The following is a 134,263-nucleotide window of genomic DNA, read 5'->3' as shown; positions in this document are numbered from 1 at the left end:
CATGTGTTATATTGAAGGATACACCCAGGTTCACCAAGGATCACTTTGACCATGATTGTTCTCAAACAAATCATTTATTTATAGATGTCACTTACTCCTCGAAGTAAATTAAATAAATGCATTAGCATTTTTAAGTAACACATGGCTCACATTTCCAAATACAGTAAGTACATGTTAGGTGAGATTATTTATTGTAAGATGATTTACGACATCAGTCGTTGTATCCACCCGAGATATTATTGCTACTATAACCTCACCTTCGGAATATGTGTCATGGCTATTCTCTTAATAGCTAAGTATGATCATATGCATTTCATCTCTAACCAACTTCACTTAGTTCTCAAACTAAGTACATAATGGATGAATATTTATTCACCTTGAATATTTCCCTTAAAAGAAACATGCTGCCCCGAGCACATTTGGAATGATCACCCAATAATTTTTCAAGACCTCAAGTCTATCACAACTTACAATTTTGGTAATTGTAAAATCAACTTGAAGTTGAGATCTCATGATCTGACACTTTCATATGCAGATCAGGTTGAAAAGCCTTTGATACACTTTACATCTCCTTATGACGGTATTACCATTTTCATGATAAAGAAACATGTTGTTTCTTAAACTCGTCATATTCACCCAACGGGTGCTATACCATTATTTCAAATATTTGCTAGTATTGATTAGCAAGTCACATTTCACAAAATAGAACCATGAGGAATTCAAAGTAAAGTGGAGGCTAAAGACAATCGATGTCAGAATTACCTTTTAATTGGGAATTGATCATTTTCAAATGATCACAAAGACAACTCTCAAGTTTGTCAAATGTGTGGTTACATAAATATCGTACATATGATTACCAAACCCTCAAACATATGGTCAAACCACACCATGAATTTATTAAAAGGCAAATAAGTTTATGGGGATATTTGAAAATTTGCAAACATACGACCAGAATCTATTCTGGTAAATGATGTTCTCGAATCTTCATCAGAAGGAGAACCAAAAATGTAGTGCAATAAAAGAATGGTCAATTCGTTTGCACCTATGATATGTTTGCATTATTCAATTTTTTTTCCAGTAATATGGGAGACCTCATGTAATATCCCGATTATTCCCAAAATATTGTTTACCTATAGTTGTACTACTACATGTAGTATAATGTCCAACATCCTATTTCTTGGACATCATGTTTGATAAATTTTGAATGTATGAATCAATTCATACTCAGTTTTGTTGCGTACACAATAATTTTCTAAATCTTACAAAATATTTGGTTTTAAGCCTTACAATCCAGGTTTGGGGTTGTTTAGAAAATTATTGACAATTCTATTGGTCACAACTTAACAAGTTGCAAAATTTCTTAGATCATCAGATTTTATGTGCACCACATGTTCCATAAGGGAAATTAGTTTAAGGAACTCTCACCTTACAATTCTAAATGAGCCAACTCATTTTTCCTTGAACACATTCAGAAGATATGTGCATTCTCAACCATTGTGTGGCATTTTATAGATACTTTATGGTACTCATGGAAACATTTATAAAATGATTTCTAGTGTGTCTCTTGTCACACAAACCATGAATGATATAACTAAATCAATTGCTCAAATTCTCAAAGTAAGAGCAAGTTATTCTAAACAAGGGATAAATCCATTCGAATGGACAACTTTGTTGAACTCATTTCACAAGAAATATCTGATTATATATAATATTTTATGTACATACCCAAAATGGTTTAGTTCAATATCTTATCAAAGATAGTGAAATTAATAATATGACCAAACTTATAGAATCATGATTTACTAGCCTCATGCTAGACAAATACGGCATTACACACCGTAAGTATGATATAAACCATACCAACTGCATAGCATACTGCTTTCACCTTTTTAGTAATTACATGGAAATCAACAAAGTATTTCCTATCTGCGATAATTCGGTTACATACCGATATCACCACTCCAGCATACATCAATGGGCTCTCACAGAAAATTAGGGATCTAAGTGAGGAATGACAATTTATCTGTCAATCAAAATTATTCATAACCCGTATGCTGATTGCATCAGCAATAAGGACATTTCTGGCATTAGGGGGAGATAAGTACCACAAAGAATGCCAAGAAATAAATTAGGAATGTTATTCACATTCAGTCCTTATATCCACGTACTCAAAGAATCTGAACAAGAAGTTTAGAATCACATATTTGCAACACATTGCAAATCTGCCACATACATTTACTGATGACAAAGGTGTCACCCAATTTTATATTCCTGCTGTAAAGTGTCAGAAAGAGTGGAGGTACCTGATAAACCACTCTTCTCCCGAAATGAGAGCAAGAGGGGGAGAAATCTGACCACACGAGCTATAATCTCGCATATGCTTCCGCGGAAATAGAGGAAATCAAATCCTCAACCAGTAAATGTAATTCAACATCAAGTTGAAAGACACCTCACTGGATGCTCATCATCCAAAGCCCGACATAAATGTGCACAAATGTTTTCGTGACGGGACATCGAAACACCTTGACTCCATTGTTGTAGGAAATCACAAGGAGTTAAAAGGATTAAATACATTTCCACAATTTTCATTGATTCCTTCAGAATCATATAACATAAGTCTACATTTGTCGACATATATTTCTTCTGAAAATTGCTAAAACCTTTTGGGCCCTGAACCAAAATCCATGGTAGAGTACCTCTTGTACTCATATTGGTTCACATAAAAGGAAGCAAGTAATGAAGAATAGCACTCGCTCTACAAACGAGTGTTATTTACCACAGTAATACCTACTCCTCATAAGTATCTTCCATATGGAATACTAAAAACTTCTCATTCATAGACAAAGTCAATGAGGTGGTGAGAAAGCGAGTCTTGTAGCAAAAGGGTTCACGCAGAGACCTGACATTAAATTATGATGTAACATACCTTCTTGGTATGAGTGGAACTATGTTTCGATAATAAATACCATTGGCAGTACAAATAATATTATCCATGTAGTTAATGGATGAAGTGACTACATACTCATATGGGTTACTCATTTCGGAAATTTATAATGAAGTACCTCAAGGGCTTACAACTCCGAATCCAAAATAAATCGCAACATATCTACTCTATTCTCCTCATATTTTTCCCACAGGGTTTTTGGGGGAGACTCTCAAGATTATTTAAGATTTCTCAAGATGGAAGATCTATATATGCAAGAAGCTTTCAACAATGAAGCATTCAAGGAACGGTGTTGTACAAGGGGGAGTGTTATAAATTAATTAGGAAAGGGTGTCCAACCCCGAAAAGTCATGTCTATTCTATCTCTCTATTGCCAACAGGCACCTGTTCTGAAGGGATGCCTCCGAACAGGCACCTCTTCTTCGCACCTCTTCCAGATGTATATAAACTTGAGAATCAATAGAAATCAGGACTGATCGTCCATTACTTTCATTCAATCTCGTTTTACTCTAACATGATGATCGAAGGTAAGGCTCTAGGAGGACGTGACTAGGATTAGACTACTTCATTCCTCTCTCAGAGCAGAGACCTGGCATGTGTATGGCAACCACCTCTCATGGTATTGCTTGTGCTCTCAGGTTTTTAATTAATTGAGTTTTTGTGTGCTTTTTGTTGGGGCATATGCACCTGCCATCAATGAGAATGGTCTATTTGGAAGTATTATGTGGTCACTACTCTTTTTCAACAACTTGGCAGGGAAGCCTAATATTGTTATATGAGTTTTGTCATAAAAAATTGTGATCAGTACACAAAATTGAAATGCAATGGACTATCTCACATAATGTTTCATAACTTCTACCACTATTTAGAAAAGTATGAGTTTGGTGAACAGTGTTTATACAATGTAAAACAATGTTCGTGTAGTAACATAAATGTTTCATCCTATTTAGAATAAACGTTCAATGTCTACTTGAAAATGTTTAACATAAAATAATTTCAAACATGTATTTGGAAAAATATTCATCATGTATGTAGAATGTTCAACGTGTATCAAAACAATGTTCGTGTGTATCCCAAAATGTACAACATGTATTTAAAAAGTCTACATATATTTAAAAAGGAAATTATAAAAAATCAAACAAAGACCGAATAATACCTATGAAAACCATGATAAAAAATAAGAAAACAAATAAGAAAAAACTAACAAAAACCTTCTAAAACCGGACCGGACCGGTTTGTAAAAGGTTAGCAAAATAGAAAATCTTATTCGCCGCATTTTGTGTCAAAGTGCCGAGGCGCCGCACCCCCCCCCCCCCCCCGACTCAATTTGGGCCGGCCCTATTTCGCTTAGCCATCGGATTTGAGAACCTTCTAGTAGGTTCCCTGAACCGGGTTTTTTTAATATTATTTTCGTTTTTCTGTTTCTATTTCTTTTTCTTCTTTTTATCTTCGGTTTCTTCTTTTTTCCTTTTTTTCAAGGTTATTTTATCTATTTGACACTAAGTTCATGTTCGAAAATTGCTCTTAAAATTCAAAAAAAACGCTTTTCAAACAATATTCTATATTTTGAATTATTATATTTTTTGAAAACTATTCTTAGCTTCAAAAAATGTTCAGAATTTTCACAAAATGTTTGGGATTTTTTAAAAAAGGAAGCGATTTTAATAAAATGTTACTGATTTTAAAACAATGTTACTGTTTTCGATTACTTTCCTTTTTTGCCTTTTCCTATTTCTTTTGTTTTACATATTAAATTTTTTGTTCTGAATTTAAAAAATATTCTCTTATTCAAAGTTTTGTTCACAATCTTTATTTAAAAGAATGTTCTTGCTTTCAAAATGTGTTCATATTTTCAAAACTTATTCTCATATTTAAAAAACTGCATGATTGTTTGAAAAAATCGTGTTTTCAAAAAACAATCATGGATTTAAGAAAATGCTCTTGTTTCTAACAAAACAATCATGATTTCATAATAATATTTGTATTTAAAAATTGTTCAACTCTTCACAATTTTCATAAAATTTTCATGTTGCAAAAATTATTTTGGTCCTTCAAAAATGTATGTGTCTCAAAAAGTGACCAGGAATTTAAAAAATATACTAAAAAATCACAATTTAGAATCATGAAAACATTTTATGACACTTCCAAACAAATTTGAGAGCACAAACATTTTACAAAACTACCAAAGAAATTTTGAAGAACTAAAAAAATAGAAAATGAAATAAATGACTAAAATGGAAAAAGGAAAAGGAAAATAGAATTAAAAAACTACCATACTCACATGCCTGCGAACCCCGCGACTGGTTGCCGCATTAAGGCGCGTATAGGACCTCCCTTGGCAGCTAGAGAACTTGGTCGGTTCACTGATCTCACGCCAGAGCCTAAACCAAAGAATTTCTCATTAAAATCAGTAATAAAGGACTAATCCTTTCAAAGATCACTTCCATCTCTCAGGTTGCAACATATTGCGCCACTTATCATAACCTGGTAGTTTTCTATTTTTCGTAGGTCTGTATTTTCAAAAAGTGTCTCTCATGAAAGCAAAATTGTGTCTCTCGCGGAAGCAAAATTATGCCTCTCGCCAAAAAATAGAAAATGCATTTGTCGCTTTTATAGGAACGGTCGTGTCTCTCACGAAATCAAAACCGTGCCTCTTGCAGAAAAAACGCATTTTTTCATGAGAAAAAATTTGGAATTTTTTTCGTCGAAAATCTAAGAAAGAACAATGAAAAACCAAAACACCAAAAAAATCAGGAAAAAAACTAAAAAGCCAAAAACGTGTACGGAAAAATAAAAAACGGAGAAAACGCTCAGAACACAACACGTGGCAGCGAATCAAAGCGCGTCAAGTGGCATCATTTGGAAGCTCCCGAATGAGTGCTCCTAACTAGTTGCTCCCATTTCTTATCGTGCGAGATCTACAAATCGTGGGCTAGCTTAATATACATCGGTCCATATACATAGTTATCTCCTTTCGGCTGGTCTAGTTTCTAGTACTTTTCTGAAGAAAAAAAAAAGGAATTTTCTAGTACTTTTTTCGAAATCACTAATGAAAGAGCATTATTTGCAATCATAATTCCTCTCTACTCATGTTGAGACAATTGAAGCAATCTATATGCATCATTTGTCATAATCTAGGTGTTTTTCCTTTTCTGTAGATCCGTTTATTCAAAACGGCTTTATCTTTTAAACTGTGCATTCAAATACTAGATCCAATGTTGGTAGGTTTCGATGAAAACAAAATCACGAAAAACAATGAAAGTCCGAATAGGAAGCACTTTTTTTCTTTCCGAAAGAGGCACGATCGTGCCTCTCGCGGAAGCAAATACGTGCATCTCGTGAAATCAAAATTATTCCTCTTGTGGAAGGAAAAAAACACAATTTTTTTTGTGTCTCTCGTGGAAGCAAATCCATGCCTCTCATGGAAGCAAAAACATGCCTCTCGTGAAAAGGAATAGAAAAAAAGAAAACATTTTTTATTTGCGAGATCCAAGGCTATGACTCTCGCGGAAGAATATTCGTGCATCTCACGGAATCAAAATTGTGCCTCTCGCGGAAGGAAAAAAACATGATTTTTTTCGTGCCTCTTATGGAAGCAAAATTATGCCTTTCGTGGAAAAAAACATCCTTTTTTTTGTTTCCGAGGTGCATGGCTATGCCTCTCACGGAAGCAAATTTGTACCTCTCATGGAAGGAAAAAAAACTCATTTTTTTGTTTCCGAGAGGCACGACCTGGACACTCGGAGAAGAAAATCCGTGCATCTGAAGCAAAATTACGCCTCACGCAAAAGGAAAAATAAAACGTGTTTTTTACATGAAAAATAATTAAAAAAATTATCATCCAAAAGCTAAAAAAGACCAATGAAAACCGAAAGCTGATTAGAAATCCAAAAATCCCATCTCTAAACCAAAAAAATAAAAATAAAAGTCCAAAAGAAGCGCCCAAAACGTGAAACGCGACGGCGGCTGAGAGTGCGCCAAGTGACGCTCTCTCAGCCCACCTTAAGTGATCCTTCGAAGGCTCCCGAAGCAGCGCTTCTTGTTAGTTGCTTCCCTTCATGTCTATAGCAAAGTTGATCAAGCAGGTAGGTTAGCCTCAAAGGAAAATCTAAATAACAAAGTGGTAAGAATAAAAGTCTCATTTTTATAAGTGCATAAACCCAGTAAATGCTGAAATAAGAAGTAAAGAATTGTAACTAAACTAAAAGTTCATGCAGCTTTAAAAACCATTGATAGCACTAAAACATTGAATTGTTCAGCAAATGCTGAAGCGTTTGAAAAAATGTTTGCGACACTTTCAAAAATTGCTTATGTAATGTGAAGAAAATGTTAGCATAATTTGTGAAAATAAATTGTGCCATTCGATAAAACGTTCAACCATTTTAAATATATATATATACAATGTAAACTAAATGTTCACGCTGTTTTACAAAAATATTTTTTAATATTCAAGAAATGGTTGTGGCATTTAAAAATGTTCAAGCATTCCACGAATATATTCAATAAATACTCAAAATATTTGCACAGTGTAAAGAAATGTTCACTTGATTAAAACAGTATTTCGTAAAATTCAAAAATTGTTTAATACCACTAACATGAAGCCGAAGGCGAAACCGAAGGATTTCACTGGTGCGCTGGGGTATTATCCTTCGGTCCACTAGCATAGTTGTGTGATTTTCGCTGGTCTAGTCAATAGTATTTTATATCAAAAATTAGTTGAAAAAATAACCTTACCCTGTAACACAAATCTAAATAAAAAAGAATTAATAACTACTCTTTTTTCCCTTAAAAATAAAATTATTGTTTATGTGTGAATAAAACCCGGTAGCAGATTTAAAAGAATTAAAAAAATGCAACCTTATGTTTTCACGCAAAAATTAATAACCGTTGATTTCATTGACAAGTCAATCATTTTTTTTTTAATTGTTTCGAAAAAAGTGATGTTATCAGAAAATGTTTACAAAATCTAAAACAATTGTCTACATACTTTTTAAAGATATTGTGCAGTTCAAAAATATGTTCGCAAATTTTCAAATCATGTTTGTAACTGTTCTACAAAAGTGTCGTGTAGTTAAAAAATGTGAGTACCATTCAAAATCAACGTTTAAGACATTTACAAAAACTTGTTCATGAGTTCAGAGAATATGTTCATCGCATATTAATAATATGTGTGTATAATAAAAATGACTCACATGGTTAAACAATATTTTATACCATTAGAAAATGTTTAACATTTCTTTAAAAAAACATTTTCATGTACATATTTTGAAGAATATTCATCATGTATTTGATAGATTTCAATTTGTACCTAGAAAATATTACAACCTGTATTGAAAATACTCAACATGTATTTGAAAATAAAATTAAAAATAAAAGTTGAAGAAACCCTAAGAAAGATAAAAGATGACTCATGGACATTAATAAGGAAAAGACGAAGGAAAAAAGAGATAAATGCACATAACCTTCTATAACTGGACTGAAGTGGTTCATAGTAGCTTCTCAAAACCGTTTTGGGTCAGCCTGCTAACCTCATGCCAGAGAAAAAAGGGAAGGGGAGCAACTAATCAAGGATCACTCATTTTGGAGCCTCCTCAAGGGTCACTTAGGGCTCTCAGTGTCCGCCTCATGTCGCTCTCTGGTCGCTTTCTTCGGGGGTTTTTTGTATGCGTTTTAGGCTTTCAGAAGATTTATACCTTCGGCATTTAGAAGATTTGTTTTTCCGGCTTTTCGTTTTCCCCCTGACTTTTCCTAGGATTTGGAACAAATTAATATTCAACAAAATCATGAAAAAATATAATTTTTTTTCTTCCTCGAGAGGCACCGATTTGCTTCCCGCAAAGGTACATATTTGCAACTTCGGGAGCCAAGATCATGCTTCCAAAAAAGGGAGAAAATGTGTTGTTTTTCTTCTGCAGGAGGCACAAATTTGCTTGTCATGGAGGCATGGATTTCTTTTCGCTAGAGGCACGGTCATGCTTCTCGGAAAAAGAAAAAAACATGTACGCCAGAGGGACAGATTTGCTTCAATGAGAGACACGGTCGTGCCTCTTGAAAAAGGAAAAAATGTGTTTTTTTTCCAGGCATTGATTTGCTTCTCGTGGACGCATGGATTTTGCTTTCGTTAGAGGCATGGTCGTGACTAGCGGGAAGGGAAAGAAAAATGTGCTTTTGGTTTGGTTTTTTCGTCCGGTTTTTCATGAAAAAAAGATGATCGAAAGCAACCAATATTGGATCTAATTTTGAAGATCTCGATGCAAGGAATCCAAAAGTGAAAACAGTTCAAGATTTGAACACATGATTTGAGTGATAAACATTTTGAATAAACTAATATATTGAAAAAAAACTATCAGATTACGACAAATGACACACATGCAATGTGACATTTATCGCAGCCTGTGATGAAGGTGGTGATCTTTACAAAAATTGCTGCTTAACTAATCATTTCGAAGGGAAGGATGCCGGCAATCCCTATTTAGCGCCACATGCGTTGGTTAAAGGCAAAATGCGCTAATCGAAACCTGCAGCGCTCCGCAATGGGCCGGCCCATCTAGTAATGTTTTATGAACTTTTTTAGCCCGTGAACTGTTTTAACCCGTGAACTTTTTATGAAATCGATGAACTTTTTTAAAAATCGTTGAACATTTTTTGAAATGGATGAAGTTTATTGAATTTTTTGAACACTCCTCCGCAAAAAAACTAGAATCCGAGACACAACTTTATGTTTTTTGTGAAGCTCTTTAGCAGGTGCTTCAAAAAAATGTAGAAGCTGAAATTGGAACACGTTTCAAAAATACCTGTTTGTATAGTTTACATTTCCAAAAACTCGTGCTATTACAAAAACACGTTGCAAAAATATATCACATTTGTAAAAAGAAACTTATACAATGTAAATAAGTGTTTGTATAGTTTAGAAAATGTTCCATCCTATTCAAAAGAATATTTGTGAACTATTAAAAAAGTATTCACATGTTCCATGAATATGTATGTGGCATGTAAAAAAGTGTTTATACGATGTAAATGTTCATGTAGTTCAAAAATGGTCTATACCGCTCAAAAATTGATTAATCCATATTTTAAATTATTTAGGTTTTAAAAAAAATGTGTTGAGAAAAATATCCGTCATGTATTTAATTTTTTTTCCATGTGTATCAAAAAAATGCTACACGTGTATAAGAAAAATTGACAGCGTGTATTAAAAAAGTTAGACATGTATTGGAAAGAAAATTAAAGGAAAGTAACGAATAAATGAATAAAATTGAAATAAGACCTCAAAACTGATGAAAATCATAAAAAATGATAACAAGAACACACACAAAAAAACATAACCTTCTAAAACGAGATCGAATTGGTTCGAAGAAGCCTCCCAAACCACTCCTGAAAGCTATAGTGTTATGTTGTCCCACTAACCTCAGGCGAGAAGCGGGGCAGAAGGATCTCTACGTAGGGATGAAATGTTCAAGTGTGTATCAGAGAAATGTTACGCTGCATAAGAATATTAGAAAATGTGTATTGAAATAGTGTACATGTGTTTAGAAAAAAATAAAAGAAAGTAACACAAATGGAAGAGAATCAAAGAAGACCAACGAAGACCACGAAAACTGATGAGGAAAACACAAAGAAGGAAACCACCTAAAAGCTTCTATAACAAGACCAAACTAGGTTATAGAAGATTCGCGAACCCGCTGCTAGCAGGTACAACACCAGGATGGCCCACATTTTTCAATAGAGTTGGTAAAAACTAAGCAACCCTTGAAGTCGGCGGATCATACGCAAAGCATACGTCGCCTTGTATGTCGGCCGCCACTTGCTATGCTAGGCTGACACATTATCCCTTCGTTCCTGCCTTCTTATTCATTCATTGCAATCATCTATGCCGTGCGCAGCAAACAGATCCTGCAACAAACCTTTATGGGAAAAAAAAATTCAGCAACATAACCTTTGTTTTAGAAAGTTTCGTAGACATTTATTGTAACATGATTTGTGGCAAATCTTCAATATGACATTTGTTGCAAAGGTTTCTGCAACACGGCCTCTCTTGCAAAAGGTTTCTACACCATTACATCTGTTGGAAAGGTGAAGGTTGAACGAGCCATCCGATGGGGCCGGATCTGACGGTTCATGGACCAGCCGATCTTTTAAAAGATCAGCCGACGGATGCGTAACACGTCATGAAAAATGATTCCCTTCAATCAGTTCATTTCTAGGATCTCATCCATGGCCTTGCTCGCGCAACATGTGCCCCACGTGACACGCCGTTGTTTGGCAATTTGGTTGGCAACTTCTGCAACATCACCAACGTTGCACAAGTTTCTTCCATAACATTTGCTATGTTGCACAAAGACAAAAACGAAAAAAATGTCCAACAAAGCTTCTTTTGGTAAAGAAAGATGTAGCAAAATCTTAGTTGTAAAAAATGAATACGGAAAAAAATCAACAACCCTGCTGTAAAAAACTTTTCAAAAGAAATATGCAACGAGAACTCTATTGCAGATTTTTTTTTTGCAACAAGAATTATATTGCAATGATAATCTAACAACCCGCGAGCAGTAGATGTCCCCTTAAAACAAACTTGTAACTCTTGACTATGTTGCTACTAAAGGAGTACTCTTTCGGTTCCTAAATATAGATTTCACGAGTGACTACATACGGAGGAAAATGAATGAATCTATACTCTAAAATATATTCATATACATCCATATATAGTCCGTTCATTAGTGGAACCTTTAAAAAAACTTATATTTAGGAACGGAGGGATTACATGTCATGGCGGAGTTTGGGTATGCCAGCAGCCGATCAAAATCGTTTGATCGTATCTGGGGAAATCCGAATTAACACTCAATTCGTCTTAGGCCTGTGTCAATGCATCGTCTTTTATCACGTCATCATAGGAGCATTAATAATTTAAGATACAACCATTACAATGCATTATTTCTTATGAGTTGTATCTACATTTAATAATTTGGGGTAATGCATTATGCATGCATATGATTGGGTTAGAACCATTTTTTGCCTATGACCACGTGCAAGGGTTGTATGTTAGTTAAGATACAACCCACTCTTTTTCTTCATTAACTAGTATGTCACATCAGCGAAATGCCTATGAACCCGCGCTAAGAAACTAGCATTGGCACATGCCTTATACTCCCTCCTTTTTCGGTTTATAGGGCTTAAATCTGAAATCTCATCAACCAAGGTGAATTATGAATGGATAACACCTGTTTTAACTAGCCAATGAAATATTTCTCACATATTCAATTTTTTAGACAATAAATGCAGCATTCTCCTTCTCATTGGACTTGCATGGCGGATGTAGAAAAAGATGTATGCATGGCCACTAGTTTCCTTTCTCTCATCTCTATGAATTAAATATGGTGTGGGACTCAAAGTAATTTAACTCAATTAGACTTAAAATGAGCTTAATACTTCCTCCGTTCATAAATATAAGTCCTTTTAGAAATTTCACTAGGGGACTACATACGAAGCAAAATGGATGACTCTACATTCTAAAATATGTCTGTCTCCTATTGAAACCTCTAAAAGGACTTATATTTAGAAAAAGGGGGAGTATAATGAAAATATAATTTTTTTGAGATGAACCCTATAAACAAAAAAGGAGAAGTATTAACCATCGTTTAAGGCTGATTGTAATAGGTAGTATCATGCATATAATACCAGTGTATGATACTACATTTGTAATGCATAGTACAATATCATATATTAGTATTACATGATACTTCATTTATTACCATGCACGACACATAGTAGTACAACATTTAATATAATACGCTATCATGATATGATACTCAATTTTTTTTCTTTTTTTCTATTTAATTTTATGTCACTTTATCAAAATTGACTAGTTGACATGTATGATACTATCTATCTGTTACGAGAGATGCATTTAGATAGTATACTGTTGATTATAATAAGTTGGTCACGTGGGCGCCATATAGTAGGAGCGCGTGCGGAGAAGGCGAATAAATAATTTTGGTCATCTCCGTCGAGTCGAACGTGCGGCTGGATTCAGCGCCGCATGGACCACGTGGCCGGCCGGTCAGGTCTTATATGTATGGTCACAATCGATCATCAGTCATCAGGCGTTGAACATTGCGCTCGCACCGTACGTATCACCCCCGGACCGGACGGATCACATCGCTCCACGTCCGCCTGGACGGACGGCAGGATCCGTACGTCCCACTTTTATCCGGTCGGTCAGATTAGCGGTGGCCCGTGGGCACCTCTGCCTCGGAAGGATCTGCGCAGTCAAATCTCAGTTCGCAAAACATTTTTATAGGTCGATTAGCGGATATAGTACATGCACACAAAAAAAATTAACCACATAAATAGAGGATGATTAGCATTTAGCGGATAACACATACCCCCTCCGTCACGTTTTAGAAAGCACGATTGAATTTACGTGCATTTTCATAATAAACAAGGCTTAGAACACATTACATTTACTCATAGCAGCTAATTAGTACTACGATGTACTATTTTATATGTATGCATAAGATGAATGTTATTTTTCAACTCATCTCACAACAAATCAATAACCAACTAGTTTTTAGAGAATTTTCAAGCACGCTTTCTAAACCAGGATGAAGGGAGTATCATCTCCCGCACTCACCAAACTAGATATTCCATCTGTTCCAAAATATATGGGGTATGAGTTTTTTGGTACGTCAAACATCTTTAACTTTGATCAAGTCCACAATAAAAATATGGGTATTCACAATATTAAATAAAATAAGTATGAAATTTCATTTGATGGTGAATCTAAAACTATCAATTTGATATTATGGATTTTGATATATTTCTCTATAATTGTGATCAAATTTTAAAGGTTTGATTTTTCAAAAGAGTAATATGCCTTATATTTTGAAATAGAGCGCGTCCAACCCTTTTAGTACGAGACTAAAGAGCACGGAAATGAGGAACACACTAGCCTACAACTCAGCACAACTCGACAATGGGTACACATCTTTTTTCCCTCGAGAACCACAATGGATAAATAGACGAGTACAGCGCGGCTCGTCCGACCGTCGATAAGCATGTACACCGGTGGCGCTCGGGCTGCCCACGACATGCTTGATGGAATGACACAAGAAAGCTTGGTATGTTCAATTGCTTAGGTCCATCAACCTTGCGTATGACATGCTCAATCTTTTGTTTAGCATAGTCTGGACACGATGAATACTCGTAAAACCATGATCATTTAGAAGGTGTTTATGTGGGGCATCATGAATGAAAATAAAGTTCCTACACAAACGGAGTACCGGTGAGGGGAACTAACTTACCCTTTATTTGAAGTTGGGACAACAGCCAGTCCCCAACCGAGCAAGAAAGAAGGAGGAGGGGGAAGAGGCAAAGGCGGTGAAGGCAAAACTTGCAGCATTCTCAACTTCTGAGGATAGTTTGTTGGTCAAAACTTGGTTGGCCACAACAATGGATCCAATATACGGCACCGAACAAAATAAGAACAAGTATAGAAAAAGATTTGAAAGGAATATCAGGAACAAAGGGAGCATGGCTTAAGGTTTTCGTATTTTAAGATGCGTGGATGCGCGGAAGGACCGTCCGTCGTTGTTGGTGGACGTATAGAGGGTCGGATTTGTCAGGTCGGGATGTTTGTGGCTTATTGCGGGTGCGCGTGGTGGTGGGTCGGAGTGAGGTGTTGGTGATGGTAGGTCGTAGGTTCCTGTTTTTTGTGGATGTCAAAGGAGAAAAAGAAGAAGAAAGCGGCAGTGCACGTTGATTGACCCGGTTCCTCGTGCTACTACTCGTTTTGCATGGCCATGGACATGGGTTCCTCGTGCAGCTCAGCCGGTCCGCGCGTGTCAAAAGTGTGAAACGGTCCTGTTGCGCGCACGCCGCGCCGCTCGCTGCTTCCTTCCTCCCACCACCGTCCACCCCCTGACTCCAACGAACGAACGCACGCACGCACGCACACGGAAAAGAACAGAAAAGGAACAAAAAAAAAAAAGTGGACGGAGAGAGCCCGGCCCGGCCCGGCCCAGCGCGGACCACGACCCTGTGGCCTGGACTGGACGGAGTAGGAGTAGCAGTAGTAGAGCAGGAAGAATACAACCACCTCCGTCCCCGTCCCCGCCACCGCCACCACCACCGCGTGAGAAGACCAGAGATCAGAAATCCCCAAATCAATTCCCCATGGAGTAGTACTAGTATATATGAATGGCTCCCATCCCACCGTGATCCCCATCCACCAATCCAATTCCTCCCTTCCTACCTCCGTCCGCCCAATTCCTCTGCTGCCTTGCGCCGTCTCAACTCTGCTAAAATCCATCTCGTCTCATCCCCTCCCCTCCCCTCCCGACGGCCTGGCCTGGCCTTATCCCCACCGCGCACGCATCTCCCGCGCGCCACACATTCCTGCGGCCACACAGATTTCTTTGGATTCTTCCGCCGCCCAGCCCTGCCCAGCTGCTGCCTTTGCCTTGTGTGGTGTGCGCCGCCGCCGCGCCTGCTCCCCTTTGGTTTATACTACTAGACAGGACGGACCTCCTTGGCCGCTCAACTCCAGCCAGGGGCGGCCCTGCCCTGCCCTCTTCTCCACGCACTAGCCACCCGCCTCATCCCTACACAACCACACCCACGGGGCAGGACCGGACGACCCAATCTTAGACCTTCTGCGCGCGCAAGTTCGGATCTTGCAACATGTCGGTGCTCGCCGACCTGCTGGCCGAGGTCTTCCGGGAGCCCACCTTGGCCGGGGTGGCCAGGGAGCTGGCCACCCTCGCCGCGCCGCTCTGGCTCGCCGCAATCGTCGGCCTGCTCATCGGATGGGCCTGGCGCCCGCGCTGGGCCGCAGCCGTCGTCGACGTCGCCGCCACCGCCCAACACCAACCAGTACCCGTGGCCGCGCCGCAGGCGCCTGCACAGGCCACCACCGCCGCCGCGGAATCGGCCGTCGTCGTCGTCGACCCCAGGTACGTGAGGGCGGCTTGGTCTCTGTGCTTGTGCACACCCTACCCTTTCTTTCTCTTCCCCAACTGGGTCAGGGGTTTGACTGAATCCTGTCTTCATCTTTGTGTTGTGTGATTCAGAGCCACCACGATTTCTGAGCCGGCGGAGGACGATGAATTGGCCGTCAACACCCCGGACCTCATGCACCTCCGCAGGGTCGTCGAGGAGAAGGACGGCGGCCCCGCATGGACGCACATGATGGACCGCACCTTGCCAACATTCCGCTACCAGGCATGGAAGAGAGAACCCGAGGTATCAACTATCAAGCCTTCAGAAATTCAGACTCTTCTTAGTTTACGCTTCAATTTGTCGCTCATGACTGGATTCAGCCGTAGGTTTTGATGTTTAGCTTGATTTATAATTCAACAACAACATACGGTAGGGGTCTCAAGTATATATATATAAAAGAAGAAGTATCGATTGACCTACTGTTTTTGGAATTATGATGACGAGTTGTAGACTTTTGAGATTAGTTGCAATGAAACCCGGTTCAGGAATTCAGTGTTTACACATATATAACATGCTAGTAGCTATACTATAGCTTGGGATTAAAATGTTTGCTCCATTCCAGAACGGCCCGCCGCAGTACCGCAGCAGCACCATCTTCGAAGACGCGTCGCCGGATGTCGTCAGGGATTTCTTCTGGGACGATGACTTCCGGATCAAGAACACCTGGGACGACATGCTTCTTAAGCACGAGACGCTGGAGGAGTGCACAGAGACTGGAACGATGGTTGTTCGCTGGGTCAGGAAGGTGAGCCATCTACGTGATATCCCTCCCTGGCAACCCTTGTGGAATTCATCACAAAATATATTTATCTTTTGCTTACACCGCTTGCCTCTGCAGTTTCCATTCTTCTGCAGCGACAGGGAGTATGTCATCGGTCGCAGGATATGGGCATCTGGAAAGACCTACTACTGCGTTACAAAGGTATGCCATGAAGTGGTATAGCTTTGCCTGTTAGAAAAGCTAATTATTGTAGTACACGTTCACGCTATTGCTTTTACAACCATGCTTAGAGTTCCTTTACGCAACGGATTTGAGATGGAAACTATTGTTTTTGTTCCATGTTTCCATTTGCAAATTTGAATGTAGGAAAACGATAATTGCCGATTTCTCTATATTTGGTTCGGATGTACTAGCACTGCATTCTATATCAATCTCTGTGCCAAGCATACTTGTCTTTCTGTCTGTAGTTTCTCACATACATATACATGCTATCTCTAGCTTAGAAGCCATTCATCCCTGAAGTATTGCTTTATTTAGGCAAAACAGATCATTAAATGCCTTACTCCATTTTTTTCAGAGCGTGCCTCGCCCCTCTGTTCCAAGGTGCAGCAAACCTCGCCGTGTGGACCTCTACTACTCTAGCTGGTGCATCCGTCCAGGTATTATTCCAGTTCCGTCACAGGTTCCTCATGCTAACAGATTTTGCTAGGCCAATGAATTTACACCTGTTCCCTTTTTTTATCAGTTGAATCAAGAAACGGTGATGGTGCAATGACGGCATGTGAGGTGCTCCTGTTTCACCACGAAGACATGGGTATCCCATGGAGCATCGCGAAGCTCGGCGTGCAGCAGGGCATGTGGGGCTGCGTCAAACGGATTGAGCCTGGCCTCCGTGCATACCAGACCGCCAGGGCTGCCGGCGAACCCATCTCGAAATTCGCAGCGATGGCACACGCCAACACAAAGTTTGTCGCCGGCGAGCTCACTGCTTCGGAAAACAACGACGAGGCCGGTTCGACCAGTAACAACGCCCAAGCCGAGAAGCCAAAGCACTGGACGGGCAACCTACCCAAAGTCTTCGTGATAGGCAGCGTGGTCGCCCTGGCTTGCACCTTCGACAAGGGGCTACTGACCAAGGCTCTCGTGTTCGGAACGGCAAGAAGGTTTGCAGGACCAGGAAGAAGATAGGAACCAAACATCCGCGCCTATCACCGCAATGCCATGCACATTCATTCTGATGCACAACCGAGCGACGCTATCCGGTATTATCTTTGGTCCTGAGACGCTCGCGCTTGCAGATGAGGACATAGGGACGAGGTTTGCTCGTGGTAGAAAGCATCTGTAAGCAGGCTTGTGTACATACTGCTGTAGCTGCAGTCTGTGAAGCTGAGAGCTGATTAGGACATAGAACCATGGTGATAATGAGACTGATTGGATTGTTGGATGCTGAGACATAACCATCATCATTAATGATGATGTACTGCAATGAATAAGGCTCTTATTTTGGAGGTGCTATAAAATCATAGTGCTTTTTGTTGGTTAGTTGCTAACAAGAATTTCTTTCCTTGCTTTGCTCGCTGGTGACATACATGCATGTGCTGATTTACCTATGGTTGGTGTTGACATGTTGGTTGGCCTTTCTGGTTGAATATTGTTCTTCAGAGACATCTGTGTCCAGCTGAGATTGTCCATCTTGAACATTTTTCTTGCATTAAAAGCTGTCAAGTTTTTTCAACCTCAAACTCTTGACTACTTTTGGAGTCTTGGAAAAGCACACACCACTGTTCATTTCAAAATGTTTTCATGTCACCAAATTCCAATGTTCTCTATCTGTTGACTGAGTCTGGTCTTTGAAATTTTCCCCATCAACATAATGCACCTTGACCAAGCATTTGTTGAATGACACCTTGCGGTGTTTGAAGAGGGGTCATCTCTCTTCAGGCATCAGCGAGGTATTCAAATACAAACTTGACAGCATATTTCAAAAACCCTCTTCAGGCATCAGCGTGGTATTCAAATACAAACTTGACAACATATTTCAAAAACCCTCTTCAGGCATCAGCGTGGTATTCAAATACAAACTTGACAACATATTTCAAAAACCCAACGAATTTACACACCGCAAAACTACTTCTCTGTGACGAATTTATGCATTAGAAATTCAAGTGCACACTCCAAACATCCTCCAAAAACAGACCAAGCATCGTGCACGCGCATGATTGCTCTCATAAGATCAAGAAAAATAAAATCAGATGGTTCTTGCCGTGTTCTCCTTCTCTCCTTCCAACTTTTTCTCTCAACAGCTTCCTGGTCCATCCTTTCCCTTTGCCAAAGCAGTGGTGGTGCCATCCCAGTGAGGGAATAAACGTTGCTTGACAAACCATGATTCTCACCACCTTATCTTATCTCTCACTCACAAATGGCGCCCAAACTAGTTTCTTCAACAAGACGGTGTGCGTTTCTGGATCGAAAAGGGGGTGTGATGATAGTTAACCGAAAAGGGGTTAGTGTTAGGCGCCGTGTGACGGCATGGCTAGAATTGGTTAAGATCAGTTTAAGGAAGTCAGTTCCTTCTTTGTTGGGCAAATAAGGATTGTTTTTCTCTTCAGAACAAGAGGAAAAGGAGAGGAGCCGCATTAGGGCACGTGCAACAGGGTGACCTTGCCGGCACAAGATCTAGGGCTTCGGATAAGAAAGATAAGTAAGTTTGGCACATTTGAACAGATTTTTCAATGCAAAAGTTTGATGCTTATTTGTGTTTGTGAATCATCTGGCATGTGAGCAGGGTGTGTGTGGCCTTGTGTTGTGAGCTGAGGCTGAACAGAGGAAAGGAATCTCGCAAACAAACCCAGTAGAACAGTTTCAACAGATACTATTATGTTTCACATGCCTTCCAATATAAATTCTGTACCAATTACTACAACCCAGATACATGTAGAGTTTACTGTAGAACAACAACTGAACTGGAGAACATTTCTTGGGTAAAAAACTGGGGGCATCAGCTGCCGCGCAGTAGCACAGCGAGCAATGAATTACACAGTGATATATGACCTCTAACAACACCAAAAGAAATCAACGGCGGGTTCAACAAAACTAGGGGCCGGGGTAGCTAGGGAGGAGGTAGTACAGGAGAAACAAGGCGTCAACATGCTGGTTCTGTGGTGGAGCCTTAGACTTGCGCCGTGCCTTGCGTGAACTTGGGGTCCTCGCACCTGTACTTGCCGTCAGGGCCGATGCCAAAGCCCTTGGGATCGGCAAACACGTTCTCCAGCAGCTGGCTCCGTGGGGGGAGCGGGCTCGCGTCGGCGAACTCCACCGCCTCTTCGACGACGTCGTCAATCTTCTTCTCGATGCTCTTCAGCTCGGCTTCAGACGCGAGGTTCTGCTCGATGATGTACTTCTTCAGGGATGTGATGGGGTCCCTTGCGGCGTAGTGAGATTTCTCATCTGTGGAAGAGGTCATCACATGATTGAGTCAGAGAGCACATTAGCAATGAAAAGAGGAAATATGTGCAGCTTAACAATTTCCAGAGCTGATAATTAGAGAAAAGAGGACGGATGCAGATATACACTGAGATGCTGGATACAAAATGGTCACAAATCAAGATTAACAGAAAGTGATTGTTTCCAATGTTAGATATTTAGACCATGAAAAATATAGTTATCAGGTTGAAGACCCAAACGTATATGGTCTAGGTCAAGTAAGATCCAAACTTAGCCAACTAATTCGTATATCCAACTTTATGACTGAAAATCTATCTGATATGGTTACTGAGCAAAAGTGACTTGAGAATATAACTACATAAAAAGGCATACATCCTGGAGCAAGAGATTATGATTGGTTGTATGCCAACTGTCAAATTGTTAAGGTTTATCAATTTGATACGGAAACACCTGGTATCAGGTTCATTAACGCACACATCCCTAATAAGCAATTAAAAAAATACTTTGCTTGTTATGAAGGTTAATATAGGAGAATTTTGCTGCTTGTATTCAGATTTATTTAAAGAAAACAAGTGGTGCTGAATACTATATGCAGTGACTACGAGACAATCCAGTCATACCTATCAGGATGGTGACATATCAGATAAGATGACTGGGATGATGATAAGAACAAAAGAAATATTTCCCTCAGGCCTCAGTATTTCAATTGGCACCATTAAGTTTGCTACGTGGCTCTCAAGTTTATGATGCCACCAAACAGGAGGGCACAACTTGGATGAGCAAAATTGCATGTGATGTATTACTAAAAAGAAGGTACTATGAAGTAATTCAGTTCAGGAATTTGGCAAAACAATCTAAACGGAACCATAAACTTCACGACTAAAATGCTTTTCTTCAATTTTCTATTTCTCAAGTTAGCCTAGGCACCAGCAGTGATTCGCGCCAGCAGTGCTGCTACTTAAAGTAAAAGTGAGGTAAAAATTAACCGGAAACGTAATCCTTACCAGGCCTCCTGAGTTCATCTGGATCAGCAAGAGAGTGGCCTCTGAACCTGTAAGTTTCACATTCCACTAGAGTTGGTCCTTCACCTCTCCTTGCCCTGTCAATGGCCTCCTTAGCCACCTCCCTGACCTTCAGGACATCCATCCCATCGACATGTACACCAGGCATTCCAAATGCGGGGCCCTTCTTCCAGATCTCGGGATCTGAAGTAGACCTAAGGTGGGACATCCCGATTGCCCATAGGTTGTTCTCCACAACAAAAATAATCGGAAGCTTCCACAGCTGAGCCATGTTCAGGCACTCAAAGAACTGGCCGTTGTTACAAGTACCGTCCCCAAAGAATGCAAGCGTGACATCAAGCCCACCAGGGCTAGACTGCTTGAGCACCTCATGGCGGTACTTAGCGGCAAAGGCAGCGCCAGTGGCGACAGGGATGCCCTCCCCGATGAAGGCAAAACCTCCAAGGAGGTTGTGGGGTTCAGAGAACATGTGCATGGAACCACCCTGTCCACGGCAGCAGCCAGTGGCCTTGCCAAAGAGCTCGGCCATGACTTCACGGGCTGGGACACCCTTGGACAGTGCGTGGACGTGGTCACGGTACGTGCTAACAACACAGTCGGGTTGGTTGAGCTGCTTGATGAAGCCGGTGGAGACGGCCTCCTGCCCGTTGTAAAGATGGACGAAACCAAACATCTTGCCACGGTAGTACATTTGCGCGCACATGTCCTCGAAGTTACGGCCGAGAATCATGTCCTCGTACAGCTCCAATGCCTCTTCGCGTGTCACCGCCTGCGTAAAGCGATACACTTGAAATTATTAGAAAACAGATCACCTGAACATGAAAAGGGTTTCCAAGATTTAACAAATGATATAACCTCAGGTTCTCAGCTTTTCATATACTGTACGAGCATCAGTGGCTCACTGCAGTTACCACACCACTGAAGCTAGATCTAAGACCAAAACAGTAATCCAATTCTGAAATTATATGATACAGTACATTTTAAGTTGCTAACAAGTACTTGCCACTTTTTTTTTAAACTGAAACAAGGCTGGCATGAGATGATCAGTAGATAGAGAACCTTTGAAGCGCCTTTGAAATCGTGAAGTGAAGTATTCAAGCGTGGGATGTGCTCAGATTACAAGAGAATTCTGTATACAAGATTCAGGAGGCTGCTGGCTAGCATCTGGGTAGTGGAATTACTGTCCAGTATGGGAGAAGAAAACTGTGTATACCTAATCTGAACCAATCTACTGTAGAAGTAAGTCATGCAGGGTTGCAGTAAATCTAGAGCACCCCACGAATCTACAGACGGCGGCTCCCAGGATCCAATCGTAAAAACGGCCCAGGCCAAGATCGAATTTTTACACTAGGGAAACAAACACAAGATGGCAACTTTTTTTTTATACTTATATCCAGCTCGCTCGTTCGCTCTCTCTGGGGGGTTGAGTGGGACGGGAGGGACGCGGATTCTCACCGGGTAGGCGGCGGCGGCGGGCGCGGCCTTGAGGACGTCGGAGGAGACGGCGAGGACGGAGCCGAGGCGGCGCGCGGGCCTGCGGTGGAGCGGGCGCACGGAGAGCGCGGACGGCGCGGGGAGCCTGTCGGCGGCGGCGGATCTGGCGGCCACCGGCGGCAGGCACTTGGCGGCGGTGAAGTAGGCGGCCGCCATCTGGTCTGTCCCGAAGATCCGGTGTGGCGGTGTGGTGGACGCAATGCGGCGGGATGGGGGAGGAGCGGCCGGGGCGGAGGCGGGTATAAAGAGGGGAGGGGAGGGGCGGAGAGCACGAGGAAGGAAGACGGATTGAGAGAGAGAGAGAGGGCTTGGGAGGGTCCGCCTCCTCCGCCTAGGCCACGATGAGGATGAGTGATTGATTTTCTTGTTCATCCATCCAAGTGTCCGATTTGCTCCAACCACACCCGGGAAAAAAGAGCCCGATGGTCTTCACTAGGAGCAAAATTCTTGTTGCACCAAGCAAACCAACAAGCAACGGATTTATTTTATATACTACAGTATGATGTATGTAAAATATAACAAGGGATTCATGATTGTTATGCTTTTTCTTTGTGTGTGGTTGCTACATTTGTCGTGTGTAGTAGTAGAACGATGGGGCCTTTCCTTCTCGGCAATTACTCTGTGTTAAACGCAGGAACATTTTGTATAGACAATAAGTCAATATTATAGGTTCTGAATGTGTTGGACCGTTCTTTTCTTACTTCAGCTGGTATGATGCATTGTGTTATGATATTGAAACTTTTTACCTCGTGTGATTTGATGATAAGGTAAATATGGTGTTATCGTGTGTTAGAAACTACTTTAGTATGCAATGACCGAGGCTTAATTCAGGTGGCAGCTGAAAGGTTCGGCTCACGGCATGGATGGAGGCCACAACTATACTGTGCACTCACAAGGATGGTATAAAAGTTTTCACCCACCTGGTGTCTTTCGATGGCTTGTTGAAGAGCAAACGACCAGACCAACAAGTTTGATTTATAGCTGATTCATCCAACCACAACTTTGGATGAATTTGCGTCAAATTTACCAAAACATTTGGAGGTTTTCCAAACAACCACGACTTTTATGCCAATGATTAACACAAGACTCAAAGTTAGACCTCGTCCCCATTGGATATCAAAACTGAGAGGACGTGTTCTCATGCCATACATGCACAAACATTGACCAATCTCGCCATATTTTCATGACTATGTCATGTTTTTCATATAAAAAAAATGAATGTTTTCACTCGAGATTCAATCAAATTTAGATATATGATTTTTAAGAAGGGTGATTCTACCAAGCTTCTCATTGAAATGATATAAAACTTTCATATAATAGTCATTAGGGCATTTACGGTTTTTAGAACTGTTTTTGATTTTTGTTGTGAATTACAAGTTTTAGATCAAATTTGCAGAGAACCTCAGGAGCTAAACCATCTCAATCTCACTACTACAGAGAAGAGCTATATCATATAGAGCTTTAATTCAAGGCGAGCCCAAAATGTCCACCATGAAAAAGACTATCTAATGCGGATTATATATCTTATACTGGTTCTCAAACGGCTTAGAGAGAAATGCCATGTATCGACAAGGTAGGCATTCTAAGGCACAAGGGAAAACAGTCATGCCTTAAAAACTATCTCACGTACGCAGTCCTATATATAGTAAGGTGGGAGCGGCTATGTGCCGCATGCAACATCCGCTGATATCACACTAATGTGATCCATATTTTTTCCTTTTTCTTCACATTTTCTTTTATTATTCTTCTAGTATTGTTTTTATTCTTGTACGTACATATGTCTATATGCATTTAAAAAATGTTAGACATGCGTATAAAAATTGCTTGTGACATTCAAAAAATGACACGTGTCGAAAAAGCGTATGTGCCATATAGGAAAAGGTTTATACAACACTGTAAAAAAGAAAAAAATATAATGAAGAAAGAAAGAAAAAATAAATAAAACCAATGAAAATAAAACCAAAGTAAAACAAAGAACTATGAAAAACAAATAAAACCAACAAGAAAAAAAAAAACCAAACAGATCGAACTACAACGATTGCTACAAGCTGCAACGAATGCCGTTCTAAATGAACCACCTGCTACTGTGTCGCCCGTAGGCGATTCCTATTAGGAATGAGGCATTTTACAAAAAATAATTGGGAATTGAACACATATATGTTACTCCCTCCGTTTTAAAATAAGTGCCTCAAATTTAATGTAATTTTATACTATAGCTAATATAAAGTTAAGACATTTATTTTGGGACGGAGGGAGTACATGATAACGTCGTCTCGCATAGCGACACATAGTTTTTTTTAGAAGATCATAGTGACACATAGCTTCTTTTTAGCAACCCATAGCAACACATAGCTGTGTCGGGACCCTAAGAAAAGGCTATGGTGGTTTATGGGCACGATTTTGTCTTCGTGATAGCCACAGCCATGCCTCTTGAAAACGAAAAAACGTGTTTTTTGTTTTTTTGCGAGAGGCATGATTTTGATTCCGCGAAAGACACGGGTTTGCCTTCGCGAGCGCGCCTCTGGAAAACGAAAAAACACATTTTTTTTGTGAAAGGCATGATTTTTCTTACGAGAGAGGCACAATTTTACCTCCACCAGAGACACGGGCATGTCTCTCGAAAAAACAATGTGTTCTCTAATTTTTTTCGTGAGAGATACGATTTTGCTTACGCAAGAGGCATACTATTGCCTTCGTTAGAGGCACACAGAAAGGGAAAAACGCAAAAAATATGTTTTTTCTTTTTTCACGAGAGACACGGTTTTGCTTTCGTGAGAGACACGGTTTTGTCTTCGCAAGATGCACAGCCGTGCCTCTCGAAAAGGAAAAAAACACGCTTTTTTTGTGAGAAGCACGGTTTTGCTTACGCGAGAGGCACGGTTTTGCCTTCACGAGAGCATGGACGTGCCTCTCAGAAAGGGGGCACGGGCGTGCCTCTCAAAAAGGAAAAAAATGCATTATATTTTTTTTCGAGAAGCACGGTTTTACATTCGCGAGAGGTGCCTCTCGAAAAGGAAAAAAACGCGAAAAATGTGTTTTCTGTTTTTTTCTATCGTGAGAGGCACGGTTTTTTGTCCGTTTTTTCATGAAAAAAGTTCGTCAAAACCTATCAACATGGGATCTAGTTTTGAAGATCTCGACGCGAGAAACTCAACAGTGAAAACGATTCGAGATTTGGATGCACATTTAGGAGATAAAACGTCTAGAAAATATGGATCTACGAATAAAGAGATAACTCCCAGGTTGTGACAAGTGACACGCATGGATCTACGGAAATATGGATCTACGAAAAAAGGGGGAATTCTCTCGGCAGAATCTCTCTGTCGGAGAACAAAAGGGCCTCTTCCCGGGTTTCCGCCTTGGGACGGCGGCGCTTCTTCCGGAAGATAACTTATGATTTTTTAGGATAAAACACACCATATATATAGGAGAAGATGGTCGCCAGACGGTCAGCTCGGCCCCCACAAGCCATCAGGGTTGGCTTGTTCCTAGCTGGTGGCCCCTCTCCGGTATATTTTTGACCCACAAATTCTCAAATATTCCAGAAAAAAATCTCTGTATAGTTTCAGATTATTTGGAGCAAGTTGATTTTTCTACTTTTTTTCGGTTTCCTGGTCCAGAATTCCAGTTTCCAAATATTTTCCTCTCAGCAATGTACCTTGCATATTCATAGAGAAAATGCATAAGAATTGTATGATAATAATGGATAATGGATAGGATCAACACAAATATCAATAGTAATTCGTGATGCAAAATGAGTGTATCAACCCCCCAACCTTAGACCTTGTTTGTCCTCAAGCGGAAGCCGAGCTCAAAAATAGTGACCACATGACTTAAGAGAGAGGTGTCGATAAAAACAGAATACGAGCATGAGAGTATCATGAATATTAGTATAGCAGCAAGTGTTTTATCATATAACTTCTCATAAAACAAGTGACAGTCCATTCACAACTATTGAAGTATGAAGCATAAACTTTATTGATAATCAACAAACCATATTCTAAGTTATCGGGGCAATCATACTTCATTATAATTCAGAGAAGAGTCTATGTAAGAGCTTTCTTGTTGGCAAGTTCATATACTTAACTATAATTTAATCTTCCATGATTGCTCACGCTCCAGGCATATTTTTAGAGCTCATGTTTTCATAGGACACATAGGAAGATAGGGGCTTGAATGGCTCGCCACCCAACTTAGTTACCTTTAGGATAATGTCAACAATATTGAATTATGATCATCTACATCCACTTGGATATATAAATCTGAATCATTCTTCAACACATGGTGCTTGCTACTATAGGATCATCTTGTTTTTTGAAATCATGAATATTGTCTTAATAAAAAATGTTTTTAAATCGTGAACATGTTTTTAAAATTTGGTAAACATTTTTTGAAATATTGAATTATTTTTGGATTCACACACAATACTCCGAAATTTTCAACATTTTTAAATTCATGAACATTTTTTACAAATTGGTAAACATTCTCTTAAATCGTGAACATTTTTCTAATTGCCAAACATTGTATTCTGAAATCTTGAACATTGAATTCATAATTATCATTTTAAAAATTTGAAAGCTTTTTGAAATATAGTACTTTTTGATATGCTAAATTATTAAAAAGAGAAAAAAACAGGGGGCATCCCCACCCGCACATGGGCCAGCCCAAAAGGGTGCACAGGGGAGCGGGGGGTTTGGCTGATTTCCCAAGCACAGGTTGCCGAATAGGAGGTCCGACCTCTCTGTTGAAATTGGTAGTGGGCTTTAGGCCCATTAGAGAATTTCAGAAAATCTCCAAGGGCCCATGTAGGTGGTGGCATGACAAGGTGGTGGGAGTTTAGTCCCACCCCGCTAGTGGAGGAGAGTTTGGACCCCTTTATAAGGGTCTCTCTTCCACATGCTATTGGAGAGTGAGAAGAGAAGGTGCCCTCGCGCACTCCTTCTCCGCCGCCCGCCTCGCCACGCCTCGTCACGACGCGGGTTGCGAGAATCAGATCACATCTGCCTCACGCGTTCGTTCCTTGACTGCTGCTGTCGCCGGCGACTCCATCCCGTTTACCGCGTACATGGTCGACGGGAGAGCAGGTCTCCGAAACCTCGCCTCTCCGGTTCCTGTACGGGAGAGGGGCGATTAGGTTTTTGGGGAGCGATCACGCGACTGCTCACCTTCGTCCGTCCGCGTCGCCCTCGTCATCGCCATGTCTTCACCAAGCGAAGCTGACCGTCTCCGCGAGGAAGCCGAGAAGAAGACGGCAGAGGATACCGCCGCCGCCGCTGCTGCTACGGCCAACTGGCCGATTGGAGGGTATGACTCGTTTATCCTCATGTTCGTATTTATCCTAGCAGTACTGCTTGTCTGCATAGATGTATCCACTATATGCGTAGTATGTGCTAGGTTAGCTCAAGATCAGTATGTCATTAGTCTAGTCAATGCCATGCTAGTTGTTATCTCGTGGATTAATATACTCGAAAAATTGCCTATTTACTCAACAATCCAAAAACCTAATGTCTGTAGGAATTTTTCGAGTAATGGTTTTGCTGCTGCACTGAAACCGGATAACTTTACCGGTACTTTTTTCAAGCGTTGGCAAACGAGAACCACCTTATGGCTCACTGCTATGAACGTGTTCTGGGTAGCCGGTGTCACTCCTACGGAAACTATCACTCCTGAACAGGAGAAGATGTTTAAGGAGGCCACCGTCCTATTCCTTGGAGCAGTCATTAGCGTGATCGGAGATAAGCTGGTTGATGCATATTTACATATGCATGTTGCCAAGGACTTGTGGGAGGTGCTCGAATCTAAATTCGGGGCCACCGATGCTGGGAGTGAGATGTATGTTATGGAGCAGTTCCACGATTACAAGATGGTTGACAACCGTTCTGTATTGGAACAAGCTCATGAGATAATATGCATAGCTAAGGAACTTGAGGTTCTTAAGTGCAATTTGCCGGGCAAGTTTGTCGCGGGCTGTATAATTGCTAAGCTCCCTAATTCCTGGAGGAACTTTGCTACTACTCTGAAACATCAGAGGCGTGAGTTCTCAGTAGAGGACATCATCGGCCATCTGAGTGTTGAGCAGATCTCGAGAGCAAAGGACTCAATGGAAAAGCGGTGGAAAGCTCTTCTGCTGCCAATATGGTACATCAGAGGAACTTCAATTCTCACAAGCCCAAGGGAAAGAATTTTGTCCAACAGAATACCGACTTCAAGAAGAAGGGAAAGAAGCCCTTCAAGAAGAATAAGAAGGGAGATGGCTGCTATACTTGTGGTTCAGAGGAACATTGGGCGAACAAATGCCCAAACAAGTAAGCCGGCGCAGGACTCCAAGTCTGCTAACATGATTGTGGGCAACAATGAAAGTGGTGTTGGGTAACGTAGCATAAATTCAAAAAATTTCCTACGCAAGTTCAGATCTTCCTATGGAGAGACCAGCAACGAGAGAGGGGTAAGAGAATCTTCGTACCTTTGAAGATCGCTAAGCGGAAGCGTTGCTGGAACGCGGTTGATGGAGTCGTACTCGCAGCGATTCCGATCTAGTGCCGAACAACGGCACCTCCGCGTTCAACACACGTGCAGCCCGGTGACGTCTCCCGCACCTTGATCCAGCAAGGAGGAGGGAGAGGTTGGGGAAGAAGACCAGCAACACGACGGCGTGGTGTTGGTGGAGAGACGAGGTCTCCCGGCAGGGCTTCGCCAAGCGCCGGCAGAGAGGAGGAGGAAGAAGTGCAGGGCTGCGCCGAGGGAGAGGGAAAACTGTGTCCTCCAAAGGCCAAAAGTGCCCACTATATATAGGGGAAGGGGAGAGGGGGTGCCACCCCTAGGGTTCCCACCCTAGGGGGTGCGGCAGCCCTCCCAGATGGGGTTTGTGGCGGCCAGATGGGGAGGAGGGGGTGGCGCACCCCTCTGGTGGGCCTAAGGCCCACCTGAGTTAGGGTTCCCCCCCTCTTTTTCCTTCCCCTGCGCCATGGGCTGAGTGGGGAGGCGCACCAGCCCAACTAGGGGCTGGTTCCCACCCCCACTTAGCCCATCTTACCTCTTGGGGTCGCAGCCCCCCTTCGGTGGTCCCCCGGGACCACCTCCGGTGGTCCCGGTGGTCCCGGTACGTTACCAGTGATGCCCGAAACACTTCCGGTGTCCGAAACCATCCGTCCTATATATCAATCTTTACCTCCGGACCATTCCGGAGCTCCTCGTGACGTCCGGGATCTCATCCGGGACTCCGAACAACTTTCGGTAATCTCGTATAACAATTCCCTATAACCCTAGCGTCATCGAACCTTAAGTGTGTAGACCCTACGGGTTCGGGAGACAAGCAGACATGACCGAGACACCTCTCTGGCCAATAACCATCAGCGGGGTCTGGATACCCATGGTGGCTCCCACTAGCTCCACGATGATCTCATCGGATGAACCACGATGTCAAGGATTCAATCAATCCCGTATACGATTCCCTTTGTCTGTCGGTATAGAACTTGCCCGAGATTCGATCGTCGGTATACCTATACCTTGTTCAATCTCGTTACCGGTAAGTCTCTTTACTCGTTCCGTAGCACGTCATCGTGTGACTAACTCCTTAGTCACATTGAGCTCATGATGATGTTCTACCGAGTGGGCCCAGAGATACCTCTCCGTCACACGGAGTGACAAATCCCGATCTCGATTTGTGCCAACCCAACAGACACTTTCGGAGGTACCCGTAGTGCACCTTTATAGTCACCCAGTTACGTTGTGACGTTTGATACACCCAAAGCACTCCTACGGTATCCGGGAGTTGCACAATCTCACGGTCGAAGGAAAAGATACTTGACATTAGAAAAGCATTAGCATACGAACAATACGATCTAGTGCTAGGCTTAGTATTGGGTCTTGTCCACCACATCATTCTCCCAATGATGTGATCCCGTTATCAATGACATCCAATGTCCATGATCAGGAAACCATGATCATCTATTGACTAACGAGCTAGCTAACTAGAGGCTTGCTAGGGACACATTGTGATCTATTCATTCACACATGTATCACTGTTTCCTGTTAATACAATTACAGCATGAACGATAGACGATTATCATGAACAAGGAAATATGATAATAACCATTTTATTATTGCCTCTAGGGCATATTTCCAACAAGTGGTGCATCTGGGTACGGTAATTTACTTACTGTATTTACAGTTTGTCAGTCCACCGATTGATGGGTGGACACGGGTGCAAATATTCATGTGTGTGCTGACTTATCATTGTTCTCTTCTTATCAGGCCACCGGTCGCGGGTCCGTATTGATGGGGAATGGTGCGAGTGCTTCTGTTCTTGGTGTTGGCACGGTCGATCTGAAGTTTACTTCAGGAAGGATCGTGCAGCTGAAGAACGTGCAGCATGTCCCCGCCATCAAGAAGAATCTCGTTAGTGGCTCCCTTTTGTGTAGAGAAGGGTTTAAGTTGGTATTCGAGTCTAATAAAGTAGTAGTTACGAAATATGGACTTTTCGTTGGAAAAGGTTATGAATGCAGAGGTCTGTTCCGCCTTTCTCTAGCAGATTTTTGTAATAAAGTCGTGAACAATATTCATTCGAGTGTTAATGAATCTGAAGTTTGGCATTTACGTCTTTGTCACATAAGTTTCGGTGTTATGTCGCGGCTAGCAAAACTGAATTTAATCCCAACTTTCACTTTAGCCAAAGGTTCTAAGTGCCATTCGTGTGTGCAAGCAAAGCAACCTCGCAAGCCTCACAAGGCTGCAGAGGAGAGACACTTGGCACCATTAGAACTCATACATTCTGATCTTTGTGAGATGAATGGTGTGTTGACTAAAGGTGGAAAGAAATACTTCATGACATTGATAGATGATTCCACTAGATTTTGCTATGTGTATCTGTTAAATACTAAAGATGAGGCTCTACACTACTTTAAAATCTATAAGGCAGAAGTTGAGAATCAACTTGAAAAGAAAATTAAACGAGTCCGGTCTGATCGTGGTGGAGAGTACTTCTCAAACGAATTTGATTCATTTTGTGCGGAACACGGCATTATTCATGAGAGGACGCCTCCCTATTCACCCCAGTCAAACGGGGTTGCCGAGCGGAAAAACCGTACTCTAACTGATTTGGTTAACGCCATGTTAGATACATCGGGTTTATCCAAGGCATGGTGGGGGGAGGCTATATTGACCGCGTGTCATGTCCTGAATAAAGTTCCTACAAAAGATAATGAGGTCACTCCCTACGAGGAGTGGTCGAAGAGAAGGACGACGCTCTCGTACTTACGTACTTGGGGCTGCTTGGCGAAAGTCAATGTACCGATCCCCAAGAAGCGTAAGCTTGGACCAAAGACTGTGGATTGCGTTAATTTGGGATACGCTAAGAATAGCGTAGGCTATAGATTTCTAGTAGTGAAATCTGAGGTACCTGACGTGAAGGTCGGTACAATAATGGAGTCGAGGGATGCTACATTCTTTGAGGATATATTTCCCATGAGAGATATGCAAAGCACTTCTAGACAGGAATCTGAGATAACTCCTGAGCCTGCCATTCCTATGGAATACTATGAACAAACACATGATGAAAATCCTGAGGAGGATGACGAGGAAGCTCGTGGTAGGGGCAAGAGACAAAGGACTGCAAAGACCTTTGGTGATGATTTCTTCGTATACCTCGTGGATGATAATCCCACTTCTATTTCAGAAGCGTATGCTTCTCCAGATGCTGACTACTGGAAAGCTGCGGTCCGTAGCGAGATGGATTCCATCATGGCTAACGGGATATGGGAAATCACTGATCGTCCCTATGGTTGCAAACCATTGGGATGCAAGTGGGTGTTCAAAAAGAAGCTTAGGCCCGATGGTACGATTGAAAAGTACAAGGCTAGGCTTGTGGACAAGGGCTATGCCCAGAAAGAAGAGGAAGATTTCTTCGATACTTATTCACCTGTGGCTAGACTGACCACCATTCGAGTACTACTCTCATTGGCGGCCTCTCATGGTCTTCTCGTTCATCAAATGGATGTTAAGACGGCTTTCCTGAATGGAGAGCTAAATGAGGAAATCTATATGCAACAGCCAGATGGCTTTGTGATAGAAGGTCAGGAAGGAAAGGTGTGTAAGTTGCTGAAATCTTTATATGGTCTGAGACAAGCACCTAAGCAATGGCATGAGAAGTTTAATACAACTCTGACATCTGTTGGCTTAGTTGTTAATGAAGCTGACAAATGTGTATACTATCGCCATGGTGGGGGCGAAGGAGTTATATTGTGCTTGTATGTTGATGACATACTGATATTTGGAACCAACCTCAAAGTAATTGAGGAGGTTAAGTCTTTTCTGTCTCAAAACTTTGAGATGAAGGACCTTGGGGTGGCTGATGTTATCTTGAACATCAAGCTGTTGAGAGATGATGAGGGTGGGATTACACTTCTGCAATCCCACTATGTTGAGAAGATTTTGAGTTGCTTTGGATATTCAGACTGCAAAATTTCTCAAACACCATATGATCCTAGTGTGCTTATTAGAAAGTTTAAAGGCACAACTATAGATCAATTGAGATTCTCTCAAATTATCGGTTCACTTATGTACCTAGCTAGCGCAACGAGGCCTGGCATCGCGTTTGCTGTGAGCAAACTTAGCCGGTTTGTTGCAAACCCGGGCGATGTTCATTGGTGTGCTGTTGAAAGAATTATGCGCTACTTGAAAGGTACTGTCAACCACGTGCTTCACTATACGGGATTCCCATCGGTACTTGAAGGGTATAGTGATGCGAATTGGATCTCTGATGCTGATGAGATGAAGGCCACTACTGGGTATATGTTTACTCTTGGGGGTGGTGCTGTTTCCTGGAAGTCTTGCAAGCAAACGATCTTAACAAGATCGACAATGGAAGCAGAATTAACAGCATTAGACACATCTGGTGTCGAAGCAGAATTTCTTCGAGATCTTTTGATGGAATTACCTGTGGTTGAGAAGCCGGTTCCGGCTATCCTTATGAACTGCGATAATCAGACGGTTATTGTTAAAGTGAAGAGTTCAAAGGACAATATGAAGTCCAACAAACATATAAGAATGAGATTGAAGTCTGTCAGACGTTTGAGAAACTCCGGAGTGATAGCGTTGGATTATATCCAAACGGCTAAGAATCTGGCAGATCCCTTTACTAAAGGGCTATCACGTGTTGTGATAGATAGTGCATCGACGGAGATGGGTCTGAGACCCACATGAGTTGCCATGGTAGTAACCCAACCTATATGATCGGAGATCCCGTGAAGTAGGACCTGGGAAAACAAGCCAGTGGTGAACTGAGGAGAGTAATTTTACTAACCCACTCCGTTGGAGATGCAATGCTCTCGGATACTGTATGGTAGGATGACTATTGTCTTAATGTGTTCTAAAGCTTATATGTAAGCAAGATGCTGTCCTACAGAGCGATCTTTGGAGGAACACACCTATATGAGCTTGACTGCTGGTCACAGTCTATGAGGTTTGGGTGATCTCTAGTAAACTCATGAATAGACCAGGAGTGTGACTAATATGCTCCACCCGAGGGGTCACCTTCAGCAGTCTAGTACTAGTAAGACTTGTGGTGAAGCTCCTTTACGCCAAACTGACAATTCAAGGCATAGTCCATTGTTCAGTTGTAAAGGGGTGTAGCTACTTGTTCTAGGTGAAGCTCAACCTTAACAGGTCTTCACTGAAATGCTGGTATATTAAAACAGTGATTGGAACGAGCGAACACGATGTGCCCTTGAGATCTGGTGGGGGATTGTTGAAATTGGTAGTGGACTTTAGGCCCATTAGAGAATTTCAGAAAATCTCCAAGGGCCCATGTAGGTGGTGGCATGACAAGGTGGTGGGAGTTTAGTCCCACCCCGCTAGTGGAGGAGAGTTTGGACCCCTTTATAAGGGTCTCTCTTCCACATGCTATTGGAGAGTGAGAAGAGAAGGTGCCCTCGCGCACTCCTCCTCCGCCGCCCGCCTCGCCACGCCTCGTCACGACGCGGGTTGCGGGAATGAGCCGAGCTCATACCTACGCCTACGTCTCTCCACCCAGCCGCCTTTATAAGCACGCGATCGCCTACCCTAGCCGTCACGAGAATCAGATCACATCTGCCTCACGCGTTCGTTCCTTGACTGCTGCTGCCGCCGGCGACTCCATCCCGTTTACCGTGTACATGGTCGACGGGAGAGCAGGTCTCCGAAACCTCGCCTCTCCGGTTCCTGTACGGGAGAGGGGCGATTAGGTTTTTGGGGAGCAATCACGCGACTGCTCGCCTTCGTCCGTCCGCGTCGCCCTCGTCATCGCCATGTCTTCACCAAGCGAAGCTGACCGTCTCCGCGAGGAAGCCGAGAAGAAGACGGCAGAGGATACCGCCGCCGCCGCTGCTGCTACGGCCAACTGGCCGATTGGAGGGTATGACTCGTTTATCCTCATGTTCGTATTTATCCTAGCAGTACTGCTTGTCTGCATAGATGTATCCACTATATGCGTAGTATGTGCTAGGTTAGCTCAAGATCAGTATGTCATTAGTCTAGTCAATGCCATGCTAGTTGTTATCTCGTGGATTAATATACTCGGAAAATTACCTATTTACTCAACACTCTCTTTCCTCAGCAGAGCATCATGAGACGCCTCTCATTCCGCAATTGCATAGGATGTGCGTGCGCGCATCTCCAACTCCTTCCCTAATGGTGTCACATGAAGATCGGACTACCCAACGCTGCTCCGTCGGTGGGGCACAATATTCCCAGTTTCAGTTTCGGTGGTGCCCCTGTTCACCTCGATCCCCGATGGCGCCACGTGTGGATCGGACAATGAATATTGATCTGTGTTAGTTCTCACACATGTCATTCTCTAAAAAAACACATGCTAGCTGGGGTCATCATATAAAAGAAAAGAAAATACAGGCTAAAAAATGAATTTGAATTTGTCCACACTCAAAAGGCAATCTCGCAAAAAGCACATCGATGTGTCGACGTATCTCCATAATTCCATATATCATGAGTTGGGGCAAATGTTGCCACACGAAAATGCATGAAACACACAACAAAAATTGTCAACATCGAAACAGACAACGCGACAATTTGTGAACATAAAAATCTATTTGCAGACTAATGATCACTGTTGAAATATAGAAGACACAACTCCCTGCCATATAAGGATCCTCTCCAACAAAGAAAAACAAAATATGTGTTGAAAGCACACAAGACGATCAAATTGCGCTTCAGAGAGGGACAAGGGTCTCGAAGCAATTAAGCCCGTCCAGCTCCAGGGCGAACCGTGGCTTCAGTTGCTGCTGCTGCTGCCGTTGCTTGCCAACAATCTTGACATCAGATTTATTGTTCATCTCCTTCTTCTCCGCCTGTCTTCCGCTGCCATCAGATTGCTTTTGCATTTGCGGTACAGGGCCCGCGATGAACTGCAAATTACAAGCATGCATGAAGAGCAAGAACAAAGAGAAGACAAATACAAAACTTAACAAACATGAATGGATTAACACGAAGTTTATGAGCTGCACTTACCTTGTTGATGTTGAATAATTGGCTGGCGAGCTGCGCAGACAAGATAGCCTCCGTGGAACCCATGAGCTAGCTAATATGTCTGATTAATCACCACTTAAACTAGTTTAGTGTTTCTTACTCTGAACTTCATTGCGTATATGGCTAGCTCTGCTGTTGCATGCATATTCGATCATGTCTATATATAGCAACAAGTATAGTCTTGAACATTGTTGGGATCGGTTCAATGTCTGGTTGTTTCAATGGCTTGAGATTCATGGGGATATGGCTGGCTTATCTCTAGCTAGCAAGAAAGAGCCTCCATTAGTTGGTGCCATTGGCTCCACGTAGCTCACCCACCGGAATGTTTCTAGCACTATGTGTGTACATCATCTTATCCACACTGCAAAACACAGGTTTGTGCACTTTTTGCCTTTTATTTTGTCATGATGGACGACGTATAGATAGTGACGGCGAGAAAAATTTGACGTATAGGAACAAATATCTGGGTTGTGTGATATTTTGCTAAAATTTCACCAAATGGCTACATAATGTCAGATTTTTTTTTGGATACTACAACATGTCAGCATGAATGTTGTCTAGTTCCCAAAGCGGTAGTTTTTGGTCCCTGCAAAAAAAAGTGATAGTTTTTGGGCAGCTATCGCCTTTTTTTTGGAGAGGAAGGCAGCTATCACCTGGGCTTTCTTCTTTCTGAGTGGTAAACCAACTTTATTGCTCATAATGTAGCAAAATTTTCTACTTCTTTAGATGTGGGTAGCAGATTTTGTGAGCTGTAAGTTTGTTTTCGAAGGTTGAACTTTTATTTGAGGAATTTTTGGAGGTCGGTCTATGAAGGCTTCTACCTTGTGGACACAACAACTGCCTAAGATTGGACTAACAACAAACTTCAACGACCGGTGCCAGCCCACCAAACTGAAACGTGTCCTGAAGAAGCCAGGGCTGGAGTGTCCAAGCATGAATGAGTCTTCTCCAGGCCTTCAACCAACAACAGGTCCAGACACCCCTAAAAAAACAGCTCCAGATATTTTATTAAACAAAAATATTTTATGTACCTAAAAACAAATATTTGGGAAACTGTGTATAAAGTTGGGAAAAGTCGTTTTTCACATGAAAAGAAATACTCAAATATTCTACAAACTGTGTATACTTTAGGAAAAGTAATTCATGTGTGCCGGAACATATATATATATTCATGTAATTTTTGTAATGGCATGAAAACTATGGCTATATGTACTGTGCTCGAGGAGACAGTTTTTGATTGAGGTGGCATTTGAGGTAAAAAAATTGGCGCTTATAACACCAAGTATTTTAGGATTTGTAAAACCGGCATACCCCGGTAGCTGAGTAGTTTACATACTGTAGGGAGGCATTATGAAACTCCCTTTCAGCCGGTTTTGTGAACATTCAAATGTTTTGTGTGTGGTCTTTTATTTTCTATGTCTTCTCTTCCATTTCTTATTCTGGTCTTTAGTTTCCTTTTCCTTTTTCTCTTTTTTTCCATTTTTTAGTTCATGAATAATTTTGAATTTGCTAACCGTGTCAAAATTTTAAACTTCTTTTAAAATTTGTGAACTTCTTCAAATATCCGAACAATTTTCAAACTTGTGATTTTTTCAAAATTCTTCACCATTTTTAAATCTTACCAAATTTTTAGAAATTATCAAATAGCAGTTGGCTTTTTTCCATAAAAAAGCAAACATGCCTAGCGAGATTACGCCGAGCAAGCGGTTAGGGCATGTACAATGGTTGGTTGATAGGATGGTCTTATCTTAAGACTTGCATGTAATTTATAGATGATAAAAAATGTCTTACAATGGGTCATCTCTTAGCCTTATCTTCAATAACTAGCTATTCTAAAAAACATGATGAGATATATTATGCTAAGAAATCACCTCTTGTTTTCTCTTAAATAAAAGAAGACAAATATTTTATTATGAGTTCTTTTTCCTCCACCTCATCATTTATCCTACATGATACTCCTAAGATAGCATCATTGTACATGCCCTTACTGGGCTACAACCCATGCGGGTGACATTCCCTATGCCCTAGTTCGCCAATTGGCGCTTAAGGCGCCAAAGAGGAGGTCTCGGCATTTGCTCGTGTTGCTTCAACTTATTTGAGGTGAAGCCCAACTGTTCTGATAAGATATAAATAGTAGTGTCAGCCACATCCGGTATTGCCAAAATCACTAGTTAAGGAACATTTTTGCAAAGATCACTCCCACCATTCGAGGTTGCGACAAATATCACACTGCATGTGCGCATTTGTCGTAACCTGCGAGTTTTCTCTTTTTTCATAGATTTGTTTATTTACAATATTTTATTCCTCAAACCCTGTGTTCAACTTAAACTGTTTTCATCATTGGATTCCTCGTGTCGAGATCTTCAAAATTATTTCCCATGCTGATAGGTTTTGACGAAATTTTTTCCACCAAAATACCCGAACCGGAAGCATGTTTTTTTCCCTTTCCGTGTGGCATGGTCGTGCCTCTCGCGGAAGGAAAAACCATGCATGTTTTGTCCTTTTTCGGGAGGCAGGATTGTGCCTCTCGTGGAAGCAAATTGATGCCTCTCACGGAAGGGAAAACATGATTTTTTTCCTTTTTCGAGTGGCACGACCGTGCCTCTCGCAGAAAAAAAAGAAAACTCGTTTTCTTTTCTTTTTCGAGAGGTGCCTCTCCCAGAAGTAAATCCATGACTCCACGAGAAGCACATTCATGCTTCTCACGGAAGAAAAAAAAGAAAATATGTTTTTTTCTTTTTCAAGTGGCATGATCATGCGTGTTGCGGTAGCAAATCCGTGCCTCCACGAGAAGCAAATCAGCGTCTTGGCGAAATAAAAAGCATTTTTTCACACGATTTATTTTTCATTTTTTTGTTTCAAATCCTACAAATAACGGGGAAAACCAAAAGGCCAAAAAAACATCATCTTAAAGCCAAAAACATGGACATAGATATAAAAATAATATTCGAAGAAAACATTTAGAACATGACACGTTTTTCGAAAAGGAGGCCTTGCCCCGGCCTCTGCATCGAGTAATGCATACAGCCATATATTAATGAAACTAAGTATCCAGTAAGTACAGAGTATATAAAAAGGAAAAAAAGAGATAGATGGCGAACATCGTGCCGCAGCCTGGAATGGCTAAAAGATCAAGATGACTAAACACCTATCCTATTAATATGCCGTCATCCAAACCGGTTGAAGATACCCTGTGCTACCATCTCTCAGCGGGCACACCCAGTAACCATAAGCTCCCTGGCTGCCACAGGAGTTAGTAACGACCATGTGCGGATCAGTGCGGTAATTCGGTAGATAACCTGCAAGAATTGGATATCACGAGTTCTGTTAAAAACCAAATCATTTCTGCTATTCCATAAAGCCCAAAGAAGAGCACATGCTCCGACACGAATAGATTTAGCCAATTGAACATTTAGAACATGACACATGGTGGATGCTAAGAGCGTACCAAGTGGCACGCTCTCAGCGTGACCTTTGGGAATGCTCCCGAACGGGTGCTCCTCCATTAGCTGCTCCCTGGTATTGTTCAAACACACATCTGTTGATATAAAGAACACTACATCCAGCTCAGAAAAAAACACTACATCAAATTATATAAAAGAACACTACATCTATCAGTAGCCATGCATTCACCGCTCATTTTGTTGTTAAAAGATGCTTGGCGAGAAACCATTTGCCTACCTTGACTTCCTTCTGTTACCGTGGATTTAAAAGAAAACACCGGACAAATAAAGTACTCCCTCCATTCATAAATATAGGATGTTCGATTTTTCTGAATTGAATGTCACGTACTTCAGTTTGTATGTAGCCCATCTTAAAATATCCAAAACATATTGTATTTGACAACAGAGAGAGTACTATGGCAGCACATAGCGTAGTACGAATAAATAATAATCGAGCTCCATCACATGTCATAATTGACATGGCAACAAAAGTTCTTATATGACCAGTAGTCCGGCCGGCGGCTAAGCATGGTCCTAATCTTTGTCTTGCCTACCCCATTCTCCTCTTTCTTTTCACCATTATCGATGTCTAGTATAGCATACAAGCGCAATCACACTACAAGCGCAATGATGTTTAGTTGTTGTTTGTACTCTCAAGTTGCACTTACATATCTCTTAATCACCTGTCCAACGGGGCTTTCCTTGGAGCACGTACGTGTAACCACTTCTCGATGATAATTGCAAAGGCAACCACTTTGGGTTGGCACTTGTAATATAGAAATCGTTACATATAGAAGTACACTAGTTGTGGTAGTAGGTTAGTAGCTAAACGATTAGTTAAATCCTGAATTAGAATGAGAAGAGAAGGTTAGTTAAGTCCTTATTTAGAAAGTGAAATCCGTACATATATTTACGGAATCAAACTCCTTTTGATGAAGGACAAGAAGATGGAAATGAACTTTCAGAAAAAGAAGACGACGGAAATGCATGCACATGTAGAATTTATCCTGTGGCTTTTACTCCGCGTGCAAAGCAGGATATGTATAGAGGAAGTAATTGATAAGGGAGATTGTGAGTACATAAGGTAACTTGATGCAGAAGAAATAGAGGCCGAGTTTCACCTTTTTAAAGATTCTACTCAATCGTGTGTATAATGATGCCCCCTTCTTTAGATATAGGTAGACTAAAGGGGTGTTTGGAACTTTGGATAAGTACCCAGTAACATCAAAGTGCATTTACTTAGTCAATTAGGAAGTGGTGGAACACCCCACCCTTGGTAGGCCTTACCAGAGGCCAAAGTTACATTTGCATACTACCAAATTGATCATCCACTTGAGTGTCACTTATTCGACCAGGCTTTCCTTGAAGCACACATAATGACTTGTCAATGAGAATTGCAACACAACCACTTTCCATTGACAGTTGTGGTACAAAATTGTTGCAACCTAGAAGTATGCTAGTCGTACTCATAGACTAATCACTTCATATTCGCCACTGTTTTTCTACAGTTTCATATAGTCATGTCATTCCTGCAATATCCATGTTTATATGCTCAAAACATAGAAGTATCTATGTTTGTCTGTTAAAAACCATGTCATTCCTACAGTTTCACATAGGCCAAAGTAAAACACATACTCCAATACGAATATGCTTCGTAGTGATTGTGTCAACTCCATTTAGCCACGTCCCAAACAACATGTGAATGCTATCTTGAGGTATGATATTAAAGGCTATACGAACTGTTTGCCACAATTTTTTTGCTAGTGCACATTGGAGAAAGAGGTATTTGACAGTTTCATCATGATCATAAAAGCTACGTCGTTTACTTCCTTTCCAATAATGCTTTACCAAATCAACCTTAGTGAGAATCACCTCCTTGTGAATAAATCACATGAAGACTTTGATTCGTAAGGGTACTTTATCCTTTCAAATATGGATCAACTTGGGGATTGGCCCAGTATCAATAAGGTTCAAATACATCGATTTCACTGAGAAGATGCCAGTTGATGTAAGCTTCCAATGAAGCCTATCATACTCGTCCGATAACTGAACATCCATGAGTTTTCTAACTAAGTGTAACCAAGCTTCCCAACAATGACCCACTAGAGCTCGTCGGAATTGAATATTTAGAGGGTTAGACTGTAGTATTGTGGCAACATACGCCTCCTTACGTTGCACAATATCATAGAGAGAGATATATTGTGTCGCTAGAGGCATCTCCCCCAACCACGTATCCTCCTAGAATCTCGTTGACTCACCATTTCCAATGAAAAATTTAGTTTTATGGAAAAAGGCTGATTTCATCCTCATCAAACCTTTCAAGAATGGTGAATTATTTGGGTCTGACTGTGACTTGACCAAGGTCTTAGATTGTAAGTATTTATTACGCAGAATTTATACCCACATGCCTTGTGTCTCTACGGATAGTCGGAACAAACATTTACTGAGCAGGCATATGTTTTTTACCTCTAAATTCTCAATCCTCGGACCTTCCTGATCTTTGGGCCTATAGATAATATCCCATCTAGTAAGTCCGTACTTCCTTATAAATGGGAATAGAGGAAGCGTTCCTATAGCAGATAAGAGACGAAAGTTAGTTCGCCAAATGAGCATATCCTATCACCCCTGTGTGAGCACTTTGTATGTGGACCAATTTTAGAAATCACTGATAAATATGGATAATTATTGCATTTACTATGATATTTATCTCTAAATTTGCATCGTACAGACAAGAAAGAAAGAGTGTTTCTTGATGTATCCTACAGAAATTAAGCGTTATCTATGTTCTTAGCCTACGTGCAATTAAAGTTAGGGCCACCTCTAGTTCAAAGGAATTTATGTACCATTATATGTAGTAAGATCATAGACAATTATAATAATAGAAATTAAAATTTGTATGTGTCCTTACCATTGTATGCAACAAAATCATAGACACACTAGTATTACAAAGAACAACTAAGCGGCTAGCGTGACACATGCTAGACACATATATATGATCGAAATGGAACATCGACATACTGAATCAGCCAACCTCGTGTTATCAACATGGCCACTTCACAATGGAATGCCCAAATATGGCTACAAGTAAACGACATCGTGTAGGCAACATACTGAACCAAGTTCCCATTACTAGTGACCCCCCCCCCCCCCCTCCCCTGACATACTTGTTCCACACCATCTATGTGCCTAGGCCGCCATACCTCCCTTCACTCAACCCTCAATTCCCTCACACTACTTTCACATCCGCTCGCCCCACCTCTTCACGAGAGATCAGATCAGATCATCCTCCTTTTCCAAGAAAATTTGTTAGACGGTTCGGCAGCAACAATGGTATCTCAGGGGCCGAGATAGTGAAGCCTTCACATGAGATTACCATGCTAAATTTTCCTGCTTTAATCAATAGAAGTTCTCTATTTGTATTAATTTAGCTTTGCTTGTTGTCTTCCTAAAATTAAATTACACTATTTAATTACCTAGAATAAAATTAAGAGAGAAAGTTATTGCCGAAAGCTCATTTTTTGCTTGAACTTTCTCAGAAAGTTCATTTTTGCCGGAAGCTTCTAACGAAACTCACTTGTAAATTAAGAGACATAATAGCTGATTGTGATGTCTGCACACAAATGTCTACCTTAAATAGTTAACCTTTTTGATGACTTATAAGTAGGAAGGAGAGCAGGTCATCACTATCGGAATACATCAGCCTGCACAACAAGCTTAATTATTAATTATGTACCTAGAGTAAGCTAGTCAGGATAAACTTACAAGCTCATTTCTGTTTGATAGGTCTGATTACTGATACAAGTAAATGACAAGGGGTTAGTTCACCAACTACAGCACGTAGTGGTCTCATATATTCTGTAAAAACACGTGTGTCCAGTCAGCTAGCTATATATGTTCCTTATTAGTAGGAAGCTTCCGGGGATGGGCATTCCACACAAACTATATATCGCCAATTTGTGGTTAAGTGATTCCCAAGGAAAGCTCATGCCCCAGATATTTTGACGGCCTACTTCTGCTTGGATGACCGTATTTTGGGCTCATGAGTGCAAAAATTAATTCATCATCTACTGGTTTTGCTATTTCACAGCGGTTGCTTTTTTTTTTTTCAGTCAGTCGACAGAGTGGCATGCCGTTAGTTGTGTATTTATATTCAAAGTTTTGTCTACTAATGTGCAAATGTCACATTACGATACCTTCAAACCTATAATTGTACACTTCTGGACTTCTAAAAGAGTACACTTCTTCCAGCCAAAAGAAAGAAAAAGAGGTACACTTCATTTCAACAACTATGATGTTGTACATCATCTACAAAAAATACTACTACTCCATTTGATCCATAATAAGTGTCGTGGTTTTAGTTGAAGAGCTGTTTGTTGAACACCTCAATGACATCGTCGGCCCAGAAATTACACTTTCCATAACCCATTTGCATCTGACCCTACGCTTTGGTTTTAGTGGAGCGTGACTATACCCTACTCTGGCAACAGAGTGCATGCATGTGTTTGTTTCATCTGAGACAAGAGTGCCTGAATGTGGTTGCAACGGTATAATATATTATGCCCACTTGTATCTCCAAGCATTGGCCAATCCAAGCATAAATACCATGCAGATGGGCACTGGCTAGAATTCAAGTGTGAGACTAAGGCTCTAGACAAACAAAGCGGTGGGTTGGGGACAAGCTACCCCGCTAGCAATAGCAATGGACACAGCAGCAGTGGCTGCCGAGGGGGAGGAGGAGAGCGTGGGGCAGCAAGAGAAGGTCTCCTTCATGGGGATGTTCCGGTACGCCGACGGCATGGACCTGCTGCTGATGCTGGTCGGCACGGTGGCCTCACTCGCCAACGGCATGACGACGCCCCTCATGACGATCATCTTTGGGGACACCATTAACGCCTTTGGCGGTGCCACCGACGGTGATGTCCTTCAGCGGGTCAACAAAGTAAGCCCCATCCGTCTCAGATTCCATGGCAGGCTTACTACATCTGTTATCCCTTTTACAACGTACTCCCTCCGTTTCTAAATATAAGTCTTTTTAAAGATTTCAATATGGACTACATACGAAGCAAAATGAATAAATCTAGACTCTAAAGTTTGTTTATTTACATCTATATGTAATTTCTAATGGAATCTTAAAAAAACTTATATTTAGGAATGGAGGAGTACGTCCTTGTCTGTGTGTATAGCTTCGCAAGTACTGCCTCTATTATCTCTTTTACAACGCACGTCCTCGTCTGTGTGTATACTACCTCTGTATATTTTTTGACAACATGACAGAGTCAAAGAACATCATATTTTATGATACAGAGGGAGTAGATTCTATTCTAGGCCATGTTCAGTTATATTTCTCTAACTTTGACCTTTTTTTTAGAAATCAGGGCCTTAGAGTTCAATCCATTAATAGAAAAAAAGGAATGATTCGGTTAATTAACGGAAAAACTGGGCCAAAACAAAAGCTTTGACTCATCTTACACTAAAGACATCTACATCAACCTACTGTCTTTAACAACACTCCACATCAGCTCTAGACACCACTAGAAACAATGGAGGACCCAGGAATCGGCCAAGCCGAAGGTGAACCCGACCAAGGCCAGGCAACCTTTGTTGACTGTAGCAAATTACGTGCTACAGTCAACAAAGCAAATGGGTCTCACGCCCTATGCTGCATGGGCCCAAAACCGCCACCCAGCCCCGGCCCGGGGGGGGGGGGGGGAGCGGGGCGGTGGCCCCGGGCCCCAAGTATCAAGGCCCCCCTAGCGTACAGTTCGGCCAGTAAATGCATTAACATCGGTTGTGTGCACACGGGAGCACTGAGAATGCATGGGCCACACATGCATGAGGGTCTAGTAGATTTGCTAATTTTCCGGCAGGGTTGCTAATTGCTAATTTACTTGATCTAATCAACGGCCAGGGACGATGACTCAAGGTCGAGGCTTTATCTCCTTTAACCTTGCATGTGCGCCGTTTCGATGATCTTATTTTATTGTTTTCTTGGTTCCGTTCGCCCGCGACTAAAGAATAGGAACACACACGAGAATGAGAGAAGGTACGTCTCATCTATGCCTTGTAGAAAAGAAATATTGAAATACTATTCTGTGCGATTTTGCTAAGTCGAATTGATGCTTTTAATAATTTTATGTTAGTTTTAGTTACTAATTGCGTCTTAAATTTGAGAGTTTGCATCCCACATCCAGAAAGAAAGAGAGGAAACATGTGCATGGACTGATAGAATAACATAGATATTCTTTATCAGAAAAAAGAATCACATAGATAATGTATCGATAGGTTTTTTAAGAGCAACTTTATGCATTGATGATCATAAAAAATGCATTGAGATTTGTTTTTGGATAATTCCCTTCGGGGACATCCGATAAAAAAATATATTAGGTGATGTTGATATTGATACCACCAACAACAATTTTGCATCTTGGATTGTTAGATGGAAATTTCAAGATAACAATTTTAAATTAAGGACCCAGGTAATCACCGAACGTTCTGACCATGTGTCAATTTATATTTGTTGACCATGACAAGTTTATATAGTTCGTAAGCATGGAAAATCCGCTCTCAGTTAGTTTTATGTCTAGAAATTGTGCCAACTAAACTTGTCATCTCACGTCAACTAAAATTGCCATAAAAAATGTTCAATTTGTCATCGTAAAAAAATCTAAAGTTGAGATTTTACCATTTTCACAAATTGATTGACATGAATATTGCATTTGGATGCATTTATTACTAACATTTCATATATGTATACTATTTGATTTTAGTTCGATGTTCGTATAAAGGGCCCCCAAGTTTTATTTCCGCCCCGGGCCTCCGAAATCCCAGGGCCGGGCCGGCCCTGCCGCCACCGACTAGAAATACCCTTTAGGGCCTGCTTGGAATCTGTGTAAGATTTTACAGTGTATAATACCAGCCGCAGCTTGACTTCCGTCTGGAAAAGAAACGATGCGATGTGTGTAATTTTTTTACGGGGGTATTCAGGGTCAAACTAGGATCCAAGCAGAGCCTTACAATGGACCGTCTCTTTTGCTGTCTGTAGATTTCTAAAAACTATGATACACTAGATACGGCCGTTAAACAGGACCGTGGGGAAAATTACCGACGCTGCTGCATACAATCGGAAAACGCTGTTGATAAGAAGCGATATCTTGAGGCTATCGACCGTTTGTCAAACTACACACACCCTCGTTTTCTTTTTTCATTCTCTCTTCTCCACCTAGATAAATTTCCTACGTGGTAAACGTTATAGACAGCTGAGTAGACACACCATTGTACATGCCCTAACGCAACCCCAACCATGCATCTTCAATCTTCCTAAATTTACCTCCCTTCTAGAAGGATGTTTGTGGGCCTTCTTTTTTGGTGGCCATGAAGGGGAGGTGGAGCTGCAACCAGATGTCATGGGTGGAGCTGGCCGGGTTCGCTATGGCGGCCGCCAGGAGATCCTCGTTGACCACGCCGTGCAGTCAGAGCACCATGGCCAGGTCATCGTTGCGCCATGCGGCGCTCTGGACGAGCGACTCGGTTGCAACGTCAAGATGGTGCTGGACCTGGTTCTTGCAAGAGATGAGGTAAAAAAGGTGACGTCAACATGAGTAGTTACCAGACTCGGACTGGAGTTTGGACGTGAAGTAGTGCGCGATGGAGTGCGGCAGTCCGGGGGAGGAGGATGGATCGGCGTCTGTGTCACCGAGGCGGTGGGATGGGACGATGGCGCGGCCAGGGTTTCCCAACGTGAGGTGGGGGACGGGGACGCTGCTGGCGGTTCGGAGTATGTTCGAAGGGACAGCGACGCGAGTCGAGGTAGACGAAGAAGTGACCGATGGCCCATCAGGGACAGGCGCCTTGCCGCGAGCTGCCAGGGGCGTGCGGCGAGGCGCAGGGACCGCGTCGGGGCAGGTGGCCCCGGCATGGATAGGGTCGGCACATAGGTGGCGATGGGAACGACGACAAACGGGTCGGATACATAACGGAAGCGGTAAGGAGAAGAGGATCGGAGGAACTCGAAGCTTGTTTGGTTGCGGGATATTAAAGGTAGGGAATAGAAATTTAAGGGGTATGTGACATATAATCCATTGTTTGGTTAGAGAGCAAGGGAATTGAGGTGGGATGGGATAAAGGAATTAAGGAGGTCAATTCCCATGTATCTCTTCCCAGCCTCTCCCTGTTAATTCACGTGGGAAGTTATTTTCTCTCAATTCCCCTTTACTAATTAATTCCCACCACACACCAAACATGAAATTAGGACTAAAATTCAACTTCCCACACCTAATCCTGTACTAAACTCCCATTCCCTTTCCTCATTCTAGCCAAACACGTTGTCGGCGTCTGATACCAAGATAGGCGATGCAATCTCACATTGTTGTATTAACTCGAGGACAATTACATATATAGATACAACGATCAGAGAGAGAGAGAGGGAGGGAGGGAGGGAGGGAGAGAGACAGAGAGAGAGAGCCGAGGATCGTGTGAGAGGTTGCAACGGCGAGACTAATAAGGTCCTACGTGCTTTTTAACCACATACCATCACTTTTTTTGGAGAAGGAGGAAACGAGCCCCCGGCCTCTGATCAATTGATGCATGCAACCATATTATTTAAAATAGTTCAAAATAGTGTCTCAGGTCCACAAAACTCTACAGCTTGAACTGAAAATGAAAACAAAGATGATATGCAAAAAAAAAGCCACATCCGGCATAGCTAAAAGCAGACTACGATACCTATACACCTAGCCTATTATTAGCATGCCATCCAAATCGGTTAAAGATAACCCGTGCGACGATCTTCCATCGGTTGCACCCAATATCCATAAGCTCCCTGAAGGCCGCATGAATGAGTAACGACCACGTACGGATTCAAGACGTCGCTCGAAAGATAACCTGCAAAAAGTTGTTGAAGTTCTTGCCATTAAAAATCATGTCGTTCCTGGTATTTCATATAGCCTAAAATAACGTGCATATCCCAATCCTGATAAGTTTCGTTATTGTAAGGTCCACTCCATTGAGCCAAGTTGTAAATAGCGAGCTAATACATACCATCACTTATCTACATAAATAGTTAGATTTATTTCTTTGCACATATACCTGGTTGTAAGATGCATGGCAAACACAGGAATACATTGTTCATTTCGTTGCCATTTGTTTTTGTGCAGGTGGTTCTAAATTTTGTCTACTTGGGTATCGGAACATCAGTCGCCTCCTTTCTTCGTGAGTATGAGCACACTTTGTCCGCCTATACATATGCATGTGGTTCCGTCACCTGCCTTGATACTAGCCAGTTGTTGGCATGTTTGAGAAGTTGGCAGTTAATGCACATGCATGCTAGTTTTTTTAATTTGCAAGTTAGTATCGTCATGCCGTGAATTCCAGCCCATGTTGCTAAAGTTCTTATCCAGGGAGGATAGCAAAATCTGTTGCATATAAGATTAACAATGTTTACATATTTTGTATTTCTACAGAATGAAATTATATTTGCAATTGGCGGCAATTTTCGCTCATGTAACACATTCAATATAGATGTTTTGATCATATATATGTAAACCAAATGTCTAGTGTTTATCATGTCAAGGTAGAATAACCGCCAAGCCAACTTGTTGTCTGTGCAGAGGTGTCATGTTGGACACTTACCGGTGAAAGGCAAGCGACACACATTCGATCTCTATTCCTCAAATCTGTCTTGAGACAGGATATATCATTCTTTGACATAGAAATGACAACTGGGCAGATCGTTTCGAGAATGTCCGGTGATACTGTCCTAGTTCAGGATGCTATTGGTGAGAAGGTAAGGCATTTCTCCAAGTCCAATAAAGAGCACGTAAGAAGAAAATTGTATTCATTATATTCCAAATCTTACTGAAACTAACATACACATGCACTCTAAAATTCTTCAGGTCGGAAAGTTTCAATCACTTGTGGCTACTTTCGTTGGTGGTTTCGTTGTAGGTTTCGTGAAAGGATGGCTTCTATCTCTTGTCATGTTGGCATCCATACCTCCAGTTGTACTTACTGGAGCAGTAGTGGCAAAAGTGTTGTCCAAAATATCAAGCAGAGGTCAAGCATCATACAGTGCTGCGGGCAATGTTGTCGAACAAACAATTGGTGCTATAAAAACAGTAAGTTTAGTTTACAAAACAAGTTATGAATAATGGCTATTATAAATGAATGTATGTGCACTCTCTAATTTATATGGTGGCTATATATGCAAATAGGTTGTTTCTTTCAATGGCGAGAAGCAGGCAATCTCAACATACAATAAACTTATACACAAATCATACAAGACTGCTGTTGAGGAAGGACTTGCTAATGGCTTTGGCATGGGTTCTGCTTTCTTCGCACTCTTCTCTAGCTATGGTTTAGCCATCTGGTACGGTGGAAAGTTGGTTCTTACAGAAGGATACACAGGAGGACAAGTCATCACGGTCATATTGGCTATCATGATTGGAGCAGGGTCAGTCTTTACTCTTACCTTGAACTAGGATTCATATGTTCCATATCACAATTACTAAAAGTGATACCAACCGTTTTTTGCAGGACTTTAGGTAATGCAGCCCCATGTATGACTGCCTTTGTAGAAGGACAATCAGCAGCGCATAGACTGTTCACAACAATAAGGAGAAAACCGAAGATTGACCCCGACGACAATAATGGTAAGCAATTAGAAGATATGAGGGGTGAAGTTGAGCTGAAGGATGTGTATTTTAGCTACCCAGCAAGACCTGAGCAACTGATATTTGATGGGTTCTCACTTCATGTGCCTAGTGGCACTACAATGGCTATAGTTGGGGAGAGTGGGAGTGGCAAGTCAACTGTGGTTAGTCTTGTAGAGAGATTCTATGATCCACATGATGGTGAGGTTTTAATTGACGGGATCAATATCAAGAGTTTACATCTTGATTCAATAAGAGGGAAAATTGGTCTTGTTAGCCAAGAGCCAGTGCTATTTATGACCTCAATTAAAGACAACATAACATATGGCAAAGAAGACGCAACAATTGAGGAGATCAAGAGAGCCTGTGAGCTCGCCAACGCAGCAATTTTCATCGATAAGTTGCCCAATGTGCGTGATAAAACATCATGTAATTCACATTTCTCCCATCTGAGCTGAGTGCTAATGTTTACTTTTATCTCCTACCAGGGTTATGGCACAATGGTTGGCCAACGTGGTGCTCAACTTTCAGGGGGGCAAAAGCAAAGGATTGCAATTGCGAGAGCAATCATTAAAAACCCCAAAATACTTTTGTTAGATGAGGCTACTAGCGCACTAGACGTGGAGTCCGAGAGAATAGTTCAGGAGGCATTGGATAGAATCATGGTCGACAGAACTACGCTTGTGGTTGCACATCGTCTAACTACTGTGAGGAATGCTGATTGCATATCAGTTGTTCAACAAGGAAAGATAGTTGAACAAGGTCATTATTTCATTTCTATCACTCATTTTCTACCAATAACCTATTTTTCACATTTTCATTATATTTTTCAGCTTCATAAATATATAAATGCACTTTTTATATAGGTTCCCACGATGAATTGGTACTAAACTTGGATGGTGCGTACTCTCAACTTGTTCTGCTACAAGAAAGTCATGAAGAGCGGAAAATAGACCACCGATTGTCTACTCCAAGGTATAAAAGTAAAAGCTTGTCAATGAAGCGGTCGATTAGTGGTTCGATAGGCAATAGTAGTGGGCATTCTTTCACACTCCCCTTTGGGCCACCTAGCGCAATTGAATTTCCTAGAGGAAATGAAACACATGGGGAGAACCAGGAAGAGTTGAATGGTGATGGTGAGGTCCAAACGAAAGCTCCTATGGTACGACTAGCGCTTCTTAACAAGCCAGAGGTACCTATTCTTCTGTTAGGATCTCTAGCTGCAGCAGTCCATGGAGTGCTTTTCCCAATGTTTGGTTTAATATTTTCTGGTGCCATTAAATCTTTCTATGAGCCACCAGAAAATCTCAGAAAGGATACTAGTTTTTGGGGTCTGATGTGTGTTGTCATGGGTATCATATCGATAATCTCAATACCAGCAGAGTTCTCCTTGTTTGGACTAGCTGGTGGCAAGCTTATAGAGCGCATCCGAGCTTTGTCATTTCAAAGCATTGTACACCAAGAAGTTGCTTGGTTTGATGATCCGAGAAATTCCAGGTGTGTTACAACTTTTCTCTTTGTTTTGTTCTTCTATATATTATGAACTTTACTTTGAGGTAATTTATGTTATCGCCAAATTATGTTGAACAGCGGAGCACTGGGTGCAAGACTGTCAATTGATTCTTCGAATGTCCGACGTTTAGTGGGAGATAACTTGTCTTTAATGGTTCAGATTATCTCAACACTAGTCACGGGAGCTGTCATTGCTTTGATTGCTGACTGGAAGCTTGCTTTGATTATCATATGTGTGAGTCCACTTACTGGTATTCAAGGTTATGCCAATGTGAAGTTCTTGAATGGTTTCAGTCAAGATGCTAAGGTAATTTATTAAACAAAGCTGTTGGGATGTTCCTCAAATTATATGACAATTTGAGAATAATGCCCTAAAACTAGATGCTACACCCTATAGTTAGATTTTCTTTATTTCTTTGGGCATAGCCGTTGTATCCAAATATAATTTACCACTAATTTCATCATTACAACCATAAAAAGTGAAGAAACCTATACATTGTGGAAATTCCTTGTGACACAAATTTATGCATATCATTTAGCTAAAATAAATTTAAAGATATTAGTTGCCAATGTTCCAAAACTTTCTCCGAAAACACAACTTTTGGGAATCCGAAGGGAGCAATGATGCGGTGCATGTGGATTATTAAAGCAATGATGCAATGATGTTGCCAATGTTCCAAAGCTTCTACTGTCAAGCTGGAACTACTAGCTTATTACCTGTGATTTTGTATGGATTATTTTCAGTCAGGGCATCGGCTTGCCCATATTCATATATTTCACACGCTATATATGAATAGATGGATGAACTACAGACAGATCCATTTATATAAAAGTAAAGAAAAAACAAAAAAAAAACTATCTGATTAAGTTTAAGAAGTGCTGCCATTTTTTTTTACTTCATAGAGTATAGTAAGAATTGGCACTTTAGATAACTATTTTTCATTTTTCTTAACACCTTCCGAGTTTGTGATAATGGATTTCTCATCAGATAATGCATGAAGATGCGAGTCAGGTGGCCACAGATGCAGTTAGTAGTATAAGGACTGTAGCTTCTTTTTGTTCTGAAAAAAGAATTACAAGAATATATGAGCAAAAATGTGAAGCCTCAAAGATTCAAGGATTCAAAACAGGAATAGCCGGAGGCATTGGATTTGGTTTTTCATTCCTAATGTTGTACCTTACATACGGTCTTTGTTTCTATGTTGGAGGGCAATTCGTGCGCCATGGAAAATCAAATTTTGGTGATGTTTTTGAGGTACGCATATGCACTATTTCAGCAGTAAAGTTTCTGGTTGACGATTCACTTCTCAGTATTTTATATTTTTAGTCTTAATCCCTCCATGATTAACCACTTTCACGAGGTTATTTCACATAGCTAGTAAGTCATACTTTGCAGGTTTTCTTCGCACTGGTGTTAGCAACTATGGCAGTATCTCAAACAAGTGCAATGGCATCCGATTCAAAAAAAGCAAAGGATTCAGCTATCTCCTTATTTGCTTTGCTGGACCGGAAGTCTGAAATCGACTCAAGTAGCAATGAGGGATTGACTTTGGACGAGGTCAAGGGCGACATCGATTTTCGACATGTCAGCTTCAACTACCCAACACGCCCAGATGTTGTAATCTTTAACAACTTTACTCTGCACATTCCCTATGGAAAGGTTAGCCTACTTCTCCTATGCTCATCGCATTGTTTATACATATCTTCTACAAACATATACTCCCTCCTTCCGGAATTACTTGTCGCACAAATGAATAGAAATGAATGTATCTAGAATTAAAATACATTTAGATACATCCATTCTTGGGACATGTATTGCCGGACGGAGGGAGTACTTATTAGCTTACCTTTGTTATGGTCCTACATAGACTGTTGCACTTGTTGGGGAGAGTGGTTGTGGCAAGTCAACTGTAATCTCTCTGTTGGAGAGATTCTACAATCCCGATTCAGGAATCATTTTATTGGATGGAGTGGAAATCAAGAGCTTAAACACCAATTGGTTGAGGAAGCAAACTGGACTGGTGAGCCAAGAGCCTGTACTCTTCAACGACACGATTCGTGCCAACATAGCATATGGCAAGGACGGGGAAGTCAGTGAGGAGGAGCTCATTGCAGCGGCAAAGGCATCCAATGCGCACGACTTCATATCAAGCCTTCCTCAAGGATACGAAACCTCTGTTGGGGAGAGAGGGATACAACTATCTGGTGGCCAGAAGCAGCGGGTGGCTATTGCAAGGGCCATACTGAAAGACCCGAAGATACTACTGCTCGACGAGGCGACCAGCGCCTTGGATGCTGAATCTGAACGGATTGTGCAGAATGCCTTGGATCATGTGATGGTCGGCAGGACCACGGTCGCTGTGGCGCACCGCCTGTCGACGATCAAAGGCGCCGATGTCATTGCAGTCCTCAAGGATGGTGCAATAGTGGAGAAAGGGAGGCACGAGTCCCTGATGAACATCAAAGATGGAGTGTACGCTTCACTAGTTGAACTTCGCTCGGCTCACCATGATGATGCTACCCTAGGATCCGTATGATCATTCCAATGTATAACTAAGGCATATTTTCTGTTTGAGATGACCTGAAGAGGTCAAGATCAAGAATTAAACTGCCGTTTGCTGTATCTATCAGTCCAAGTAGTGTATGTCATGTAAGATTGTTCGCATTTGCGCTATGAGTAGAGCAGTGTACGTAGTTTCGTGATGTAATAAACAAATAACTATGTAAGTAATTAATGTCTGGCATGGCATGTCATCTACTGTAATTTATGAAGATTTTTGTTTTTGTTTTTTCTATCGAGATGTTTGTGGCTCTTGTTTCCCTTATATATGTTGTAGACAAAATCTATCTACAATTTAGGAATTGATCTTACTCTGCAGGCAAATGCCAAAAGAAATAACATGAGCCAGTACTTACAAGCGAACCAGCATTGTCATGGTCAAAGGAAATGAAATGACATGAGCATTGTCATGGTCAGCAGTAGAGGATTCAGATCGAGGTGCAGTACATGTGTACTCGGTTGCTTCGAGCAGCCGCCCGTAAAGAGATCCTTGCCGGAGCCCATCAAATCGCCCGTATGAAGATCCTTCTTCGGTTTTCACCAGCTTCTTTGGGTTTTTGTTTTTATTTTCTATTTTTGAACACATGTCAGCATTTTTTTGTACACAATGTACATTTTTCTTATACACGTTTAGCATTTCTAAAAATTATGATTAACATTATTTAAAATAATATATTTTTATTTCTATTTTTTTTCATACACAGTGCACTTTTTTGGTACACATATAAAAAATATACATGTTTAATATTTTTCAAATACATGATTCATTTTTTAAATATATATATACAGTTTGATTTTTTTGAACAAGTGTTCAACATCCTTCAAGTACATGTTGAATTTTTGTTAAATGATAAAAAACATTTGTTTAAAACCATGCAAACATTTCTACATTGTATAAACATTTTTAAAAAGCTTCACAGACATATCTTGCAACGTGGGTACATTTTTGTAAATATAACATGCATTTGTTAAATGGTACGAAACATTTTTCTTGAATTATATGAACATTTTGTAACATTGTACGACATTTTTAAAGAATGCATTTTAAAAATGCTACGGACATTTTCTTAATGCTACCGTTTTAGAAAATTACACTATATTTTTTTACACAGTGTTAATATTTTCCAAATTCTTGGTGAATAGTTTTAAAATATTCAAGTTCGGGAAATACATGTGTTCATAATATTTTCGAAAATATGAACAAAAACTGATTTACGCGTACATCCATGATTATGGCCGGCCCTTTCAGGGCGTTCTTGAGGCGAGATGTGATCCACTCCCCATTGGCATCTCTTGGGGAAATATCAGGTACCCCCATCCTTAGGGTACTCCCCATACTCCAATTTCAAAACATCATTTTTGAATCTTCCAAAATTTATGTAAACTAATGTGAATGTTCACAAGGAATGTGCCTGCACCTCCTAAAAATTTCAGGTCGAAATTCAAGATGTAAATTGAGAAATAAAAAAGAAAAATCCAGATGTGAATAGTATCAAATGTTGTTTTTGTCCTTTTATGGCACTATTCATGCTAGATTTTACATCTTTGTTTCTCATTGTGTATTTAAGGTTTGGACTTCAAATTTTACGAGTTGTAATCATATTCTTAGTAAACATTCACATTTGCTTTCAGAATTTTTTTGAAACATTCAAAATTGAGTTTTTTGAAGTTGGAGCACTGAGAGCACCCTAGGGATGGGAGCACTTGATATTTCCCGGGCATCTCCGCATTCGAAAGGATTGATTTGGACTGTGGAAAACTGATCACTACAACGAGTGCAACAGCCACAACTGAAAATGCTTGGTAGTGGTAATAGCTGAAATGCCACTGTTATGGGAGTGGCAATAGCTGAAAACAGGTGTGAACATTTTTATGATTACACAATGATTTTAAAAAGAACCATGAACGATTATCGAAACAATACGGATATTATTTTAAATGGGCATACTTTTTTTAATTGCATGGAATTTCTAAAAACAATGGAACTCACATGGATATTTTTGAAAAGTTGTGAATACTTTTTATAATTATACATACATTTCTCCAAATTCATGAACACATTTTTTTAATTATATGTACATTTTACGAAAATAAGTGAATATATTTCGAAGTACATGAACATTCAAGCAAAAAGGTAATATATTTGCAGATATTTTGTAATACATTTACTCTTCTATATTAATTTGATTATAATTTATATGCAATACATAAACGCCTGCTTCCTACACAACCGCCAACCAAAGTGATATAGGGTTCCTCCTCCATCGTTCAGCCTGAGCGTGTGTGTATTTTGGTTATTTCAGTTTCGGTAGTTCGGGTTATGGGTAATTTGGGTATTTCATAATGAGAACAGAAATTTTATCTACCAAAAAATTACCGAACCCTTTCTGGAGGTGGCGGTGGTGGCGTTCAATAATGGTTCCTTCGGCTTCTTTCCTAGGCATGGCGGTGCTTGGGTCACTGGATCTAGTGACGTGATTGGGTGGACATGTAGGTATTTTTTTTGTAGCTTCGACCCTTGCATGGTGGTGGTGGAGTTCAGTATGTCTCCTCTAGCTTCTTCTCCAGCTTTGACAGTGCGTGTGCCATCGGTTCTAGTGATGAGATCGGGCGGACACGATTGCCTTCCCCTCGATGGAAACATGGGTAGTTCGTCGTGTCTTCATCGGGTTGGTGCCGTTTCGACACCCACGTTGTCGACCTGGTTATTCCATCGACTCAAGCAAACATCTAAATATGATCGACTCAACATGGTCGTATTCTTCAGGCCAACAATAAGTGTCATCACGTGACAATAGTAAGGGCTACGCCACGTCAGCTTCTTCTTCAGGCTGACACTAAGGGCCACACCATGTCGTCTTCTTCTTCAAGACAAAAGTAATGGCTATTCAATAGACGGCCATGCCACGACCAAGTAGAACATCGACTAATGGTGAACCTAATTGTTGATCAATATGTACTGATTATTAATAGATATATTAATACTTGGTATATTTTTCAATATATATTCATTTGAAGAGTTGAAGATACATTTGTCGTGGAGTGGCTACAACTTGGAAACTGGCCTCATCATATTTTGGCAGCAAATTAAAGTACTCCCCCAACCAAACCTCGATGCATGAATCTGGTTAGCACCAAATAATATCTACTAGGTTGAAGTCAATTTAGCATGGTGACCCCTTGTTGTGAGCCTACCCTTGGTTATCATCCTAGAATGGATATATCAAGATCAATGTTGATGTTATAGTTTTGTGGAGAACATGAGCGCCATTAGCGCGGGTGTTGACCAAGAGACGGGGAAAATCGGATCAGCTTGAACGGGGGGAGACCAGCGCGTCCAAAGAAGCCGACGATCTAACTCGGGGGCGTCGTCTCACGCCGCCACCGAACCCCATCTCCGCCCCCTCCCCGCGTCGTCACCGGCCAACCCTACCGCGCCGCCACCGGCCCCCTCTCCGCCCCCTCCCCGCGCCGCTGCCGGAGGGGACGCCTGCGAAGCCGCGCGCGCCCCGGGGATGGCGGCAGCGGGGCCCCTCGCGTCGGCCCTCGGGCTCTGGCGGCGGCGCGCCGCGTCGGCGGCTGCGGGATCCGGCGATATCTCGCCCACCGGCGGCGCCTGAGGGCGGATCCGGGGCTGCCATGGCCGGATCTGTGCGGGCGCGCGACCATGGTGGTAGGGAGCGGCGGCCGGCCGGGCGCGGCTGCGGTGGCAGGGAGCGTCGGCTAGGCGCGACTGCGGTGGCCAGGGCATGCAGTGTGGTGACCCGTGACCCTGCTTGGGGGTCGTGGTGGTGCGTGGCGGCCATGCTCAGTGGCCGGTGGCGGTGGATGTTCAGCGCAGCTCCGGGAGAAATCCTTGCTCTGGTCCTCATCGGAGCCGCGACGGCGACGCCCGCGGGTGCCGCTATCTTTCTTGAAAGCGTCGTTGTGGAGGTGTGCTGCTCCCCTTCATCGGCCGCTGCCTGGTCAGCCGTCACGTGGCTGCCATGGCGGCCGGCGGCGCCAGATCTGGCCGCTGTCCTCCGGCCCTGATGTGGGCCTCTCTCCTGCGGATTCTTGGCGTTGCCGGCGTGGTTGCCGGGGCCCTACCTGCGGGTGAAGCCGGTGGAGGAGATTCGGATTGGGGGAAACCCCTTGGCTGGCCCAGGACGGCCGCGCCAACGACGACGCTCAAGGGCGCCGTTATTCTTTTTGGAGACGTCGGTATACATCTGCTCCTCTGCTCCCTTTCCTTGCCTCTCGGGTGAAAACCCTAACTCCGATGGGCGGCGGCGGCGTCCTTGACGTCGTGACCTTCCTGAAGGCGTCGCCTAGAGGGCTGAGTGGTGGTGGGCACTGTGTGGGTCCTGGACGGTTGCTGGTGGTGGGCACTGCTTCGGGGGAAACCCTAGGATCTGGTCTTCCAGATCGGACGATGGCGGTACTGCGCTGCCGGTTCTCTCTTGGGAGCATCGTCTGTGGAGCAGCGCTGGCAGACTGAGGCAGGAGGTGGAGCGGCTTCGTCTTGCACGGAATTTGGGTGGAGCTGTCAAGTCATGCATGGCCGATAGGTGCTACGCTGAGTCATGCCTGGTTGGCAGGTGCTACGCACGACAGATCTCCCGGAGTCTTCGCATCTGGACGGATGAGCGCAGGGCGGTGGCGCCTTTGGGCGCCGTGGTGGCGTCGACGGATGTTTGGACTGGCATGGATGATGCGGATCTCTTTCCTGAAGATGGGTCAGTGGTTCGATGATGATGGCGGCTTGTAAAACGTGTGCGTGAGGTGTGCGTTTTAGGTGTGTTGCACCGACTGTTGCTCCCGATACGTTATGTGGATGGATTGACGACAACACCGGTCTTAGATATGTGGAGTGAGAGCACTCCACATTATCGAGTTTGTAGGTGTGAGTGGTGGCTTTGAGTGGATTGATGTATAGTCTTGTTAGACTTTTGTGGAATAATTAATAAAGATGGCTGCATGCATCGAGGCCGGAGGTTTAACCTCCTTTTCCAAAAAAATAAATAAATAGCGCGGGTGTTGTTCCTCGAAAATCTTCCAGCGAGGTCATCATCTCTTCACGGGATTTTATTGGAATATGTACCGGTGTTCATGAAGCTGAATTTCGGGTTTGTCTCGACGGGCTTTATATATCACACTTTACAAGTCCGTTGGTATCTCGGGAACTGATTGTGCTTTTATGGTTTCCTTCCTTACAAATGAAAATCTTCACAAGTCTCCTCGGCATTGAGTATCTCTAGGCTGCTTCAGAATTTTAAATTTTCCAAAAATTAATCGGCTTGTCAATGGAGTGGCACACGAGATCGAGAAGTATAGTTTTGATAGTAGGTCTGATGGTATACTTCTTAACAGCTTTTCGCCCTGGGTGTTGTATGATGTAACGAATGATTGTAATAATTTTTTTTAATTAATTAATTAATCTCGTGTTTAAAAAATGGACATTCTATGGAACTAGCGCATAGTGTAGTACGAACAAAGGCCCTGTTTGGATCCATATGCTAGAGTTAGTTTGAGCTAGTTATGGCTCAAATAGCACTGAAGTATCCAAACATGAGGGTTAGATTGGAGCTAGTTGCATCTAACCCATCCAAAAAAACTAGCCCACCCAAGAGGTGCTAATTGGAGCTAGTTTTCATGGGGCTCACTAAAAAGTCACTTTTCTCTCTCTATCCACCAGGTAATGACTCATTAAAAATCATTTTCCTCTCTCCATCAAGTACAACTATTGTCAATCTAACCCTATCATCCAAGCACCTCTTTGGCTAGAGTTAGTTTAAGGTTAGTCATGAGCTAGAAACTAACTCTAACCTCTACCTAAGTTAGAGTATCCAAACAGGGCCAAAAAACACATGTCATAATTGACATGGCAACAAAGTTCTTATATATAATCCGTTGTCCGGCCGGCGGCTAAGCACTTATCCAATCTTTGTCTGTCTACCTCATCCTCCTCTTACTTTCTCCCCATTATCAGTGCCTAGTATAGCAATCTTGTGTAATCATACATGCAAGCTGTTGCCTATATGTGTCCCGGTTTACGCAATTATGCATGTTGTCTAGCAACCGCTGTCAAGTTGCATCTTGCATGCGCATATCAGTATTGTTTTGCACTCTCAAGTTGCATTTAAATACCAGTTAATCTCTTGTCTGGCCAGGCTTCCTCGTAACCAATTCTCAGTGAGGATTGGAAAGGCAGTCGCTTTTTTTTATTGCCAGCATGTGAAATATAATCCCTCTGTTCGAAATTATTTATATAAACCCAAATGCTTTGATTACCTCATCAAAGCGCTTATTCCAACTCCGAGATGCTTGCACCAGTACATAAATGGATCGCTGGAGCTTGCATACTTTGTTAGCATTCTTAGGATCGACAAAACATTCGGGTTGCATCATATACAATTCTTCTTTAAGGAACGCCGTTTTGGCATCCATCTGCCAGATTTCATAATTAAAAAATGCAGCTATTGCTAACATGATTCGGACGGACTTAAGCATCGCTACGGGTGAGAACGTCTCATCGTAGTCAACTCCTTGAACTTGTGAAAAACCCTTTTGCCACAAGTTGAGCTTTATAAACGGTCACATTACCGTCAGCGTCCGTCTTCTTCTTAAAGATCCATTTGTTCTGAATAGCCTTTGCGGCCTTCAGGTAGTACTTCCAAAGTTCATACTTTGTTTTTATACATAGATCTTATCTCGGACTTCATGGCCTCCAGCCATTTGTTGGAATCCGGGCCCACCATTGCTTCTTCATAATTCGCAGGCTCATTGTTGTCTAACAACATAATTGATAAGACAAGATTACCGTACCACTCTGGAGCAGTACATGGTCTCGTCGACCTGCGAGGTCCGATTGGAACTTGATCTGGAGTTTCATGATCATTATCATTAACTTCCTCCTCAACCGGAGTCGCAACGACAGGGGTCTCCCCTTGCCCTGCGCCACCATTCAGAGGTATGAGAGGTTCGACAACCTCATCAAGTTCTATCTTCCTCCCACTCAATTCTCTCGAGAGAAACGCCTTCTCGAGAAAAGCTCCGTTCTTAGCAACAAACACTTTGCCTTCGGATTTGAGATAGAAGGTATACCGAACTGTCTCCTTTGGGTAACCTATGCAGACGCACTTTCCGCTTTGGGTTCCAGCTTTTCAGGCTGAACCTTTTTGACATAAGCATCACATCCCCAAACTTTAAGAAACGACAATTTTGGTCTTTTGCCATACCACAACTGATATGGTGTCTGATACGTCTCCATCGTATCTACTTTTCCAAACTCTTTTGCCCTTGTTTTGGACTCTAATTTGCATGATTTGATTGGAACTAACCCAGACTAACGCTGTTTTCAACAAAATTGCCATGGTGTTGTTTTTGTGAAGAAATAAAAGTTCTCGGAATGACCTAGAAACTTATGAGGATTTTTTGTGGAATATTTGAGAAATACTGGCGCAATAATCACCCGAAGCCACGGAGCCAGGAGCCCACAAGCCCAGGAGACGCCCCCCCTAGGGCGCGTGGGAGGCTTGTGAGCTCCTCGGGGCTCCGTAGCCTCCAAGTCCGACTCTATTTAGTCCCTCTCGCCCGGGAAAAAAATCAGAGAGAAGAGTTCATCGCGTTTCACGATACGGAGCCGCCGCCACCGCCTGTTCTTCCTCGGGAGGGCAGATCTGGAGTCCGTTCTGGGCTTCGGAAAGGGGAAATCGACGCCTTCGTCATCATCAACCATCCTCCATCGCCAATTCCATGACGCTCTTCACCGTTCGTGAGTAACCTCATCGTAGGCTTGCTGGATAGTGATGGGTTGGATGAGATTTATCATGTAATCGAGTTAGTTTTGATGGGGTTTGATCCCTAGTATCCACTGTGTTCTGAGATTGATGTTGCTACCACTTTGCTATGCTTAATGCTTGTCACTAGGGCCCGAGTGCCATGATTTCAGATCTGAACCTATTATGTTTTCATGAATATATGTGTGTTCTAGATCATATCTTGCAAGTTGTAGTCACCTACTATGTGTTATGACCTGGCAACCCCGTAGTGACAATAGCCGGAACCACTCCCGGAGATGACCATTGTATGAGGAGTTCATGTATTCACTATGTGCTAATGCTTTGTTCCGGTTCTCTATTAAAAGGAGACCTTTAATATCCCTTAGTTTCTATTAGGACCCCGCTGCCACGGGAGGGATGGACAATAGATGGCATGCAAGTTCTTTTCCATAAGCACGTATGACTATATACTGAATACATGCCTACATTACATTGACGAACTGGAGCTAGTTGCATATCACCCTCCATTATAACTGTTGCATGATGAATGCTATCCGACATAATTATCCATCACCGATCCAATGCCTACGAGCTTTTCCTATACTGGTCCTTGCTAAGTTACTTTGCCGCTACTGCTGTCACACTTGCTATTGCTACTGTTACCACTGCTACTGTTACCACTGCTACTGTTCCCACTGCTACCATTGCTACCATACTATTTTGCTACTGATACTCTGCTGCAGATACTAAGTCTTTCAGTTGTGGTTGAATTGACAACTCAACTGCTAATACTTGAGAATATTCTTTGGCTTCCCCTTGTGTTGAATCAATAAATTTGGGTTGAATACTCTATCCTCGAAAACTGTTGCGATCCCCTATACTTGTGGGTTATCAGTGTTGTCTCAGCGGATTTTGATGGTGCCCTATTTAAAGTGAATGCAGCTATCTCCAATGCATAGCCCCAAAACGATAATGGAAAATCGGTAAGAGACATCATAGAACGCACCATCTCTAGTAAAGTACGATTACGACATTCGGACACACCATTACGTTGTGGTGTTCCAGGCGGTGTCAACTGTGAAACAATTCCACATTTTCTCAAGTGAGTACCAAACTCGAAACTCAGATACTCACGCCCACGATCGAAACGTAGGAACTTGATCTTTTTAATACGATGATTTTCTACTTCACTCTGAAATTGCTTGAACTTTTCAAACGTTTCAGACTTGTGCTTCATCAAGTAGACATAACCATATCTACTCAAATCGTTAGTGAATGTGAGAAAATAACGATATCCGCCGTGCGCCTCCACACTCATCGGACCACATACATCGGTATGTACAATCTCCAACAAGTCACTTGCACGCTCCATTGTTCCAGAGAACGGAGTCTTAGTCATCTTGCCCATGAGGCATGGTTCGCAAGTGTCAAGTGATTAAAAATCAAGTGACTCCGAAAGCCCATCAGAATGGAGTTTCTTCATGCACTTTACACCAATATGACCTAAGCGGCAGTGCCATAAAAACATGGCGCTATCATTATTAACCCTACATCTTTTGGTCTCAATGTTATGTACGTGTGTATCATTGCTATCAAGATTCAGTATGAACAATCCTCTCATATTGGGTGCATGACCATAAAAGATATTACTCATAGAAATAGAACAACCATCATTCTCTGACTTAAACGAGTAACCATCTCGCAATAAACAAGATCCAGATATAATGTTCATGCTTAACACATGCACTAAATAACAATTATTTAAGTTTATAACTAATCCTGATGGTAACTGAAGTGAGACCGTACCAACGGCGATCGCAATAACCTTGGAACTGTTTCCTACGTGCATCGTCACTTCATCCTTCGCGAGCCTTCGCTTATTCCGTAGTTCTACTTCGAGTTGCAAATGTGAGCAACATAACCGGTATCAAATATCCAAGCACTACTACGAGAGTTGGTTAAGTACATATCAATAACATGTATATCGAATATACCTGATTTTTTCCTTGGCCGCCTTCTTATCAGCCAAATACTTGGGGCAGTTGCGCTTTCAGTGACCCATACCCTTGCAATAATAGCACTCTGTTTCAGGCTTAGGTCCAGCCTTCAGTTTCTTCATCGGATTGGCAATAGTTTTGCCGCTCTTTTTGGAGTTACCCTTTTTGCCTTTGCCGTTTCTCTTGAAACCAGTGGTCTTATTGACCATCGACACTTGATGCTCTTTCCAAAGTTCTGACTCTGCGACTTTCAGCATCGCGAATAACTCGCCGGGTGACTTGTTCATCCCTTGCATGTTATAGTTCAACACAAAGCCTTTATAGCTAGGTGGCAGTGATTGAAGAATTCTGTCAGTGATAGCCTCTTGCGGGAGTTCAATCCCCAGCTCAGCTAGACGGTTTGAGTACCCACACATTTTGAGCACATGTTCACTGACAGACGAATTCTCCTCCATCTTGCAAGCATAGAATTTATCGGAGGTCTCATACCTCTCGATCCGGGCGTTCTTCATAAAGATAAACTTCAACTCCTCGAACACCTCGTATGCTCCGTGCCGTTCAAAGCGACGTTGAAGTCCCGACTCTAAGCCATACAAGACTGCACATTGAACTTCTTAGTAGTCCTCCGTACGCGATAACCAGGCGTTCTTAACATCCTGGTCAGCCGTAGCGGGTGGTTCATCTCCTAGCGCAACATTAAGGACATAATCCTTCTTCCCAGCTTGCAGGAGCAACTTAAGATTACGAGCCCAGTCTACAAAGTTGCATCCATCATCTTTCAGCTTAGCTTTCTCTAGGAACGTATTAAAATTCAGGGTTGCTACTGCGTAAGCCATTGATCTACAACACAAATATAGCAAAGTGGACTTAGACTGTGTTCAAGATAATTAGAGATTAACTAATCAAATTAACTTTAAACTCCCACTCAAAAAGTACATCTCTCTAGTCATTTGAGTGGTACATGATCCAAATCCACTATCTCAAGTCCGATCATCATGTGAGTTGAGAGTAGTTTCAGTGATCTCTATGATAATCATATCAACTATACGGTTCATGCTCGATCTTTCGGTCTCATGTGTTCCGAGGCCATGTCTGTACATGCTAGGCTCATCAAGTTTAACCCGAGTGTTCCACGCGTGCAACTATTTTGCACCCATTGTATGTGAACGTTGACTCTATCACACCCGATCATCACGTGGTGTCTCGAAACGACGAACTGTCGCAACGGTGCACAGTCGGGAAGAACACAATTTAAGCTTGAAATTTTAGTGAGAGATCACCTCATAATGCTACCGTCCTTCTAAGCAAGATAAGGTGCATAAAGGATTAACATCACATGCAATTCATAAGTGACATGATATGGCCATCATCAAGTGCTCCTCGATCTCCATCACGAAAGCACCGACATGATCTTCTTGTCACCGGTGCCACACCATGATCCCCATCATCATGATCTCCACCATCATGCCGCCATCGAGGTTGTCGTGTATGCTATGCTATTACTACTAAAGCTACGTCCTAGCAATATAGTAAACACATCTCCAAACACACACGTTAGTTTAAAGACAACCCTATGGCTCCTGTCGGTTGCCGTAGCGTCGACGTGCAAGTCGATATTAACTATTACAACATGATCATCTCATACATCCAATATATCACATCACGTCGTTGGCCATATCACATCACAAGCATACCCTCCAAAAACAAGTTAGACGTCCTCTAATTGTTGTTGCATGTTTTACGTGGTTTCCATGGGTATCTAGTAGGATCGCATCTTACTTACGCAAACACCACAACGGAGATGTATGAATTGCTATTTAAACTCTCTCCAAGGACCTCCTCGGTCAAATCTAATTCAACTAAAGTTGGAGAAACCGACACTCGCCAGTCATCTTTAAGCAACGGGGTTGCTCGTAGCGATGAAACCAGTCTCTCGTAAGCGTACGAGTAATGTCGGTCCGAGCCGCTTCCATCCAACAATACCGCCGAATGAAGAAAAGACTAAGGAGGGCAGCAAATCGCACATCACCGCCCACAAAAACTTTTGTGTTCTACTCAAGATAACATCTACGCATGGGGAACTGTTGGGGAACGTTGGATGGGAAACAAAAAATTTCCTAAGCACATGCAATACCTATCATGGTGATGTTCATCTACGAGAGGAGATTTCCTATCTACGTACCCTTGTAGATCGCACAACGGTAAGCGTTAAGAAACACGAACGATGTAGTGGAACAGCTTGCGTGATTCAAATCACCGTAGTCATACTCTTCGTCCCATGATCCAATCTAGCGCCAAACGGACGGCACCTCCGCGTTCAGCACACATGCATCGCGACGATGATCTCGGCCTTCTTGATCTAGCAAGAGAGACAGAGAGGTAGGTGAGTTCTCTGGCAGCGTGACGGCGCTCCGTAGGTTGGTGATGATCTATTCCACCAGGGCTCCGCCCGAGCTCCGCAGAAATACGATCTAGAGGAAAAACGGTGTAGTTTGTGGTCGGGCTGCCGTGGCAAAAGTTGTCTCAAATCAGCCCTAAAACTCCACTATATATAGGGGGAGAGGTGAGGATGCTTGCCTTGAGGGCCAAGCCCCCAAGGGTGCGCCGGCCAAGGAGGTGGAGGAGTCCACCTCCAATCCTAGTCCAACTAGGATTAGAAAGTGGAGTCCTTCTCCACCTTCCCACCTTTTTTTTCTTTTCTCTTTGGTTTTCCACTTGTGGCGCGATAAGCCCTCTTGGGCTATCCCACCAGCCCAGTAAGGGCTGGTGCGCCACCCCTAAGGCCTTGGGCCACTCCCGGGTGGGTTGCCCCCCTCCCGGTAAATACCCAGAACCCATTCGTCACTCCCGGTACGATGCCGGTAATGCGCGAAAACCTTCCGGTAACCAAATGAGACAAGCCTATAAATCAATATTCTTTTCCGGACCATTCCGGAAACCCTCGTGACGTCCGTGATCCCATTCGGGACTCTGAACGACATTCGATAACCAACCATACAACTCAAATACGCATAAAACATCGCCGAACCTTAAGTGTGCAGGCCCTGCGGGTTCGAGAACTATGTAGACATGACCCGAGGGACTCCTCAGTCAATATCCAATAGCGGGACCTGGATGCCCATATTGGATCCTACATATTCTCCAAAGATCTTATCGGTTGAACCTCAGTGCCAAGGATTCATATAATCCCGTATGTCATTTCCTTTGTCATTCGGTATGTTACTTGCCCGAGATTCGATCATCGGCATCCGCATACCTATTTCAATCTCGTTTACCAGCAAGTCTCTTTACCCGTTCCGTAATACAAGATACCGTGACTTACACTAAGTCACATTGCTTGCAAGGCTTGTGTGTGATGTTGTATTATCGAGTGGGCCCCGAGATACCTTTCCGTCACACGGAGTGACAAATCCCAGTCTTGATCCATACTAACTCAACGGACATCTTCGGAGATACCTGTAGAGCATCTTTATAGTCACCCAGTTACGTTGTGATGTTTGACACACACAAGGTATTCCTCCGGTGCCAGTGAGTTATATGATCTCATGGTCATAGGAATAAATAATTGACACGCAGAAAACAGTAGTAACAAAATGACACGATCAACATGCTATGTTCATTAGTTTCGGTCTGGTCCATCACATGATTCACCTAATGATGTGATCCAGTTATCAAGCAACAACACTTGCATATAGTCAGAAGACCTTGACTATCCTTGATCAACTAGCTAGCCAACTAGAGGCTTGCTAGGGACAGTGTTTTGTCGATGTATCCACACATGTATCTATGTCTTCGTTCAATACACTTATAGCATGGACAATAAACGATTATCTTGAAACGGGAATTATAATAATAACTTTATTTATCATTGCCTCTTGGGCATAATTCCAACAAAACCATGTTTATTCCTCACGTGAGCTCTCCTCGTCTCCATATTCTCTATTTCTTGAAAACCGAGCTTCTCTAAGACATACCATCTTGCATGGCAGGGGATGCACTAGTCGAATTGTAAAAAATGGAAATTACACGTTGAAGCAAAGAAACACAAAGTCATTATTAACTACGGAAAAATAGTTGTCATTATTTCTGATGACCCACAAGTATAGGGGGTCAATCGTGGTCCTTTCAATAAGTAAGAGTGTCGAACCCAATGAGGAGCAGAAGGAAATGATAAGTAGTATTAGCAAGGAATTCTTTGCAAGCACCGTGAGTAACCGTGATATATAGTTTTGTAGCAAGATAATTCGTAACAAGTGACAAGCAACAACAGTAGAAAAGGTGCAGCAAGGTGGCCTAATCCTTTTTATAACAAAGGACAGGCCTAAAAGTTCTCTTATATAAAGCAAGCGCTCCCGAGGACACATGTGAATTTTTGTCTAGTTATGTTCATCATGTTAAGTTAATTCGCGTTCGCTACTTTGATGATTTGATATGTTGGTGGACCAGTGCTAAGGTGCTGTTCTTACTTGAACTAACAACCTACTTATGATTACCCCCTCTCGCAAGCATCCACAACTACGAAAGAATAATTAAGAATAATCTAACCATAGCATGAAACATGTAGATCCAAGTCAGCCCCTCATGAAACAACGTATAAACTGGGGTTTAATTAAGCTTCTGTGACTCTCGCAACCCATCATCTATTTGTTACTCCACAATGACTTTCCTTAGGCCCATAACATGGTGAAGTGTCATGTAGTCAACATTCACATGACACCACTAAGAGAAGTAACAACGTCCATATCATTAAAATATCAAATGAATACCAACTTTACATGATTACTTATAACAAGACTTCTCCCATGTCCTCAGGAACAATAATTACTACTCACACATCATCAACATGTTCAAGATCAGAGGTGTAATAATAATAAAGGATCTGAACATATCTTCCAACAAGTAGTCCAACAAGCATCAACTACAAGATGTAATCAACACAACTAGTAACCCACATGTATCAATCTGAGGTTTGTAGACAAAGAGTGAATACATGTGATGAACTAGGGTTGGACATGAGATGGTGCTTGTGAAGATGTTGATGAGGATTGGTTCTCCCACGAAGGACGAGGCGTTGGTGATGACGATGGCTTCTATTCTTCCCTCCCGAAGGGGAATTCTCTCGGCAATTTCTCTCTGTCGGAGAACAAAAGGGCCTCTTCCCAGATTTCTGCCTTGGGACAGCGACGCTTCGTTTCAGAAGATAACTTATGATTTTTTCTAGGGTAAAACACACCATATATATAGGAGAAGATGGTCGCCAGACGATTAGCTCGGCCCCCACAAGCCATCAGGGCGCGTCCAGGGGGCGCTGACTCCGTGACAGCAGACCTTCCCCTGCAACGGCACCAGAAGAATGCTGCTAGCACTCTCCGGCAATCGAAACTAGAAGAATGTTGTTGACGGCCCACCAGCGCGCGGGATCGTAGCAGTTTTCGAGGGTAAAGTATTCGACCCAAATGTGTTGATACGCCTATAGGAAGTGAGAGGATACCCTCAAGTATTAGCAGCTGAATGTGTCAGATTCAACCACACCTGAAAGATTAATACCTGCAAGCAAAGTATCAGCAGCAAAGTAGTATGATAACAACGGTGTCAGAAACGATTTGTTGATGGCAGACTATTCCTAACTGTCGTATCAATGGCGCTAGAAGATGCCCGTGGACGAAAAATATTCTTTCCCGTCAACGGCGCGAGAAAAAGTATTGTAGCAGGTAGCAGCAGTGTAACGAGTAATAGCAGTGGCAAAGAGTAGCAGTAGTGACAGCAGTAGCAAGTAGCAACAATAGCAAGCGACAGTAGCAGCAGAGCATGACAAGTAACAGCAGTAGCCGCAGAGCAAGACAACTAGCAGCAGTAGTAGGACAAACTCGTAGGCAATGGGTCTGTGATTTTTTTGGATGATATACATCATGCAACAGTTATAACACGCAGAGATATGTGGCTAGCTCCCATTCGTCAATGTGATGTAGGCATGCATTCCGTGTGTTATCATACGTGCTTAGGGAAAAGAACTTGCATGACATCTATTGTCCGTCCCTCCCGTGGCAGCGGGGTCCAAAAGGAAACTACGGGATATTAAGGTTCTCCTTTTAATAAAGAACCGAACCAACGCATTAGCACTTGGTGAACACATGAACTCCTCAAACTATGGTCATCACCGGGAGTGGTTCCAGTTATTGTCACTCCGGGGTTGCCGGATCATAACACATAGTAGGTAACTACAACTTGCAAGATCGGATCTAAAACACACATATATTGGTGACAACATAATAATTTCAGATCTGAAATCATGGCACTCGGGCTCTAGTGACAATCATTAAGCATGGCAAAGTAGTTGCAACATCAATCTCAGAACATAGTGGATACTAGGGATCAATCCCCGTCAAAACTAACTCGATTACATGATAGATCTCATCCTACTCATCACCGCCCAGCAAGCCTACGAATAGATTACTCACGAACGACGAACAGCTTCATGGAATTGGAGAGGGAAGAAGGTTGATGATGACGATGGTGGCGATTTCCCCTCTCTAGAGCCCAAAACAAAATCCAGATCTGCCCTCCAGATGAAGAACAGGTTGTGGCGGCGCCTCCGTATCGCTAACGCGACGAAATCTTCTCTTTTTATTTTTTTTGGGACGAAAGTGAACTTATAGAGCTGAGATTGTGGGCGACAGAGCCACGTGGGCCCCACAAGCTTGCCATCCACCACCAGGGGGTGGCGGCTACAGGGCTTGTGGCCCACTGGCCCACCCCCTCAGGTGGATCTTTGCGCAGGTATTTTTTATATTTTCCAAAATTAGTCTCCGTAAATTTCAGGACGTTTGGAGAACTTTGATTTCTGCACAAACACAACACCAAGGCAATTCTGCTGAAAACAGCGTCAGTCCAGGTTAGTTCCATTCAAATCATGCAAATTAGAGTCCAAACAAGGGCAAAAGAGTTTGGAAAAGTAGATACGATGGAGACGTATCAACTCCCCAAGCTTAAAACCTTGCTTGTCCTCAAGCAACTCGGTTGACAAACTGAGAGAGAAAGAAAAAACTTTGACAAACTCTGTTTGATCTTGTTGTTGCAACTATGTCTAACTCATAACCAGAATTTCAGCAAGATCATCTGCAAAATAGGTTGTTTCTTTCAATGGGGAGAAGCGGGCCATAGAAGCGTACAATAAACTAATACACAGATCATATCAGAACGTTGTTGAGGAAGGACTTACCAATGGTTTTGGCATGGGTTCTGTTTTCTTTGCATTCTTCTCTAGCTATGGCCTAGCCATATGGTATGGTGGGAAGTTGGTACTTACAAAAAGATACACAGGAGGACAAGTCCTCACTATCCTATTAGCTATCATGACTGGGGCATCGTGAGTTCTTTTTCTTACCTTGTAGAATTCATATGTCCTATAACACATTAGTGGAAGCGATACTGACTGTTTGATGCAGATCATTAGGTAATGCAGCCCCGTGTATGACTACCTTTGCAGAAGGACAATCAGCAGCACATAGAATGTTCAGAATAATCAAGAGGAAACCAGATATTGATCCTGATGACAATACTGGTAAACAACTAGAAGAAATGAGGGGTGATGTTGAGTTCAAGGATGTGTACTTTAGCTACCCATCAAGTCCCGGGAAACTAATATTAGATGGATTCTCACTACATGTGCCTAGTGGCACTTCAATGGCAATAGTTGGGGAGAGTGGGAGTGGCAAGTCAACAATGGTTAGTCTTGTAGAGAGATTCTATGATCCGCATGCTGGTGAGGTTTTGATTGACGGGATCAATATCAAGAGTTTACACCTTGATTCAATAAGAGGGAAAATTGGCCTTGTTAGCCAAGAGCCCTTGCTCTTTATGACCTCAATTAAAGATAACATAACATATGGCAAAGAAGATGCAACAATGGATGAGATTAAGAGAGCTGCTCAGCTTGCTAATGCGGCAAATTTTGTTGAAAAGTTGCCCAATGTGCGTGAAAATGATTGTTTAATTCTAAGTTCTTCTATTTGAGTTGAGTGCTAATATTTATTTTCATCTCGTGCTAGGGGTATGACACAATGGTTGTCCAACATGGTGATCAACTTTCAGGGGGGCAAAAGCAAAGGATCGCGATTGCTAGAGCAATAATTAAAAACCCCAAAATACTCTTGTTAGATGAGGCTACTAGTGCATTAGATGTGGAAGCAGAGAGAATAGTTCATGTGGTACTCGATAGGATCATGGTTGATAGAAGTACGCTTGTGGTTGCACATCGTTTAAGTACCATTAGGAATGCTCATTGCATATCAGTCATTCAAGCAGGAAAGATAGTTGAGCAAGGTCAGCATTACATTCACATCACTCAATTTTTATCAATAATATGCTTGGAATATTCCAACCAACTTGATTAATTTCCTACATATATAAATGCACTTCTATTTAGGTACCCACGATGAATTAGTACTAAACTTAGATGGTGCATACTCTCAACTTATTCTAATACAAGAAAGCCATGAAGAGGAAAGAATGGATCGTCGATTGTCTACTCAAAGGTCTAAAAGTGCAAGCATGTCACTGAGGCAGGCGATTAGTGGTTCTCTAGGAGGCCGTAGCGGGCACTCTTTGACACTCCCCTTCGGACTGCCTGGCGTAGTTGAATCGTTTGGAGGCAATGGTACACACAAGGAGAATCATAAGGAGTACAATTGTTATGGTGTGGTCACAAATAAATCTCCCATGGTACGACTAGCACTTCTTAACAAGCCGGAGGTACCTATTCTTCTGCTAGGATCCTTAGCGGCAGCAGTTCATGGAGTTCTTTTCCCAATGTTTGGTCTAATGCTCTCAAGTGCCATTAAAGCTTTCTATGAGCCACCGGATAAATTAAAAAAGGATACTAGTTTTTGGGGTCTGATATATATGTGTTGTCATAGGTAGCATATCAATAATCTCAATACCGGCAGAGTTCTTCTTGTTTGGAACAGCCGGAGGAAAGCTTATAGAGTGCATCCGGGCTTTATCATTTCAAAACATTGTGCACCAAGAAATTGCTTGGTTTGATGATCCAAGAAATTCCAAGTGTGTTGCAGCTTTTCTCTTGGTTAATTGCGTCTTCCTCTAGATTTTGTGAAGTTTACTTTCATGTAATATAATTGCCAAAACTGTATCTTACAGCGGAGCACTTGGTGCACGACTATCAATTGATGCTCTGAATGTCCGGCGTTTAGTGGGAGATAATTTGTCCTTAATAGTGCAGATTTTCTCAACACTTGTCACAAGAGTTTTCATTGCTATGATAGCTGATTGGAAGCTCACTTTGATCCTCATATGTGTGATTCCACTTGTGGGTCTACAAAGTTATGCCCATGTGAAGTTCTTAAGTGGATTTAGTCAAGATGCTAAGGTAATCAGTTACAAAAAATGTGGGGTCTTGCTATTTATAAGACGCAACTTTCCAGATAAATATAGTAGATTATGCCAGCTTTCTATCATCAAGATAAAACAACTATCTCGTTACCATTTCTTTTCTGTGAATTATTGTAAGTCGGGGACGTTAGCTCGGCCTGCTTTATATAGCTCATATGTTGTTGTGCATATCTAATTTTCATCTTGGTTTGTGTCACGATGGTGTTCAACTTGACATACAACATTACAACGCGCCCTTGGCTCCATAGCCACGCCCTGTCATATTCTAACCCATTCCATGATCCATATTCACTCGAAGTTTTATGGGGGTGGTGAACTTAGTTTGTTATGTGTGGAACTTTGTTGTTCAATTAGTTAGCCTTTAAATGTTCTGTTCAATATTTTTAGCAAGGCGATAAAGCAAAGTGGAAGAGTCGACCAAAAAAATTCCATTTATACAACTATAAGATGAAAGATAAAATACAAATAACTAAAAATTTATTTGGTGGAGTTGAAAAGTTTTAGTCTTTCTTTTTATTCTGTCGTGCGTATTAAGAATCAACACTTACTCTAGAAAGTTATTATTTCACATTCTCAAAAGATTTCTCATTCTCCAGACGATGCATGAAGATGCGAGTCAAGTGGCCGCAGATGCAATTGCTAGTATAAGGATTGTAGCTTCTTTTTGTTCACAAAAAAGAATTACAAGAATATATGATCATAAGTGCGGAGATTCAATGAAACAAGGATTCAAAACTGGACTAGTGGACGGTATTGGATTTGGTTTCTCGTACTTGATGATGTGCCTTACTTATGGTCTTTGTTTCTACGTCGGAGGGCAATTCGTGCGCCATGGAAAATCAAATTTTGGTGACATTTTTGAGGTATGTAAATGCATTTTAGTAATATATTTTCTTGCTGAGGATTCTCCTCACATTATTTTATTTTCGTAATCGCTCCATATATATATTTAACCACATTCATAACTTCCACAAGGTCAATTCACATACTAAGTCATACTTTGTAGGTTTTCTTTGCGCTAGTTTTAGCAACTATGGGAGTATCTCAAACAAGTGCTATGGTCTCCGATTCCAATAGAGCAAAGGATTCAACTATCTCCATATTTGCTTTGCTGGACCGAAAGTCAGAAATTAACTCAAGTAACAATGATGGTTTTACATTAGATGAGGTCAATGGCGACATTGATTTTCGACATGTCTGCTTCAAGTACCCAACTCGCCATATATTTTCATCTTCAATGACTTTACCCTCCACATTCCGAATGGCAAGGTTAGTTTACCCACTTCACATATTCGTGTCACATTCATTCATGCATGAAATTAGCCGCTTACTTCCTTTATGGTCTTGTATAGACTGTTGCACTTGTTGGAGAGAGTGGTAGTAGCAAGTCGACGGTAATTGCACTATTGGAGAGATTCTATGATCCTAATTCAGGTACCATTTTATTGGATGGAGTGGGAATCAACAACTTAAACATCAAGTGGTTGAGGGACCAAATTGGACTGCTGAGCCAAGAGCCTGTGCTCTTCAACAACACAATCCATGCCAACATAGCCTATGGTAAGAATGGGGAAGTCACAGAGGAGGAACTCATTTCAGCAGCGAAGGCATCCAATGCGCATAAGTTCATATCAAGCCTTCCTCATGGATATGACACCTCCGTTGGAGAAAGAGGGATACGACTATCTGGTGGCCAAAAGCAGCGGGTAGCTATTGCAAGGGCCATACTAAAAGACCCTAAGATACTACTACTCGATGAGGCGACTAGCGCCTTGGATGTTGAATCTGAACGGATTGTGCATATTGCCTTAAATCATGTTATGGTTGGCAGAACAACAATTGTTGTGGCGCACCGCCTATCAACGATCAAAGGCGCTAACACCATTGCAGTTCTCCAGGATGATGTGATAGTAGAGAAAGGAAGTCACGATTCCTTGATGAACATCAAATATGGTGTGTATGCCTCACTGGTTGAACTCCACTCGGCGTCATAATAATAACCTAGGATCCTTGCGACCAGTTCCAATTTATATCGCACATTTACTATTTGAGATGACCTTAGGAGGAGCTCAAGATGGAAATTATCGTTTGTTGTACCTACCAGTATAAGTATATGTGATGTAGTAATATTGTAGGCATTTACGAAGAAAGATTTTGCTTCTGATTTTGATTCATTTCTAACTCTCAAACATGCATTCCCATGTCAATGTGAAAAGAAGTGTATTTTTCTATTGTATGTATAAACATTCGAAAACCGCCTATTAAGAATATTGTATGAAGATTTTGCAACTCTTGTTTCTCTTCTAATATATGTTATAGAAGGTGCTTCTTTGGTATCTTGTCAATATATGTACTTTGGCTAAGCCCTTAGGACCAACCTCTTTTTCATGTCTCTCTCCCTCATTTAAACAAGTGACACATAAGCATTTTCTTCCACATTTCTAGTTTGGGACCAAATGCCCCTGGTTTATAAGCATGAGGAAAAAATGTGGAGCAAAAAGATTATGAGGGATCTGATGTTGACTTCTTGTAAACTTGAGGTGGAAAAAAATACTTTTACATATAAAGTATAACTTCATTACTTGAAAGGAGTGCATACTTGGTGTGGTGTATATATATAGGATGGGGCAATTATACTATTGTTGTTACATTTTTTGTTCTGTTGGGGAGTTGTACTATGACTACCATACATTATAAACTGGAACTCTCTTTACTTAATGCATGCTTTTATAAAATCTTTTTCCATGAATGACAAGCAAAAGTTCCCACATGCATCAACATGTGCTCGCTACAATACATGTGTTGCGCTCGGTTCAAAGACGGTGAAATTAGTAACATGGTCCATGTTTTGTTCAAGTTTTATTGGGAATTAAATGTGATTTTCCTAGGGAGATGCTTTGTACTGGAATTGAATCTATCATCCATCTCTTCATTGCTTGGGATGTGTGGCCGTATAAACCCATTGGTTAAATACCTTCTCTCTCCTTTCATTCATCTACCTCCATCCCTGTTCTTTGAAAACTGAGACAACTAGAATGGTGGCCACATTAGGGTCATGCCAAATTTATTTTCTGGTGGCGATTCATAAGATTGGAGTACTTGGAGTATAAATACATAGAATATGATTTTTTTTCCCTTCAAACACGAATATATTCTATTGAAATTAAAAGTTTTTGCTTGTGGGTTGTCCCCTCTCAACCTTCATTTTGTCTTCTCGTAGGCTCCATAGCACGTGAGTAGCACTAGTGGGGACAGGGCCTTTAGCCCCGGCCCGTAAGGGGCTTTAGTCCCGGTTCACCAACCGGGACTAAAGGCCTAACCTTTAGTCCCGGCCCTGTTACAAGCCGGGACTACAGGTGCTCCACGTGGGCGCCTCGTAGCGCCCCAGGGGCAGGCCCTTTAGTCCCGGTTCGTTACACGGACCGGGACTAAAGAGTTTCAGATTTTGCTTATTTTTTGGTTTTTTTTGAATGAAATTATTTTTGGGTTTTAGGGTTTTAGGGTTTAGGTGTTCGGGAGATTAACGTGATGCCTCGTTTGGTGTTCGGGAATTAATTTCATATAATTTAAATAGAAATAATTATACATATATATAAGATTAACTTATCTTACAAGCGAGCATATATATACAATTATATGGAGATCTGAATTATCGGGACTAGAGCCCGTCTATTCGATTACATGGACGAACATCACTAATGGCCCCTAGCTATTCTTGGTGGCACGCTTCCGCTTAGTATCCTGTGCGGGCGGCGACGGAGACGGACGACCCAAGTCCGGCGGCGGTGATCGAGATGGACTCGTGTTGTGCTGGCCGACGTCATGTGGAGGGCTTGGAGGTAATGGAGGTGTAGGTGACCTGGGACGACTCGGATGCGGTGTTGTCCTTGGGGCCGAGCCTGGAAGCTTGATGTAGTTCTTGTCCCATAGGATGACTCCACCCAGTACTTTTCCGGGTGTCCTCTCATCTTCAGGTCCAGCTATGTCGAGCTCCATATCATGAAACCCCGCCATGATTTCATCCACCCCGACTTTAGCAAAGCCAGCTGGAATCTCACGGCCATGCCAGCGTGCATCAGGGCTAGAAGGTAAAGCTTGTCCGACAGCCACCTTCATGGATATGTTCTTGAATTTCTGATGGAGTTCACATGATGTTGACTCCTTGATTCCATCCACGGGGTAGCCGGGACCGCCCTCTATCATTCTTCGTGCATCGTCGGGCGGGGCCTCAGATTCAGCCACGCTGCTTTTCCGCTTAGATGGGGCGCCGGTAATATCAAGTGCAGGATCTTCCTGGCGCGCTACTCCTCTAAGCTCATCAATCTGCTTATGTTGCTCGTTAATCCTGGCAAGCAACTGGTTGAACTTGTCATTCTCCTTATCCTGCTGCCGCTTCTTTGCTCTCTCTCGGCTTCTGTAAGTGTCTTGGTCTCTGGCAAACCCAAGCCACCACGGGTAAGAAGGACCGAAGCCTCGCGTTCGTCCTCCATGTTCGTCATTGCCGAGGACCAGTGTGAGCAAATCTTTCTCTCTATCTGCAGTGAAATTTCTTTTTCCCTCCTTAATTTCTTTCACTATCCTTTTCCAATTCTCCCTGGGTATCCTAAGACCGTCACTGCAGATGAGGTCCCCTGTTTTTTCATCGTACGACCCACCATGCGCAAGGAACCAATTTCTTGCTCTCAATTCCCACTCATCACGGAGTGGTTCAGGTATGATGCCTTTATCTAGCAGATCTTGCTCTTTCTTATCCCACTTTGGGATGGCAGTCTCATAGCCCCCTGGCCCCAGCTTGTGGTGATATTTCTTCTTGTCGGCATTTATCTTGTTCTTTTCTGATAATGCCTCGGCATCTTCTGACTCCTTGTACTCTTGAAATGCCTTGCAGTGATTCGCCTCCTTGGCTAGATACCCCTCGAATACTGGCACTTTCTTTGTCTTCAGATAGTTTTTCCATAGCTTCTTCTTCCAGCTACGGAACAGTTCGGCCATCTTCTTTAGAGTCCACTGCTTGACTTTGGCCCTCAGTTTGTCTGCGGCGTCTTCATTCTCACATTCTGGCAGGCTGAAATGTGACATGAGATCATTCCAAAGATTATCTTTGTACCTTTCGGCGACATAGTCACTATCGGCTGCCCCTTTGCGCTTGTTCCACTCCCGAACGCTGATCGGGAGGTGATCCCTAACGAGAACTCCGCATTGCTTCTTGAATGTGTCAGCAGCATTCTTAGGAAGCTTGGGTTCGCCCGTAGGAAATATCACCTCAAATGTGTAATGCGTCCGTGCATCCAACTTTCTAGTCGGGCCTCGTTTCGTAGTTTTGCTCGATGTGGAGGCCTAAGAGGGAGAAACATTCGTCAAATGAATGTATATGTATACAATATAGAGCTATCTCCAATATTTTTCACATATTACAAGTGATTGTCGAACTTCATATGTATACCTCGCCGGACTTCTCCTCTTCACCGGCTTCTCCATCAGTGGAGCTATCACCTTCTCCGTCATTGGACCTATCTCCTGCCCCATCGGCTTCATCTTCGTGTCGCTCGACCTCCATTCCAACGTCCTGGTTTAGATATGACGACGGAGATTCAGCTGGTTCAACATCGGGGCCGTCTTTGATTATATCTTCGAGAAGTTCTTCCTCTTCGAGGTTCCTGATATGTGGATCCATAATTCTGCAAAAAACGGATTCTCTTAACCTTTGTACCAAAAAAGAATTATTCTATCAGGAACTCCGTTCCAAAACAACTTTAGTCCCGGGTCGTGGCTCCACCCGGGACTCCTAGATTTCTGCATAGTATTCAAAGTAGGAGTACTTTTCCAATTTGAGCATTCAATACGCAAAACCAAATCGTAAAATAAAGTAGTATTCAAATTAGCATGCATTCAATTATAAGCAAATACATCATCTCTTTTGTCTATACATCGTCGAATATTATCACTAATACTCGTCGAATACTATCATACATATAGCATCACTGATACATCTAGAACCGTAGCGCCCGACGGGTATCGGCGCGGGCGGTGGACACCCAAAGAGAAGGAACCATCACAGGATCATAGCTCCAGTGAGATCCCCGAAGAATCTGCCAGGTATGCTCGAACCTGCCCTCCAATGCAACCATGTAGCGACGGACGTGCTCATCCTCCTCGCTGACACGGTGACGTACCACCTTCGCGGTGTCCGGAAACCTCGGCACCCTCACTGGCCCACGCGACCGCCACCAAACAAGGATCGGGTCAACGACGGGCTGGCTCCTCACCAACCTACGCCCCCCGGAAGGTAGCACCTCTCAATACCAGCCGGGCGGAGCCCAGTCCCGGACAGGGCCCCTCTGATCAAGCAGGTGTCCTCCGCCGAGTCGACGACGAGGATTCGGGATAGGCATCGTAAAATGAACTAAAAAAATAAACTAGTTTTATTAATTTTCTTGCTAAAAATAAACTATTAACACTTAAGCATATACAATAGCAAAATTAAACTATTAACACTTAAGCATATACAATAGCAAAATTAAGCAATAATCTAAGAAACACTATTAACACTTAAGCATATACACTATACAATATTTCTTCTTCTTGTAACCCTAAACTAATTTTTCCTCTTCTTCTATTTCTCCTCTTCTTGTACTTCTTCTTATACTTCTACTTCTCCTCTTCTTCTACTACTTCTCCTCTTCTCTTCTTCTACTTCTCCTCTCCTCCTCTTCTAATGTTTTCTCTTCTTCTACTTCTCCTCTTCTTCTATTTTTCCTCTTCTTCTCCTCTCCTCCTCTTCTTATTCTCCTTTTTCTTCTTTTCTTCTCCTCCTCTTCTTATTTTCCTTTTTCCTAATTCTAAATATTACTAACCCTAATAATCTAGCACAAACCTAATAACAATAGGAATTAAATGACAAAAAAAATATTTTTCTTCTTTTCTTCTCCTTTTTCTTCCTTTCTTCTCCTTTTTCTTGCTTTCTTCTCCTTTTTCTTCCTTTCTTCTCCTTTTTCTTCTTTTCTTCTACTGGCCGGAGTGTTGGGGAGGAGGGGGCGGGGGGCTTACCGGCCAGAGGTGTCGACGGCGCGCGGCGAGGAGGACGGCGGCGCACGGCGAGGAGGACGGCGGCGGCGAGCAGGACGGCGGGCAGCCTGACGGCGTCGTCGAGTTCGTCGCTGTGCCGCGCCGGGCAGGAGAACGAGGAAGAAGGAGAGAAGGAAATGCGATTTGGGTTGGAAATTTTCTAACTCCCGCTTATATAGGTGGATCTTTAGTCCCGGTTCGGGGCTCGATCCGGGACTAAAGACCCCCTTTAGTCCCGGGTGGAGCCACGACCCGGGACTAAAGGCCCTTTTTCGGCAGACCAGAAGGCGGGAAGCAGGGGCCTTTAGTCCCGGTCTGAGCTCCGCACCGGGACTAAAGAGGGTCTTTAGTCCCGGGGCGTGGCTCCACCCGGGACTACAACCCCTCCTCGGCTGCACGATATAAGCCCCGTCGCACCTTCTCCATCGAGCTCCTCTCTAAAGCAGGCTTACGGGCCTAAACTCAGTGAAAATTAAAACTATATTCGAAATTATGGAGAAAATTCAACCTGAATTCAAAGTGAGTTCACTTTGAATTTAGATTGAATTTTCTCTATAAATTCTCATATAGTTTCAATTTTTTCTATTTTCATAATTAATAATTTTGACTATCCAAACTATTATCTATTTTGTTATTTTCAATTAAAAACTATGTTTATTAAAAATTCTTTTTGCATATTTGAGAATTTGACAAAACTATGATAATGAAAAGTCTTTGAAATTGAATAAATAATGCAAAACTATTTTCTATTTTCATAATTAATAATTTTGACTATCCAAACTATTATCTATTTTGTTATTTTCAATTAAAAACTATGTTTATTAAAAATTCTTTTTGCATATTTGAGAATTTGACAAAACTATGATAATGAAAAGTGTTTGAAATTGAATAAAATAATGCAAAACTATTATCTATTTGACAAAAGTAATTATTTTGACTATCCAAACTATTAACCATTTTGTTATTGTCAATTAAAAACTATGTTTATTAAAATTCTTTTTGCATATTTGAGAATTTGACAAAACTATCATAATGAAAAGTGTTTGAAATTGAATAAATAATGCAAAACTATTTTCTATTTTCAAAAGTAATTATTTTGACTATCCAAACTATTAATTATTTTGTTATTTTCAATTAAAAACTATGTTTATTAAAATTCTTTTTGCATATTTGAGAATTTGACAAAACTATGATAATGAAAAGTGTTTGAAATTGAATAAATAATGCAAAACTACTTTCTATTTTCAAAAGTAATTATTTTGACTATCCAAACTATTAACTTATTTTTTTTGAGCTAGTGGACCCTGAAATTGAAAAGCACTACAAATGAACTCTGCAAATGTTGACTTCATTTCGAACGAGAACTCATCTCTCCCAAAGGGATTTCATTTTTTTAAACTTATTTGAACTCCATACTTTTTGTGTGTTCAAAATGCACCATTCAAAGGCACATCACAAAATTTCAACAATTTCTGACTTCATTTGGTATTCTTCGTGCATTTACTTTTTTTCAGCTAGTTGACCCTGAAATTGAAAAGCACTACAAATGAACTCTGAAAATGTTGAAAGTTGGCATGCTATCATCATTTCACCCACATAGCATGTGTTAAAAAGTTGAGAGGGCTACGACAAAAACTGGATGCACTTCGTGTACAAAACGGACAATCTCTCTCGAAGTATGAGCGTTTCGAACGAGAACTCATCTCTTACAAAGGGATTTCCTTTTTTGAACTTATTTGAACTCCATACTTTTTGTGTGTTCAAAATGCACCATTCAAAGGCACATCACAAAATTTCAACAATTTCTCACTTCATTTGGTATTCTTCGTGCATTTACTTTTTTTTGAGCTAGTTGACCCTGAAATTGAAAAGCACTACTAATGAACTCTGAAAATGTTGAAAGTTGGCATGCTATCATCATTTCACCCACATAGCATGTGTTAAAAAGTTGAGAGGGCTACGACAAAAACTGGATGCACTTCGTGTACAAAACGGACAATCTCTCTCGAAGTATCAGCGTTTCGAACAAGAACTCATCTCTTACAAAGGGATTTCATTTTTTTGAACTTATTTGAACTCCATACTTTTTGTGTGTTCAAAATGCACTATTCAAAGGCACATCACAAAATTTCAACAATTTCATATATGGTGGACACTAGCTCACCTATGGTATATGGTGGACATTCTTCTTCTCTCATATATGGTGGACACTAGCTCACCTGATTTTTCAACCGTCGATGATGGTTGCTACTCCTACTTCCCCTAGTGCATAACCAATATCTAGCACAAGGAGAAGAAGGAGAAACGACCCCCCACAGCAACAGTCGACATTCTTCTTCTCTCATGTATGGTGGACACTCCCTCACCTGATTTTTCGACCGTCGATGATGGTCGCTACTCCTTCTTCCCCTAGTGCATAACAAATATCTAGCACAAAGAGAAGAAGGAGAAGCAACCCCCACAACAACAGTCGGCATTCTTCTTCTCTCATGTATGGTGGACACTCCCTCACCTGATTTTTTGACTGTCGATGATGGTCGCTATTCCTTCTTTCCCTAATGCATAACAAATATCTAGCACAAGGGGAAGAAGGAAAAGCGACCCCCACAACAAAAGTGGTTCCGCTGCACGCCACGTGGTTCCGCTGCACGCCACATGGGACTAATGGTCTTTCATTTTTAAATGACTGTTTTAATCAAAAACAGATCTGTTACAAAAGGGATTTCATTTTTTGAACTTATTTGAACTGAAGACTTTTTGTATATATATGTGGTCGAAATGCATGATACCATGAAGTTAGAAAGGGCCAAACCATTCAAAAGTAGCAAACGAAGTTAGAAAGGGCTAAACCATTCAAATTTGGAAACTATAATGGCACAAACAGAAACTAGACATATATAAATTGGTCCAAGCAGTACATGATACTAGTTCAAACAGTACATAATAATAGCTATCATAGATATATATATATTCGAGGTGACGCTGGCCATAGTTGACGACTCGAATCATAATGTCCACCTTATTCAAGGTGACGCTGGCCATAGTTGACGACTCGAATCTTGCGGTACAACTCGTATGAAACGTATGCATCTTTTGCCGCATACTCAATGTTGATACGATCAAGTGGGGCCTTCTCCCAAAGTTTGTGCTGAGACTTTGGGAAATTGGTCTTCATATTCCCATATTCCTCGTCGATCAAGGCAACTGCCATATGAGCCATCGAAGTCCTGACATGTCGAAGCCTGAATACCGTTTGGAGATCAATGAGGCAACCAGTTGGTATCTCAATACCGAAGCTGTACCTCATCTTCAGCTTGTCGTTCGTTATGTCAACGGTAGCAAAAGTGATGCTGCTGCGAAGGAAGTCCATGAGTTCTGGACAATGCTTGTCACTACTGCAACAGAAACAAATTAAAATGGAACAAATGTTACATACTGCTGCAATAAGGAAACATGTTTCACTACAACTAAAGAGAAAATTATCTTTAGGATTCAAATAGAACATATTGCTATCCTATGCAATTTTCATATCCTACGAATTGATCAAGAAACCGTAAATTAACTATGGAACCTAGAGAGATCACTATAGCTATCCAATGGTTTTGCAAATATTCAATGGAACCTAGAGAGATCACTAGCTATATGCAATTCTCATGACTATGACATATCATATTGCTATCCAATGGAACCTAGAGAGATCACTAGCTATATGCAATTTTCATAACCTTGGATCAAAGAACACCGCATAAATTTGTATCACTACAACTATGATTTCAATGGAACATATTGAACCAATCAGATTTTTCAGATTGTGGAACACTATTCCAATCAGATTGTGTTCCCTTCAACTAATCAAAATTGTTTCACTACAACTATTTGAAGCGAACCAACTATGATTCCAATGGAACATATTAAACACTAGTTGATTCTAATACGATTTTTCAGATTATGAAACACTATTCCAATCAGATTGTGTTCCCCTTCAACTAATCAAAATTGTTTCACTACAACTATTTGAAGGGAACCAACTATGATTGAAACAAATAAACTTATAATGTCATTACCTTGGATCAAAGAAAGCCTCAAAACTTACCTCGCCCATTGGAAGATCAAGACATGGTGTGCGAAACATAGTTGGATGACGGCAACACCGCGTTGATCGGCCGTGTACTCCAGATCAAGCCCCAAGAACTTCTGATGATCCACTGCGGCGTCAAGCCATCGTTCCTTCAACTGTTCAAGAAAATACGGCATCTCCCTGCTCTCGTTCGTGTACACGACATCGAGCTTGGTCTTGCCATGTGCGAGCACCTCTCCAAAGCGAGTTGGCATGGTGGAAGAAGAGAAGGGAAGAAGAGAGGAGAAGAACAGAGAGAGAGCGAGAGAGGAAGAAGAACAGAGAAAGAAGGGCGACGCGACACAGGCTCTACTTCGGTTGTGGTTTTGTGAAGCGGGATGCAAACCGTTTGGGCCTTTAGTCCCGGGTTGAGCCACCAATCGGGACTAAAGAGGTATACCAACGGTTGCCACCACTACGGCAGGCCACGTGTTAGGCCTTTAGTCCCGGGTTGAGCCACCAACCGGGACTAAAGGGGGATACGAACGGTTGCCACCACCACTGCCCACCGCATAGCCCTTTAGTCCCGGTTTGGGACACGAACCGGGACTAAAGGCTCCTTACGGCCGGGACTAAAGCCTCGAGGGAGGCATTGAGAATTGGGGCGATGTGGTCGGGCCTTTAGTCCCGGCCCAGAGGCAGGCCGGGACTAAAGGGTCCTGCCCAAAGGCCTGTTTTCCACTAGTGTAGTGGGTATGTCTCAAGTCAAGAAGCAATTTTGCTACACATCTACCCATGCTTTTTTAGTTTAATTCTAAAGCTTATTTTATCAGTTTGGGTATTACTATTCATGGTGTTAAATTCTTAAAAAGAAGATCAATCTTGGGCATATTTTGGAAAATTAATAATGAAACTAATTGTTCATGTTTAAGTTATTTCATGTCAATGTGACACATGGTTAATATGAAAGAGGTTTCTTGAATGGTTCACTCTATTTATTTTTGTGGTATGACGTATATTGAAGGTGTTTCATCATGGTTTATAAAATTTCTCACATGTAAAGAGTATTGGACTACCTCTTTCAGATCCATTCATTACGAGCTGAAAATGTGATAGAGGCACAAACGATACCATAATGGAAACTTGAATGTTTTTTTTGGAAACCAAAGTAAGAAAACTCGTAAGTTTAGTTAAATATTTTTAGAAATCAGATTGAACGTGACATTAATACACAATATAATTGAAAATTATTTTCAAACTGGATGTAATATGTGGAAAATAATAAGATGCAAATCAAATAATTACATCTAATCTTTTAATAGGAATGGAGAAATGGGTGCACAGAATCAATTGTGGCGAGGCCTGGTTGCCTAAGAGGACTGCTCTTGGAAAATCATTTCACATACTGAGAGTTTCTCATAGCTCATGCCCGAGCGCGGAGAGAAAGAGAGATAGGGAGGGAGGGAGGGAGAGAGAGAGCAAACCCCAAAATCTCGACAAAATTTTGGTGTCGAAATATTTGCAAACTCGAAAGTTCGGACCAAACCCAAAGTAATTTCAAACCTTTTTAAAATTAGAGTAAAATTCATCAAGTTTTAGTAGATTTTGATGTTTAAAAAATCAAAAGAGTTTCAAAATTTTGGATATTTCTTTGAGGTCCAAATTTTTCCTTTTTCCAAAACTTTAACGGAAAGGCTAAAAATCTAATGTTGGTTTTTTATACATGGAAAATAGAATCTTTTTTTCATGGCAAGTTGAGGATGACAAATTTAGCTTGCAAGAACGACAATTTTCCTGGCAAAAATGAACTAGAGTGGATTTGCCATGCTCGGCAACTAAACTTGCTATCACCGATATGTTTTCCCATGCCTAAAAATCTGACGTTTGTTGAATATCTGGGTCCAACTTTAAAGCGTGATCGTAGCCTCTTAATCAGGTGGTATCCTTTAGTTGCGAGAGCAACACCATGCATGAGCCCGTTGGTGTTGAGCCTGCCCCGTCCAATGGAATCGATGAGGGCATGAGCTTTCAGCGAGCTCATCAGGGGAAACCTCGGGTGGTTGTCTGGTTAGGTGAATCGATTCGTTGAGGCTGGCTCCAACCAACATGCTTATGGATTGTACACACTCAATAATACAGGAACAGTTGGTCAAGTAAACAGCTAAACAATAAAATAGGTTGCTCGCTCTTTCTCTATACCAGTTGGACAGGTGACAGGTGTACAATAATACATGAAGATTAGGTTAAGTATAAGCAACTAAACGATACTGTAGGGATGCTCTCTTCCTATACCGGTTGGATTATCTGCTGTGGCGTCAACTTCTGTACTCATGCGAAGCAAGCTAGTTGGAGTATCTATTCAAGTTGATGCCACGACAAGTCTGTCCAAGATTAGGTACAGGCTGCCGACCCAACTCATCTAGACTGTTGTTTGCATGAAATAAGATGCAATGTACCATGAAATTTTAGATTATGCACCAGTATATGTAGATCGGTCAACAGGTCCTGCACAAACACGGCAAACGGTGACTCAGTGCCGTTGGTCAGCTCAACGTACGACATAACTGGTGTTCATCCAAAGGGTCAGATTAGGTTGAACTTCCTCAAGAAGTTCATTTTTGTCAATTTTACTGATGTTGATCGTCTCCGTCTCGCACCTAAATGTCTAGCTTTAAATAATTATATTTTTTATGACATATCGGGAAAGGCATTTTGTAGGTCACGTTCATACGCTCCCGCAAGAACAATAGAATTGAAAAACTAGTAAAAGTAAATCAAAGAATCTAAAACTGTTTTGAAAAATGAATGTGGGTTCGTGTTCTAACTGCATGCATTTTTAATTTTTTTGCCCAGACAAGGACAGATGTCCTTTCTTCACCAAAATTTGGACGAAACACAAAGGCATGAAAAATATTCATTCTCAAATAAAATTTTAACTTTTACTTTTTTTTTTTGAACTTACTGTTCATGCTGGAGCATATGACAAAAAGTTCTGTATTGTTTTTTTCCTTTAACAAACACCGAGTTCTTTATTGTGAGTGATGTTCATTGTGTACAAATGTCCAGATGTGTTACATTACCTCTTCAAGTCTATGGTTCTAGTACACTTGTGGACTTACAAAAATGTATACATCATCTATAAAATATTCAACGATGTGCTTAGCTGTTGGACTTACAGAAATGTATACATCATCTATAAAATATTCAACGATGTGCTTAGTTGTTACTTTCTTCATCTTAAAATAAATGTATTAACTATAATGTAACTTTTTAAGTATCTTAATTTTATTATAGTTTTGTAATAAAGTTAGTATAAAACTGAAATACTTATTTTGAGATGGATGGAATATGAATCAAAAAGAAACGCCAAGGACGGCCCAGAAATATGCTTTCTAATTCAGTCACGTCACTCCCTACTCTTTGTCGTTGTTTCTTTAGGTTCCTACACTTTGTTATTAGTGGAGAATAAATAAATAATTCCCTACTCTACTCTGGCAAGGCAACAGGGTGTGCAACGCTACAATTAATATTAATATTCCTCCACCTCAAGTCATTGGCCCATAAATACCCTGCAAATGGGTAGCAGAAGAAATATGACAAGTGTATACACACACAATTAAAGCAATGGACGCAGCAGCAGCAGCAGCTGCTGCTGCCGAGGGAGAGGAGGAGAACGCGGAGCAGCACGAGAAGGTGTCCTTCATGGGGCTGTTCCGGCATGCCGACGGCAAGGACCAGCTGCTGATGCTGGTCGGCACGGTGGCCGCGCTGGCCAACGGCATGACGACGCCCCTCATGACTGTCTTCTTCGGCGACGTCCTCGACGCCTTCGGCGGCGCCACCGACGCCAACGTCCTCCACCGCGTCAACAAAGTGAGCCCCTATCTTCTCACGCGCTCAGCTTCCATGGCTGCGGGTCTATTGGCATGGAGTATATTATACCTACTTTGTTGCAAGTTCGTCTTCCATGTTATATATCCTATTTTCTCTGTACCTAAATACTTATAGTTAAAGAGAACTAAACTAATGTTTTTCAATTACAAGTATTTAAGTACAGATCGAGTACAAAGCGTGTGGTAACTTTTAATTTATAGCACCATCCATGCTTATTAGCCGAAGCTACTAAAAAACGGCCATTTTAGTGAACTCATGCACTACGCAACTTTAGCGAACTCATAGTAGAAGGTGACCTCCTGCCTTTGTCGAGCCATTTTGATCCATAGCTGCATACTCCCTCCATTCCAAAAAAAAATTCTATAAACTTGATCAAACCTGAAGAAGTATGAGATAAAAACTAGTTAGGCTATCAAACTAGTTAGGCCTTTTTATTGTATATGGCCATGTAAATAGCTAAATATTAAGAATTTTCAACTGTGTTGCTCAAAAAATAAAATAATTATCAACAGTCATATTGGTCTCTATCGCGTGAGACCTTATTTGATGCTTTATGCGTCAAAAAATTGTTTTTTTTCAGAAACTTCAAAAAATTGCTGTGGAGACACACAGAAGGCTCCTCCATGGTCCGGCCCAGTCAGGCCTCTTGTAAACGTTATTAGAAGTTTGCTCCTGGCCATTCTTTCCCTTTTTTTTCGCTACTTCCCCGATTTGCGCGAGTTTTTCTGCTTGCTCCATTTTCCATATTGCATTTCTCTAGTCCCCTTTTCATTTTTAATGTTTTCACACTTATTACATACCTGAACATTTTTATAAATGTGAGAACATTTTTTCAGATTCGAAATCATATTTTAGTTTGAGAACATTTATAAAAATTGGAAAGGTCTTTTATAATAGAAGTTTTTCAAAAAATGTGAATATTTTATAAAATCGTATTTGTTTTTCATAAAATCACAAAAAAGTTTAGTAAAAAATGAATATTTTATAACTTCCATGCTCATTTCTCAAAGCAATTGTGAATATTTTTTAAATAAATGTGATTTTTCAAAACCTTTGCACACATTTATAAAAGCAAATTATCAAATAGTTCTCAGATTAAAAAATGGTAAAAACAAAAAAAATGCCAACCAAAAAGAAACCCGACGAAAGGCCAGCTCACTTGACTACACTAATGCTACTTTGGTAGGCCCAACGTCATCCACATAGAAGACACTGCTAACTACTGCGTTGGTGATATATGAAGGGAGGGACTACTTAAGTCCAAATGAGCCGGGTTTCCACATTTGTTTTTCGTTTTTTCAGGATTTTTTCATTTTGTTTTTCCACCGTCTTTTTGTATGTTTTTTTATGTTTTCATTTGATTTTCTTCTTTCTTTATCCATTGTTTTTCTTTATTTTTTACTTTTTGGGGTTTCATTGGGGGTTTTCCTTTTTTTCTTACGTCTTATTTCTTTCCTTCTCTTTTGTCATCGGCTTTTCTTTTCTTATTTTGTTTCTTGGTTTCTTGTTTGGTTTTCTTATTTCTTTTTTATATTTTTTTTCTTTTTTAATATTTTTTCTGTTTCCTTTTTTCAAATGCTTGATTAAAAAGTTAAATACATGATCAAATTGATTAGAAACTCCACTTCTGCTACAGTGTCTCTACGGTTCCGCTGTATATTTTTGAGACATCAAATGCTACATGATATGTTGATATTCTGTTGTACTTGCAATTTGCACTATACTTGTGAACTGCTATGCTATTTGACTTATTTTATAGCTAGCAATAGCCCGACTATTCCATATAGGTAGTTTATCACAAAATTATATGGTTATATTAAATTACACTTAAATTTAAATACCTTGAGTGGTTATGTAGCTTAGTGTAAGACAATAAACACATTAATACCTTTTCACCATGTTGTGATTTCATTTATACAGGTGGTTCTGAACTTTGTCTACTTGGGTATCGGAGCAGCAGTCATATCCTTTCTTCGTGAGCACGACATACTTTGTCGACGTGTACATATGTGTTTGCACCACCTACTAACATACTAGCCAATTGTTGGACATGCATGTTAGATAAATGGTGGTTAATGCACAAACTAGCATTTTATATTTGCAAATTATCATCATGACATGATTCCAAGTTATGTTTCTATAGTTCATATTTGAATAGTATATATTAAAACCCTAAATATAAATGAACTCTATTAACATGATTTGTATTTTGACAAGAAGAAGATAGAAGAACAAGCATATTAAAACTCAATTAGCAATCATGGCAGAAAAATGTATTCACGTAACAAATCTAACAACAAAATTGAACCATACGTAGGCCACGCGGTGATGATCATGTCAAGGTAGGATAAGCCAACTTTTTATGTGTGCAGAGGTGTCGTGTTGGACAATTACCGGTGAAAGGCAGGCAACACGCATTCGATCTCAATACCTCAAATCTGTCTTGAGACAGAATATTTCATTCTTTGACGTAGAAATGACAACTGGGCAAGTAGTTTCAAAAATATCTGGTGATACCGTCTTAGTTCAAGATGCTATTGGTGAGAAGGTATGGATTTTCCCCAATTCAACCGAAGAGCAATAAGAAAATTTATACTCACCAAATTGCAACTCATATTAAAATTAACATAGATATATATATATATTCATTGTAAAATCCCCCAGGTCGGCAAGTTCCAAAATCTCGTGGCTGCTTTCCTTGGTGGTTTCATTGTAGGTTTTGTGAAAGGGTGGATTCTATCTCTTGTGATGTTGGCCTTCGTACCTCCATTTGTACTTGCTGCAGGAGTAGTGGCAAAAGTGTTGTCAAAAATATCTAGGAGAGGACAAGCATCATACAATAATGCGGGAAACATTGTCGAACAGACAATTGATGCCATAAAAACAGTAAGTTCAGTTCATAGAGCATTTAAACATTGGTTAGTCTAAATGACTTTTCGTGTACCCACCAAGTTATCTTGTGGCTATATATGTCCAGGTTGTTTCTTTCAATGGAGAGAAGAAGGCCATCATGTCGTACAATAAACTAATACATAAATCATACAAGATTGATGTTGAGGAAGGAATTACCAATGGCTTTGGCATGGCATTTGTTTTGTTTGTATTCTACTCTAGCTATGGTTTGGCCATATGGTATGGTGGAAAGTTGGTACTTGCAAAAGGATACACAGGAGGACAAGTCATCACTGTCTTATTGGCTATCATGACTGGGGCAATGTGAGTTTCTACTCCTACATAAAAAGTTTAATCCATATGACAATGATCCCTCATATCAAATTATTGTTAGTGAAATTTGTCAATTGTCTATTGTAGGTCTTTGGGTAATGCAGCCCCATGTATGACTGCCTTTGTAGAGGGACAATCTGCAGCACATAGATTGTTCACAACAATCAAGAGGAAACCAGAGATTGATCCTAACAACAATACTGGTAAACAACTAGTAGACATGAGGGGCGATATTGAGTTGAAGGATGTGTATTTTAGCTACCCAACAAGGCCTGGGCAACTGATATTTGATGGATTCTCACTACATGTGTCTAGCGGCACTACAATGGCTATAGTTGGGGAGAGTGGGAGTGGCAAGTCAACTGTGATTAGTCTTGTAGAGAGATTCTATGATCCGCAAGCTGGTGAGGTTTTGATTGATGGTGTTAATTTGAAAGATTTACGAATTGATTCGATAAGAAGGAAAATTTCTCTTGTTAGCCAAGAGCCCTTGCTCTTTATGACATCAATTAAAGATAACATAACATATGGAAAAGAAGATGCAACAATTGAAGAGATCAAGAGAGCCGCTAAGCTCGCCAATGCTGTAAATTTCATCGATAAGTTGCCTAATGTGCGTGAAACATTCACTATCTAATTTCCAGTTCTTGCATTTCAGTTGAGTGCTAACATTTACATTTATATTGTGTTAGGGTTATGACACAATGGTTGGACATCGTGGTGCTCAACTTTCAGGCGGACAAAAGCAAAGGATTGCAATTGCTAGAGCAATCATTAAAAACCCAAAAATACTTTTGTTAGATGAGGCTACTAGCGCATTAGATGTGGATTCAGAGAGAATAGTTCAGGAGGCACTAGATAGGATCATGGTGGACAGAACTACGCTTGTGGTTGCACATCGTCTAACTACTGTGAGAAATGTTGATTGCATATCAGTTATTCAACAAGGAAAGATAGTTGAACAAGGTCATGATCCCCAATTCCATTGTTCACTTCTTATCAATCACCTGTTTGCCACATTTTTAACTAATTTTTTATATTTCTACATATGTTTTATATAGGTTCCCACGATGAATTAGTACTAAACTTAGATGGTGCATACTCTCAACTTATTCTGCTCCAAGAGAATCATGTAGAGCAAAAAATTGACCATCGACTACCTACTCCAAGGTCAAGTACAAACATGTCAATGAAGCGTTCGATTAGTGCTTCGCTAGGGAATGATAGTGAGCTTTCTTTCACACTCCCCACTGGGCTACCTAGCGGAATTGACTTGCCTGGAGAATATGACACACATGCAAAGAATCAAAAACAGAAGAATGATGAGGGGGAGGCCCCAAAGAAAGATCCTATGGTACGTCTAGCAATTCTAAACAAGCCAGAGGTACCTATTCTTCTATTAGGATCCCTAGCTGCAGCAGTTCATGGAGTTATTTTTCCTATGTTCGGTTTAGTGATTTCATGTGCAATTAAATCTTTATATGAGCCACCAGATAAACTTAGAAGTGATACAAGCTTTTGGGGTATGATGTGCTTTGTTATGGGTATCATATCGGTAATCTCAATACCAGCAGAGTTCTTGTTATTTGGAATAGCCGGAGGCAAGCTTATAGAACGTATTCGGTCTTTGTCATTTCGAAGCATTGTTCATCAAGATGTTGCTTGGTTTGATGATCCTAGAAATTCCAGGTGTGTGCAACTTTGATCTCTTGGATTCTCTTCCCACTATAGATTTCGTGAACACGACTTTTTGGTACTATAATGGCTAAATTATATCTTACAGCGGAGCACTTGGTGTAAGACTATCAATTGATGCTTTGAACGTCAGACGTTTAGTGGGTGATAACTTGTCATTAATTATTCAACTTAGCTCAACAGTTGTCACAGGAGTTGCCATTGCTATGATAGCTGACTGGAAGCTCTCTTTGATCATCATGTGTGTGATTCCACTTGTGGGTCTTCAAAGTTATGCCCAGGTGAAGTTCCTGAATGGTTTCAGCCAAGATGCTAAGGTAATTAGCTAAATAAAATTGTTGGGTTGTGGCAAGTAGTATGAGATTTTGCAAATAACTCCCAAAAACTAAATGTTAAATCCAATAGTTCCATAAATGTTATTTCTTTAGACTTAGGCATGAAAATAAAACTTTACCACCAATTTGCCCCATAATATGTAGAAAACACCAAAAAATATATACATTTTGTATATTCTAAGCTTGACTTATGCATATGACTCAATAAAGTAAATCTAAACCTATTAGCTGGCAGTGTATCAGAACTTATTGACTCTCTTTATTTCCAAAAACACATCTTTTGGGAAACCTGTGGGAGGAGGGGGTAATAAAGTACAACAAGTGAGGTTTTTAGTATCAACCTAGAACCACTACCTCGCTACTTGTGCTTTTTTCTGCACGTTACCTTAATTCAAGGTCAATGGCTCATCAAGTTTCATATATCGGATATCGTATTTGCACATACGAGTTCCATCTTGGGAAGTTCCACAATCGGTGTTTATGTTTGGCTTATAATCTCACATGGTGTCCTTGGACCCACAGTTATGACATGCCATAGTTTTTTTATTTCCCATGTCATGATCCATGTAGATATTTGAAAGGGGTGGTTAACTTAGTTTGTAATGTCGGGAGCTTCATTGAACTTTGATTACTTCTCCAATAATTGTTTGCGCAAGATTTTTAGCAAGATGAGAAAGGGAAGTTGAAGAGGTGGATGAATCATGATCAACTCCATTTAAATAATAGTGAATATAGAAGATAAAGAAAACTATTCAATTAAGTTTATGAATTCATACATAGATGTCTTCTACTTCATCCAATGTAGTAAGAATTAACACTTACTCTATCGTTTTTATTACCTCAAAACTTTTAAAGTTCACGATTATAGATTCGTTATTCTCCAGATGATGTATGAAGATGCAAGTCAAGTGGCCACGGATGCAGTTAGCAGTATAAGGACAGTAGCTTCGTTTTGTTGTGAGAAAAGAATTACAAGAATATATGATCATAAATGTGAAGCCTCATTGAATCAAGGAGTCAAGACGGGAATAGTTGGGGGTATTGGATTTGGTTTCTCGTACTTGACATTGTACCTTACATACGGTCTTTGTTTCTACGTCGGAGGGCAATTCGTGCGACAAGGCAAAACAAATTTTGGTGACGTTTTTAAGGTATGTAGATGCATTATTTCATCGGTAAATTTACTCACTAAGGATTATCTTGTCCTTATTTTTTTGCGATCGTTATATCGTGAGGTCATTTCAGTTAGTACGTCATACTAGCAGGTTTTCTTTGCATTGGTATTAGCAACTATGGGAGTATCTGAAACAAGTGCAATGGCCTCTGATTCAAAAAAAGCAAAGGATTCAGCCATCTCTATATTTACTTTGCTAGACCGAATGTCTGAAATCGATTCAAGCAGCAATGAGGGTTTGACATTAGATGAGGTCAAGGGCAACATTGATTTCCGGCATGTCAGTTTCAAGTACCCAACTCGCCTAGATATTCCGATCTTCTGTGACTTTACCCTGCACATACCCTCTGGGAAGGTTAGCCTACTTCTCATATAATGCTAGTTTTGTTATATATTGTAGAACCATGTACTTAGGAGCTTGCTTTCAATATGCTCTTATATAGACAGTTGCGCTTGTTGGAGAGAGTGGTAGCGGGAAGTCAACAATAATCGCACTATTAGAGAGATTCTATAATCCTGATTCAGGTACCATTCTATTGGATGGGGTGGAAATCAAGAGCCTAAACATCAATTGGTTTAGAGATCAAATTAGACTGGTGAGCCAAGAGCCTATACTCTTCAATGACACAATACGGGCCAACATAGCCTATGGTAAGGACGGGGACGTCACCGAGGAGGAGCTCATTGCAGCTGCGAAAGCATCCAATGCGCATGAGTTCATATCAAGCCTTCCTCAAGGATATGGCACCTCCGTTGGGGAGAGAGGCATACAACTATCAGGTGGTCAGAAGCAGCGGGTGGCTATTGCGAGGGCGATACTCAAAGATCCTAAGATCCTATTACTCGACGAGGCAACTAGCGCATTGGACACCGAATCTGAGCGGATTGTGCAGAAGGCCTTAGATCGTGTGATGGTTGGTAGGACCACGATTGTCGTGGCACACCGCCTATCTACTATCAAAGGCGTTGATATCATTGCAGTTCTGAAGCATGGTGCAATAGTTGAGAAAGGAAGACACGAGTCCTTGATGAACATCAATGATGGAGTGTATGCTTCACTAGTTGAATTCCGTTCATCGTCACCATAATACCTAGGATCAGTATCGGTTCCTATTTGCATACATGGGTTACATCTTGGTTGACCCCCTTTTTATTGTTGATTTGTTGTAACTACATTACATATATTGTTTGGAACTTGAATAAGAGTTCACAAGAACTAAGTAGCTAGGCATTTGTTGTCTCTATCTCTATGTAATCTAAGAGTGTACATATTTGAAAAGAAAAATTATACGCCAAACATATCATGCATTGATGGGAATGACATAGACGGAGATGATATAGCACATTTCTTAGTTGTTCTAGCTATCCACAGTTTAGATGCCAATCCCAAGTACATATATGTATTTCTATTGTGGCGACGAATGTTTATCTTGCTTAAGGTGCTTTTGTGGCCACTAATGATATCAACATGTCTTTGTGGTGTTATCCTCGTCGATGCATTCTATCTTACTCGATGGAAGAGCATACACATGTTGCTTTTTTTACCGTCCATTTTCTGAATGTTCATTGCCTCATATGCAGAACCCAGATCGTTATATTCGTTTTAGCTGTGCCCACACATATACTTGTATTTTGGTGTTCATATGTACATGGACTATGGTTCTTGTAAGAAAGTTGGGATTGTACTTCTAAGAACTAACCATATAAATATATTCTTCTCATGTATCTCTAGCACATGTGCTATTCACTATAAAATTGCATGATTTTTTATGTATAGCTCACCCCAAAATGTGTTGGCTTTTCGTCCTCAGGAACGAACACACGATCATCATGCAGCTCGATTAGTTGTATACGTGTAACTTGGCTTGACGTTTACGAACTAGCTATAGCACTCGATATCTCACCGGTGCTCACGCAAACACCGGGACCAGAACACACGCACGTGAACGGAGCAACATGAAGATAGCCAGAGGCACGTGTCGTGCCTCATAAAAATCTCTTTATTGATTTTTCGTTTTTCTGGTGCTTACAAACTTAAGACTAGCGCTGCTTATATAAGTGCAGCCACGACTCAACTCCAGACCTATTTGTATATGGACTGCTAACTCAAGCTGACTCGGACACACACACACATCAATCTGGTTTGGACTAGACTAGTTGACACACACGTAAAAAAGCTGATTCAACTACTACTAACTCAACTTACCTAATTTAATCACCTCAACGCTGATCACACTAGTGATTCTAAAGCGATACAACTATCACATGTTCAGATTACTCCAACATTCACCCCCTAATCTAAACATCGACTTGTTGACTTGAAACCAACATATTACCTGGATTATCAGCCCATGTCGTCACATCTTAACGTGCTACATGCAGACTAAACACATAGCCTTTCATGCAGGAACTCAACTTAACTGGTGCGCATCCATCTTCACGTTGGCCTTCGTCTTCTCGCCCAGACACACAAACGACTCAGAGACAAACGGAAAACTAAAGACACAACTCTTCTTTTGTTTTTTTCACCGTAGCTTCTTTATTAAAGCAACCATGGGCCGTCATCCACGCCCACTTAAGCTAGTTGCAGAATCTGTTGGGGAACGTCGCATGGGAAACAAAAAAATTCCTACGCGCACGAAGACCTATCATGGTGATGTTCATCTACGAGAGGGGATTTCCGATCTACGTACCCTTGTAGATCGCACAGCAGAAGCGTTAGTGAACGCGGTTGATGTAGTGGAACGTCCTCACGTCCCTCGATCCGCCCCGCGAACCGTCCCGCGATTCGTCCCACGATCTAGTGCCGAACGGACAGCACCTCCGCGTTCAGCACACGTACAGCTCGACGATGATCTCGGCCTTCTTGATCCAGCAAGAGAGACGGAGAGGTAGATGAGTTCTCCGGCAGCGTGACGGCGCTCCGGAGGTTGGTGGTGATCTGATCTCAGCAGGGCTCCGCCCGAACTCCGCAGAAACGCGATCTAGAGGAAAAACCGTGGAGGTATGTGGTCGGGCTGCCATGGAAAAGTTGTCTCAAATCAGCCCTAAAACCTCTGTATATATAGGTGGGAGAGGGGGGGGCTTGCCTTGAGGCTCAAGGAGCCCCAAGGGGGTCGGCCGAGCCAAGGGGGGAAGTCCTCCCCTTCCAAACCGAATCCAACTAGGTTTGGAAGGTGGAGTCCTTCTCTCCTTTCCCACCTCCTCTTTTTTTCTCTTTGATTTCTTATCCTTTGGCGCATAGGGCCTTCTTGGGCTGTCCCACCAGCCCACTAAGGGCTGGTGCGCCACCCCCAAGGCCTATGGGCTTCCCCGGGGTGGGTTGCCCCCCCCCCCGGTGAACACCCGGAACCCATTCGTCATTCCCGATAACTCCGAAAACCTTCCGGTAATCAAATGAGGTCATCCTATATATCAATCTTCGTTTCCAGACCATTCCGGAAACCCTCGTGACGTCCGTGATCTCATCCGGGACTCCTAACAACATTCGGTAACCAACCATATAACTCAAATACGCATAAAACAACGTCGAACCTTAAGTGTGCAGACCCTGCGGGTTCGAGAACTATGCAGACATGACCCAAGTGACTCCTCGGTCAATATCCAATAGCGGGACCTGGATGCCCATATTGGATCCCACGTATTCTACGAAGATCTTATCGTTTGAACCTTAGTGCCGAGGATTCATATAATCCCGTATGTCATTCCCTTTGTCCTTCGGTATGTTACTTGCCCGAGATTCGATCGTCAGTATCCGCATACCTATTTCAATCTCGTTTACCGGCAAGTCTCTTTACTCGTTCCGTAATACAAGATCCCGCAACTTACACTAAGTCACATTGCTTGCAAGGCTTGTGTGTGATGTTGTATTACCGAGTGGGCCCCGAGATACCTCTCTGTCACACGGAGTGACAAATCCCAGTCTCGATCCATACTAACTCAACGAACACCTTCGGAGATACCTGTAGAGCATCTTTATAGTCACCCAGTTACGTTGCGACGTTTGATACACACAAAGCATTCCTCCGGTGTCAGTGAGTTATATGATCTCATGGTCATAGGAACAAATACTTGACACGCAGAAAACAGTAGCAACAAAATGACACGATCAACATGCTACGTCTATTAGTTTGTGTCTAGTCCATCACATGATTCTCCTAATGATGTGATCCCGTTATCAACTGACAACACTTGCCTATGGTCAGGAAACCTTGACCATCTTTGATCAACGAGCTAGTCAACTAGAGGCTTACTAGGGACTGTGTTTTGTCTATGTATCCACACATGCACTGTGTTTCCAATCAATATAATTATAGCATGGATAATAAACGATTATCATGAACAAAGAAATATAATAATAACTAATTTATTATTGCCTCTATGGCATATTTCCAACAAAATCTCGTGCTTCTTTTTTATCTCCTTTCGCGGATTAAGACACTCTCGAGAATAGTGTCCATAGTCTTGACAATTGTAGCAACGAACTTTAGATTTGTCGAACTTCCGGTACTTTTGCTTATCTTTCTCCTTATTGCGCGAGAACATCAACTGCTCCGCTTCTTGGTCGCGTTCCCATCCTTTCAACGTCAACTCATAGGTCTTTAGCCGCCCGATCACCTCCATCACCGACATCTTCGTCACATCGCCCCACTGTTCGATGATGCCAACGATCGGTAAAAACTTGTCGGGAACGGCTCATAGTAATTTCCCCACAACTACGATGGCCTCCATCTTTGATCCGAGAGCTCCCATCTCATTAACCAGGGAGGTTAGTTTTAACGCAAATTCACCAACCCCTTCTGACGTCTTCATGTCCATCCTCTCGAACTCCCTCCTTAGAGCTTGAACACGTGCTTTCTTGACACAATCATCTCCAGCATGCATCTCCTGGAGCCCTTGCCAAGCTTTCTTTGTCATCTCTTTCTTCAATATAGACATGAAAACGGCATCAGACACACCTTGGGCTATGGCGGCGAAAGCCTCTTGGTCCTTTGTTTCTTCGACCGCGCCTACATCTTCCACCGCTGCCCAGACTCCACGTGCATGCATGAAGATCTTCATCTTCGCGGCCTACACCCCATAATTGTCACTATCAAGCATGGGGTACTGGATGGTCACACCACCACCACTCGCCTTCGAAGTCGACATGATCCTCTTCTTTGATTTTCCGTCGTCCGTGACACAACCTGACGGCGATGACAACTCCACCGTGACGCAACTTGACGGCGAAGCCTCCACACCTTGCTCTGATACCAATTGTTGGTTTTTCGCCCTCAGGATTGAACACACGATCACCTTGCAGCTCGACTAGTTGTATACGCGTTACTCGGCTTGACGTATACGAACTAGCTGTAGCACTCGATATCTTGCTGGCGCTCACGCAAACACCGGGACCAGAACACACGCACGCGAACGCAACAACACGAAGATAGCCAGAGGCACGTGTCGTGCCTCGTAAAAATCGCTTTATTGCTTTTCTTGTTTTTTTTGTGCTTACAAACTCAAGACTAGCGCTGCTTATATAAGTGCAGTCACGACTCAACTCCAGATCTATTCGTATATGAACTGCTAACCCAAGCTGACTCGGACACACACATATCAATCCGGTTTGGAGTAGACTAGCTGACACACACCTAGCAAAAGCTGATTCAACTACTACTAACTCAACTTACCTAATTTAATCACCGGCAACGTTGATCACCCTACTGATTCTAACGCGGTATAACTATCACATGTTTAGATTACTCCAACAAAATGTACCTCATCATGCGAATTTACAGTAATGCAATATACATATCCCTGCACATGTGTATTTTTCGGACTTTTCTGAAACTTAAATATCTCATTCTCAACTTTTTACTACTCCCTCCGTCCCATAATATAAGATCGTTCCGCAAGCTGTTTTAGCTTGCAAAACGATCTAAAAATATGATACAGAAGGAGTAATAAAATTTGTTCATGTGTACTTTATTCTCTATTGGTAATGGTAAGTGTGCATCCTTTCAGGCTTGCCATACAAGTAGTGGAGTGATAATAGTAGATGTTTGTTGTGTTTTAATTTAATGGTGTGTGTTGCTTGCACCATATATACTCCCTCCATTCCTAAATATAAGTTTTTTAAGCGATTTTATTAGGGGACTACATACGAAGCAAGATGAGTGAATCTACACTCTAAAGTATGTTCATATACATCCGTACGCAGTCTTCTAGTAAAATATCTAAAAAGACTTATATTATGAAACGGAGGGAGTATATATAATTATGAGGCTAGTCCGGTCCGGTCCATCCCTCCACGAGCTTGGTGAGCGTCACGTCCGACTCGCCGCCCTCGGCCAGCGCCTCCTTGGCCCTCCGCATGGCGTCCAGCGTGCGCTCCCGGAGCACGCTCCCGCCGTCCGACTCCATCAGCCACCGCACCTTCTTCTCCACCTCGCCGGCCTCCACCAGCTCCTTGTCGTGGTCGTATCCGTCCACGGCCGCGGCCAGCCCCAGCTCCTTCTCCAGGAACACCCGGTTGAGCCGCTGCTCCGCGTACAGCGGCCACGCCAGCATCGGCACGCCGGCCATCACCGCCTCCAGCACCGAGTTCCACCCGCAGTGCGTCACGAACCCGCCCACCGCGCCGTGCGCCAGCACGTCGCGCTGCGGCGCCCACGTCTTCACCACCAGCCCTCTCTCTTGGGTCCGGGCGAGGAAGCCCGGAGGGAGGAGGGCGTCCAGGTCGGGCTCCGGCGGCTCCTCGAACCTCCTCGCCGGGTCCTCGTTCGGCGGGCTACGGACCACCCACAGGAACCGGTTGCCGCTCGCCTCCAGCCCGACGGCGATCTCCCTGATCTGCGCCGCGCTGAACACGCCCAGGCTGCCGAAGCAGAGGAACACCACGCTGCCCTCCGGCTGCGCGTCCAGCCACCCCAGGCACTCCCCGCCCACCTCCGCCGACTTTATCAGCGGCCCGATGCAGTGCACCGGCGGCGTCGGGAGGCCGGGCGGGGTGCACAGCCCGGCCACGATGGCCTCGACGGCGCGCGGCTCCAGGGACCGGAACGTGTTGACGATGATGCCCTGCGAGCGGCAGAGGTCGGGGGACACCTGCAAGAAACCCCGGTACGCCGCGTCGTCGCGGTCCTGGAGCGGCTTGATCGCGTGCGTGGCCGGGAACGGCGCGATGCCGGGCACGCGGACCAGCTGCTCGCCCATCTCTCGGAAGCTGGCGGCGGTCTGCGCGTGCAGGACCGGCAGGTAGAGGAAGGACGCCAGGGCCTCGGCGGCGGACGTGAAGAAGCAGTACCCGGGAACCCCGAGCTCCGCGGCGAGGTCGAGCGCCACGCTGCAGAAGAAGTCGACGACGAGGACGGCCGGAGCCGGAGCCGGAGGGGCGAGGAGGAAGTCGCGGAGGTGCGGGTTGGAGAGGCGGGCGACCTCGTAGGTGACGGCCTCGGGGTGCGGGGAGGCGAGGGGCGGGAAATGGACCCGAGGGAGGCAGTGGAAGGTGACGGAGGGGTTGGCGGCGGTGACGGCGGCCAGGAAGGGGCCCCGCGCGGCGGTGTCGACGAAGGGCAGCTCGACGATGAGGATGGTGACGGCCAGCCCCCGCGCCGCGAAGAGCTTGCCCAGCTCGATCATGGACACCAGGTGCCCCATCCCCGGCGACGGGTACAGCACCACCCGTGGCTTCTGGTTCTCGGGAGCCGTCCCGGCCGCCGCGGTGGCAACGCCGTCCATGTCTGCTCTGCTCTGGAGTGGTGGTGCAGGTCAGGATGGAGATGGTGAGCGAGGAGGAGCGGCCATTTTTATAAGCGGCGGATGCTGGATGGAGGAGTGTGTGGCCACTCTTGCTTAGCTACGCCTACGCAGCAGGATGTGGCATTGTCGCTGTCCCCTGCCCTGACCACCTATGCAATTTTCCATTAGGGGCCACACCATATAAAGACCCCGAATGGATCAATGACGAATCATGTGGTTGCGATTGCAAGCACCGACGAAAACATTTGGCATCACAAATCCAAGGTCAGCAAAATAATATAACACGGTACAATCAAAGGCCTCGTATACACTCACACCCACATTTTATTTCTATGAGCACCTCCATATTAAAGAAGTCATCTTTCACATCTTGTAGTGGACGGATATACCTTCTTTCACCGAGCAAATATCGTCAAAAAGATTGAATGAATGCAGAAGAAAAGTGCACCCGATGTCAAATCTAATAGTTGAATTCTGTTGGGCTAAGGATATTACTGTTTTCCTAATCATCAGGTTAATTCACAATGAGACGAAATATGTTGGTTGGTTTGAAACCCTAAAAAAATGGTTGGTTTGGCTGTTGCGAACGATGCGGCTTTCCTGCAATGGAGTGATCGTGGCAAAAGTAGAACATGGATGTGCTCAAGCGGGACTCTCAAATTGTCTACTCGGTTTTCGTCTTTCACATCTCAACGGTGCAATCTGTAGCGAATATGCTGCAAGAAACATATCAGAAGTATGATCCCAAGTATGGGTCCTCGGTCACTATCAGGTGGGACCGAAACGGTCACAAAATGCCCAAATAAACAAATATGGGGATAAGGCTAGCTCCGGCACGAGAGTTAAAGGGTCCGTTTATGTCCCAATCAACTAAGATTTCCTGAAGTCTCAATCGATTCAAATTCCAGTCGGCTGAGATTTTCTCAAACCCGTTCAAACCTCAGTATACCAAGATTTTCTCAGAACTACATCAATTCAAATCTTTATCTATTTAAAAACAAGGTTATACTCCCTAACATACTCCCTAACATAGAAAGAATCGCACGGCACGAACGCTCTTTCGACAATTTCCATTCCTCGAGGTTTTTGTTGGTTTAGTAGCAACACACGGAAAGGGACGACCCAGTGCAGTATGTTTACTCCGTTCATCCAAAAAAAAAAAAAGTGCCTCCTATCTTAATGCAATCGGCATAGCCCTGCCTGTTCTGTATTATGCATATGTCGCATTGGAGACAGGGTCCTTGTCAAGAAATGCACATAATATATACTACACTATGACCTCCAGCTGACGGTCATGATCTTGTGGAGTAAGTATGAGAGCAAAAGTTTTAAGGACAAGAGGAGATGGTACGTATGCAGACCGGCGGTTATTTGGATGTGAACCAATGACAACAAGCATGATTGTGTATGAATGCTACACTAAACAGTTACTATAATGGTGAAAAATGAGAGGAGCATGAGGTGGCAGACGAGGATGAGAACGATGCTTTAGCCGCCGGCCCGACAACGAAAGAGTTAATTAACGCTGAAGTTTGATTGCAATTGTTTGTCAGTAGCTTACCAAGCTGACCGCTTGTTAGTACCTAATATAACTGAAGTTGTCATGTCAATTATTTTCGTTATTATTTGTTACTACCTCCATCCCGATTTACCAATCCCCTCGTATTCTGGATCATATTTTAAACATGATTTTAATTAATAAAATATAAGTTATACATAGCACAAATAATACTCCTAACAATGACCGGTGGGTGCCTAGACATCCTCGGTATTTGCTTTTTTAAATTTTATCGAGGAGAAACTAAATAAAGAGATGATGCAAGTAATATTTTTTTCCATGGCAAAAGGAAAGAGTAGCATATATGGGAGCTCTTGGATCATCGTCTCACGCGCCGTGTGTCTTAGTATCACAATGTTATGATGAGCCTGTAGGAAATACTCCGTATAATGCAAGGAACACGTTCATTCATAAAAGCAAAGTTAATATTGTGAGCCAATGACATCATGCATGATTTATTTTTCTATGAAAACATCATGCATGATTTATTTTTCTATGAAACATCATGCATGATTGCTACACTGGACATTGACAGTGATGAAAAATGAGAGGAGAATGAGGTAGGCGAATGGCGAATAGAATCATGATTAGCCGCCGGACGGACAGTGAAGGGTGGAAAGTTAACAACTTTTGTTGTCATGCCATATGTGCACTCGGATTGTTGTTTATTCGTACAAAGTAATACATTATGTCCACTCGGATCTAACGCTTTGCTTATATTATGTGCAATATGCGTACTTGACACGCTCAATAACTAATATTCTGGAACCTCAAAAAATAAATCTACCTACCGGTTTCACCACAAATAATAATAATTTTATCCACTGGTTCATCATATTCTTTAGCGAACACTAATCAAAATCTTTAGAAGCCATTAAGGATGTGTCTGACACTGCTCTACTACACCCTAACTTCACTTCTCTATCTCTATCTAATAATAAAGCAAATAGTGCTTCTGATCGTCCGTCATAAAATTGCCTCTGAAGTTGGGATAAATTATCCATTATGTGAAAAAAAATGATTCAAAATATTTCTGTCAAAGTCGTCGTCCCGTGCGTTTACTATGCTATGAGACTGTGAAAGAATCACGAACACATGCGACCTATGGTGGCTAGAGGGCCTTTATTTCACAGAGCAGACCGGTGCGATCCCTGGTTACCACACCTTTTTTCATCCTTTATTATTTCTCTTTTTTATAGCAGCAAACACGGGTTCATGGACCAGCCCATGTTTTATTATTTAAAAAAAACTTCTTTAAATTAGTTCGTGATTTTCCAAAAATCCATTTTTTTAGTTTGAAAACAATGTTCATGAAATCATAGAATTTTTGGAAACTAAAACAAAGGTTCAGAAAATCAGAAAATGTTCAAGGATTTAAAAAATGTAAATGGTTTTAAAAAACTGTTCGCGTATTATAAAAGAATTTAAAAAATGTTGAGAAAATCTAAAAAAATTAGGAATTTCAAAATTTGTTCCCCATTTACCAAACAATTCATCGATTCATAAAATGTTCACTGAGTAAAAAACTGTCCAAGCATTTCATAAAAAAGATAAATTTACAACAATTGACAAAACTTGATCACCTAAATACTGCTCTTCTCCTTTTATAGCAGCCAACACGAGTTCATGGGCCAGCCCATGTTTTATTAATTCAATTTATTTTCTTCTTCTTTAAATTAATTCATGATTTTTCAAAATACCAATTTTTTAAGTTCTGAAAGAAATTGTTCATGAAACCATAGAATGTTTGGGAACTGAAACATAGGTTCAGGAAATAATAAAACGTTCATGGTTTAAAAAAATGACGATTTTTAAAAACTGTTCACATATTATCAAATGATTCACAATTTTTTTAAATATATTCGGCAAATATAAAATGTTCATGATTTATAAAATGATCATTTATTTAAAACATATCAATGAATTCTAAGAAAATGCCTATGAAATAAAAACAATGTTGAGAAAAAACTAAAAATAATCACGAATTTCGAAATGTATTCCCCATTTTAAAAAAGTTCGTAGACTTAGTAAAAAACTGTCCATGCATTTCAGAAAAAGATAAATGGATATCAATCAATAAAATTTGATCACATGAACACCACGACCATCATTAACGAGGATGGAAGAAAAAATAAATGGCAACATGATGGGCCACCGTGTTAAATAGAAAAATAAAGGATGTTCATATGTCCGGGTATTGAGCTATATACTATACTTATTTGGCTATAACGTGATATTTTTGTCTCCCGTTGCAACGCACGGGCATATTTGCTAGTCACCTCTAAACTCCACTCAACCACCAGCCTCTAGAGCGCTAGAAACGTGTTTGGAACTTAAAGTAGCTTTTGATCTACTCCCTCCGTTCACAAATATAAGATGTTTATAAATTTAATATGGGCTACATAATAAATGAACAAGCGCACTAAAACATGTATATATACATCCAATTCACAAAAAAGTTAGAACGTCTTATATTCATGAATAGAGATAGTAGATTAGAGGGGGTTGTTTTGAATTGTCTAGTCTCCTTTTTGCTATTTTTCTTTTGTCTTCTTTTCCCTACGAGTTGGTTGTGCATGGACTAATCGTTGGTTACTTTCGCCACCCCCTTTTTTCTCGGTAAACAAGCTCACAGTCCTCTGGGTTTCATTGTTTTTCTTCTTCGTTGTTCGTATTCTCTTAATTCCTTTTTATTCCGCAAATAAGATTTGTGTGAGGTTAAACTTTGCAAAGTTTGACCAATTTTTTATCAAAAAGTATTAACATCTACAATATATACAATATGAAACTACATTCCATAATGAATCTAATGATATTAATTTGGTATAATGGTTTTGATATTTTTTCTATTAGTTTTGTCAAATTAGAGATACTTTGACTTCACACAAAAGGTTATATGCAGACTAAAAATGAACGGAGTCGGTAGTACACAAGAACTACATTATACATGCATGGTTATTCAATGTTAATTCATGTGTGTTGTATGTTGCTCCATCTCTACTCCATTGAAAAACTAAAGTTGAGATGTTTGGAAAACTTCACATGCTCCAGTTGAAGTGGTATACTGGAGCGGTTCCAAACACACCCTAATTCCGATCACAAAGCGTTGTTTCTTGCAATTTTTCGTTGCACCAATCACTTGTACATACGGATGTAGTCCTCTAGTGCCAGTTCTTCTGCTAACTTGTACTTCCGCCGTTTCTAAATATAAGTCTTTTTAGAGGTTTCACTAAAAGACTACATAAGAATGTATATAGACATACTTTAGAGTATAGATTCACTCATCTTGCTTCGCATGTAGTCCTCTAGTGAAATCTCTATAAAGAGTTATATTTAGGAAAGGGGGGAGTAGAATATAAGCTGGAATAAACTGCCCCCTTACCCGACTTATTCTAGATGCTCGATCAATTTATTTGGTAAGCCTACTAATTAATATTTGACTAATAGGATTTAAAAAATATTTTTGGTTGGGTTTGGGCTTCTAGAATAATAAGCTAGGTAATATAAGGTGCAGCTTATTCTATCTAGAAACTCAAAAAAGTGAGCAAAAGAGCTGGCCCTTAGAGAGGCTTGGCCCAAGCCCAACCACGGGCAGCGTGAAAAGCCCAACGCCTCGTTCGTCCCCAACGACCCAGCCCGCACAAGACGAGACGATCAGACGAGAGGGGGGAGAAGAAGGAGCGCAGCACACGCCACCACCGCAGCGAGCGCCAGGCCAGGCCGGAGAAGAAGCCTAGACCTAGACCCTCTCCTCCCCTCTCCGGCGACGCAGGTACCGCTAACCCCCTCCCCTCTCCTCCCCTCTCTCTGCCGCCGCGAATCGCCCCCTTTCAGGCGCTGGTTTTGACCCGATCCCTCTCCTTGACGCGCGCAGGCAGGCAGGCAGGGTCTCGGATCGGATCTCGTCGGCGGAGATGAGGCCCGTGTTCGTGGGGAACCTGGACTACGACACGCGCCACTCGGAGCTCGACCACCTCTTCTACCGCTACGGCAGGATCCAACGCATCGACATGAAGTCAGGTCCTCCCCTCCGCCGTCACATCTTTTAACCTCTAATTTATTCCGAATTGATTATTACAGAATAATCCTCGGCATAACCTGTCTGCTTTATAGGTTTTCTATCTATTATCCGTGCATGTTTATTGGCACCCTCGCACCAAACACAATTAGTTTCTAGAGATGATCTGAAATCCGAATGTCAGTCGTGTTAATCTGTGCTGCACTCACTGTGGTCCGTGGTTGCTTTGCTGCTTCGCTAATACTACCTCTGTCCTAAAATTCTTGTCTTAGATTTGTCAAGATACAAATGTATGTAACATTAAAATGTGACTAGGTACATCCGTATTTTGGTAAATCTAAGACAAGAATTTTGGGACGGACGGAGTATTCGTTAGCTATGTGACACTCATGTCAAGTCGTGAGCTTGCATGTCGGTCTAGCCGTATGTGGTTTCGATTTCATGATGACCACAAAGGTGGAGCAACGAATTTAACCTGTAATTATTAGCTTTATATATATAAATTGATTATCAGGGAATAATCCTTGACATAATCGGTTTGCTTAACTTTTTTTTTATCTGTGCATAATTTTCACAGATGATCTGAAATCCGAATATTAGCCGTACTAATCAGTAATGCAACTCTTGTGATTATAGTGCTTCGCTAATCTCTGTTAGAAATTTATATATGTCGTGGGACACTTATGTGAAGTTGTATAAGGTTTTCATTTCGTGATGGCCACCCCTGTTTTGACGCCTATGCGCATTGCCGGTGTATCGTGGCCGGTCGGATGCTTTTGTGCCCCACCGGTGCTCATCACCTGGGGCTGATCTGTTCATATGCTAAGTTTCCGGGGTAGAGAGCTGGAAGAACGAATTTAACTCTACTTGTAATGTTTTGTCTCATTAGAGTGTGCAATTTGTTTAAATTGATCAGAGAACAATCCTGGAGATAATTTGTTTGCTGAAGGTTTTTATTTATGCATGTTTCTTTTCACCTTACACCTGGCATGATCTCTAGAGATGATTTGTAATCTGAATGTTGGTGGTATTAACCCATGATTCAATCATCATGGTAATTTTGCTTTGTTAATCTCTGTTAGCTATGCTTCTGTAAAATTTGTGGCGGTGTCTCAACATATATATGGTGGTCCATGATTTCTGTTTGTTTTTTGGCACCTTAGACAAAGCACAATCTGTGCAGAGGATCTGAGTATTAGTCATGCCCCAAATTGGGGTGTTAATCTCTGTTAGCTATGCTTCTGTAAAGTTTATGGCGTGGAACACATATCTGAAATTATATGGCGGTCCATGTCATGTAAAAAAGTAGTTGCAAGCAATGTATGCATAGCTGGCAGCAACGATGTTTAAATGTTTACTCTGACGCAGGAACCACCGAGGCAAACATACATAGCTCCCCCCGGGGCTCCTCAACTCACCCTCCATTCACTCCTGACTCATCCGGCCACCACTCCCTGCACTTGGCCATCCGTTTTCCTGATGCACTGTAACATGTTACCACTGCCAAGCATGTTTTGCCGGGACTGACATCAATCATCATGCGATTCGTGCCATGCCATCAGTTCCATCATGCCATACCATGCCATGACTAGAAGTATCCTCCAGGCATCAACTTGATTACTTGCTATGTGTGCTGTCTCAGTAAGCAATGTCTGTGAGGCTCTTGGTCTGTAGAATGGTGAAGCATGTTCAGTGCCTCCAGTCATACCTTCTTACTTTGGAACTTTTGGATATAAGTTGTACAACACCATGCTTAGCCTCACCATGAATGGAATCTACCAGTAACCTCACTACAGCTCTTGATACCATCAGATCTGTGCAGGTGCAGTATTTTTCTATTTATGTTAGGTTTGAATTTGACTGAATTTGGCTCATGTGTTTTAGTTGCTTGTCCAATAAAAAAATATTGTTGGTGAACAATGGCTGGCACATGATCAAATTTCCTATGTTTCTTACTTGTGGAGTTACCTTTTTTAGGGTTTGCTTTTGTCTACTTTGAGGATGAACGTGATGGTGATGATGCCATACGGGCTCTGGATGGTTATCCCTTTGGCCCAGGGAGACGCAGACTTTCAGTGGAGTGGTCACGGGTAATTTCTCTTGCTGGTCTTGTAACTCCACTAAACCTTAACACAGAGAAAGTCATAAAACTGTGTGCTGTTGTATGCTGACGAGCGTCTCATTTAGGTGGTATTTGAAATAATATTAGCTTCATTTCATTTTGTAATCCTTCTCTGGTAACAGGGCGACCGTGGAACCAGACGTGATGACCGTGATGGCTATAGTAAACCACCAGTGAATACTAAGCCCACCAAGACACTGTTTGTAATTAACTTTGACCCAATCAACACAAGAGTCAGTGATCTTGAACGGCATTTTGATCCATTTGGGAGGATTTCAAATGTTCGGATAAGGAAGAACTTTGCTTTTGTGCAATTTGAAACTCAGGAAGAAGCCTCAAAAGCACTAGATGCTACTCATTTGACGTAAGTGCCACTTCCACCTGTCTTTGAGTTTGTACAGTGAGCAGAATCTGACTGCAGTTGGCATGTTGGTAGCTAGTACCACTTTCATCTGTTTCTACAGAAGTTCAGTTTTTGAGCAGAATCTGACTGCAGTTTGCATGTTGGTAGTAGTTAGTACCACTTTCACCTGTTTCTATGGAAGTTCAGTTTTTGAGCAGAATCTGACTGCAGTTGGCATGCTGGTAATTGGTACCACTTCCACCTGTTTTTCTACAGAAGTTTAGTTTTTGATACATGTATTTCATGCTGTTTCATAAGCTTATGTAATATGGATTGTTTGAAAATAGCTGTGCAGTGTAAAGTTACGCCTGATTGACCCTTTTTCCCCTCTGCAGGAAGTTACTGGACAGGGTGATTTCTGTTGAGTATGCCTTCAGGGATGATAGTGAACCAGGTGACAAGTATGACAGGCCAAGTAGAGGTGGTGGTGGCTATGGAAGGCAGGATGACAGTTCATATCGCCGTTCTGTTAGCCCAGTGTACCGAAGGTCACGACCTAGTCCTGACTATGGTCGTCCAGTGAGTCCTCAGTATGGTGCATATGGCAGGAGCAGGAGTCCTGTCCGTGATCGCTATCGAAGGTAATGCACTTGCATTTTTTTATTGATCTTCATATGGTTGCACTTGTATATTGTTTTCGTTTGATCTTTGTTTGGTTGCACTTTTAGTCCTGCTGGCAGATGCTTTCATTAGGATTCGATTTTGCCATACCACTTCAGATTGATTAGTATTGTGTTTTTTTTTGTGAGAAAACATTTACCGCCGTGTACACTATCTGATTCCTATATTGTTATGATGATTCACTTCTGACATCGGTGATTAGTCCTTACTTTACTGCAAGCTACTCCTTGGTGATCTTTGGTATCTAAACAATAACGTTGCATCTCTCTCTCTCTCAAAAAAAAAAAAAAACAATAACGTTGCAGAACTCTTCTTATAAGCATTGAGTATGCAGTTCTTTCTGTTAGGAAAGTTATCCAGTCCTTCATTTGTTAACATTATCTGTTTTCTCTTGTTTGATGAAATCTTCTTGTATGATTGCAGCCGATCTCCTGTCCAGCGCTCAAGATCCCCAGCTCCCAACAGAAGGGGTTATGACTAATCGAGAATCATCTCGGTTATGGCAGTGAGGCCGCCTCCATCTGCTGTTCCAGCTCTAGCATTAGTAAACAAGAACACTTCTGTACCCGTACCGAACCTTATCGTTTAGCTGACACCGTGTTATAAGAAGTTGGACATGTCCTCCGACACCTGCTTTGCCCTGTGTGCTAAGAAGTTATACCTGTCCTTTGACACCAGCTTTGTGCCTAAATCGTGTCGTTTTCGTATATCTGTGTGCCTATTTATGTCTGGTTATGTGTGCGATATGCGTAGAAATTTCTGGTGATCTCATCTCCTGCCTGATTGACCTCTGTTCCAAAATATAAGGTGTATTAAGTTTTGAATAGGTCAAAAAAATACTATTTTTTCCAAGTTTGTAGAGAATTATATCAAACATCTATAATATCAGTGATGAATCCGATGATACTGATTATGTATTGTACTTGTTGATATTTTGCTGAAACATTAAGTAGTTTGCTTTTTTTTTAAAATCAACACACCTCATATTTTGGAAGAGAAGGAGTACGTTGGAATGAATTTGCTAGAATTTCATAGCCGAAAACAAAGTATGTTTTTGTCTTGGGATGGAGTATTTCACTTCATAAAGAATATTCTAAGTAAAGAATATTTCCTTTGATTTTGTCAAGTGGACATTGTACTGGTAGATACAAAATTCCAGTGTCTTCTTCTACCAATAGTCTCCACATGAGCAGGAGCCGTCCCGGAAATGGTGGAACCTCCTCACATCCCTGAGCACAATCTCCCGCCCAACCATCCTGGACATGAACTTGGCGGCCTCATGGCAGTCGTTGCACACCCTCAGGTTCTTGGCCACCCTGATGGCGGCCCCCGGCGGCGCCCTCAGCAGCCCGAAGGCGATGGCGAGCTTCTCGCTGTGGTACCGGAGCATGGCCGCCTTCTCGTCCTCGTCGACGTCGTGGAGCACGCACGACGTGTCCGGCGCGTACCCCTCGCGCCGCATCCGCTCCCAGAGCGCGTCCATGTGCTCGTGCACCTCGGCGCTCGCCGGGTGCGACGACTCGCCCGCCATGAACCGGTGGATGGCGCCGTCGAGCTCGATCCAGCTGCACCCGGGCTCCTTGGCCACGCCCTGCCGCCGCATCCTGGCCCGCACCGCCACCGACTTGTCCCACATTCCGGCCGCGGAGTAGATGTTGCAGAGGAGCACGTAGTGGCTCGCCTCGCCGGGCTCCAGCTCGAACAGCCGCTCGGCGGCGACCTCGCCGAGCTCCACGTTCCGGTGCAGCCTGCACGCGCCCAGCAGGCTGCTCCACGCCGACACCTGCTGCTCTCCCGGCTCCATGGAGGTGATGATGCTGTACGCCTCGTCGAGCCTCCCCGCCCGGCCGAGCACGTCGACGACGCAGGCGTGGAGGTCCGGCGTCGGCTTGACCCCGTGGTCCCTCTCCATGCCATGGAAGAGCTCCAGCCCGCGGTCGACAAGGCCGGAGTGGCTGCACGCCGCCAGGGCGGCGATGAAGGTGACCTCGTTGGGCGTCGCCTCGCCGCCCGCCGCCATCTCGTCGAAGAGCGCCACGGCCTCGTCGCCGAGCCCGTGCATCCCGTAGGCCATGATGAGGACGTTCCAGGTGATGACGTTCCTCCTCGGCAGCCGGTCGAACACCGCCCTCGACGCCGCCAGGCAGCCGCACTTGGCGTACATGTCCACCAGCGCGCTCCCCACGGCGATGTCCGACTCCAGCGCGTGCCTCACCGCGTACCCGTGGATCTCCTTCCCCCTCGCCGGCGCCGCCAGCGCCGCGCACCCCGGCAGGAGCGTCATCAGCGTGATGTTGTTCGGCATGCACCTATGCGCTTCTCCTTCTTCCGTTGACGACGATGATGATGATGATGATGGTGATGGTGATGGCAGCTGCATCTCCGTGACGAGCTGGAACGCCTCGGCGACGTGCCCCTGCACGACGCAGCCGGTGATGAGGGTGTTCCAGGACACGACGTCGCGGGGGTCGATCATGGCGAAGATGCGGCGCGCCACGTCCATCTCGCCGAGCCGCGCGTACATGTCCATGAGCGCGTTCTGCACGAACCGGTTGCCCGCCATGCCGCGCTTCACCACGTACCCGTGCATGGCCTCCTTGCCGGCGAACCCCTCGGAGCGCGCGCAGGCCGGGAGCACGCCGGACATGGTGGTCTCGCTCGGCGCGCACCCGGCCTCGGCCTCCATCCGCGAGAAGAGATCGAGCGCCTCCTCGTCCATGCCAGCCTGCGCGTACCCGCAGATCATGGCGTTCCACATGCCCAGCTGCCGGCCGGGCTCCGGCACCATGTCGAACACCCTCCGGGCGTTCGCCACCTTCTCGTTGCCGGCGTACATGTCCACCAGCGCGCTCGCCACGAACGAGTTGGCGGCGAGGTCGGCGTCCTTGAGGACGACGGCGTGCATCTCCCTGCCGAGGGCGAGCATCTCCAGCCGCGAGCACGCCGGGAGCGCGCTCGCGAACGTCACGCCGTCGGGCCGCACGCCGAGAGACACCATATCGTAGAGCACCTCGACGGCCTCGGCGCACCGGCCGCCCTGCACGAGCAGGCTGATCATGGTGTTCCACGTGACGACGTCGCCGCCGCCGGGGGAGAAAGCGGCCGCGGTGGTGCGGAAGAGAGACTGCGCGTCGTCGACGAGGCCGAGGCGGGCGTACATGGAGAGCAGCGCGTTGAAGGGGAAGCGCTCGCGGCCCTCGTCGAGGAAGCCGCGCTTGAGCGCGAAGGCGTGGGCCTCGCGGCCGAGGCGGCGGCCGTCGTCGCCGGGGAGGTGGGAGCAGGCGAGCAGGACGCTGACGAGGGTGAAGGAGCTGACGTCGTGGCGGCCCTCGGCGAGCATGTCCCGGAGGGCGTCGAGCGCGCGCTCCCACTGCCGGAACAGGCAGAGCGCGGAGATGAGCGAGTTGTAGGACACGGCGTCGCGGAGCTCCGTCGGCGTGGCGGCGAAGAGCGCGAGGGCGGCGTCGAGGTCGCCGCAGCGCGCGTAGGCGGTGAGGAGCGCATTGCCGACGGCGGGGGAGGGGCGGTGGAGGAGCGCGCGGCGGAGGGCGGCCGCGTGGAGAGAGCGCGCGGCGCGGGCGTCCCGGAGCGCGGCCGCGGACTTGATGGCCGGCGGGAGCGCGAAGTGGTCGAGCTGCGCGGAGGAGGCCGAGAGGGAGGAGAGCGCGCGGAGGGCGGCGGCGTGGTTCCCCGCGGCGGTGAGGGAGCGGATGGTGGCGGAGGTGGGCGGCGGGGCCGCCGGTGGGGCGACAGTGGCGGCCATGGAGTGAGCGGCGAGGGGTGTGGAGGCCCCGAGGATAAGCCAGCCTGATATTTTTTTTTCTTCTCTTTTAAAAATGCCAGTCAGTCTTGTTTGTTGAAACTCTAGAGGGAAATAATTCTACGTATTTGAATATCGTTTGTTCTTTTTAGAGAACTTCACTGTATTATATTGATCAACGGCGATGCTCCAAACGTTGAGGGCAACATTCAAAGATAGAGAAAAATATTGCTCCATGGTCACTATTTCTTCTCTCGTGAATGATACCCATGGCATGCAACGATGAGAGTTTTATGAGGTTGTCTCCAAGTCAGAGATGAAGTTGACGAAAAGATGGACAATTGCTAAAACTCACTCTCATGGAGGTTGACGAAAAGATGTTTTGATAACAATTGCTAAAACTCACTCTCATGGACAACGAGCGATCCAAAATCACCCAAAGAGTAGTCACCATTCCAATGAAGTATTGAACTTCATTTGCACATCTCAGTACAGAGGACATCTCAACTAAAGAAAGAAAGCACAGAGGCCATCTAAACAACTTACTTATCTTTGGGAAGCCCAACACCAGTTCAGAATTCTGGGCCTCAGTACGCAATGGCGAAGCCAAGCACAAGCTGGGTAGTTCTTTTTTTTTATGAAACTAGCATATACGTGTAGACATGTTGATTTTTGTTTGTACAAATTCATATACTTTGACTACACAAGACTACGGTACCGGCACCGCCACTGATAGTCAATTGATCACCTAGCTTTGATGTTAGCCTTATAGATAAGGCTTTAGTCGACGGTGGCATGAGCAAGACAACTGAGGCTAGAATGTTCCCAAGTAGCACACCCAACGCGATTTCTACGTCTTACCTAAAGAAAGGTTTGATGTTCGAGCACATTCTAGAATTGAAGATGTGGTTGTGTGAGTATGCCGTCAAACACTACAGGCCTTTCATAGTTGTGCACTCGGACTGCCACAAGCGATACACCGTGAAATGCGAGGTAGAAAAATGCAAATGGAAAGTCAACGGAAGACTCAGGAAAGATGGTTCGTGGAAGATAAGTAGTTGCAGTGCAACTCATCAATGCACAACGCCGACAGATGAAGCACCGACGACACACCATCAGTTAACCTCGGAATTCATCGGTTATAAATACCAGAAACATATAGCTGAGGATCCAACCATTAAAGTGAAGTTGTTGATGAGTTGGGTTTACGAGAGGTTTGGATATAAGGTCAAGTACAGGAAGACATGAAAGGCCAAACAAGTCGCTTTTAGAATGTTGTACGGTGGATGGGAAGAGGCGTACAACATGCTATCCCGGTTGCTGGGCGCGATGGCCTATAGAAACCCCGGAATGTACCACTATGTCCAAGATATTGAAGGAGTGTTCCGTCGTGCCTTTTGGACGTTTGGCCCATGCATTGCAGCTTTTGAGCATTGTTGTCCGGTTTTGTCTATAGATGGAACATTCCTGACTGGCAAATACAAGGGCACACTAATGATAGCAATGTCACATGATGCTAATGATCAGGTGTTGCCTGTGGCATTTTCTTTGGTGTCAGTGGAGAACCAAGACAACTGGGAATGGTTCATGAGACTTGTGAGAAGCACGGTGATTCTTCCCAATAGGGAGGTATGCATCATATCCGATCGGCACCAAGGCATATTGAAGGTCGTGGATGTTCACATGCTAGGGCATGCGAGGCTTCACCATCGATGGTGCATGAGGCACTTCGTTGCAAACTTTTACAGGGCTTGTAAGAACAAGGATCTGGCGAAGGATCTTAACTCCGCATGTGTGGCCTTCTCCGTTGAGTCGTTCACGAAACGATTGAACATAATCTATGAGAAGGCAAATGAAGGTGGGAAAGAATTCCTACAAAGGATTATAGATGAGAGACATAAGTGGTCACGGGCATGTGACGAAGGAGGCATGAGATATGGCGACATGACAAGCAATCTTGTTGAGTGCTTCAACTTTGTCTTGAAGGGGGCACGTCAGTTGCCGGTGATGGCAATAGCTGAATATACCTTTTACAAGCTCAATGAGTATTTTCTGGAGCACTTCGAAGAAATCGACAAGTTGATTGGTGAGAGTGAGAAGCCTCCCAATGAGACCTATCCGAAGAAGGTTGCCGAGTGGCTAGAGTTTCAAAAAGAGAAGTCAGCCATGCAGCGAGCCGCTTGTTTTGATAATGCTGAAATGAAATACCAAGTGGATGAGCCAGGCGGTACAACGAGAGATGGGCAATCATATGGTGGTCGCTCATTTACGGTGTCCCTTTGGACGCGACATTGCACTTGTGAGCGGCCTAGTAAGTACCACTGGACATGCTCGCACATGATGACGGCATGTCGCATGAGGAATTTGCCCTTCTCTGATGGTGTAGTTGTGAGGTTGCATGAATTCAACTTGCAAACTCATAAGTTAACATGGGCGTCGAGATTCCATCCTTTTCTTGACCCATCACAATGGCCAGAGTATCACGACCCTAATATTAGGCCGGATCCAGAGATGATGGTTCAACCGAAGGGTAGAAGGAGAACAAAACGATACAGGAATGATATGGATGACCTCATGAGCACCAGAGAGTTTGGTAGTGGACATTTCATGGAGCCACGTGATAGGAACCAATGCGGTGATTGCAATGAAACGACACACAATAAGAGGACTTGCAAAAGAAACAAAACTTCAAAAGGTCACAATGCATCTACTAGTGATGTGGGTGGCAGAGGTGGTTCAAGTGCTGGCGGTGAAGGCGGTTCAAGTGGTGGCCTTCCTGTGGGCCGAGGATTCGGCGGTGGTAGACATGGTGGTACAAGTGGTGGCTTTCCTGTGGGCCGAGGATCCGGCGGTGGTAGACGTGGTGGTTCAAGTGCTCGTGGTAGTGCTGGTCGTAGAGGAGGTTTTATGGGTAGAGGTTCGAGCGGTGGTAGAGGAATGTTCGGATACCTACAAGGACCATTTCCGTAAGTTTGATATATTTCATTATTATTGTCATGTTGTACATTTTTTGTTGTCACATATTTGACTTATCTTTATCATGTTGTTTTTCATGCTCCTTTGTATGGTATTGTACTAACTCTGAGCCTTGATCTTTTTATGTAGGTATGGCGGCGTCTCAACCCAACAAGGCAACAACAGAGTGGGGGGAGGAGAATGATGCAGCCAGTGAGGAGCAGCGCTTGATGGAGAGGTCTGCAAAGAAGTTGAGAGAGGAGGACGCAGCCGAAGCGCGGGAGAAGAAGGAAGAGGAGTATAACCCAAGGATGAAGGATTAGCTGAAAATACACCTTGAGCACGCGAGATATGAGAAAAAGATGAAGGAGCAGCACAAGAAGATGATGGAGAAACGTCAAAAAGAATTTGCAGCTAGCTTTAACAAGATGATGGCAGAGAGCGCAACAAAGAGAGAGCGGGAGCATCAACGCTTCACGGAGAGGGTGATTGAAGAGGCTACAAAAATGCGCAAAAGGGAAGAGGAAGAGGAAGAAGAGAGGAAGAAGAAGAAGGGAAAGGGGCCTTGCTCGACACAATAGAGCCGGAGGCTTCTATTCTCATGCGCGCTTTCATCTTTGAACCCTATGTGTTGTTGAAACCTATGTGTTGTTGAACCTTGTTCGCTTGCGCGCTTTCTCACTATGAAATCCACTATTATGTACTTTAAGAACCATTTATGCATCTTTGGACGTATGTGTGAACTTTAATGGAAACTCTTTGTGATGTTTGTAATTTATATGGGCTATGTGATGTGTGTATTCTTTATTCCACTATTATGTACTTTAAGTTTCTACTAGGAAAATGCATAGTTGCAAAATCTTGTATGTGAAACGCCAGCCACCTTGGCGTTGTAGCCTCTCCCAGAAACGGCAGCCATCTTGACGTTCCATTAAACCAGAACCTGCCAACTGTGGTCTTCGGCAGCGTTGGCATAGGGCATAGAAACGCCAGCCACCTTGGCGTTGCAGCCTGTCTCAGAAACGCCAGTCGTCTCGGCGTTCCTTCAGACCAGAGCCTGTCAAATATGTTTTGCGGCAGCGTTTGCATAGGGCTTAGAAACGCCAGGTTTTCCTGGCGTTGCAGCCTGTCCCAGAAACACCAGTGGTCTTGGCGTTCCTTAAGACCAGAGCAGGTGGTTGGTGGACGACGGGGTCGGGCTGGGGGTAGATATTACGCCCAGAAACGTCAGTGTGCCTGGCGTTGCACAAATGGCCAGCAACGTCACAGTAGACTGGTGTTGCACACATGGCCAGCAACGCCCCATTAAACTGGTGTGTCTCTGTAGTCCTGCAACGCCACGGTATATGACGTTTTAAAAAGAGTCAAAACGTGAAAATGTTTTGAGACGAGTTCGTTCTGTGATTTTTTACCCCACGTGGGTCAAAACAGTGAAAAAAAAACCCTCTGTCACCATTGCTCAAGGTAACCATGAGGGGGACATATGTGCATGCAACGAAGTAACCGTTCTCTCCATTTTGAATTACTTCTCTTACATTTGTCAAAATACAGAGATACCATTTTTTTTGGTTTCCTCCCACTTCCGAGTTCCGAGAGTCTCTGTTATTTTTTCCTCATGTATAGGTCGGGCCATCGCAGGCAACAACATGGACAGCGCGAGAAGATCAATGTACCATATGGATTGTGCGTGTTTGAGAAAGCGTATGACCATGGGATCTGTCTTTGTTGTTTGGTGAACCGGATCTGCTACGTGTCCATGGATGAGTGCAAGAGAGGGTGCGGAAAACCCACTACTTCGGAAGACATTGTGGAGGCCGAGGCGTCGGCAAGGGAGACCATGATTCCATTACCTACCCCTTCTCTTGCCAAGTCAAATTAGTCGAATTACATACAATATTACACCCTTCGATCCTAAATATAAGTCTTTTTTAAGATTTCATTAAAGGATTACATACGAATATATATGAATATATATAGACATACTTTAAAGTGTAGATTCACTCATTTTGCTCCGTATGTGGTCTCAGTATAATTTTTTAAAAGACTTATATTTAAAAAATAAAGAAATTATTTATTTATTTGTCTATTTCGAGACATAGTGTTGCGTGATGTGCCGGAAAAACAGCTTAAGATACAAGTATACTACTCTAGTTGTTGAGTGTCGTGAGAACAAGATCTTTATCTGCCCTCTCAGTCGTGATTTGGAGTTGAATTTGGTGGTTTGAAGTCACGGTCGTTTGCTTCTAAATACCCGTTCAATATTTTTGGCCGAAAGATAAATATTTCAGTGTCCACTGGAATTAAATGAAATTTAGTGAATATCATCAAAATCTCACTCAAAGTGAAAACCCCATGTCGTGCTTTTAGAAAAGGAAATTATGAAGGAAATATTGAGCTGTGGACCTATCATTTGTCAAGCACATCTCTTAGAGCAACATTTTCGCTCATGGAGAGCAGCATCGTCGAGGAGCAACACAACACTGTCAACCCTAAACATCACAGTGTGCTTGTGTTCATCTCTCCGGCGCCATCCTCCGCCAACTCCTGTCTCCTATAATGTTTGGGTTGGGTTTTCTTTTGCATCTTTATTTGTGAAGTCGATTGGTTCTTGACTGCATGAGCAATTGAAATTTGATGATGTGCTCTTCTTGTTCTAGTAATTAACTATTACCACCGTGAATTATTCCACTAGCTAGATTATATCGCGTTGTAATTCACTATCATTCCACTATATGTTAATTATGGGATATTCCAATGTGTTACATGCGGTTCTTGATTAGATGGTTTGTACCAAACATGCATGGGAATGTAGGAGTACATTACATAGCCGAAATGAATAGAACCTGTAGTAAATATTGTTGGCCAAATAAACCGTGGCGGACTCAGCGGCTGGGGCGCGCGCGTCGGGTGCAGCGAGTCCGCGGCAGGCGTGTGCGTGGGTTAGTGCGTGCGTGTACGGGTGTGTGGCCGTGTCGTGTGTGTGTCTGCCAGTCTATTGGCGAGCCGCACGGTGATCGCGGGCGATCTGTTGAGCCCAAGCGTGAACCGGGCCGTGTTGGTGCGCATCGTGGGTGCACGTGGAGCAGGCGGATCGCGGGGCAAGCGAGTGGAGGCGTGGGTGCGTGCCCTGGCTTCGTCTCGGGTATAAAACCCTCGACTAAAAGCGGTATACAAGCAAATCAAAAGCGGCAGTTGATGAATACTGCCCCAACTTTATTCATTATGCAAAAAAAAGATTGTATGCAGTCACAACGCCCTGCCCTGCCCTGCCCTGCCCTGCCCTGCATCTATATAAGACCACTTACTCTTGTCTTAAGCCATACATACATGCTGAACAAAGGCAAGATGAATTTGCCTCACAATAGCGAGTACATACACGAATCACTAGCTAGCCGAGACCGGGGCCGGGGACGGGGAGCAGTTCTTGTAGCAGAGGCAGTGATTGATGAAGAAGCAGGCGCCCTTTTCCCAGCCCTCTGCTCTGCACGGCGTGTTGCAAGTTCCACGCGCCACGCATATCTTGTTGCTCCACGTCTTGCTCCACCGATTGAACTCACAGCCTTCCACCTCTTCTGCATCTATTTCACATCCAAAAACCCACCAATTAATTAACAATCAACTCAAGAAAATAGCGTTTAGATCACTGCATGCCGTTCTTATATATTTTTACAGAAAGAGTAGTTAGTTTGTGGGTCGATGAGCGATGGTCTTAAATGTATCCCTACCAGATGACCGGGCAAATAGCGTCAGCAGCCACATGCATATCAACACCTTGGACAGTCTTCTGCCACTATTCTCCAGCTGGTAGCACGCCATATCGATCGATCAGGTAATATCTACTACAGTAGTATGTATGTGTGATCTCCTTTCTAAACCAACACAAGACGATGAGTTCAGTATGAGCATCTCCTTGGTTCCTGTTTATTATTTATAGGAAAAAGTATGTGAAGGTTGATACGATTATCCTAACATGTAATTAATTTCACTTCTAATTATATATGCCTTATGCCTTATCCTCAAGTCTAATTTTAGTTCCAATCTAGTACGCAATGATTCATGGCCTTCTTTAGTGAAAATAGCTAAAGATAGATATTACGCCTACCGATATTCATGTTTAGATAAAGAATATGAGGACTGCTACGCATCTATCGATGGACGTGTGATGTACGTCTGTCACCTCGATGGCCGTTGGATCTATGCTCCGATCGATCTCTTGCCACGCCTCACTTGTCTTCTCCCCCATTCATTAATTCCTGCAACAACGACTTTGTTGCAGAAACATTTATAACAGAGATTGTGTTGTAGAAATTTTTGTGCAATAATTATGTTGCAGATTTTTTTTGCAACAGAGGTTGTGTTGCGGTTCTTTTTGCAACAAAGGTATTGTTGCAGTTTTTTTTTCAACAAAGGTATCGACGGATGGAAGTTTTACAACATTAGTGATGTTGCATAATCTTTCTTGCAATAGACATGATGTCACAAGAAAAAATCACCGCTGTTGCAAAAAGTCCAGGCCGCACGAGTCTCCGCCGCTACAAAAAGTCCAACATGTCCCTCCCAGCCGCACAAGTCTCCGTTGCTGCAAAAAGTCCAGACTAGTTACAAACTCTTTTCCCGAAACAAAGGTTGAGTTACAGAAAACGTAGACACAAAAGGGGTTTCTCACGATAGTGCAATCAAGAGTCAATCCAACGAATGCGGAGGTGGCGGACGCCCGCATGTGATCGGTCGGCTGAAGGTAAGACTTTCCCAAAGAATATAAATAGTTTTGGCCAATATTTTATATAAAATAATTGCTTCACGCGGGTCGGTTCAAAACCACTCCAATAAACCCCGACCTTTTTTTTAACGAAGACACTAGAAGTGTTCGGCTTTAAATTAATAAAGCCACCATGCACCATTCAAACAAGGTTTTTAAGCTTACATACCCACAAAGTGGACGAGGCAACATTTCCAAATTACGCGTTCAGATAGGAACAAAGGAGGCATATGCAAAGTGGGATAAGACTAGGTGATCATCAAGCCTATCCTCCATCGCAGGCGAAGACTCCAAAAGCTCAATCTGTCGAAGTGGTCTGCCGAGCCAGGGTTAAGGTGCTTATAATCTTCTCCATAGTCTCCAGCATGCGCTCAGCATCGCGATGCTTCCTCAACAGTGTCCACATCTGTAAGAAGAGATGACATTTCAAAATGATATCAGCTGGATGAATGGGGAATTTCTTTTCAACCGCAATTTTGTTCCGGGTCGTCCAAAGAGGACCATAGAAGCGCCCCTACGCAGCGCCAACCCATCCTTGCGTTCGCACCTTGCTGGGACTGCAGCAAGGCAAGCAGGTCCCCTCCAGAGGTGGGATTTTAATTCCGACTTAACATTTCTCTAATGGCGCTCCACGCACACCTAGCTAGGAAGCAGCGAAAGAAGACATGATTCGCGTCCTCCCCTAGTCCACAAACGGCACAAGAACCGTCAGTTGGACCATTGCGTTTGGCCATGTTATCTGACGTCGGTAAGCGGTTTCTAAACATTTGCCACATAAACTTTTTATTTTGAGTGGCAGGGCAGCCTTCCATAGCCCCTAGCTATATCCATCGAGTTTCCTTCGGTAAGCTTGTTGTAAAGCGATTTGGCCGAAAATTTTGCCGAGCAGCATCCACACGTGTGACATTAAATGATAACACCCACACGACGTTGGGTGCTTACGTGGCTCTCTGAATAGAATTTGGAATGTAAGTTGGAAAGTGCTATTCTACACCCGAGCTCAAATGAGCTCGGGTGAACGGTAAATTCGTAAAATATTTTAAAAATCTGAATTTTTTGTATAACAAACTTTAACAAATGTTTTAGTAGCTTGCAAAATTTCAGTACGAAATCATATTTTTGAAGTCGTGGCAAAAAAAACAAAATTAGTGTTCCAAAATGCTTTTGAAAGTACCATTTTGACAATTTCGATTTTGTTTTTTTGCCACGACTTTTAAAAATGTGATTTCATGATGAAATTTAACGAGCACTTAGAACATTTACCAAAGTTTTGTCCAAAAAAAATTCAGAATTTTTTAAACATTTTTATAATAGTTTTCGTGAGCTTGGATACAAAAACATCACGTCCATGTAAGTTGTTCTTTTAGCACGAATTAACTGCCCGTAATTCGTCTTAGTTCCAGTTTCAGTTTGGCACCAGAACTAGTAGCTGCTGCAGGCACAAACCAATAGCTGATGAACAAACTCATGATAAAGAAACCCTGAAACCAGGCCACATCTCCCAACATTGCTGTGCACCCCTGGGTACGTAAAGCTGATGTGCACACAAAACACATCATCATGGAGTACGATGATGTATGCACAGAGAACAAACTGTTAGAGTTGTGTTGAATATTATGTACGAGTTAGGTTACATATATGAACTTGATGTTGTAGTGTGGGTAGGATACATGTAGTGTCGTAGTCGGACACGTTGTACCCTTGGCCTCTTATATATGAGGAGGCACCTCATGTTGTAACCCATGACGACTAGATAGCGACAGGATCGCAAGGGGGAGCCAGCGGCTTGTGCAGGCGCTCGGGTGACCGTGTTGCGGTATCTCGGGAAAGAGCGCCCGTAGTCACTGCCCCGGGGAGTAGGCGAGTTCGCCGAACCTCGTTAACAAATCTCGGTGCCGTTATCATGTAGTGATTGCTTGTTTTTTGATGGATCCCGCGTATCTTGGTTTAATTCTAAAAAGTGGTATCATGAGCAAGGTTCCGAGAGGTTGCGGGATCGTTGATTTAAAGAAAGAGTATCATGCCAAAACAAGTTGTCGCTCGGTTGCAGCGTGTTCCTCGTCGGGATTAGATCAGACGTGGAATGCCAAAGGCTAGCCAGATTGATTCGCGAAGGCACAAGACGCGTATCGCTTCTGGCGATGCCGTGAGTTGGGCCACGTACGGAGCTTGGCGAGTTGCGGGTGTACGCCGGCTACAACAGATCGGTCAAAGATCAGTCGATGATGTGGCAGCGAGCATGCATACAGGCGGCATCTCGGTCGGTTACTACAAGGCGCGTGAGGCGTGAGGCAGCAGAGTCCGGATCACGTACGTAGGGTGCCGTGCCAGTTGGACGAGGCCCATGCAATCCACGGTACGAGTCATGGAAGAAAACGTTTCCAGATTGGACTCGTGTAGGTTGCAGGCTATAAAAGCTTGTGGAGGTACCCTGTACGAGGACAAGGCGAGAGACGCAACAACAGATCAATCGGCAAAAGGAAAAAAAGTCCATTGATACGCAGTAGTACATCGGAAAGCATCAGGCTTTGGCAAAGCAAATTAGCATCAAGCGTCCAGTTTTGTGCCTAGGAGTAGACCACGTGAAAGGCCAATTTATTTTTGGTGGATTGCTATTGGTGCACGGAGGCGGGACCACGTAGGTTTTGCTAGTGTACTTCGGCATCACGGGGATAACTCAGGTAATTTTTCACACAATCAGCCGTACAAAGAACCATGGCGCCAGTGGGTATCAGGTTTGAGGTGGAGAAGTTAGACGGGACTGGAAGCTTTGGGTTATGGCTGACAAGGGTGAAAGATTTGTTGGCACAACAGGGATGCTTGAAGGCGTTATCGCAGGAAGCCAAGCCAGCTAAGATGGAGGCTGAGGACTGGGAGGAGTTACAGTTGAGGACAGCCGGAACTATACGGTTGTGTCTGTCGGACCAGGTTATTTATCATGTGATGGATGAGAATTCGCCGAAGAAGATCTGGAAGAAGCTGGAGAGTCAATTTATGTCCAAGACTGCGACGACCAAGGTGTATCTGAAGCAAAAGTTGTATGGGATGAAGATGCAGGAGGGGTCGGATCTTGTGGAGTATATGAACGCCTTTAATCAAGTCGTGACGGATCTAGCATGCTTGGGTGCAACGATTGACGACGAGGATAGTGCAATTCTGCTTCTTTGTTCATTGCCATCATCCTATGACCATTTGATCACTACTTTGACGCACGGCAAGGATACCGTCAAGAATGAGGATATTACTGCAGCCTTGCTATCTTATCATATGAGAAATAAGAATGCGGTGGAAGTCTCTCATGGTGAAGGTTTGCTAGTCAAGGGTGAAGAGTGGCGGAAGGGATATGAGGCAGGGAAGAACAAGAAAAAGAAAAAGAAAATACAGTGTCACAAGTGTAAGCAGAGGGGACATATTAAAAAGGACTGTCCAGAGCTCAATGGTGGGTCAAGTGCTAATATGGCAATTCATGGTGATGACTCGGACAACAGTAGTGATGCCCTTGTAGTATCAGACAAGCGGTCAACCAAAAGTGAAGCGTGGATGTTGGATTCAGCTTGCTCTTTTCATGCGACTCCCAACAAGGAGTGGTTCTCTTCGTACAAGTCTGGTGATTTTAATTTAGCCTATATGGGCGATGGCACTGGTTATCGTGTTGCTGGAGTAGGAGACATTAAAATCAAGATGTTTGACGGAGTTGAGCGGATGCTTCGGGAAGTCAGGCATGTGCCAGGGCTAAGGAGGAATCTATTTTGCTTGGAGTTCTTCATGATGGTGGTATGGTATTTCGTTGTGATCGAGATAAGAAGATCATCGAAATCATGGAAGATAACGTGACCGTGATGATTGGAGCGAGGACGGCTTCACATCTTTACAAGTTGCAAGGAAGCATTATTGCAGGTGGAGTCACGGAGACTGGAGTTGCAGGAGTAGCAGCGGGATTCCACGGAGACGGCGGGTCAGGGGCAGACTCGTCGGGTAGTTCTCAGTAAGCTACGAAGAAGATAACACAAGTCCGGAATACATGGAAGTTTGACGCATGAACAAATTCAAAGTGGTGAAAATATTCGCCAAGGTGGAGTTTGTTAGAGTTGTGTCGAATATTGTGTACGAGTTAGGTTACATATGAACTTGGTGTTGTAGTATGCGTAGGATACATGTAGTGTCGTAGTTGGACACGTTGTATCCTTGGCCTCTTATATATGAGGAGGCACCCCACGTTGTAATCTATGACGACTAGATAGCGAGAGGATCGCAAGGGGGAGCCGGCTTCTTGTGCCGGCGCCCGGGCGGCCGGTGTTGCCGTATCTTGGAAAGGAGCGTCCGTAGTCATTGTCTCGGGGAGTAGGCGAGTTCGCCGAACCTCGTTAACAAATCTCGGTGTCGTTATATGGTGTGATTGTTTCACTAGTGGAAAACGGGCCTTTGGCCTGGACCCTTTAGTCCCGGCCTCCCTCTGGGCTGGGACTAAAGGCCCGGTCACGTCGCCCCAAATCGCAATGCCACCCACGAGGCTTTGGTCCCGGCCCGTAAGGAGACTTTAGTCCCGGTTTGTGTCTCAAACCGGGACTAAAGGGCTACGCGGTGTGCAGCCCGCATGTGCGCCACCTTTAGTCCCGGTTTGTGTCTCAAACCGGGACTAAAGTCCTCTGCCTATATATAGCACAGCCCCCCTCTCCCCTCTTCCATGCATTTTTCTTGGATGGAAGAGTGTGGGTGTGTGCTAGCTCTCCATTTTTTATGCACTAGAGGTGTTTGTTGAAATGTGTGTTAGAGCGATGCCGCTTCAGTTCACCGAACACAACTACGATATGAGATGCCCGAGCCACGCTTAAACCTCTTCCTCTTTATTTCTACTTATTCTAAAAGGTTAGCAACTATATTTCCTCGTTTAGACCGTGCGATACTAATTTTTAGGATCGTGATTGTATTTGATATACTGTCTATAACGCAGATGAGCCATCCATGGATGTATGGTGATCGAGGCACAACCGCTTACAGAGAAGGCGTGCATTCTTTTTGAGATGCAGCCGATGCGAACAAGCATGGTGGTGGCTATATGTTTTGTCCATGTGTTGAATGTCGGAATGAGAAGGATTACACTTCCTCAAGAGTCATTCAGAGCCACCTACTTCGGTCCGGTTTTATGTCGGGCTATAATGTTTGGACCAAGCATGGAGAAAGAGGGGTTATGATGGAAGACGATGATGAAGAAGAAGAGAACGATGATGACAACTACCGATCTATGTTCCCTGAGTATGCTGATACCGCAATGGAAGACAATGAAGAAGAAGATCAGGATGAAGAACGGGAACCAGATGAGCCCGCTCATGATCTTGGCCGGGTCATTTCTGATGCACGGAGAGGTTGTGACACAGAAAAGGAGAGGTTGCAGTTCGAGCAGATGTTACAGGACCACAACAAATTGTTGTACCCAACTTGTGAAGATGGCCAGAAGAAGCTGGGTAGCACACTGGAATTGCTGAAGTGGAAGGCAGAGACCGGTGTGACTGACTCGTCATTCGAAAAGTTGCTGGTACTGATGAAGAAGATGCTTCCAAGAAAGAACGAATTGCCCGCTAGCACGTACGAAGCAAAGAAGCTTGTCTGCCCTCTAGGATTAGAAGTGCAGAAGATACATGCATGCCCTAATGACTGCATCCTCTACCGCGGTGAGAAGTACGAGAATATAGATAAATGCCCGGTATGCACTGCATTGCGGTATAAGATCAGAAAAGATGACCCTGGTGATATTGAGGGCGAGCCACCCAGGAAGAGGGTTCCTGCCAAGGTGATGTGGTATGCTCCTATAATACCACGGTTGAAACGTCTGTTCAGAAATAAAGATCATGCGAAGTTGTTGCGATGGCACATGGAAGATCGTATGAAAGACGATAAGTTGAGGCACACCGCTGATGGTCGGCAGTGGAGAAAAATCGAGAGAGAGTTCCCGAGATTTGCAGCTGACGCAAGGAACTTATGGTTAGGTCTCAGTACAGATGGCATGAATCCTTTTGGGGAGCAGAGTTGCAGTCACAACACCTGGCCCGTTACTCTATGTATCTACAACCTTCCTCCTTGGTTGTGCATGAAGCGGAAGTTCATGATGATGCCAGTGCTTATCCAAGGTCCAAAGCAACCCGGCAACGATATTAATGTGTACCTAAGGCCATTAGTTGATGAACTTTTACAGCTGTGGGCCGAACTAGGTGTACGTGTGTGGGAAGAGCACAAACAAGAGGAATTTGACCTTCGAGCGTTGCTTTTCGTAACCATCAATGATTGGCCTGCTCTTAGTAATATTTCAGGACAGTCAAACAAGGGATACAATGCATGCACGCACTGTTTGGATCAGACAGAAAGTATATATCTGGACAAATGTAGGAATATTGTGTACCCGTACAATCGTCGTTTTCTTCCGCCCAAGCATCCCTTAAAGAAAAAGGAAAGCATTTCAATGGCAAGGCAGAACCCCTGGGGAAGCCTGTCATCCGTACTGGTGCTGAAGTATTCGATATGGTCAAAGATTTAAAAGTAATCTTTGGAAAGGGTCCTGGCATCCAACCTGTTCCTAACGGCCCTGATAAGCGCGTACCCATGTGGAATAAGAAATCTATATTTTGGGAGCTACCCTACTCGGAAGTCCATGAGGTCCGCTCGGCAATCGACGTGATGCACCTGACGAAGAATCTCTGTATGAATATTCTAGGCTTCCTGGGCTTGTATGGAAAGTCAAAATATACACCGGAAGCACGGGAGGACCAGGAACGTCATAAAGGAAGAGATGGCATGCATCCAGGGCAGTTTCAAGGGCGTGCCAGCTACGCTCTTACTAAGGAAGAGAAGGAAATCTTCTTTGAAGTCCTTTTCAGTATCAAGGTCCCGACTGGCTTCTCGTCGAATATAAAGGGAATCGTAAATATGAAAGACTAAAAATTCCAAAACCTAAAGTCTCATGACTGCCACGTGCTTATGACGCAATTGCTTCCGGTTGCATTTAGGGGAATTCTACCGGAAAATGTTCGCCTGACAATTGTGAAGGTATGTGCATTCCTCAATGCAATTTCTCAGAAGGTAATCGATCGAGAAAGTCTATCAGGGTTACAGATTGATGTGGTCCAATGTCTGGTCAGCTTTGAGTTGTTGTTCCCGCCATCCTTCTTCAATATAATGACACACCTCCTAGTTCACCTAGTCGAAGAGATTAGAATTCTCGATCCTGTGTTTCTACACAATATGTTCCCCTTCGAGAGGTTCATGGGAGTCTTAAAGAAATATGTTCGTAACCGTGCTAGGCCAGAAGGAAGCATCTCCAAGGGCTATAGAACAGAGGAGGTCATTGAGTTTTGTGTGGACTTTCTTCCTGACCTTAAGCCGATTGGTATTCCTGACTCTCGTTATGAGGGTAGGCTGACAGGAAAAGGCACACTAGGAAGGAAAGCAAAAGTATGTATGGACGGGCATTCTTTCTCTCAAGCACACTACACAGTTCTACACAATTCCACCGTGGTGGCTCCGTATATCGTGAGACACAAGAATATTCTACGCTCCGAAAACCCGGGGAAGGCTGACTCTTGGATTAAAGGGGAACACGAGAAGACTTTCGACAGTTGGTTGCAGACACATCTCATGAATGACGACACCGTTGGAGATCAGCTGTACTGTTTGGCCAGGCCACCATCTTCGACTATATGTACTTTCCAAGGGTATGAGATAAATGGGAATACATTTTACACGGTTGCCCAAGATAAAAAGAGCACCAACCAAAATAGTGGTGTCCACTTTGATGCAATAGACGAGAATGGGCACTGTTTGGAAACATATTACGGGTACATAGAGGAGATATGGGAACTTGACTATGGACCTACTTTTAAGATCCCTTTGTTTCGGTGTAAATGGGTGAAGCTGACAGGAGGCGGGGTAGTTGTAGACCAAAAGTACGGCATGACAACAGTGGATCTCAACAATCTTGCGTACATGGACGAACCATTTGTCCTAGCCAATGATGTCGCTCAGGTTTTCTATGTGAAGGACATGTCTACAAGAACGAGAAAAAGAAATCAGCAAAAGAAGATATCGTCCGATGAGCCAAAACGCCACATAGTTCTTTCAGGGAAAAGAAATATCGTGGGAGTAGATGACAAGACAGACATGTCAGTAGATTATAATAAGTTTCATGAAATTCCGCCCTTCAAAGTGAAAACTGACCCAAGCATCCTACTGAATGATGAAGATTCTCCTTGGCTACGACCCAGAAGAAAACAAAAATAATAGATAGGAATATTGGTGCAATAATGTAATAATGTGGGTGAAATGATGATAGCATGCGAACTTTCAACATTTTCAGAGTTCATTTGTAGTGCTTTTCAATTTCAGGGTCAACTAGCTCAAAAAAATTAAGTAAATGCACGAAGAATACCAAATGAAGTCAGAAATTGTTGAAATTTTGTGATGTGCCTTTGAATGGTGCATATTGAACACACAAAAAGTATGGAGTTCAAATAAGTTCAAAAAAATGAAATCCCTTTGTAAGAGATGAGTTCTCGTTCGAAACCCTGATACTTCGAGAGAGATTGTCCGTTTTGTACACGAAGTGCATCCAGTTTTCATCGTAGCCCTCTCAACTTTTTAACACATGATATGTGGGTGAAATGATGATAGCATGCCAACTTTCAACATTTTCAGAGTTCATTTGTAGTGCTTTTCAATTTCAGGGTCAACTAGCTCAAAAAAAAAGTAAATGCACGAAGAATACCAAATGAAGTCAGAAATTGTTGAAATTTTGTGATGTGCCTTTGAATGGTGCATTTTGAACACACAAAAAGTATGGAGTTCAAATAAGTTCAAAAAAATGAAATCCCTTTGTAAGAGATGAGTTCTCGTTCGAAACGCTCATACTTCGAGAGAGATTGTCCGTTTTGTACACGAAGTGCATCCAGTTTTTGTCGTAGCCTCTCAACTTTTTAACACATGCTATGTGGGTGAAATGATGATAGCATGCCAACTTTCAACATTTTCAGAGTTCATTTGTAGTGCTTTTCAATTTCAGGGTCAACTAGCTGAAAAAAAGTAAATGCACGAAGAATACCAAATGAAGTCAGAAATTGTTGAAATTTTGTGATGTGCCTTTGAATGGTGCATTTTGAACACACAAAAAGTATGGAGTTCAAATAAGTTTAAAAAAATGAAATCCCTTTGTAAGAGATGAGTTCTCGTTCGAAATGAAGTCAACATTTGCAGAGTTCATTTGTAGTGCTTTTCAATTTCAGGGTCAACTAGCTCAAAAAAAAAGTAAATGCACGAAGAATACCAAATGAAGTCAGAAATTGTTGAAATTTTGTGATGTGCCTTTGAATGGTGCATTTTGAACACACAAAAAGTATGGAGTTCAAATAAGTTCAAAAAAATAAAATCCCTTTGTAAGAGATGAGTTCTCATTCGAAACCCTCATACTTCGAGAGAGATTGTCCGTTTTGTACACGAAGTGCATCCAATTTTTGTCGTAGCCCTCTCAACTTTTTAACACATGCTATGCGGGTGAAATGATGATAGCATGCCAACTTTCAACATTTTTAGAGTTCATTTGTAGTGCTTTTCAATTTCAGGGTCAACTAGCTCAAAAAAATAAGTAAATGCACGAAGAATACCAAATGAAGTCAGAAATTGTTGAAATTTTGTGATGTGCCTTTGAATGGTGCATTTTGAACACACAAAAAGTATGGAGTTCAAATAAGTTCAAAAAAATGAAATCCCTTTGCAACAGATGAATTCTCGTTCGAAACCCTCATACTTCGAGAGAGATTGTCCGTTTTGTACACGAAGTGCATCCAGTTTTTGTCGTAGCCCTCTCAACTTTTTAACACATGCTATGTGGGTGAAATGATGATAGCATGCCAACTTTCAATATTTTCAGAGTTCATTTGTAGTGCTTTTCAATTGAAAATAACAAAATAGTTAATAGTTTGGATAGTCAAAATAATTAATTTTCAAAAATAGAAAATAGTTTTGAATTATTTATTCAATTTCAAACACTTTTCATTATCATAGTTTTGTCAAATTCTCAAATATGCAAAAAGAATTTTAATAAACATAGTTTTTAATTGAAAATAACAAAATAGTTAATAGTTTGGATAGTCAAAATAATTAATTTTGAAAACAGAAAATAGTTTTGAATTATTTATTCAATTTCAAACACTTTTCATTATCATAGTTTTGTCAAATTCTCAAATATGCAAAAAGAATTTTAATGAACATAGTTTTTAATTGAAAATAACAAAATAGTTAATAGTTTGGATAGTCAAAATAATTAATTTTTAAAATATAAAATAGTTTTGAATTATTTATTCAATTTCAAACACTTTTCATTATCATAGTTTTGTCAAATTCTCAAATATGCAAAAAGAATTTTAATAAACATAGTTTTTAATTGAAAATAACAAAATAGTTAATAGTTTGGATAATCAAAATAATTAATTTTGAAAACAGAAAATAGTTTCGAATTATTTATTCAATTTCAAACACTTTACATTATCATAGTTTTGTCAAATTCTCAAATATGCAAAAAAAATTTAATAAACATAGTTTTTAATTGAAAATAACAAAATAGTTAATAGTTTGGATAGTAAAAATAATTAATTTTGAAAACAGAAAATAGTTTTGAATTATTTATTCAATTTCAAACACTTTTCATTATCATAGTTTTGTCAGATTCTCAAATATGCAAAAAGAATTTTAATAAACATAGTTTTTAATTAAAAATAACAAAATAGTTAATTTTGAAAATAGAAAAAAAATTGAAACTATATGAGAATTTATAGAGAAAATTAAACCTAAATTCAACCTCACTATGAATTCAGGTTTAATTTTCTCCATAATTTCAAATATAGTTTTAATTTTAAAATTTACAGTCAGTTTAGGCCCGTAAGCCTGCTTTAGAGAGGAGCTCGATGGAGATGCTCCGACGGGGCTTATAAACTAGTGTTAGTCCCCCTCGCTGGGCGAGGTGGGACTAAACTTATAGTGCAGCCAGCGGAGGGGCTTTAGTCCCGGGTGGAGCCACGACCCGGGACTAAAGCCCCTCGCCTGCCGCCTGCGGAGCACGGGCCTTTAGTCCCGGGTCGTGGCTCCACCCGGGACTAAAGGGTGTCTTTAGTCCCGGCTCGAGCCCCGACCCGGGACTAAAGGCCCCTGCTTCCCGCCTTTTGGTCTGTCGAAAAAGGGCCTTTAGTCCCGGGTCGTGGCTCCACCCGGGACTAAAGGGTGTCTTTAGTCCCGGTTCGAGCCCCGAACCGGGACCAAAGATCCTACTATATAAGCGGGAGTTGGAAATTTCCAGCCCAAATCGCCATTTCTCTTCTTCCTCGGACTCTCTCCTGCCCGGCGCGGCACGAACTCGCGCGATGCCGCCAGGCTGCCCGCCG

General features: G+C 42.6%; 8 protein-coding genes, 1 long non-coding RNA gene and 1 pseudogene across 11 annotated transcripts; 5 read left to right on the top strand and 5 right to left on the bottom strand.

Moving 5' to 3' along the window:
* The first annotated feature begins 15,095 nt into the window (after positions 1–15,095).
* LOC123431485 lies at positions 15,096–18,178 on the top strand. Its single transcript, XM_045115294.1, has 6 exons — positions 15,096–15,891; positions 16,009–16,180; positions 16,500–16,682; positions 16,776–16,859; positions 17,236–17,317; positions 17,404–18,178. Exons 1-6 carry the CDS (start codon positions 15,620–15,622, stop codon positions 17,844–17,846), a joined length of 1,236 nt encoding a protein of 411 aa, XP_044971229.1. The 5' UTR covers positions 15,096–15,619; the 3' UTR covers positions 17,847–18,178.
* A 1,332-nt stretch (positions 18,179–19,510) lies between these two features.
* Positions 19,511–23,015, bottom strand: LOC123431483 (pyruvate dehydrogenase E1 component subunit alpha-3, chloroplastic). The gene is made up of 3 exons (XM_045115291.1): positions 22,580–23,015; positions 21,107–21,893; positions 19,511–20,105 (listed from the first exon to the last, which is right to left on the bottom strand). The coding sequence occupies exons 1-3, from the start codon at positions 22,988–22,990 to the stop codon at positions 19,828–19,830; spliced, it is 1,476 nt and encodes a 491-aa protein (XP_044971226.1). The 5' UTR covers positions 22,991–23,015; the 3' UTR covers positions 19,511–19,827.
* Positions 23,016–35,570: 12,555 nt separating this feature from the next.
* On the bottom strand, positions 35,571–36,343 carry LOC123431484. Its single transcript, XM_045115292.1, has 2 exons — positions 36,116–36,343; positions 35,571–36,012 (listed from the first exon to the last, which is right to left on the bottom strand). The coding sequence occupies exons 1-2, from the start codon at positions 36,176–36,178 to the stop codon at positions 35,818–35,820; spliced, it is 258 nt and encodes an 85-aa protein (XP_044971227.1). The 5' UTR covers positions 36,179–36,343; the 3' UTR covers positions 35,571–35,817.
* Positions 36,344–44,221: 7,878 nt separating this feature from the next.
* Positions 44,222–54,478, top strand: LOC123429023 (ABC transporter B family member 4-like). Its single transcript, XM_045113092.1, has 12 exons — positions 44,222–44,515; positions 48,729–48,783; positions 49,182–49,357; positions 49,467–49,688; positions 49,785–50,023; positions 50,107–50,632; positions 50,711–50,984; positions 51,089–51,719; positions 51,813–52,041; positions 52,723–52,989; positions 53,131–53,394; positions 53,603–54,478. Exons 1-12 carry the CDS (start codon positions 44,276–44,278, stop codon positions 54,269–54,271), a joined length of 3,792 nt encoding a protein of 1,263 aa, XP_044969027.1. The 5' UTR covers positions 44,222–44,275; the 3' UTR covers positions 54,272–54,478.
* Positions 54,479–58,708: 4,230 nt separating this feature from the next.
* LOC123431391 lies at positions 58,709–75,456 on the top strand (annotated as a pseudogene).
* Positions 75,457–88,195: 12,739 nt separating this feature from the next.
* LOC123431482 (ABC transporter B family member 4-like) lies at positions 88,196–96,236 on the top strand. 2 transcript variants are annotated; one of them, XM_045115289.1, is made up of 12 exons: positions 88,196–88,457; positions 90,399–90,453; positions 90,851–91,026; positions 91,143–91,364; positions 91,456–91,694; positions 91,791–92,316; positions 92,396–92,669; positions 92,765–93,392; positions 93,487–93,715; positions 94,618–94,884; positions 94,999–95,262; positions 95,351–96,236. In XM_045115289.1, exons 1-12 carry the CDS (start codon positions 88,209–88,211, stop codon positions 95,993–95,995), a joined length of 3,774 nt encoding a protein of 1,257 aa, XP_044971224.1. In that variant the 5' UTR covers positions 88,196–88,208; the 3' UTR covers positions 95,996–96,236. The 2 variants fall into 2 exon arrangements, with proteins under 2 accessions (XP_044971224.1, XP_044971225.1); XM_045115290.1 differs by having other exon boundaries at positions 95,433–95,558.
* Positions 96,237–101,117: 4,881 nt separating this feature from the next.
* Positions 101,118–102,929, bottom strand: LOC123431481 (UDP-glycosyltransferase 88F5-like). Its single transcript, XM_045115288.1, has one exon. The coding sequence runs from the start codon at positions 102,627–102,629 to the stop codon at positions 101,175–101,177; it is 1,455 nt and encodes a 484-aa protein (XP_044971223.1). The 5' UTR covers positions 102,630–102,929; the 3' UTR covers positions 101,118–101,174.
* A 4,954-nt stretch (positions 102,930–107,883) lies between these two features.
* Positions 107,884–112,079, top strand: LOC123431480 (serine/arginine-rich splicing factor RS31-like). 2 transcript variants are annotated; one of them, XM_045115287.1, is made up of 6 exons: positions 107,884–107,980; positions 108,083–108,228; positions 110,204–110,316; positions 110,471–110,712; positions 111,087–111,332; positions 111,796–112,079. In XM_045115287.1, exons 2-6 carry the CDS (start codon positions 108,123–108,125, stop codon positions 111,851–111,853), a joined length of 765 nt encoding a protein of 254 aa, XP_044971222.1. In that variant the 5' UTR covers positions 107,884–107,980; positions 108,083–108,122; the 3' UTR covers positions 111,854–112,079. The 2 variants fall into 2 exon arrangements, with proteins under 2 accessions (XP_044971222.1, XP_044971221.1); XM_045115286.1 differs by having other exon boundaries at positions 107,892–107,980; positions 108,087–108,228.
* Positions 112,080–112,375: 296 nt separating this feature from the next.
* On the bottom strand, positions 112,376–115,369 carry LOC123431390 (pentatricopeptide repeat-containing protein At3g57430, chloroplastic-like). Its single transcript, XM_045115188.1, has 2 exons — positions 115,295–115,369; positions 112,376–115,252 (listed from the first exon to the last, which is right to left on the bottom strand). The coding sequence occupies exons 1-2, from the start codon at positions 115,367–115,369 to the stop codon at positions 112,541–112,543; spliced, it is 2,787 nt and encodes a 928-aa protein (XP_044971123.1). The 3' UTR covers positions 112,376–112,540.
* A 5,910-nt stretch (positions 115,370–121,279) lies between these two features.
* Positions 121,280–121,974, bottom strand: LOC123429022. Its single transcript, XR_006622606.1, has 2 exons — positions 121,813–121,974; positions 121,280–121,665 (listed from the first exon to the last, which is right to left on the bottom strand). It is a non-coding gene; the product is annotated as an uncharacterized LOC123429022 (long non-coding RNA).
* Between the last annotated feature and the right edge of the window lie 12,289 nt (positions 121,975–134,263).

Source organism: Hordeum vulgare, chromosome 2H (assembly GCF_904849725.1).
Source record: "Hordeum vulgare subsp. vulgare chromosome 2H, MorexV3_pseudomolecules_assembly, whole genome shotgun sequence".
Taxonomy (NCBI): Eukaryota; Viridiplantae; Streptophyta; class Magnoliopsida; order Poales; family Poaceae; genus Hordeum; species Hordeum vulgare.
Note: the sequence above shows the minus strand (reverse complement) of the source record. Positions and strands in the feature narration are given on the sequence as shown.

Excerpts from the sequence above, each read along its gene's own strand:
- LOC123431390 (XM_045115188.1), bottom strand. The coding sequence starts at position 115,369 with ATGGAGCAATATTTTTCTCTATCTTTGAATGTTGCCCTCAACGTTTGG. Across the intron at positions 115,253-115,294 it reads CCGTTGATCAATATAATACA|AATTATTTCCCTCTAGAGTT; the intron begins GTGAAGTTCTCT and ends TCAAATACGTAG.
- LOC123431481 (XM_045115288.1), bottom strand. The coding sequence starts at position 102,629 with ATGGACGGCGTTGCCACCGCGGCGGCCGGGACGGCTCCCGAGAACCAG.
- LOC123431482 (XM_045115289.1), top strand. The coding sequence starts at position 88,209 with ATGGACGCAGCAGCAGCAGCAGCTGCTGCTGCCGAGGGAGAGGAGGAG. Across the intron at positions 88,458-90,398 it reads TCCTCCACCGCGTCAACAAA|GTGGTTCTGAACTTTGTCTA; the intron begins GTGAGCCCCTAT and ends TCATTTATACAG. Across the intron at positions 90,454-90,850 it reads AGCAGTCATATCCTTTCTTC|AGGTGTCGTGTTGGACAATT; the intron begins GTGAGCACGACA and ends TTATGTGTGCAG.
- LOC123431484 (XM_045115292.1), bottom strand. The coding sequence starts at position 36,178 with ATGGGTTCCACGGAGGCTATCTTGTCTGCGCAGCTCGCCAGCCAATTA. Across the intron at positions 36,013-36,115 it reads AATTATTCAACATCAACAAG|TTCATCGCGGGCCCTGTACC; the intron begins GTAAGTGCAGCT and ends TGTAATTTGCAG.
- LOC123431485 (XM_045115294.1), top strand. The coding sequence starts at position 15,620 with ATGTCGGTGCTCGCCGACCTGCTGGCCGAGGTCTTCCGGGAGCCCACC. Across the intron at positions 15,892-16,008 it reads GTCGTCGTCGTCGACCCCAG|AGCCACCACGATTTCTGAGC; the intron begins GTACGTGAGGGC and ends TGTGTGATTCAG. Across the intron at positions 16,683-16,775 it reads TTGTTCGCTGGGTCAGGAAG|TTTCCATTCTTCTGCAGCGA; the intron begins GTGAGCCATCTA and ends TTGCCTCTGCAG.
- LOC123429023 (XM_045113092.1), top strand. The coding sequence starts at position 44,276 with ATGGACACAGCAGCAGTGGCTGCCGAGGGGGAGGAGGAGAGCGTGGGG. Across the intron at positions 50,024-50,106 it reads GCTATCATGATTGGAGCAGG|GACTTTAGGTAATGCAGCCC; the intron begins GTCAGTCTTTAC and ends CGTTTTTTGCAG. Across the intron at positions 50,985-51,088 it reads AGGAAAGATAGTTGAACAAG|GTTCCCACGATGAATTGGTA; the intron begins GTCATTATTTCA and ends CTTTTTATATAG.
- LOC123431480 (XM_045115287.1), top strand. The coding sequence starts at position 108,123 with ATGAGGCCCGTGTTCGTGGGGAACCTGGACTACGACACGCGCCACTCG. Across the intron at positions 108,229-110,203 it reads ACGCATCGACATGAAGTCAG|GGTTTGCTTTTGTCTACTTT; the intron begins GTCCTCCCCTCC and ends TACCTTTTTTAG. Across the intron at positions 110,317-110,470 it reads TTTCAGTGGAGTGGTCACGG|GGCGACCGTGGAACCAGACG; the intron begins GTAATTTCTCTT and ends CTCTGGTAACAG.
- LOC123431483 (XM_045115291.1), bottom strand. The coding sequence starts at position 22,990 with ATGAACAAGAAAATCAATCACTCATCCTCATCGTGGCCTAGGCGGAGG. Across the intron at positions 21,894-22,579 it reads CCGCCGCCGCCGCCTACCCG|GCGGTGACACGCGAAGAGGC; the intron begins GTGAGAATCCGC and ends CGCTTTACGCAG. Across the intron at positions 20,106-21,106 it reads AGATGAACTCAGGAGGCCTG|ATGAGAAATCTCACTACGCC; the intron begins GTAAGGATTACG and ends CCTCTTCCACAG.